The 131,090-nt window shown below is 51.4% G+C and overlaps 1 protein-coding gene across 2 annotated transcripts; it reads left to right on the top strand.

The window, feature by feature from the left end:
- Window positions 1–26,905: 26,905 nt before the first annotated feature.
- Window positions 26,906–114,622, top strand: BMP7 (bone morphogenetic protein 7). Of its 2 annotated transcripts, XM_072944460.1 has the most exons (8): window positions 26,906–27,058; window positions 27,205–28,161; window positions 59,629–59,821; window positions 84,897–85,045; window positions 101,363–101,560; window positions 107,679–107,755; window positions 109,229–109,449; window positions 112,520–114,622. In XM_072944460.1, the coding sequence occupies exons 2-8, from the start codon at window positions 27,744–27,746 to the stop codon at window positions 112,623–112,625; spliced, it is 1,362 nt and encodes a 453-aa protein (XP_072800561.1). In that variant the 5' UTR covers window positions 26,906–27,058; window positions 27,205–27,743; the 3' UTR covers window positions 112,626–114,622. The 2 variants fall into 2 exon arrangements, with proteins under 2 accessions (XP_072800561.1, XP_006214049.2); XM_006213987.3 differs by lacking the exon at window positions 26,906–27,058 and having other exon boundaries at window positions 109,229–109,339.
- Window positions 114,623–131,090: the final 16,468 nt, after the last annotated feature.

The raw sequence follows: 131,090 nt of genomic DNA, 5'->3' as shown, positions 1-131,090 counted from the left end.
TGAAGGAGTTTTTGTACCACAGGGGCCCTGATCCCAGGGCCACTAGTGAGTTGGGGCTCTGTGGATGATGCAGTGTCTTGACGGTCACTAGGGGACAGTCTGGCTGTCCTGGACTCTGGAGATGCAGTGGATGGGGTCTTCAACATTATAAGTTCCAGAGAGATTTTTTAAACTAGGTTTTTTGTTTGTTTAGTTTTTTTAAAAATTGAGGTGAAATTCATATAATATAATTAACTTTTAAAGTGAACAATTCAGTGGCCTTTAATACAGTCATAGCATTGTGCCTCCATCACCACTGTTAAGTTCCCAAATCTTTCATCACTATAAACAGAAACCACACAGCGAGGGGGAGGGTCTAGCTCAGTGGTAGAGTACCCGCTTAGCATGCACAGGCCCTGGGTTCAATCCCCAGTACTTCCATTGGGAAAGAAAGAAAGAAACCCAATTACCTCCCCCTCCAAAAAAAAGAAGCCCTGTACCGTTAGGCAGTCACTCCCCGTTTATCCTCCCCCTCTGCCTCTGGCAACTAGAAATCTACTTTCGGTCTATAGATTTGCCAGCTCTGAGTATTTCATGTAAGTGGATTCATATAATATGTGGCCTTTTGTGTCTGGCTTCTCTCATTCAGCATACCGTTTCCAAGGTTCATCCGTATTGTAACCTGTATCAGTGCTTCATTCCTACTTACAGCTGTGTAATATTCCACTGAGAGGCTCTTCCACGATTTGCTTGTCTGTTCGTCGGTTGATGGACATTTGGGTTATTTCCACCTTTCGGCTACTGGAAATAGTGCTGCTCTGAACCTTTGTGTTCAGTATTTGTTTGGATCCAGAATTGAACTTGCTTTCCACTCTTTCCTATACACACCTAGGAATGGAATTGCTCGGTCACATGGTAGCTCTATGTTTAACTTTTTGAGGAATCGCCAAACTGTTCTGAATGATTTTCGTTTTAGTTGAGTTACAACTTTTACATCGTACACACATTGTTAGTGTACAGCTCGATAACTCTTTCTGTATACATGGACCATTTCCTTCACCCTGGAGTGCTTCCCAGACCTCTTCCTGGTGGGTAGCTCTCCCGTCCCCCAGCGTTCCCACCATAGGTTAGCTTTGGGACTTTCTGTAAATGGAATCTCACAGCATGCTCTCTTCTGTGCCTGGCTTCTGTTTCCCAGCATAATGTCTGTGGGATTCATCCATGTTGTGTCTTAGTTTATTTTTTTTATTACTGCATAGCATTCTACTGTATGAACATGCTGTAAGTTACTTATCCTTTCCAATTTTGATGGACATTTGGGTTGTTTCCAGTTCTTGGCTCTTAGGAACAAAGCTGCTCTAAGCCAGCCTAGGCCTGTCTTTTGTGGGAATATACCCACATTCTCCTGCACGTGCCACGAGGAGAGTGGCTGGACCATGGGGGAGGCGTGTGCTCAGCTTTAGGACAGGCAAAAGGATGAACCTGGCTGAAGATTTCTAGTCTTGGGACATGAGAGGTACAAGGTCCTTCAAAGGACTTTTAAAAACAGAAAATGTTTTCATGTGTCCTCTTGCTCCCAGTCACTGGCCCCAAGGCAAGGAACAGTCTCTCTGCTGAGAGCCTCTCAAGGCCTTTCCCGGCCCTGGGGTCCCTAGAGAGCATCCCGTGGCTGATACAGCGCTGAGACAGGCAAGGTGACCTAAGCCAGCATCTCCACTATTCAGTCATCCCTCCTCCCGACCTTCAGTGAAGTGCAAAGAGTTGACCAAGTCTCTGCCAGCTGAACAGTTGATTTCTTCACGTGAAAGTCTGGATTTGGGTTTACCCTACCAGATGGATTTTCTTCAAGATTTTCATTTCACGTGCTCTTTTGAGTCACAAGATAAAAAAATAGACATTACAATCAGTTAGCTCATTAAGAGATAGACATCAGCATGAGTAATTACAGGGACACTCCCTTGAGATGCTGCTCCCCAGGGAAGTCCAAGTTTCCTTTTCATATGAAATTTTTCAAAGATACAGAAAAATGGAAAAAATTGTACAGTGAACACCCATATCCCCATGGCCCAAGTTCCATAATTAACATTTTGCTAAACTTGCTTTTTCTCATTATCTGGCCATCCCTCCATCCCTCTCTCCACCCATCCTCCCATCTGATTTTTTGAAATTATTTCAAAGTACGTTGCAGACATTAGTATAAGGAAGTCCAGTTTTAAAAGTTACGGTGAAAAGTTTTAGATAAATGCTGACATGCAATTTAATAGATTGAGGTTTTATAAGATTAGGGCGGGGAGTTATTTTTATTCACTCATTTAAAGTTTTGAACTGTGTGTTATTATAGTCTTCTAGGGCAAGTCTCTCTCTTTCTCAGCTCATCCAAAGCATGCATCTACCAGATTTCTGACCCAGGAATTTTAGGGTAGTTTTCAATGTTAAAAGTATGTGCAAAAATTGTCATTCACATTTATTCAGTCACTCATTCATTCATTCATTCATTCATTCAAAAACACTGGTTGAGGGCCTTTTAAGGGCCAGGCACTGGTCGAGGTACCAGCAGGCATCTCAGGACTGGGACAGTTGAACAGTGTGTTGTACGTAGAAGATGCCCAATTGATATTGGACAGTGAAGTGAATCTCTCAAGAACTTCCCAGCAATTCATTCTTGGGTGGTGGTTGGCTTATTTATTGGGGATGTGTGTGTGTGTGTGTGATGGTTTTGACATATAATGAGTTAAAATTCCAGCATTTACAATTTGTAAAAATTATAATATGTACAAAAAGATGTACACACTACAAATGTGTACATTCCACCATTTACGATTTGTGTGGTATGGGATAAATTATTCGTCTCTGAGCCTCAGGTTCTTGACTGTATAAAAGGAGATACTCACCTAACCCACAGACGTGTTCAGGAAATGAAGTAACACGAGCCTTTCAAAGCGCTTGGTGCACAGTGCTTGCCCGTAGACAGCCCGCATTGGCGCTCGCTCTGCTTATGCTGATGGCCTGGGCAGCTCTGGGGTCTCATGGATTCTGAATGATTGGGAAGGAAGGAGTGCCCAAGGGAGATGGAAAGGAAAGGAGGACTGTGATCACCTTGGCCCATTGTCCCTCTGTCTGCTCTTTCCTCTCCCCTTGAAGCTGCCACGTCCCAAGGTGGAGGAACCTCGTCTGCCAGCTCCGAGCCCGAGGTCTCCCTGGTCTGAGCTGCCAGTAGGTCACTCCAGGTGGCCAGAGTGAGCTGACCCAGGACACTGCAGGTCCCATTCCTGCACCCCCGAATAGCAAAGTGTTCCCCAGCCTGGCCTGCAGGTCACCTTGGTCCAAGTCACACTTGATGCACTGAGGTTCCTCTTGCAAAGTATGTGACAGCCCTTTCCAGGTCACTGCAGTGGAATTTGACCCCTGGAGCCGGGCTCTCCTCCTTTCCCGAGTCAGACTCAACCCGGTCTGTTCCCAGCGCCTCTGGGAAGCTCGGTGTGTCTGCCCTCCTCTGAGGAGTGTGACTGTGGCTGTTTTCATTTCAGTCTGCCTTGATTGTTGTATTACTGCTTTTAGATTACAAAAGCCATATCGTCTCATCGTAAGAATATTGAAACATGAATGTCAAAGTAAGTCCCTTTCCCCAGAAAGTAGCAGTTTGTGAAAATTCTCTTAGAATGGTTTCGCATATACCGACAATATTTTTAAAATAGAAATGGGATAACACTGTGCATGTTGTTTAGTGACCTCCGTTTTTAACTTCAGGGACATCTTAAACATCATCCCAGGTCAAGTCATTGTTTTTCACCAGCTGCAGGTGACCCACGGTGTGGGTGGTCTGTATTTGTTGTTTGCTCCCCTTTGGGGAGATATTTAGGTGGTTTCTAGTTCTTTGCTGTTAGCTCCTGCTGCAGCAAACAGCCTTATGCATACGTTGTGCGACACGAGGCATCCTAAAACTGAAAATTGGAATTAGAATCAGCAAAGTAGAATCATTGGGTTAAATAACCATCGTAACATTAATCAAACACTTATTAGATCCCAGACGTTGTCCAGGGTGCTTTTCGTTTATTAATTAACTGAATGCTTACAGCCATCTTTGAAACAGTCACCGTTAGTCCTATTTAAGGTGTGGAAACTGAGTCACAGAGAGGTTATCTGAGCTCACACAGCGGGTAAGAAGTGTGTTTTAGATTCTGACCCACATCCCAGTACTGACCAGCATTGACCCAAGTACGGCCTTGCCATCAGGCAGTGAGGACCACCACTGACGTTCGCCCCCGGCTTCGTCGGTGCTCCCCAGGCGTCTTGTCCTCTTCACAAGCGTCACGGAGCAGGAACTGTCATTCCGCCACTTGTGGGCGAGCAGGGCACAGACGTTAAATGGCTGCCTAAGGTCGCCCAGCTGGCCCAGAAGGACTGGGGATTATGGTATCTAATTTTCAAATTAAAGAAAATTTATATTAAATTGGTCTTAAAAGTCCACAGCCACCCAAGGGTTTCCTGGACCCCTCAGCTGTCCCCTCTGCCCCGTCATTCCCTGCGTCTGTTGTTGATGGATCCGTGTGGTTGGTGGAGGGCAGGGACGTGCCTTTGGAAGTCTCTCGGGGAGACTGGGAATGATTTGAGCCCAGAGCTGGGCAGGGTTTCATCCACCCCTGGGCGAGGCTCTGCTATCCCTGAGGCAGAAGGTGTAGAGGACAGAGAATTCCTGCAAAGATGAAGAAGCAAGATGGCCTTGACCCCTCCCTTCCAGAAAACAGCCGAATGAGGCCTTTCTGGGAGCTTTTAGCACTCCTGGGGCGGCCCCTGTGCTATCCTGCTATCCCCTCCCCCTCTGCTGTCCCCTGCCCTGCACACTGGTCTGGATTCCTCAGCCTCCCTTTGCGGCCTGCGGACATCCCCCTCCAGGTGAGGCTTTTCCCTCACTCACACCTGCGTGTCAATTGCTTTACTCAGCTAATTTGATCAGCACCTTGCCTCCTGGGTGCCCACACTTCTCCCAGTGCTTATCGGAGAGGAGACAGACTTCCTTCCATGGGAAGATAGCCCAGGGCTGACTGGGGGGAGACCAGGTGGTGAAGGTGGAGACACAGCTGCCCTCAGGAATTCCTGGAGGAAGAGAGGGGCCCGGGCTGTTTCCTGGCCACTGACAGGGAGGTTGGGGTAGAGTTAACCGGAAGGAGTGGACTGGAGGAAGGCACCGGCCCTGGGGATGGCCTGGAGGAGGTGGGGAGTGGCTTGGGCCCTGGGTGGCTTGCAGAGACCTCAGGGTGTCAAGGTCACTGCCTGCACTGTGTCAGGAAGGCCCTTGGCTGCTCCAGCTAGGCTGTGCCCTGTGGAGCCCACAAGGATGGACTGGAACCTGTGTTGGTTCTTGTCCCCTCTGACCATGGTGATGAGGGTGATCTGCATGGCCAGGCCCTTCACCAGAGAGCTGAACACACGCCACGTCCAGGGGCTGGAGGAGCTGAAGGAGGAGCCAGGGGAAGAAGCTGGAAGGCAGTCCCTGGTTACGGGTCGAATCATGTCCCCACCAAATGATTGGTCGAAGTCCTAACCCCCAGAATCTCAGTGTGTGACCTCATCTGGAGATGGGGTCATGCGGAACCTATTTAGGAATTTGCTGAGGTAGTGGGATGAAGTCATATTAGAGGCAGGCGGGCTCCTCACCCAGTGGGACTGGTGTCCTTGAAAGGGGAGGGATATTTCATCACAGACACACAGAAGGAAGACGGTGTGGAGGTGGAGGCAGAGACTAGAGTGATGCAGCCACATGCCAAGGAAACTGGGGCCACCAGAAGCTGGGAGAGGTGAGGACAGATCCTCCCCTGAGACCTTGACTTTGGACTTCTGGCCTCTAGAATTGTGAGAGTAAATTCCTGTCACTTTAAGACATCAGAGTTTTCGGTGCTTTGTTATAGCAGCCCCAGGAATTGAATGCAACCCCCAACCCAGGCACCAACAGAGAAGAGAATCCAGGAAACGTGTACTGGCCTGGCTACACAGCCTCTTAGATGAATCTCAGCACCTCCAGCAGGACCCCTGGGCCGGGTTCCTGCCCGGCTGTGTCCTGGTGCTGTCCGTGTGTGATTAAGTAGCGTTGGGTCACTGGGCATCCTTGTCCAGCTCCCCCAGGAACCCATTTGCTCTGGGCAGACGAGCCACCTGGTTCCTTCTCTTTGTTGTCTCAGGCCTAGGAAAGGACCAGGCACATTGTCAGGCCTCCTGTGACTAACAGGAGGAAGGGGGTTTGCAGGGGGTGAGTACTGACCATCGCTGGGTTGGCATCGCAGCCTCGATGGGCGGGAGTGGGGCCTCATCTTCCCAGACCTGCACTGGCCAGCAGATTCATGTCTCAGGGAACCCAGCCTTTCTTCCTTGCTCCTGTAGGACAGACAGCCCAAACCCTGGCTTACCAGTTTCCTCCAAGTGTTAATTTATCAGGACAATAATAATCTTCAGGATGATTTACGGTTTGGGGGGATTACCAGCCTGTAGTGGTGGGGCTGATAGGCGTTTATTACCTACTTAACTGTTTAAGTCGAACAAAAAAGGAAAGCCTTGTTGCACAAAAGGTGATGAATGTTTCTGTTAAAACACCCTGTTAACATGATTCATTAACATGACAGAGAATGGCCTGGTCTCCTGACACCAGCTCGGAGGTTGGAAGATCCCACCAGACCTGTGCTTTTGGGGGGCTGCAGGAATTCGGGGATTTGCTTCTACTTTGCTTGGGGTGGGGGGCGGGGAGTATCTGCACGGGTCTCCACCTGGCTGCTCTGTGGGACTGGGCTGTTTTTAAGAACCCGGACCTGGGTTCACCTGGAGCAGCGCTACAAGCGGTATTGGGAAGGGAGTAGCTGTAAAAAGAATCCCAGAGGTTTCCCCCAAATCTGCTCCTTATTGAATCATCTCCAAACAGCTAAGGGGTTGGGTAAGGGTGTCACGGCTGTGCTGCCTGATGCCGGTGTTCAGTCACTCAGCAGCTGACACGGGATAGTGGATACTAAACCTTTAATGAATAGAAATGTGGCAGAAAGTGACCAGAACCGAGTGACCGACAGCCGGCGTTGGGAAGCGGGTAGGGGTGGTTTGGACCAGCCTGGGTTTAAATTCTCACTCCGCCACACACTTACTGCGTGATCCTGGAGAGTGACTTCTCTCTGAACCTCAGTTTCTTTGCCTGTGAAACAGAGCTGACACCTGGACTTAGTTCCAGGCTTGTTGCAAGGGTTAAATGAGAGAATCGTAGCAAAGCTCTTGGGTCAGTTCATGGGCGGAGCGTAGCACAGTGCCTGACACGAGCAGATGCTGAGTAAAGGAACTTTGGGACTATCTTCAGGCTAGATCATGAAATTCCTGGTTCAGCAAAGACCATCTGGCCATCTGGCTCCAGGATCCAGAAGCAGCCCTTCTCTGGGTCCTTAGCTCCATTTTCCAGATGAGGAACGTTGAGGCTCAGAAGGGGTTAAGGGACTCACCCAATATCACATGGCCAGGAAAGGATGAGTGCCCAGTTTGAACCCTAATCTGTCTGAATCTTTGTCTTTGGTATTTACAAATGCGTCTTGCCAGCTGGGAGAGGCAGGAAATGGGCAAATGTTTCTTAAGGAATCACGTACCAGAATCTTTCTTGCCCTTTATCTCATTGAATCACCATGGCAGCGCTTCAAAGTAGGTATTTTATGAGTCTTGATTTATGGCTGCTTGCTCATAGAGTGTTAGTTTGGTACAAGGAGTGACTTTGGGGAGGCAGGCAGGCTTTGGGGCAAACCACTTTCGGGTTCAGCTTCATTATGGAGCTGTGTGACCCAGGATAAGTTGCTTAACCTCTCTGTGCCTCAGCTTCTCCATCGATAATCCTGGCACCTTCTCCTCAGGTGATTTGAGGCTCAGTGACTTTATATCTCCAGGAAGGGCTCACGATCAGGGCTCGGTACTTGTTTTTCTGTGATCATCCGGGCAGTGGTGGGCTGGACTCCGGCAGCGTGGGAGTCCATCACTGCTCAGTAGGTTACAACGATCTACAGGGTTTCTACCCCTGGAAACTGCCCACGCCGATCTGACCCCACTGACAACAACTCCCCCAAACACCCCTCCCTATTTCTCTTTTATTTGAAGATGAAATTCATATTTCTACTATCTACCGTAGGTGTGTCTGAAAGAAAAAAAAAGTAGTTTAAAAGCCTGGAATTCAAAACCCGCAAACCTTTGAAGCTACAGCCAGCTGAAAAAATTGCAGTCAACTGTAGTCACTCATGTTTATCACGGAGAGAAAAAAAGGTTCACGCCAAACAAAGGCGCTTACCGGGGAGAGGGAAAATATGAGAAGTATTTGGTCAGATGCTTCATTTGCTCCAGAGCCTGCCTCTGAGCAGCTTAACCAGCAAGGCATTTCACCCGCTGGGGGCTTGGCCTCTCCCCCCACCCCAGGAAGTTATTAAGTTGAAAATAATTAAGGTTGCTAAGTGATTTCACCTCTTGTGAAACCACTAGAAAGGAATCCTGTCACTGTTTAATTAAAAAATGAAGAAGAGAAAGAAGAGAAAGAAGGAAGGAAAGAAGGGGAGGGAGGAAAGAAGGAAAGAGGGAGGAGGAGTGATGGGGAAGTGGGGAAGGGAAGAAAGGAAACTGTGTGATGTGCTTAGAGGATGGGGCTGGGGGGACGGGGGCTGGGTAGCAATACCCCTTATCACAGAATGAGTTCACTTCCCACTCAGCTGGAAAGTGGTCCCTGCCACGGCCCTCCCCGTTGCCCCCTGCCCCTTGCTGGCACCTCTGTTTTGGCAGTTATCTCTTTCTTGCACCCAGGAGAAAACAAAGGGATTCTGAAGTTCTCTGGCATCACACGCCAACTTCTTCTAAAGGCACAAAGGATCCCAATTAGAACACCGAGCTGATGGACATTCTGCATTCAGACTGGCTCCATCGTTTCCCGGTTGTGTGGCCTGGGGAGAGGTCCCTGGTGTTTGCTTACTGTGATTTTACTTATGGGCAAAACGGATCAGTAATGTACATGTTGTGCCTACGTATGTAGACTGAACTCATCTTTTTTTTTTTTTGGAAGTGAAAAATAGCCAAATGTCAGTAATTCCATAAGATTCTACCTGAATCAGTTAAAAAGGGAAGAGCACGACAGTGTTTTGAAAGTGGGTGAGTGTTGTACTGATACAAGGCGTTAACTCGTTCCACAAGCAGTCACTGTCTCCGAGATGCCGGCACTGAGCTAAGTCAGAACATACTATGACACTGCTTAATCCTTGCAACAACCCCAAGGATGGATGCAACTGGTCCTCATTTTATGGTTGAGGAAACTGAGGCTCATATAGCCAAAATCACATACCCTAGGATATTCAGTGGGGTGTACAGCAAACAGACTTTGAACTCAAGCAGTCTGGTTTCAGAACTCAAGCGCTTCATCATTAACTAATCAATTATCAATTTTTTTAAATCTTTATATTCATTCATTAAATATTTATTGAGTTTTTTTTTAATGGAGGTACTGGGGATTGAACACAGGACCTCATGCATGCTGAGCACATGCTCTACAACTGAGCTATACCCTTCCCCCATTGAGTTCTTTTTTTTGTTTAATGGGCCAGGCACTGTTCTAGGCATTAGAAATACAGAGATGAGGAAGATAAAGCCCCTGCTTCCATGGGGAAAGAAAGATAACATACAGAAGATGAGTAAAAAGTATTATAGATAATAGTAATAACAGGAAGGAAGATAAGGGGAGGGGTGGAGAAGCTGTCATATAATGGGAAATAAATATTTAGTCTTCATCCCTGGTTCCTGGCACAGAGCTCTTAAAACCTCTGGAATTTTCTGAGTAATAGTGGTGATAGGGAGCATCTTTTGTTATAATGTTTGGTCTTTGGCTCTGGTTCCTGACACAGAGCTCCTAAATCCTTTGGAATTTTGTGATAGGAACATCTTTTGCTCTAATGAGGCTACTCTTGGCAGATCCCTAAATAGCTTCCTTCATGAAGGAGGCTGGTCACCAGAAAGGCCAGATCTTGATTAGAAGCTTGATACTTTCAGCCCTACCCCCAATCTTAGGGAAAGGAAGAGAGGCTGAGGATTGAGTTAACAATTGATCATGCTTATGTGATGAAACTTCCATAAAAAACCCTAAATGATGATGTTCAGGGAGCTTCCCGGTTATCAAACATACCCACAGGCTCGAAGCGTGGCCTCCTCCAACCTCAAAGAACAGAAGTTCCTGGTTTGATCCTTTAGGACCTGGGCCTATGTACCTCTTCATCTGGCTGTTCATTTTTATTATTTATAATATCCTTTTTAATAAACCAGTAAAAGGAAGTAGTGTGTCTCTGAGTTTTACAAGCAGTTATAGCAAATTATTGAACCTGAGATGGGGAGTAATGGGAACCCCCAGTGGTTGGTCGGAAGTGCAGGAGGTCCAGCACTTGTGGTTGACATCTAATGTCAGGGCAGCCTTTTGGGACTGAGCCCCTAACTTGTGGGATCTAGCTCCAGGTAGGTAGTGTCAGGATTGAACTGAATTGTAGGATACCCAATTGGTGTCTAGAGAGTCGGAGAAATGGTTGGTGTAGGAAAAAACCCACACACACATTTGGCATCAGAAGTGTTGGGAGTAGAAACAGAACATATAGTTGGTGTCAGAAGTGGGATTTGTTAGAACAGCCCTGGCTTGTGGGGCTTGAGAAGAGAGAGGATGAAAGGGTGGAGGATGAGGAACTGCTGATACCTGGGTGGCCATGTGGTCGCCCATGGTATGGAACAGCAGGAGTGCTGCAATCAGTTACTAAAGGTTAAAGTTGCCAGTGGAACGCAGAGTTGGATCCAACTCCTGGGGAGTTGATTCACTGGATGCATAAGGAAATGTAAACTAATAAGGAAATAAAGCAAAATATATAATACTTTGGTCACTGTTGTCTGTCATAGAGAAAATGAAATTAAAAGAGAATGCTGGGTTGGACCTTGATGCTAGACAAAGCCCAGATTTCAGTCAGTCTGAGCTTGGCTGCTGGCCTCAAAGCCACCCATAAAGGAAAAAATGATGTGGTGACCACAGAGGGTACCCCCCCAGACCTCTAGTCCCCAGGAAAGTAGTCCATGTGAGGGGATGGAAAAACCAAGAAACTTTTGAAACCAAGGGGACAGTGTGAAAGAGTTGTTTCATTGTGTGGATGTCATCAGCTTCCTGAAGAACCTTGACTAAAATGAACTTGGAGAGTGGCTGACTTCGGGGCAGTGCCCTTTGTCTTTGCAGTGCTGCAGAGCAGAGAGCCTACTCTGATAGGGTGGTCTGGGTGGTGACCCTGGAGGAGGAGGCTGGCATGGCTGCAACATCTGGGATGGAGCAAGAGTGGTAACGGCAGCCAGGAAGGTGGAGCAACTGTGAACTGCGGCGTGGGCTCCTGGACGAGGCCAGGGTCGCCATCCAGGCAGAGGTGATGGTGGCCTGGGTTTAGGTGCAGGTAGGAAAAGAGGGTGGAGTCAGAATCGACCTTGAAGGTAGAGATGGCAGGACCTGCTGATAGATAGGTGTGCGAGAGAGAAAGAGAGGGCTGTTATCTTTGTTATTCCAAGTCCACGGCTAGTAAGTTGTAGAGAAAGGACTGGAAGTCCAGGCTCTTGATACTGGTCAGATGTTCTCTTCACTGTTCATTCATTTTGCAAGCGTTTATTGAGTGCTTACTGTGTGCCTGTGCCCAGCGCCAAGACAGACCTACTCTGTTCTCATACAGCTTACGTTCTACAGGGGAAGGCAGATTCCAAATCACAAATGTCCTAAGAGGGTGTCCCAAGAATACATGGGGGGCCTCTTCACTTCGAGCTCCCCTGGACCCACAGAGGGACAAAGCTGGACCATAAGGACAGCCGGCATCTCCTGACCAGCTCCCAGGGGCCGGGGAGAGTGCTGAGCGCTTACATCTGTGATCTCATTTCAGTCTTGGTAAGAACCCTAGGAGAAGGGAACTGTTTTTATTCCCCTTTTATAGATGAGGAAGCTCAAGGTTTGGGGGGAGAGGGGGCAGGTAGCTCAAGGTCACACAGCCGGCTGGGCCGAGACTCAAACCTTGGGATGTGGACCCTGAGTTTCACCCTCTTCTTTGTTCAAAGTTCTCTGATATCAGCCTCTTCCTATCACTTCTTAGAGAAAAAGTGACGTGATTAATAAATCAGTACGTCAAGTAACAAGCATGGTGTACCTCCAGATAGTTCCCTGTGATAGAAGCAGGTGTGGTTTTGGCGGGGAGAGGAGTGAGCATGAGGGAAACTTGATGAAAGTCCAGAATTTCCCCCACAAAGTCCGCATGACCTTTAATTGCTTACAGATTTAATCAAATATCATTCCACATGATTTATTCCACTGAAAGATTGATTAGTAATATAAGTTGAATTGTATTCCATTTCCCCATGCAATTTAAGATGATTTAGTGCCAAATAAAGACTAACCCCAAAGCCCTTGCTTCAAAGAGCGGCAGACCCCTTGCTGTTCTGACGCATTTGGGAGGGAGGAACTGTGCCCCCGCCAGTCGGAAAGCAGCTCCATCTTTCCTGACTTGTAACTGAGTGAGTATCCGGATCCTCCCAATCTTGGCTGTGGGTCTGGGTCACTTTCTTCTAGCCCAGGGTTTCTCAGCCTCGGCACCACGGACATTTGGGTCGGATCCCTCCCTGCTGTGGGGCTTTCCCGTGTACGTAGGAGGGTGAGCGGCATCCCTGGCCTCCACCCACCACATGCCAGTAGCACCCCCGCCAGTTGTGACCCAGACATTGACACCTATCTCCCGGGGGGGGTGGAGGGAGAATCGCCCCTGGCTAAGAACAGCCAATCCAGACTTCACTGATGTGGGGAAACCAAACTGTGTTCTTTAGAGAGAACAAATAAGCACATTTAAAAGCTCACTTGCACGTGTCCAATTAAAAGTGGGGAAACTTTCTCCGAGGGATAAACCACAGCTTTTGTTTCCTTGTCTCTTGGGTCCCTGTTGTTGCATAGACGGCATCCTTTGGGCCCACCTGGGAGACCCTCAAGGACACACACACGGACCTCGGGTTTTCACAGGGGTGTTGAGAGCAGGCGACACGTTGTGCCCCGTGAGTGGTTGGTACATTTCGTCTGCTTTTTCCTGTCTGGATTCCGGGTCCCGCAGGAGCCAAAGGGGCTCCCAAGGCCTCTAGATGAAAAGCACAGTTGTGAGAAATGTGGCTCCCCGAATGCAATCTGAGTTCCCGGCCAGGAGGACACAAATTGTCCCATCTAGTGCATCAGCTCTACCAGCTTCTGGGTTTTCAGCTTTCGGGAATCCCTGTCGCTCCGGATTGATGATTGATGTTACGTGTGTGTGTGTGTGTGTGTGTGTGTGTGTGTGTGTGTATGTATGTGTGTGTCCCTAACACTTTGCAGGTACTAATTATGGAAATTTGTGGGACCGTCCTCCTCACACCAGCCCCCTTCCCTTTTCCATCTTGGACAACAAATAAAATAGCCCAGTTCTCCCTTGCAGCAGGACCACCAAGGCTGAGCAAAGGGCCGCCAGCCCCTCCCGAGGGTTCCCTCGTGCTCTGCTCCACTTGGCTCTTTCAAGGACATCTCAATGAGTGGCCTTGTTGAGACTCCCACTAAGGCACGGCCTAGAAGGGACCATTAAAAACAGTTTAATCAGAACAAAAGAAGTTCTGTTCTTATTGTCCCCCTGGTTGCAGTTTGATTGCAGCCGCTGAAAATCTATCCGCACTAAGCAGCAAATCTGGATCCAGCCATGCCACGGAGTTCGCCCTCAGCAGAGATTTCTAGTTGGATCCTTGGAGCAGATAATTTATAACTAAAGCAAAACACAAGGAGAAGCCTTTTTATTTGGCACAAATGCTTCCTATTAAAAGCCTCCGAAAGCCCCTGGTAACTGGAGCTCTCTTCTTCCTGCACAAGCTCAAGGTGATCATATTTACGCATACAGAGCGCCTTAGAAGAATTCCTGGCTTGCATGCTGATCCAGTCTGCGAGGAACAGTGTGGAGCTGGACTGCCAAAAAGGACACAGAGGCAGAAGCACGTGAAAGGGGAGTGTCTCTGGGTTGATTTTAAGTGCCCGCCCTGGAAGCTTTGTGGTCAGTGATTTTCTGCTGCTGAGAAGCTCCAAACAGGTAGGGGCATTTGTGATAAGCCCCCAGAACCTTCCAGCAACAGGCAGAATTGCCCCAAAGTGGAGCTGCTTGTGTGCCGTGGGGGATGGGAATGTTTGTGGCGAGCAGCTCTCTGGCGCATCAAACCAGTTCAATGCCAGCTGTTCTTTAGAATGGACCACCTAAAAGGAATTATTTTTAAATTTTTGGTTTTTTAAAAATTAGTCTTTAATCCTATTGTTATCGGTATTGGCAAAGGTGAAATTTCTGGGGAGACTGGGTTCAGAAGCTCACCTTGTTTGATCTTGAGATTCCTTGTCCAGATTTCTCCAGAATGCTCAGCTCACTGGGGCCGTGGGCTTTTCTTGCTGTGCAGGGCTTAACACAGCTCAGGACCATTTTCATTCAGGCTCATGTGTAGATCTGAACAAAAGGAGTCAGAGGAACAAGTCTTACTGTTTTGGACTTGACTTGGGGAAAAATGTCCTGGTTAAGGGCTGAGGAGGACCCTCCAGTGCAAACAGCGAAGAACTAGCCAGAAAGCTGCAGGGAAAACAGCTGGGTTGAAGCATTTCCGTGTGATGTCGGATTAAAGCCCCAAAGGGAATTCAGTACCAGAATGATGTCACTGGTGTTTCTCTCCCGGTGGCCAGCAGCCAGCAGAGTCCAGGGCCCTGTCTCTTCATCCCCCGAGGAATTCCTAAGTGCCCTTCTGGGGCAGTGGGGGTGATGAGGGTGACATGAAGGCCAATAGTAGTGATTAGTCACCATCTCTTAAGTAATTAGTATAGGACAGGCGCTTTCCATTCCATGGGTTAGCTTTCTGTTCCTGGTGACACGGGAGAGAGAAATGAGAGAATTCTCCCCATTTTACAGATGAGAGCTGGAAGGCTGGAAAGGGGTCAGTGAATCTCGCAGGCTCCCGCACCGCGCGGCAGCCCATTCTGATCAGCAGGCCTGGCTGCGCCTGAGAGCCTGCTCTCAGCGATGCCAGGGCTGCCAGCCCACCAGCCACACTTTGAGAAACAAGGATTTAATGCAGGAGTCAGTAAACGTTTTCTGCAAAGTGCCAGATTATAAGTGTTTTGGGTTCTGCAGACTCTATGGTCTCTCCCAGCTACTCAACGACGCTGTTGCAGCATGAAAGCAGTGTTGGCAATATGTGAACACATGGCAGAAGCTGTGTCCCAGTAAGACTTTAGTAACTAAAAGGGGTGACTGCATGTGGCCTGGGGGCCACAGTTCGCTGCCCCCGATCGTCCCTGGACTGGATGCACCGTCCGCACGTCACAAAGATGGAGGGCGGCTGGGACGAGTTGGGCCTGTGATGCGCTGAGGCAGATGCTGCCGCTTGCTGACCCTGCATTCCCTTCTCCCCTCCGTCCTTTCTAGCAGAACCAACATCACGCCAGTTAAAATACACTTTGCTTAGTCCCTGTTGCAGCTAAGGATGCCTGTGCAGCCCCAGGCTGGCTGCTGAGAGGTGAGGATGAGATGTGTTGCTGTCAGGACAGGCAATTGCTTCCCCTCATCTTCTGGCCTTCGTCAGGACAGAAGCCCCACATGTCAGGGATTGTATTTAGTCCGCATTGTTCCCTCCTGTCCCGCCACCCTCAGAGGGGTGCCTGTCTGACACACATAGTAAAGCTCAATGAATATTCGTTGCATGAAAACAGGATGAGCCCCTAGCAGGGGGACCCTTCCTCTTGAAAAACAGGAATAAACAAATTTAAGATGCAAGGGAGGAACAAAGACAGGGAAAAGCCCCCTAACCACTGGAGAGTGACATCACCCCGATTTAGCATCTCTGACCACGTACCAGCCACTGTCATCAGAGAGCAAGGCGGTGCGACTCTGCCGGCTTAGGGAGGTGGACCAGAAGTCAGGACCTGCACCAACGTGAGATGAACTAGGCTGTGACAGAGAAAGCGCAGGGGACTCTGCGAACTCCTCTGTCTGTCAGGTAGTTATTGAGCACTGACTGTGTGTAGAGTCCCGTGTTAATCGCAGAAAGTATAAAACCATGGTATACAGTGTGCCCTCTGGGACCTCGGAAATCACTGGGCACGAGGCATCCGGTGCTAATGATCTGCCAGCCATCAAGCGCAGGTGGAAACTGGAGGATGGGGAGGCCACATGGCAGGGATAAGTCTGGCTCCCCAGGGTGTCTGTCTGTCTGCAAAACCCCAGCTCAGCTGGATGCTTGACCAGAAAGGGGCTTCCTTGATCAAACCCGGTACTGGTACCTGCTGATTCATTTTCTCCCGCCTGGAATCCCATCCCTGCTTTTTCTGGTGACAACAGCTCTCTGCTTTGGAGGAACTGCTCCTGCCCCACGGCAGGCATGGGTCTCTGGTGGGGCTTTCAGTGCCCTGACTCCCACCCCGACGTAGGGGCCGTCAGGTGACCCACATCAGGAGATCCAGGTGCTCCATTTCCTGGTCCACGAGGTGAGTCAAGACCTGGGCGTCTTTTGGGAGTGGGGCCGTCCCACTCCAGAGTCACCAGCCAACACTGTAGGTCTGGAGCAGTCAGTGACTGGGACCCCCTGCCATGCAGAGGAATCTTGTCTGTGGTAGGAAATAATGAACATTCAGACAGATGCCGAATCAAAAGCGAGAAACAGAGAAACAAAGCTGCAGAGAAGGCATCGTGAGCCCCGGGGCCAGCACGGCCCCCACGGAGCTCCCCTTCAGAGACATCACTTCTATTTGGGCTTATATCACTGGCACTTGGTAGCCCTCTGACCGCGCGTAAGAGCTCGGGGCAACACTGTGCTCTAATTAAAGATGGAGGAGTCCTGCAGTGAGGAATCCTGTTTATCTCTCTTGAGCTTATCACTTCTTAAACTTACTTGACCAGAAATTCCTTTCCCCACAGGACACGTGTGGGCATTTTGATGACCAGGAAGAAAGAGAAAAGGCATTCCAGGTGTGAGACAGCAGAGGTGTGAAAGCAGTGTCTGCAACGTCAGACTCATCTGGGAAGTGGGGCTTCAGGGTAGCTTCTTGAAGCCAGCAGAGAGAGCTCTCTAAGTACCCCCCCAAACCTCCCTGTCTGTTGTAGAGTTCACCTCCTGGGAGAGGAGATCTGTGTCCACGTGGGACCATTTATACAAGATGACTCTTCTGAATTCACATTCTGTTGTTTTATCTATAAAAATTCTGCCTCGGAGACAGACCAGCTTTTTAAACACAGGATGGTTTTATCTGCTTGGCCTGTTTATTGCTTAATGCCAAGAAGGCTTTCTGAAGTCACAGATGCCTGGAACTATCCTCCAAGCCAGAGGGACTGAGTGTGGCCACACTCAACTGACTTTTTTTCTGTCTTTCAGAAATGGAAATGAAAGAACCAAAAGTCCATAAATTAAATTTTCTGGTTATAATGATGCTTTTGAACCACTGTAAAACATCCTTTTGTTTCTCTGGTTCCCACCTCCCGTCCCCAGCAAATTCCCACAGGGCATTTGGGAATCAAAGAATATTACCCCATAAAAACAAAATCAGGGCCATAGAGCCAGAGACATGGAGGGACATGGGAGCCACAAATTACTGCAGAGGTGGGGGTGGGAGGTGGCTCGAGACATCGGTAGCTTCTCCCCTTCATTGGAGCCCTGAGAACGAACGTCAGACTCAGTGTCTGAACAACAGCTGCAGGAGGAGGTCTGGCTCTGAGGTGACTGCCATCCTTGTAACCCCTTTGATGTCTGGGAACGTCACGCTTTCTGGGTTTGTGACTGCAGATAGCTTATTGGGAACTCAGTCCTCTGAGGCGGCTGGGGAAGGGTCTAGCTGAGGAGGGTGCTGAGCTTCAGACCAGGAGAAATGGATGAGCACCCAGCAGCGTCATGTCTGCACTCTGCTTGGGGGCAGGGGTCCAGGCTGGGGGTGTGGGCTTTCTTTAGGCTCTAAGAATTAGGCACCCACTTAAGCCAACCCAAGGAATATGCTGGTATCATAAAGACACTGGTGTCCAGGGAGCTGGGCACAGGGAACCATCAGACCCCTGGAAAAGCTGAAGTTAGAGGTTATTTCTGGAGTCAAGTAGCCCAGATGCTCTTGGGAGTCAACTCAGGGCCTTTGCACTTGCTGTTGCCTCTGCCAGGAGCACTCATTCCCCTTTTGAAACATGCCTGACTTCTCAGACATCACATTTCAGAGACATTTCCCCCTCCTGCTGCTCTCAGCCTCACCCTTGGCTTTCTTTTCCTCTTTGGAACTTGTCACTCGCTCTTATTTCTTGTCTGTCTCCCCCAACTAGAATATAAGAAATTTTGAATGTCTTTCCACTGCTGCTACCTCAGGGGCTATATAGGGACTGCCACGTAGTAGGAACTAACTACGCTTATGTGAGCGAGTCATGAATAAACAAAATCCCAGGGCCGCCAGGTACAGTCACTCAGGGTGTGCACTGCCCAAGCCTGGAAGTCACCACTGTCAGACAAGGATGGGAATGGTGATCCAAGGGTGCACACCTGTACCTCTGGACGCAGTGGTCTGAGCTCCTTTATGATGCCAGCTTGCTCCTAACCCATCAAGGCTGTGCTAATTTCATTTTCTACCTCCTGACGTGGACTCCTCTCATTTTCTCAAGAGAAGCCTCATTTTTCCAGTATTTTCTGCTTTCAATACCCAAAAAAGTGAATCTGATAAGTCTGACTAGTGTCTTGCTCCAAGTCATGTCGCTGATCACTCTGGCCAGCCTGGACTGGTGGCCCTCAGTGACCTCCTCTAGCCTAACCCTCTCCAGCTGGAGATGGGGCACGGGTGCCTGTGGTGGGCACTTGGGCCCATGCAAGCACTTCGTACAACATCCCAGCCAGGTAGTACTGTTATTTTTTCAACTTTTTTTTAAAAAAAATAGAGCATTTTTATTTTATTTTTTTTTCAGGGGAAAATTAGGTTTTATTTATGTATTTTAATGGAGGTACTAGGGGTTGAACCCAGGACCTTGTGCATGCTAAGCGCGCGCTCTATCACCGAGCTCTACCCTCCCCACACGTAGTACTATTACTGCATCTGTTTTACAGGTGAGGACATGGGCTGAGAGCCTGATGTCAGGCTGTCTGAGTTCATATGTAACTCTGCTGCTTTCTGGTAGTGAAACCCTGGGAAAACTGCTTACTCTCCCTGAACCTCAGTTTCCTCATCTGTGAAAAGGGCATACAAAATACTGACTTCAGAAGAATGGTCCTCACAATTCTTAAACGCGGTCTTGCAGATAATGTGCTGGGAAACCTGGACTATTTAGCTACTGTTGATAATAACGTCTGTAAGTGTGTTTTCCTTCCATCAGACACAAAAGCGCTTTACACCGTTGTCTGCAGTGATGCTGGGGTGAGGGGGTGCGGGGCAGCTTGCACACACTCTGAACACTGGGTGAAAATGGGAAAAGCTGACTTTTAGGGTTTGTGTCCCTGGGACTCAGTTGTCTGGGGACATGAGCCCTTGAAGGAGAAAATGAAACCACAGTCTAACACTTGAACACGCGCGTGGCTGTTCTGATCTGCGGCCACTGCCGAGGCCATCTTGTCACCTGGTCTTCCTGGTGATGCTGGGCTACACACTGAGCCCCTCGGGGGCATTGCCTTGGTGACAAGGTGCCAGTGACAATCCCAGCTCCTGGTTCTTGAGTCAGGTAGTGTTCCAGACAGAAACCAGAAATTGCTCTCAGGGAGTCAGTTCATTTACTCAACAAATACTTGTGAGCATCAACTACATAGGAGACACTATTCTGGGCTCTACTCGCCGTAGTGAACAGATCCACGCCCGCACTCCAGTGGGGGAGAGAAACAATACACACGTCACTGTGGAATATTGAATATTTCGGGTGGTAGTAAGTATTACTGAGAAACAGAAAACACGGAGAGGAAGATAAGGAAGGCAGGAGTGGGGAGATGTGATTTTGGGGACGGGAAAGCTGCAGCGGTGACGTGACATTTGAGCAAGGCTTGAAGGAGGTGAGGGAGGAAGCCATGTGGATATTGGCAGATGCGCCTTCCAGGCAGATGGTACAAGTGCAAAGGTCCTGTGGTGGGTATTTTTCTACAAGGCAGAACCCAGGACACAACTGAGGCTTCTTGCTTTACCCAGAAAAGCCCCTTCATGTAGAATTCCATATATAAAATACAGGATGCCCAATTAAATCTGAATATCAGACACACAGTGACTAAGTTTTAATGTAAGTAAGGCCCCACACAATTTGGGACATACTTATATTTTTAAATTAATCGTGTATCTGAAATTCAAATCAAACTGTGTGACCTATATTTTTATTTGTTAAATCCTGCAACCTTACTCAGTGGTCAGTCATCGTGTGAGCTACAGGAATAAAAGCTGTAGGCTGGCTTTATAGAGAGGTGTGGCTGGAGGAAATAAGAGAGTGAGAATCAGGTTGCCCAGGACTTGAATGCTGGCTATGGCCTTCATTAACCATGTGGTCTTGGCCAAGTTCTCTGACCTCTGTGCCTCCGGATCTTCATCTGTGAAATGGGAGACACAGCATCTAATTTCAGGGCTGTTAGAAGATTCAAGATAATCTGTAACAGGCTCAAACCCAGATAGCTGTGTCATTAATGTGACTCTTTAATAAGAGTCTTTGCCTCTGACGGAAAATGAGCTCTAATCTGTTAATCTTCTCAAATTATCTTTTTACCTGAATCAGGACTAACCTATTTAGAGTGAGGGTGTGCCAAGCAGGAGACAGTAAAGATAAAATTCAAAGTAGAAGAAAGAGTAGTTTTTTTTTTTTTTAAATGGGCAGAAACACAGGCAGGGAAGAGAAGGAAGAAGAAACAGGTGGAGAGAAGCATAGTGGGAAGCAGTGATGAGCTCCTGGGAGCCAGGAACCTGAATTCGAATCCCAGCTCTGCTCTGACTCACTCTTAAGACTTTGGGCCCCATAGTTTTCCTCTGGGTCTCAATTTCTCTATCTTCAAGATGCAGGAAATGAACCACACATTTGCAGGACTTTAGTTGTAACTGATCCGAAACTCAGTACACAATGGCTTAAACTATCAAACACCTTTTTCAATAAACAAAGAAATAAACTTTCATCATAAGTATATCCCATATATCATTTGGGATATACTTACACTAAAAATTATTCCTTATTTATCTGAAATTCAAATTTAACTGGGCATCTTATATTTTTATTCACTAAATGTGGTAGCCCTAGCCCCCTTTCCTGCCCTGTGGAACCAGAGAAGCTCTGTTTTCTGTTTTCTGTGTTGGGCATCTGTGAAAAGCTTCCCTAACCAGAAGTTTCAGCTGCTGGAAAAAAAAAAAAGAGAGAGAGAGAGAGAGAGAGAGAAAGAAAAGGTCTGTAAACTTTAGATCGATGTGATTTCCATGGCCCCTCCCCCCTTCCAGTTCCTTGTTGCCTTATCCTGCAGGGTTCATAGCTGTGGGCAACAGAAACCATCTGGGGCTAACTGATCCAAGAACAATGTTCACCAGAGGATCTTGGGAAGCTCACAGGACACACAGGAAGGCTGGATAACTACGCTAAGGGGCTCTGCAGCTGGGAACACGGCCCCAGATTGCTCTGCAGGATAATAGCTACTGGGGTGGCTGCCTCCAATAGATAGGCTGAGATTTGGTCACATACCAGTGCACTGGCTGCAGAGCAGGCTGGGACAGTGCATCTCTGGGGTGTTCAGCTCCTGTCTGGCGGGGAAGGACAGGGTGTGCCTCTCAAGACAGGGAATTCCCACACATAAGAAAGGATTCAGATGCAGCTAGAAGGAGAGAGAAGCAATAGCAACAACACTTTTGCTCCTAAAGAAAGTTGGAGCAAGTAGTAGTAGAAACCTCTGGGTTTCGATGTTTGGGGGTGAATTTTCTAACCTAGGGGAGGGTGAGTTTATCAGAAAATCAGTTATAACAGGAGTGTCAGCGGAAAGCAGACTCTGGAGAGAGTTAGGGTCTGACTTTGCCCAGAGGCAGGGGAGGGGCAGGTTCCCACCGCTCACTCTGTGTTCCTTGAAAGTGGATTAAATAGAGCTGCTTAGAAATGCTTCACTTTGGTGGTCTTTTGGCTTGGGGGCAAAGGGAGGGCTAGATAGGTCCTCCAAAACCAGAAGAGCCCTTTATAAGGCCAGAGGCAACTAGATTCCGGAATCTGACTGGTAGATGGGTTTTCTTTGGTCTAACAGTTCAAAAACAAATGGAATCAGTTGCCAACAAGTACACACTGACAGTCGTTATATATAAACCCAAATCTCCAGCTTCTCTTGAAAATTAGAACTATCTGGTAACACTGGAATCAAATTCCTGGGTGGCATCCTCCATGGTAATATGGTTTCCAGTTCACCCTGGTCCCCACCCATCCCCTGTTGCGTCTGGGCCTGGTGACCCTTGCCGCCTGCCATTCTGTCTGTGCTCATGGTCCCCTTTAGTGAAATTAGGAGGAAAGGGAGTTGTAACTTCAGAAATGTAGAACCTTGCTTCTCAACACATAATACTCAGACAGCAGCGTCTTTCCCGCCCCCACCCCCACCCCGGAACTGGGTGAAAGTGCAGAATCTCAGCCCCACTCCAACCGGCTGTGTGGGAATCTGCATTTTGATAGCTCCCAGGAGTTTCAGTGCACAGTCTGGATGGAGAAGTGTTGCTTTAGGATCAAGCAGAGGAGAAAAGATCTGCTCCCGGATCATTAAACCACCAGATGGTGAGGAGCCTGGGCTGAGTAGACAGATGTGGCTTAGGAGAATCATTCTGTCACGGATGAGCAGTGTGAGTTTGGGCGAGGCACTCTCAGAATCTCGGTCTCCTCCTCTGTGGTCTCAGAAGCAGAATGGGCCCTTCTGTGTCAGAGGGTGGATGGGCTAAGGCAGAGCAGTCTTAGCAGGTGCCCGGTGGAAGGGAAATCTTTGGGCTTGTCAGCCACTCTTATTCACATCTGGAAGGGAGGAAAGGGCCTTCTCTAAAGCTGAACCAAGGCTAGTAAGTTCTCCAAACCAAATCAGATTTCCTCCATTCGAGGAAGAAATAAAAGCCGTGCTAATAATTAACAAAACCGCAGCTCCCCACTAGCTGTTTGGGAGACCCTGGAAATCCTGCCTCGGGCATCAGCTTTCTCTGGGGGGAGAGAGAGAGAGAGTCTTTCTGTCTGTGTTTTCCATTTGGAGCTGTGGTTACTGCCACGTATACTTAAGACTGATAGAAACTGTTTAGCATCTTACTCCTCTGTTTAAAAAAATTGTGCAGAGAAAGCTACAGAGTGAGAAAGCCTGCATCTCTGTCTGTCTCCAGTGCAGTGGAAGACTTGCTTGGAAACCACATTTAATGACAGGTGTGCTAAAGTCATTTCCCCTCCGGGGTCGATCTCTTTGCATACAAGGATTTTAAAGCCTGTGCATGAAGAGGCTGTTGGCCCCCTATTCCCTCCTGGGGTCTGAGGCCTAGGTCATCAGGCCTTGGCCAGGTGGTTGGACAGAGGGAGCAGCCCCCAGGCTTCCTGCGCTGTGCGGGGCGCCTCCCAGAGAGCCCCCAGGCCTGCCAAGCTTCCTCCGGGGCAGATGGTGTAAGATCTGCCGATGAAGATGAGGTTCTCCCTCCTGCTGAATGTGCATGTCAGCAGAATTCTTTTCTTCTTTTTATTGCTTTCGAGACATATGCTGACTTGGTCAAAATTGCTCCGGCAAGATGTGACTGATGATGTATGAAATGAAAACTCTTTACTCAGTGCTGGGAGGCCGGCGAGTGAGGGGTGTGGACACTCGGCCAGGGGCAGGCCAGACACAATAATACCCCTCACATTTCCAGGCCATCTTTCATCCGGGCAAAGCTGGCTCCAGGTGTGGAGCAGACTGAGGAGATCGGGTTACAGCCGGGGAGTCCAGCACTGGGTGCCCCAGCTTGGGGAACCACAGCTGGGGGCAGGGCGGGGGGCTGTCTGCTGGGGAAATGAGATAGGCCCCAGGGAAGTTCCTAGGCCCTGGATGGCATGGGCGGGGGGTGGGGGACAACGGGAGGGTAGGAAGGAGGGGATATCACCCTTTCCTCCCTGATACCACCCTCCCGCTCTACCCTGCCCTCTGGAGCTCACCTCTTGCTCTTGCTCTGGGCCTCGTAGTCAGGAGGCATTTGCTTCCCTCTGCTCGGCCAGAAAGCAGACCGTCCTGAAAAGCTGTGTTGTTATTTTTAAGCTTAGGAGGCTTTCCGGTTAACATATTTTCCTCTTCATCCAGATGGCGACTAACATCTATCAAATGCTTTCTCTGGGCCCCAGGCACCTTGCGAAGTCCTTTGCGTGAACTGAATTCACTTCCCGAATCCTCCCTAGGAGACAGGCGCTATTAGTCCCCCCATTATACAGATAGGAGAGCCGAGGCACTGGGAGGTTAAGTCCCTGGGACACGACTGCAAGTGGCAGGGCTGAGGTGTGAGACCAGGCTGCTTGCTCCCACTCAAGACTTTCTCTAAACAGTCTTGAAGCCTTTGCTGGTGGCCTCAGTTCTCAGACCAGCATCTGATGTACTCCCAGCCGGATGCTTCTTGTTTGCAGGCTTGTATACATTCATTCATTCATTCATTCAGCAGTCAAGCCAGCGTTCACTGGGGGCGTGGTGCAGTCTTGGGGACTCCTCTGAGGGAGAAAGCAGGGAAAATAAGAGCCCACCTGCTCCTCCAGCATGGATCAGAGGAAATACAAGGTTACATACGGGGTGGTGGGGGTTCAAAGGGAACCTTGTCTCTTCCAGGTCTCGGATATAGAGAGCGCATGGTCTCCATCTCCTATGAGAAAAGATGGCATCCCCGACAAAGGGTGGCAGGTGAGGAGTCTGCCAGATGCCTTTGGCGGGTGCCTGTGCAGTCAGCCCTCAGTCCTCCCTTCTCTTTAGGAATTGGTGTTACTTATTACTACTTATTGAACAGGTGCTCAATAAATAGTACCTGGAGCACCTGCTGTGTGCCAGGCTCAGGTGAGGTGCACAGATGTGTAAACTATAATCCTTGCTGCAGGCCTTCCTGTGGCCGGGGGAGGACAGGGCAGATGCTGACCAATCAGTTGTTTCCAGGTGTAGACTGGTAGCACTTTCTGCACCCACCCGTCTGCCTCATTTGGCTTGTTAAAATCTGCCACCCCCCTGCCCCAGCAAATATTTGACAGTGGATTAAAAAGCAGAGAAGGCTGCTGCAGAGGAATAGTGTTTAGATTTTGGAAGAAAGCAACCTTCTTCCTCTGAGCTGGCATTGGAGGTGGCATAGCATTTGCCCCTGGAAGGCCAGCCCTGGGGGGCACAGGTCGCTGTGGGGAGACAGAGCCTGGTGTCTGTTCCTCACTCTGCAGGGCCTGCGCACTTGCCGGTGCCAGGATGCCTTTCCCTGGGAAAGCTGTCTCTCTCTCACCCTTGCAGGACTCAGGTCAATGGCATCCAGCAGATCCCCTTCCCACCTCCCTCCACTTCTCCCTGTTTATTTACTCCTGTCACTTACAACAGGCTGAAATGATCTGGGTTGCACACTCTCCAGTGGCCACGGGACCAGCCAGCACGCCTCCTACGGCCTTAGTAGGTCCCTGTGTTCATTCCCACCCTCCACAATGCCCATCCCAGCTCTCTCCCTCTTGATCCTCTGGCTCTGCCTGGCTCCAGCCGGTGAGCATCCTTCCCTGAGACGATCAGTGGACAAGCGCTGCTTCCCCTCTGGCCCCTAAACCATATTTAAGGTTCCTGTTTTGTCTCTAGAAGATCAGGTTCCTCTTTCTAACCCTGGAGCTTTCTGCTTCCCCCAGGTGAGGCTTAGACAGAACCCTCCCACAAAAGGAACCCCCTGTCCCCAAACTCAACCCCTCTCTTTTCATCCCAAACTCCCTGTGGTCACCATCCATACAGCCCATCATCTGGGAACCACTGGTTTGTGAGTTTGCCTCCTTGGGGGCAGCCCCCGGAACAGAAGAAGGCAAGATTGAACTTTGACCCTGTAGTCCTCATTGCTACCCTGGGTCAAGTGTTATTTTGCGCTGATCTTACAAATGAAGAAACTGAGGCTCTGAAGAGCAGTAGTTCACCTAAGGTCCCACAGTGGGTTCTGAGTTGTCTGGGGTACCTGTATGCCATGGCCAGTGTGAGCTGGGCCCCAGGTGGGCAGCTCAGTCATTTGCGGAATGAATGAATAAATAAAGGGAAGGAAGAAAGAAGGCCAGGAGCGTCTGGTGGGGTCTCAGGCACAGATGCTGAGAGGTGAACTGGACGCCAGGCCAGCTGCATGCTCCTCAGGCCAGGCAGGGGCTGGTGGGGAAGGTCAGACAGGGTGGGGCGGGGATATCTGGTCTCAGGCTGAGGAGTGGTTGGGGCCCCAAAGGGAAGGAGATGAGGTGGAATTCTCCAGCTCACACAATTTCAATCATTCAGCAAATAACGATTGTGTAGCCACTGTGGCTGCCAGGCCCTGGGTTCAAGTGCATCTGAGAGAGCCCCGCCTCTGCCCCCAGGGAGCTCCATTTCTACTGGAGCGACAAGACAAAGAAGTCACAATAATTCAAACAGTAATTCCAGACGGTGGGAGGAGTTAAAGAAAATAAAACAAGTGTTCCTGGGGTAAGGAGGGGAAGCGACCTTATCTCCCCTAATCTGGGAGGAAGTGGCACCTGAGTGGCACCGGGAGGTGGAGGGTTGGCCAGATGGTGGCGGTGGGGAGGGGTACAGGGAGGAAATTGAGTTGCAGGCAGAAGGACTGGCAAGTGCAAAGACAAGTTAGCAACAAGTTCGGGGAGGGATCAGCGTGGCTGGAGTAAAGGAGGGGCAAGGGACGGGAGGGGTCTGGTGCCACCTCCTGCGGGAAGCCTTCTTTTATTCCGATTCTTCCTCTACACTCCCCCAACTTGTTCTACCCCAGCCCAAATCCCACGGGTCCCGCTCCGGCCTCCTTCCTGTCCGGACTGCGGGTCCAGAGAAGGCTGGGCCGGCTCGGATTCGTCGCTCCGCATCCCCGCGGCGTCGGGCCCGACGCTGGGCACCCTGTGGGCACTCGGTAAATATTTGTAGAGCGCACTAGAAGGAATGAATGAACCCATTGGGCGCAGCTGGGGGGAGGGCGGGGCCGAGGGCAGGTGGGAGGCCGCCGGCGCGGGAGGGGCCCTTGGAAGCCCGTCCTCCTCCTCCCCCTCCTCCTCCCAGGCCCCAGCGCGTACCACTCTGGGGCTCCCGAGGCGGCCTCTCGTGCGATCAAGGGCGTGCAGGGCTTGGGGAGCGACCTGAGGCCCTTGCTCTGGGCGCCGGAGTTCGGAAGAGGAAGGGTCGCCGCCGCCCGAGAGCAAGAACGCGAGAGGAGCCGGAGGAAGGAGCGCTCGCTCGCCGGCCGCCTTGCTGCCTCCCCGGCGCTCGCTCTCCGGGCTCCTAGGTTTGCTGGCTGCTCCTCCCACCCGCGCCCGCCTCTTTGCTCTCTCACTCGCTCGCTCCAGCCGGTTTCCAAGCCCGGCGGTGCGCCCGAGCGAGTGCGGGGCGAGGGGCCCCAGGGCCAGCGCCGAGCCGGGGGCGGGGGTCCGGGCAGAGCGCAGCCGGCCGGGAGGGGCCATGTCCGGCGCGGGCGCAGCGGGGCCCGCCTTCAGCAAGTGACCGAGCGGCGTGGACGGCCGCCTGCCCCCCTCCGCCACCTGGGGCGGCGCGGGGCCCGGTGCCGGGTGCCCGGAGCCCGGGTCGCGCGTAGAGCCGGCGCGATGCACGTGCGCTCGCTGCGCGCCGCGGCGCCCCACAGCTTCGTGGCGCTCTGGGCGCCCCTGTTCCTGCTGCGCTCCGCCCTGGCCGACTTCAGCCTGGACAACGAGGTGCACTCGAGCTTCATCCACAGGCGCCTCCGCAGCCAGGAGCGGCGGGAGATGCAGCGCGAGATCCTCTCCATCTTGGGCTTGCCCCATCGCCCGCGCCCCCACCTCCAGGGCAAGCACAACTCGGCGCCCATGTTCATGCTGGACCTATACAATGCCATGGCGGTCGAGGAGGGCGGCGGGCCCGACGGCCAGGGCTTCTCCTACCCCTACAAGGCTGTCTTCAGTACCCAGGGCCCCCCTCTGGCCAGCCTGCAAGATAGCCACTTCCTCACCGACGCCGACATGGTCATGAGTTTCGTCAACCTCGGTGAGTGAAGGCAGGAGGGAGGGGGTGCGCGTCTTAGTCAGGAGTCTCTGGGGCAGGGAGGGGGCCGCTTCTTAAACCCAGCCTGCCCATCTTTCCACTCCCGGCCGTTTGCAAACCGGCAGCGCCTGGCCGAGGGTCTCCCAGCCCCTCGGCCCTAAGTGGACCCCAAGCTGTGTGCGCCCCAGGTGGGACAAGCCGGGCTCATCTGGCCTGCGGGCGTTTTGGGGGAATAAGGACTGGTCTGAAACCCTCTCCGGGTTATGTCGGAGGCCGCACCTCTGGGGCTGCAGGCGCCGGGCGGGTCGCGGCTCAGTTCAAAGCGCGGGGCTCGGTCATGTGAGATGTGCCCGGCCGGCTCGGCCCGCGCTACCTGGATTTAAAGGGCCCTGCTCCGCGAGGCTGCCTTCCCGCCCTTTCTGGGCGCCTCTCAGCCCTGCCCAGCCCTGGCATCACGGCCGTCGCACTCCCTTCCCCGCCCTAGCAAGCCCTACCTGTCCCCTCGTGGTGCGGCTGCCGTAGCGCGCTGCGCGCCCCGACCGCCTCCGGGCCCCTTTCCTGACCACTGGGCGCACCCCTCGCTCTCAGCTCTCCTGGCTGGAGCTGGGGAAAAAAACGTTGCCATTGCGACCTTTCTATTTTAAATATTTAATGATAGGTCCCGGGCGGGCAGAATCCATTTTCAGCGTTTATCACGTGTGGCGCGCAAACCACGGCTTTTGGCGATTGGGTAGCGAGAGATCTCCGAGCAGACGCCTCCGGGGGAGGCTGGGGGACCCGGCTTCCGACTGAAGTCGCGACGGCCTGGGGGACCGGAGGCTGGTGCTGCGGCGGGGACGCGATGCTCCCCCTCCATCTGTGCACGCACATTCACCAGACTTGCTCAAACTAACCCCCGGCAGCGCGCTGTAGGGCTGATGATCAAATATTTGGCTTCTGAGATAACACGCCCCGATAGCGTTGTTTCCCCGACCCGCTTTCATTCTACAAGTGTAACTTGCGAAAATCCGAACGGAGTCAAGACAGCAAACTCACGTCCACCGGCGCTGTGTCAACATGGAAATAATGATCCTGAAGCCCCCCGCGGGACTCCTGGGGCGCGGATGGAGGGCGCGGGGAAGCGCGGATCAACCTTAATGCTTCCCGCGCCAGATAAGGTCCTTGGAGTTCTGGGACGCCATTGTCTCTCCTTGATAATAGTCAAAAATCGAATAGTGAAACAAGTTTCAGCGAGCAAGGAGTGGGAGGTTTAGATGCCAAAATGACTTTAAGAAAGTTTAAATTATACTAGGCAGCCTGTTAGAATGAGGCAGCTCCATATGTCCTGATTTAGAACACTCTCCAAGATATATGAGGTGAAAAAAAGCAAGGTGCAGATCAGTGAGGTTACACATGTGCTTGTGTATCATCCTTTCCCACTGGAAGAAGACACCATGAACTGGAAATAGAATTTACTGGGAGGTGGGGTAGAACTGGGGCTGGGGCTTTAGGATTTGGGAGCTGGGGCCTGATTTTTCATTGTGTGTCCTTATGTCTGTGTGATTTTTTTTTCAGTATGTATTTATGACCTATACCAGGAAATAAAGAAAACCCCCAAATATGTACATGTACATAAATTAATTAAAGCTGAGCTTGGTAGCCATCCTGCAGTCGAGGGTTAACCAGGGCCCTTTCTCTGGCTGGAGATTTATGCTATCTTCTGTTCTGTTGGGTACCTGTGACTCCCAGTGAATGCAGCAGGTCCTAGTGGCGGCCTTCAGAGCCTGGCTGAGGTCATTAAAAAGGTATTTGTGAGCCCTGGCTTCTGTGGAGAGCTTGCAAACCCAGTGCAAAAAGCACCCTGCTGCTTGTGGCCCAGCAGCATGGCCAGACCCAGGCTTGTCTCCTGCCAGAAAAGAACTTAAGTTGCCACCTGGACGCCTCTGGGAAACTTCGGGCAGGGCTGTTTGCTCCCCCTTGGCGGTGGTGGGAGCAAGCTGGGACTTGTTTGGGAAGGCCACAGCTGGGTGGTTTTTCTCCTCTGGCTGTACACACACCTTTCAACCCGTTAGTCCCATTTCTTTCATCTTGAAAGGACAAAGACCGGCTTGTCTGAGCCTCTTAATCAGTCGGGCTGGCTTGGGGCTTTGTGGGACAGTACTGACTTTCTCAGGTCTTGCTTTGTGGAACAGCGCTCCAAATTAGATGGCAGAGTGGCTTTTAACAGAGTGCACTGACCTCGTTTTCTTTCTTTCTCTGTCCCTAAAACTTGAAGTAATTAGTTGGGTGAAGACCCAGACTGCAGTTTTGCAAGACTCTTCCATAGATGTGTCCAAGGTTGGCCTTCAATTTCTGCTCAGCAGCCACACGCACAGGAATAAATCGCCTATCCCTTCCATTCTTTTGGGGTTCCGGGATTTCTCCACAGGAGGGGCTGGGAGTAGTCGTGGGTTTGGAGCAGGGCATGTAGGAGACCTGCCTGGAAGCCGAGAGAAAGCACATGATTTTTTTCCTGGATTGCAAATCATATTGACCTGTAACATACAAAGTTTTGTAAAGGTGCGTTTAGTCTCACACGTTACCTAAGGGTGAGAAAATGGCATTTGTTCATATCCAGCCATTACTTGTTATGATGCAGCCGACCTGGGGGACCATTAGGGGGCCGTTGATGGAAATCTTGAAGGAAAGCTGACTTTCTTTCTCCACTGCTCTCCTCCCTCCCTTGCAGACCACTGCTGTCCTGCAGTGCTCGGGGGACTTCAGCTTGAATTCTGAAGGCTTTTGCAGACCTGGTGCGTTTATTCTTTCTTCTGTCTGCAGCCAAACTGGTTTTTGTTCTTCTAAGTCTTTCTCCTCAGAATTCAAGCCTTTTGCCAGGCTGAGCAGGATCTAAACTAGAGGGGGAACTAGAGGAGAACTTATGACAAAACCAGGCGCTGAGAATGAGGACCTCAGACTGCACCTTATGACAAAGACCAGCCTGCGCACTAATGCTTGCTGAGCTGTTGGAGGGAGACTCACATCTTCCCAGCCTGGGCCCCTTAAGTTCAATGGCGAGATTTGTAAACCTGTTCTGATTAACAAGCCCCCAACTCCTCTGCTGTACACTGTACACTGAATTTTGGAATTTAAAACTTAAATTACCCCCCAGCAATGTGAGTTCTGCAGACTGTATCCGGTGGCGATAGCTCCCCCCCTCTCCCGCCCGCCATTCTTTCATTCTTTGGAGAAGTCCAGCATCCAGCAGCATCTTTTGGGATTTCCTAAAGAAGCTGGCTGGCAATTGGGGTGTGTGATGCATGTTTATCTCTGGTCCAGGTTATGAGGGAACCAAATTTGTTTCATCTTCGAAGCCAAATTTAAAAACAGAGAAAAAGTTGGAAATCTATCATTATTGGGCTCAGTGTATAAAAGTGGCTTTTGTTAATGTAGCTGCCGGGCAGGAAGAAGGCTGTTCAGTTTTCCTTTTATTTTATACCATCTGGCGATCCTTTTTGTTGACAAGTGTTTGGCATTAAGATCTCTCCTTTTGCCCCTTAAGAACAGGCCCTACCACTGTAGAGTATTAGAGAAAGATTCTGTTACAGTTTAAAAATTTCCTTCAGGGAGTGCTTGCAGAGGGAGCCTGGGCTGCAGGCGTTTGCAGCTGTAACCTGGCTTGTGTTAAAATTTGGAAGGGGCTGTTCCACATTCCAGCACTCGGAGCTCCGGCCCTCACTGGTAAGCAGCCAGAGGTTAATATAGATGTCACCCAGCCTTTCCCCCTTCTTTCTTTCTTTCTGTCTTTCTGCAGAGTGCCTTCGCTACGGGAGTGCGCCAACAGCTGTGTTTTTAGTAACCCTTTCAAAATCACTTCTTTTAAACCTCATTTTCCTGCTTATATAAATCAAAGATCTTCTCCCCACCCCCCTGTCCTCCCAAGGATATATGTGACCCGGATTTGAACTTTTTTTGATCTTCTCTGTATTTCCCCTCCGGAGTCAGAGCAGGTTAAGGCCGAGCAAGCCCTGGGTGCCAGCTTGCGTGGTTGTATGGGGGTTTGATTCCAGGGTTGTCATTTCGGTTGTGGGGTGGCCCACTGAAGGGGTAAGGGAGGAGGCCTAGAGAAAAAGTCATCCTGGAGCAGCAAAGGGGGGACTCCCTGAACGCACAGCTTCCGCGATGCAGCACGTATGAACTTCGGGTCGGGGCCTTCCCTAGCGTCGAGGCCTATCAAGTCTCTGCCGAGATAAACACAGCTGGCCCGCGATCCCCTGACCACCGGCGTGCCTGCGATGTGAGCGAATATCACATGTCTGCTGAGCGCCGAGAAGTGATGACTTCATTCCAGGGAGAGCCTCATCCAAGTTGATTGATCACCCCTATCGCTTTCATATCTTCTTTCTCCCTGTTAGGTAAGGTCATATTTGGCCCATGGCAAGAATCAGAGTGTCCTAATGCTTCCCATCTCCACCCTTCCCCAGCCTGCCCATCCATTTAACCAGCAGAATATTTTGAATGGAGAGCCCTTCGCACCAAGTGGCTGATCACGTTCCTTTTTTTTTGCAATCGCTCTTCAGACCTAGCTGGGGGCTGTCGACCTGGCCGTTTTGGGGCGGGCCGCTGCGATGCTTCGCCTAAATGCACTCTGGCAGGGCCACTGGGGTTAGGGCACGGGCGGGGATGTGTGGGACCTGTCGTGTTATTGTCAGAGGAATGTGCAGATTAGCCTGTAAAACGTGGTGGCAGTGGGAGAGCGCTGCAGCTGTGTACACTTATTATAAAAGATTCAAGTCCCACTGGTAAAATCAATATATTGAATTGCATGACCCTCTGCTTTTAATTAGTTTAAATCAAATGCGCCGGTGCCATTTTGCCTCCTCTCGCCTTCATGGGGTGAGGAAATACCAATATTTACATAGAAACTGTTAATTTGTGGTGAAAATGATAACACATTTAGCTTTGCACACCCAAATCGCTCCAACCTGATGGCTCCCAGATCAGGGTGGAGTTGAGTGGTGACGTCACCTGGGCGAGGGGGCAGGGCGGCGACGTCGATGACGTTTGTTGCCTGGACCCAGGACGTGGTCGCAGGTGCCGGTACCTGGGGGTGCAGTGCGTGAGGATGCTAGTCTTTGAAGAAATTTTTGCCTTTGCAAGCCAGGTATGTCGTCATCCACCCCCATCATCTAAAATCTTTCCTTTTAAGCATTCTTATAAAATTGTGAAGCGAAGCGGCAGCTGCCTTTTTGGTTGTTTTGAGTCTGTTCTACCAGCATGCTGGGTCCGTTGTACCGGGCAGCTCAAGGCACAGTGCTTTATTTATTCCAGAGCTTCAGATGCTTTTCTTTCCAATTCCTGAAACAGTTTATAGAGGAAGGGGGGTGCTTTCACTGCAAATGATCCCATGTACAACCACAGCTATTATGTGAACCGTCCGGTATTAGCTGTGTGTTCAGCTGCAATTGAATTCTGGGTTTTGCAGCAAATGGCATTGACAAATAATCTTTGACAAAAATGTGACTTGGTATTTCTTAATATGGAACAGATATTTCCCGGTTAACCTTCTGTGGCGAAAAATCGCTTGAACCCTATGTGAAATGGCAGTGCGGATGAATACCAGGGCTGCCACTGTGTGTTCCCCACCCCCCACCCCAAAGGGGAGTGTTTATGATTTGGGGGAATATTAGCAGTGCATGAAGCTTGACACTTACTTATGTGGAACCCAGAGTAGCATGTGCGATGCCGTCCTTTCAACATTTGTGTCGAGAGGCATTGCTGGGAGCCGAGAAAAGCCTTTGCTGATCCGCGTGGAGTGGATTGAATTAATGACAACGCGGAGAGCACCAGTTTTAGGGTAATTGCTTTATTGTTTTGGAGCCAGGGTGCTTATAATCCGGTTCCTGTACAAACATGTTTAACGTGTGTTAATGCATTTGCAAACCAGAGCCTCTCAGCACAACCCTGCTTTTCATTAATTGATGTCGGTAGCATGGTACAGTATTTCAAAGAGCTGGCCAAGTATAAACTGTGTTTCCAATTTCCTTCCTTTCCTGTGTTTGGAATGCCAATGTTAATTTGTTCCCATGCAGGAGCGGGGGCTGCCAACTGCGGCTTTCTATAAAGGGCTTCACAGTGAAGGCTTCCAGCCCTCGCTGATGCTTGGGGCTGCCTGGCCAACTTTCCTGACACTTTGCAGCTAATTCTGGGTGATATATGGAGTGGGGGGTTGGGGGGCTTCACTGCCGTGTAACGGAAGTTCTCGGTGACAGCAGAGGGTGTGACTTGGCAAGGGAGAATGGAACGGGATCCATGCTAATTCTGTTTAGACACAGCTTAAATCCATGTGTCTGCTTCCACTGTGGTTGCGTATTAGCTGTGTGACCTTGAGCGAGTTACTTAACATCTCTGAGTTTGTTTCTTCGTTTTATAGAGCTGGATAGTCATCCTCTTCTCCATAGATCTTCCTGAAAACAAAAATCATATTTCACATGTGTAGAGTCTGGCACACAGTATGTGCACAAGAAATGGTAACTCTTTTTTCTGTGGTGACCCGATCACTATTCACTTTGGCATAAAAGTCCAAATTTTAATTTTTAAGTGTTTAACCTTAAAATACTGAGATTAAACCACCCTCGTTATTTTAGAGATGCAAAGAAAATGACCCCGAAGATACGTGTATGTTTGCGGAGGGGCACACATATATGTGTTTTCCTCCTCTTTCAGAGAGCAGTGAAATCTGAGTGAGCACACCAAACCCATCTGAGGGTGAGTAGGGTCCAATGCTGACTTTCTCTAGATTTTAGCATCTCTATTTAAAAATTTTACTCCTAGGAAAACTCAGACTTGAGTAGGGGGTATGTAGGAACTCTGTGTAGCATCTTTGCAACTTTTGTCTAAATCGAAAATTATCCCCAAATAAAAAGTTTTAATTGCAAAAACTCGCATTACTGACGTATTTCTTCCCACCCCTTCCTGGAAGGTGGTCAAAGTACAAATCGTCTTTTCCTTCAAGGGAGTGACAAGCCCAAAGCACTCATTAACAGAGCAGCACAACTTCCCCACTTTTTACTGGAGCAGGTGCAGGACTACCCCCCCCCCCGCCCTGCTCCCCCAGCCAGGGTTAGGCTACAACAAAGCCCCATGCAGATCCAGTGTCTTTAGAAGCCTCTGGAGACCAGAGGACAACAGAGAAGATCTCCAGGGCCTGAGAGGAGGGCCAGGCTTTCTCACCCAAGGCTTCCCATAAATTCTCTCCAGCCCTTCCTGTGCTATTTGAAATCTCTGACTTAGCAATCCCCGCATCTTTGAGGTCACGTGTTATTCTTTCACGTCTTTATCTCCCCTGAATAGCTTTCAAATTTTAGTCCTTTGTTGTCTGGCTTAATTAAATTTGGCTGTGAATAAAAACTTGCACTGTTTCCAAAATCGAGACCTCGCATGTTTTTAAGCATTGGAGAGAGGCCTGTACTGTCTTGTAATGCTGGCCTCTCTCGCTTTCATGTAGTTTGGGGGAAAAAAAAATCTAAGCACTTAGCATGACACTTTGTCGGCCTAGATGGTCCCAGTGCTCATCTACCCAGCGATTTAACAATGCGCTCAAAGGCAGGCGAGTTATTCTGCTGTTTCGATGACTTGTGCTTTGGCTGTTGATAAAGGACTCTCTTCTTGACTGTTTTCTCTTTCTTACTCTCCTGCCTTCACGCTGCTTCACAGAATCCTCCTGGCACAGGAGGTGCTCAGATGCTGGTGGCTTGCTTGCAGGAAAGAGGTGAAGATGTTCTGAGGCCCCGTCCTCTGAGTGTTTCTTTCATCTTGCATCCCCCTAGTGAATTTTTGAGTCCGCACCCTAAGTAGAAATACATCGTATCACTACTCCTGTTTTGGGATGGTTTGCACTTTATAAAACAAAGACTGAAATAGAAATTTAAGTAGGAGGCACTGAAGATTAAAAAAAGAAAAGCAAAATTCTAATATTCGTGAATACACATTTTAATGAATTCATCATTATTAGTTAATGCAAAGATTACCATTTTATTTCATTAGCAAGACAAATTTGATTTTGCTACCACTAAACTTTTGAAGGTAATGGGATTTGATGCCTTTCAGCAATCGTGGTTCAACAGTTTGGTATCAGTGAGCTAAAGGTCTGGTCCTAAATTTCGATTATTTTGATCCTTCGTCTAGTCAGCATCAATAAAGTTCACAAGGAACCCCAGAGCCTCGGTAGCTTAAAGCCACAGGGCTTTGCTGTTCCCTTGGTACGGCTGCATCGTGGGTTGGCACCGGCTGGGCGGGAGGGCGTTCTGATCGCCAGGCTGCCGCCCTCCCAGATGTCACCAGTCCCCGTCCTGAAGGGAGAGACGGGGACTTGTGCATGCGCTCGTTACATTTCCAGCTAGAAGTGACCCAGACACTTCTGCCCACATTTCATTGGTCAGAGCTAGTCTCGTGGTCAGATCTGACCCGGGTGGGGGAGGAGTTGGGAGATTACAGTTCCACCCCAAGCTTGGAAAGGGGAACACCTGAAGGAGCCTGGGAAATCCCAGCAGGGACAGCCACACTGTCCTAGGCCAAGCCTGTCTCACAAGGTAACACAATGGAAAACGGGGCAAGTGAATTGTTGACTGAAACATGATCTGTATTTTTCGATCTCATCCACCAACTGTGCAGAGTTTTGCTGAAGCTCAGCTAGTAAATTCCCGTCGTCCCTGACGTCCATCAGTTCTTGAAATTTACTTGATCGTAATTATAACATTTCCCGCCCTGTATCCCGATGGATCCCTTTTGCCTCCCCTAAGGGCTTGCACCCCATTGGGAAGACCAGTGTTTCTAGAAGCTTCCTGATCACTTCGGTATTCACGTGGTTCAACAAGAATAACCACTTCTCTCCATTCCCACTTGTAAAAGGACTCGCCTCTTTAGGACTTGTCTTTCAGCAGAAACAAGCTCTCAACTGCACTCCAGTTCACTCCCCGGAGATTTAAGGAGCCTGAGTCTGGGCCCAGCTCAAGAGGCGCTCGCCCTGGCTGGCGTGTGTCCGGGCCGTGCGGGAGGCTGCCTTGTTGGGAAGCCTTGCTTTTTCTTCCTGGGCTTCAGGGGCCCTTCCTTGTCCAGGCAGAGTCTTGCAAGGCTGAATTGAGAAACTGAATTTAGAGACTCTTTCATTATCTAAATGCATCACTAAAATAAATCATAGTGATAATGTGGGAGGGTTGAGATCTGTCTGTAGCAGTAATGGATTTATAACGGCCTCCCGTATCAGGCTCCTTATTTAATTCTCTCAGGTTCTGCGAAGCAAGTCGTATCATTCCCATTTTAAGGAGTAAGAAACGGAAGGGCCCCGAACTTGCAGGGCTGGGAAGTGGTGGGATTGACACTGGGATCCCACTCTTGCTGAATGTAAACCCCTTCACTCTTTGCCCCTGGCACCGTGAAGGTGTGTGAACCCGGGAGAGGGGGACATGAGGTGGGATTGAGATCACCATAACAGCCTCCAACCCTTGACCTTGACTTTGTGGTTCTGTGCTCTGAAGAGGAAGATGAAGGTAAACAGCACACACCTTCCTCTTCCATTACCCATCCTCCTTGTGGTGGCCACCCCTCCCATCTCTATGGCTTAAAAATTATTGACAGGGCAAAGGGCCCCGAGTGCCCATGTCCTGGGGCTCCTACAGGCACCCACACCTGCTTGCTGGGGAAATTCCAGAGGCAGTTAGAGACTGACATTTTAATAGCAATACCTTAAGACACTGTATAGAAAAGACCATGGAGATGGTTTTCACCATGGGTACCAGAAGAAATATTGCGTATGTTTGTAGTGGTATAAAATCCCCAGCAGTCTAAGTGTCCCTGAGCCAAGGAATTGGAGAAGTACGTTTGTAATAAGTTTATTTGTAAATGTGTAATAAACCAGAAGGGAATGCAGAGACTCCTTCATGTATCAACATCAACTCAAAACAGAGCGTCAAGAGGCAGAAAACAAGTTGTAGAAGGATGTTTATGGCGTAAGCATTTGTCACTGTGTCAGAACAGACAGGAACACCAGATAATTCTGTATGTCATTTGTGATGTGGTTACACTGGAAACACGGGGAGCAGGCCTCACACCTGCAGCCTTCAGGAGGCAGGGAGGGGTTGGGACTGGGGAGAAACTTTAAATAAACTCCAATGGTTTCAATCAGGTTTTCTTAATTTTAATAGCAAGAAACCATTAGGAAGTGTACTGTGGTATCCTGGATTGGATCTTGGAACAGAACAAGGACAATGGTGGAAAAACTGGTACAAGCTGGAAAAAAGTCTGGAGTTGGGTTAATAGTAACACATCGATGTTAATTTCTCAGTTTTGACAAGTGTCCCCCGGTTACGGAAGACGTGAACCTTGGGGGAAGTTGGGGGAAGGTGCACGGGAACTTCATACTAACTTTCTGTAAATCTGAAGTTATTCTGAAATAAAAAGTTTATTGAAAAAAAGAGGAAGCAGCTATGAGATTAACTCTTGCTAATTCAGGTGGGTACCTGGATATCGATTACATTTTCCTCTGCATTCTTCTTCCCAAGCCCCAGCGAACCAGAAACCCGTCCTACTGGAGACAGGAGAGTCTTGGCCGAAAGCTCAGCCCTGAAGTGGCTCTTGCTGGTGTGGCCCCCTGAGGGACCATCTTAGAATGCAGTTGGGGTATCACACCCCGAAGGCCAGTAACTCATCCATCTACAGACCCATGAACATGATGGGGCCTCAGCCAGCAAATGCAAACCCCGCGCGGCAGTGTCCTGAGACCTTTAAAACTCTTTCTGCCTCCATTCACGAGATGCCTGTGTAAAGTAGTCCTCCGTTTATAAGCAAGAAAGAGAGGGCGGGGGGTGTCGCTTTAGGTCTTTCAATTTCCCTCTTGGTCCTGAACTTTGTAAAATGCGCCCCCACCGTCTCCTCCCTTCTCAAGTTCCATTTTCTAACTGACTTGACCTAACATTTGTTGAGAGAGAAGCCCTTAAAAATGGCAGTGGGGCCTCGGAACCTTTCAGGGCTAGTAAATGTTTATAGGGTGGAGGCACTGGTTGGTCATTTCCTTTAGGAGGAAACAATAAATGAAGCTACTTGCCTTATACCTACTCAAACCCTGAGCTCCTAATTGTCTTAATACACTGGTGGGGACGGGGGATGGGGATGGGGAAAGGAGATCCAGAAATCTCTACGTCTCCTGTGCTTCAAACACCCTAGGGACTTGGAAGTGCCCTTTTTGGGTAGGGCTGGAGCAGGGTTTCCCAGTCCTCCTCACTCCTGACACTTTTAGCCAGACTGTTCTCTGTCTTCTGCGGCATCCTGTGCGCTGCAGAATGTTGAACAGCATCCCTGACCTCTGTACACTGGCCACCAGGAGCAACCCCCAGTGGTGACAGCCAAATGTCTCCAGACATCGCCAGATGTGCCCCGGGTGGGGCAGAAGTGCCCCCAGTTGAGAACCACTGGTTTAGGGTAAACTTTCCTCAAACTTGGACATTGATTTGAGAGCCTTTGCTTCAAACCCATCGGCCCGTGGCACTGAGTGGAGAAAGCTGCGTTTCTAGGCTGATGGATTGTTTTCCGGTTGAAAGGAAGACAGATTGTAATCAAAACGTGAGCCCTCTCCTGGGAACGCAGCCCTGCCTGAGCCTGAAACACCCTGGAGACGAAAATGGAGGTCAGATCTCTGAAGAAAGGCTTCACCTCCTGGGAACCAAAATATTTTTACTGCGCCTTTTGCCCGAGGATACTAAAAAATTATTAAACGCACACTTGGAACCAGTCTCTCTTTTTTTCCTCCCCCAACTTCCCTCAGGAGGAAATAGGGCAAACCTCTCTCTTACCTGGTTCCCCTCCAGCAGGTGACTTGCTGGGGGAGGGGCGGTGAGCAGAGAAGCTGCATTTTCCATCTCTCACTGCAGCTCAGAGTTGCGTAGCAGGGAGACCTGCTGATTTTTGTACAGCCCGTGAGCAAGAATGATTTTTACATTTTTTTAAAAGGGTGATAAATAATCAAAAGAAGAATACTCCATGATGTGAGAATGAGATGAAATTCAGACTCCAGTGTCTATAAAGCTTTATTGGAACTCGTTTTGTTTGTGCTTTGTCTGTAGCATTGACAGAATTGAGTGGTTGCAACAGAGACAGCACTTTCTCCAAAGCCTGGAATACTTTTTACCTGGCCTGTTATAGAAGTTTGCTGACTCCTGCTTGAGATGGTCTATACCCTCTACCTGGGGAAGGGTAAATAGTAAAAAAGCCTGAATGTTACCTGCCCCTCTTGCCCTCTGCAGACACCCAGTGACACACTGATACCCTCTCTCTTCCTGATGTCAGAAGGGGTTCCTCTGAGTTTGAACAAACTGATTCAAACAGATTTCTCCTCTGAAGACTTCCTGGCATCTTTAGCGTGGGGTGTGCAGCACCAGTTTCCACGAAGGTGATCAAAATACTGCACAGCTTTTCCTCAATTCACTTCATCCCAGCAGCCCCGTCTCCCATCTTGTTTTTTTTTTTTAGATTCTCCTACAACATCTCAGGTGGTAGTTAAGATGGGCTGTGGGTTGGACATGAGTCTAAATCCCACCTCTGCTCCTTGTTAGCTTTGTGACCTTTGTCAGGTTATTAAATTCTGGGTCCCCATTTCCCCCTCTGGGTTATGCTGGCGCTTGTCTCCTGGGCTGCTGTGAGGATCTGTCCCTTGTGCAGAGCTGAGAGGAGGGCTGAGCACGGTGCCCCATCATGTTAGCGACTGGCAGTGATGCTGGCGCTTGCCCCGCTGAAACTTGGACTGCTCTGGAGCTGGCCTGCCTGTGCAGGTCCTGAGTGCAGCTCGTCTTGGCATCTAGGGATGCACTGCCTGGCTCCTCCTGGGAATGGGAACAGGGTGTGCACCTGTCCCGCCGGCTGAGCTCTGCTTATTTGGGTCGGGGTGGTCTTCCTTTAGCTGGGTTACCCCCTGGTGAAGCAGGAAGCTGGTCTCTGTTGACGGGGCACGAGGCAAACCAGGAAGCTGGCTTTCTTATTCTGAATCCTGTTATACTAGAAAGTTGCCTCTTGCTGATTATAATCTGTGTTTACTGATGCAGAGTTTTAAGGAAACACCAAACCGTCAGGACTGGCTCTACGTATGCCCGCCAGCTTAGGGTACAAACAGCCCCTCAGATTTGATTGTGAGCTGGCCTGCTCTTTAAAAAAAAAAAGGAAAAAAAAGGATGAATAAAAATTTCCAAGTAGAATGGTTTCCTTTTCTGTTTCTTTTTTTTTTCTGAACTCTGTTTATGTCAGACTTATCAGGGTGGCATGTCCTGTCCCCTTGCTTTTTGATATGGGCAGCTGACATTTCTCTGAGTGAGGACCCGCCCAGGCCAAGCATTCATCAGACAGCACGATTCCCACATTCATCTGTGTGTGTGCGAGGAAACTGGGGCCCAGGGGTGACCAGTCACTTGCCCAGCTTTGGGGACAGCAGGTTTGTCTGGCTTTGAGTCCCAGGTCACACACTAGTGTGTGACCTCGTACAAGTGACTGAAGGCATTCGAGTGCTCTGCGCCCCAGTTTCTGTCTTTGTCAGCTTGGGCGCGCGTAACGAAACACCATTGCTTGGGTGGTGAAACACCAGACTTTTACTTCTCCGAGTTTTGGAGGCTGGAAGTCTGAGACCGGGGTGCCTGCTTGGTTGGTCCTGTTGTCTCTCTGGCTTGCAGTTGGCTGCCCTCTTGCTGTGTCCTCATGTGGCCGAGAGAGCTCTAGCCTCTTCCTCTTCTTACAAGGTCACTCATCATGGGCTCCCCCTTCACGACCTCATCCTAACCAAATGCTGTCTCTGTATGTTAAGTCTCTACTGCTGGGTTTTTCCTCCAGATTGCAGCTTCTCCCGTGGCACACAAGATGAAACAGCTGGCTCAACTTTAGGGCCATATTGTACCAAAATACTTACTTTTAACCACTAATACCACCCTCATGAACAGGAAATGCTACAAGGTACATACCTCCCAAAGGCTGCTCTTTGCCTCTGTGGAGAGGAATGATGCCTCATTTAGGACTTCTAAGTCACAGTACACCTGCCTAACATTAGGCAGTGGCTTCAGCATTAAAAGCATGTCATTATCTCCCATCACAGCGAGTCTTAAGGGAAGTGATTCCCAGTTTGGGGTAGCAGCTCAGTGATATCATCCAGGTATCCATGAGCTTTCCACCTTATCTTCACCATCCTCAAATTCTTTTTGCCTGTTACCTCACAGTTACAAGAGAGCTGCTGCAGCCCCAGACATCACATTTTCATAGAATCTTTTGTTCAAGGCAAGAGAAAAAGAAAATGTCCAAGAAGCGCTCCTCGCTTGCCTGCCTCTTGGCTTCCTAGAAGTTACGTAGAAGACTTCTCTTTAAGTCCCCTGGCCCAAACTGGTTCAGAAGGATGGGAAACTATGAAATTGGCCTCTGGCCACGCAAAGGGGGAAAATGTGGGGAAGGGAAGTGTGTTGGAAGTGTTCATCAGGTGGCCATATTCAAATAATCTGAAGTTATTTCTCTCTCCCTCTTTGTCATTGTCTGTGGGGCATATGGTTGGATTTGCACAAGTTATTTGCACATGTGATTTGGCTCCACTATGCATTATGCACAAATAAATAGGGAACCTAAGCTACTAGTTTCCAAAGTCTTCAAATAATCGTGTGCCACAGTGAATATATGCAGAAGGTGAGTTACATGTTGACATTAATTCAGCCAGACCCTCTGCAGCCCCTGGAGAGGCTTCTGTTTCTCTTTACACTCAAACCTGTGAGTACGTACACCTCTAGCCCCGACTTTGAGGACTGCATGGGATTCTAGCCAACAGCCAGTTGTTTGCTGAAAACAATCTTTTATCACCATCTCCTTCGACAAGTGACAAAAGTTCTTGAAAATGACCTGAGAAGGTCAGAATCTTTGTCCCCAGAAGGAAGCAGAGGCCAGGCTGGGGCTTGGTCTGAGTCCTGCTTGTGGGACAGGTGGCTCCTGTTTCCTTCTGGGTAGAGGATGGACAGATGGAGGTACTCAAGGCATGTGAAGAATCCGTGTCGTTGTTTGCTCACCAAGGGTGGAGAGCTGCTTGGAGGGAAGGCCTGCCGTCCTGGGAGAGCCCTGCTTGTTCCCTGAGAGTCTGTAAAGCCTTTTTCCAGTGGGTGGGTGCTGGGCAGGTGGGTTGCTTCTGCTGGTTTCCAAGAGAGACTGATGCGAGGGGTCCGGGTGTATCCTTAGGCCCACTGGTTGCAAGAGGTGATCGAGGGAAAGGAGGTAGACGGTATTTTCAGGCATTGTTTCCGGGCAGTGTGTGAACAAAATGACATGTAACAGAATTATTGGTTGCAGGCAAAAATATATACATATTCAAACTAGTTTAAGGGGTGAAAAAAAGAAAATCAGTGCATTCCCAAGCCTTGGGAAAGGACACACCAGCAACTAGAAGGTGTTCAGCGAATCCAGGGGTGATTCTGTCTTATCTCTGTCATTGCACAGCTTCCCTCTTACCTCTCTGCCTCCCTGGTTTCCTCTGCTACCCTGCTACCCTGCCTGTTGGGAGAAAGATGGCCTCCCACAGCAATTTGAAGTTACAGTTCTCTGGCTAGCCACTTACCTGCTTTACCAGCTTCCCTAGCAGGTTGGGATAGCTACAGGATATTGTTCTAGCCAGTGAGACACAAGAGGAAATCTGCTTGGAGTAAAAAGGTGTGGGAGATGGTTCTGGAAAATATTTTGCTTCCTGATAAGTGACAGATGAGCAAATAGAACTATCCTTTTCTTGCCTTGAATATGGTTCTGTTGAGATGTGATGTTTGGAGCCATGGCAGTCATCTTGTGACCATGAGGCCACACGCCTAAGGATTAAAAGTCAACATGCAGACAGTGGCAGAGTAAAAAAGACAGAAGAAACTTGAGTTCTTGATGGCATGGCTGAGCTACTGCACCCAACTGAAATTCCTGGGGAGGAACTCTTAGGCAGCTTGAATTACATGTTCACTCATGAACCAGTTGGGTTTAGAAGGTAGATCATGCTACATAAATAAGGTTTCTATGAGTCAGCCTCTGGCCCCTTGTGGCTGGGTTAGGGGATTGGGGTTGTGTATACTATCCAATTATAGCTATGTTAGCCATTATAATAATAATCTTTTTTTTCATTATAATAATAATCTTAATAGCTAACATTTGTCAAGGGCTTACTATGTGCCAAACACCCTTTATCCTCTTTGCCTATATTTCTTTTTTAATTTTCATAACAGCCGTTTCAGGTGGGGGCTATTATTATCCTCCCTGTTTTACAGGCTGGAAAACTGAGCACAGAGAAATAAGTAGCTGGCCCAGGTAATGTAGCCAGAAATTGTATCTGAATTTGGAGGTCCACCTCCTAAACTAATCCTGAACTGCTTCTCAGGCTTGAAGGATGGTTTTGGAGCAGGTTAGTAAACAGCCTTGCTAATGGGAAGGTCATAGGTCATGACAGCATGATGCCACAGAAGTGTTTTCCATTTATGTGATTTTGGCATAATATCCCATTTCTTTGATTATCAGTGCTCCTGAAATCAGGATGTCTTAACATTGATAAAGATGTTAGTATCCTTTCCCCAAAGAGCTGGAATTAAATTGATCACCACCTCTTACAATAGAGGAACTATGGTGACAAATGCTTCTTGGGGAGAACTGGAGATGGATACAGCCAGCCGACACCTACTGTTAATAAAACTTGTCTATTGACACAACATTGTAAAATGACTATAACTCAATTTTAAAAAGTTAAAAAAAACTTGTCTATTGAAGTGTAACGTGTGTACAGAACAGTGCATGAATGTAGAACAGTTAGGAATGTTCACACAGTGAACACACCCAGGTAACAGTGCCCAGTTCTAGAAACCCACTGTGACCAGCTGCCAGAAGCTCCCTCCCACCCTCACCCAAGGGTGACCCCTGTCCTTTCTTCTGACACCATAGAATTTTTATCAGTTTACTTTCTATCAATTTGATTGTACAGGAATTCTCTTAAATCACTGCTAATTATTTCTAATGATTTAGAAAGATGACCCCATTTAGAACGGTTTCATGTCAACCAGAGACTCACTTCGGAAATTTGCCTGCAATCCTACTGGTTACATTCAACGGAGAATCCAAAACGTAATCCTTTGGTTTGGTCTCGAATTCTCCTTCACTTACGAGAAACAGGTTCAAGGGGCAACAATGCAGTTTTAAGGGCGTTTTGATAGTTCAGCCTGGGAAGTCAAGTTCAGTTTGTTAAAATGCGAGCATTATGTGAATGAGGGTCTTGAAGATTGCTGTTTCCACCAGACTCCCCCTGCTGCTGCTGACGCAGCTTCTGCACGTCTCTTCGCTGTCCTGTTTGCAGAAATACTGATGCCTCTGTGATGAGTGTTTGCTCCAAGTGTGGGGCTTTAGAGAAGACTCTTATTTTGAAAGGGAGATGGGAGCCCAGCATGAAGGAAACGCAGAACAGTCTCCTCCTTAGCTGCACCTGCACTGCTCTGGCCTAATGAGTTTAGGTTGATGGAACCCAGACCTCAGGAAGGATTATAAATTCTCATTTGATTTGATTTGCTTCTAAAATACCTTAAACCAGCTGTGCCTGCCCAGCTGACCCAGGAGTCTCCGACTGCTTTGGGGGAAGGTCTGGGCAGGCACCCTCCTGTCCTCAGGAAGGGGAACACGGGCTGCCACAGCCCCTCTTCCCCCCGCTTCCGGCCGCTCCTGGGCCTCTCTGGTCTGGTGCCTGTCCCCGCCATGTCCCGTGATTGCTAGCCTGTCTCCTTGAGTTTTCATAATGGCCCCATAACGGGGGGCCTCTTAATGTCCCCACTGCATAGATGGGGAAGCTAAGCCCCTCAGAGATGAGTTAACTTGTCCTGAGTCACTGCTGGCGACCAGCAGAGCCTGAGTCACAACCCAGGCCAGGAGGGCCCCATATCAACCCCAGTTCTCTACCGCTTCTTGTTCTGAGTGAGGCCCAGAGGGGCTTTTCTGCCTGTGAGGAAAGTTTCCAAAGATTGTTCACCAAGATACTCGAGGACCTGCCAAGTGCCAGGCAAGTGAGTGTGGTGGACAGAACAGGGGAGAAATAATAACTGCGAACATCGTTCAAGACTTTCCTACGTGCCAGGGACTCCACAAATGGTCTCTACTCTAGCGCTTCTCAAAGTGTTGTCCCCTGACCGGCAGCACCAGCATCTCCTGAGAACCTGTTAGAAATGCAAGTTCTTGGGCCCCACCCCAGATCTCCCAAGTTAGAAATACTGTGAGTTGGCCCACTGGTCTGTTTTGTTTTTTGTTTTTTTTTTTTTAAACAAGCTCCCCAGTGGTTTGGGAACACAGTGAAGCCTGAGGATCCCTGGTCTATTTTAATCCGGCACCAACGCAGTGAGGTCTGTGTTAGTCTCATCATCCTCCCATTTGACGGATGAGGAGTAAGTTGCCCAAGGGCCCAGTGGGTGGCAGAGCCGGGACTTACACCCCAGCCTGGCGGCTCGCTGGAACCTCTTACATCCTGTGCCCTCTCTCAGGTCTTACACTCGGGGAGTTAAAGCCTGGAAGGGAAGACAGTTAATAAACAGGTCAGTGGGCCCATCAATCAAATACTTGGAGCAGTCAAGTCCTAGGAAGGAAATGAATGGGGTGAGAGGGGCAGGGGCTGTTCAGGGAGGGGCCTGGCTCAGTGGAGGAGAAGGGGGCTCAGCAGAGCCCCTGCCCCTGCACCCCGGAACTTGGTGTGCCTGAGATTATCCAGCCTGATGTCACTCACCAAGTGACAGGCTCCCAGGCAGCCCTGTGCCCAGAGCAGGGGGCATCATGCCTGTTTGACAGACAGAACCGAGAGCTGAGGGGCCACCAGTGTCTGTCCTTGGCCTCTCCCTGCTTCCATGGAATCCCTCCCACTGGGAACCTCTTTTTTCTTTTTTCCTTCCATTTTGGTACAGCTTTATTTATGTAACAAAAAAACCCTCTGGATACATACTATGCGCCAGGCCCTAAGAGCTCAGGATACCCAGCGATCCCTGGCTCTGTGTTCTTGTAGCTTCAGAGCTGGATCTCAGCTCTCTCCAGTAGAGAGCCTCCTCTCACCTGACACCCTGAGGACCGTGGCTCCTCCTGCTTGCGTTCTTTCTTAGTGAAGTATAGTCGGTTTACAATGTTGTGTCAATTTCTGGTGTACGGCACAGTCGTTCAGTTATACATATGTGTATATATATCTGTGCCTCTCCACATTCTTTTTCATTATACGCTACTATAAAGTATTGAATATAGCTTCCCGTGCTGTACAGTAGGACCTTGCTGTTTGCCTATTTTATGTATAGTAGTTAGTATCTGCAAATCCTAAATTCTCACTTTATCCCTCCCCACTTCCCCCCTCCTCCTCCCCATAATCATAAGTTTTGTTTTCTATGTCCGTGAGTCTGTTTCTGTTTTGTAAATAAGTCCATTTGTGTCTCTTTTTTTAGTTTTAGTTTTTTTTTTTTTCCAATGGAGATTGAACCCAAGACCTCATGCATATTAAGCTTGTGCTCTACCACAGAGCTATGCCCTCCCACTGTGTCATTTTTTTAGATTCCACATATAAGTGAGAGCGTATGGTATTTTTCTATCTGGGACACTTCACTTTGTATGACAATCTCCAGGTCTATCCATATTGCTGCAAATCGCATTATTTTGTTCTTTTTCATGGCTGAGTAGTATTCCATTGTGTATATACACCATATCTGCTTTATCCAGTCATCTGTTGATGGACATTTAGATTGCTTCCATGTCTTGGCTATTGTAAATACTGCTGCTGTGAACACTGGGGTACATGTGTCTTTTCAAATTAGAGTTTCCTCTGGATATATGCCCAGGAGTGGGATTGCTGGATCATAGGGTAAGTCTATTTTTAGTTTTAAAAGGAATTTCCATACTGTTTTCCATAATGGCTGCACCAAACTACACTCTCACCAACACTGTAGGAGGCAGGAATTTCTTTTTGAGGAAAAACCTTCTCCTGTGTCTCTGAGAATGTATGTTTGGACCCTTGTTTGCGATAAGCTCTTTATATGGTCCTGTTGCTATTGGAAGCCAGCTCATTGATGCCACAGGGCGGCATTGTCCAATAGAACTTTTGGCAATGAAGGAAATGTTCTGTATCTGCTGTCCAATACGAGAGCCACTGGGCACATGTGGCTATTTAAATTTAAATTAATTGCATGGAAATAAATGTAAACACTGGGTTCCCAACCACACCAGCCACATTTCAAACACTTAGTAGACACAAGTGGTTAGTGGCACAGTGCAGATGTAGAGTTCAAGTTTAGAGGTATTAGGTTGAACCATATATCGGTCACACTTGGTAGAGTGTTGGCAACTTTATATGGTAGAACCTAGTAGAAGTGAAAGACCAGTTAGATCCATTCTTTTGTTACAGAGGGAAGAACAGAGCTTGGGGCCCCACCCTGCCAGATGAGAGCCCAGGTGGGACCAAAACCCAGGTTTCCTGACCCTCACAAGGCCTGTGTGTCTGTGAGCTCCGGGATTCTCAACTCGGCACGATTGACAGTTGGGGCTGGGCAGTCCCCTGTAGTCAGGGTGCTGTCCTGTGCCCTGTAGGATGTCTAGCAATGTCCCTGGCCTCTCCCCACTAGACGCCAGTAGCACACACTCCCTAAGTTGTGGCAAACGAAACCCCAGCATTGGGCCAGGATCCCTTGGTGGGGGCGGGGGAAAACAAAATCGCCCCTGGTTGAGAATCACAAATTTAGCTGAAAATAGTAACTAGTTTCCATTCTTCCCCCTCATTTGCAATTAGCCAAGGATGCGGTGGGGACCCAGAGATCCCTAGGGGCTGTTTCCCCACTCCGAAGAGATGGGGTGTCCCTGGGTGAAGGATGGCTGCCTCAGTTTGTAGGGAAAGTCTGATGTAAGCTTACAGCCCATTTTTCTCTTTTCAGCTTTACCAACGTCTGGGGCTTTTTAGGCAAACAACTGGCTTCAGCCCTACAGATAATTAAACCCATCTTTTTTCCCTCTCCCCGCCCCATCCCCTAAACCCTTTGGTCTATTCAATTCACAATGATAACATTGTTCGAGCAACACTGCACACATGTTGACACCGAAGTGTTTAATCTTGTGGTACAGTAATTCTCTCTACCCCACCCCCACGCCACATCTGTGTGGCTGCAGTGCTTATGACAAAAAGCCTGGCCCACCAGCCCCCTCGCCGCCGCACCCTGCATCTCGGGTCGCAGCCCCCTGGATCTAACAAGGAGGCAGTGTCTCCGAAGACCCTCTTGGAGCACCCGGCGCTGGGACTCCAGGTGGTCTCGTTGGCAGCCAAAGCATTTGGTGGAAAGTTCGAGAGTTGAAGCAGCCGTTCAGGGGAGACAATGCTGCTTGTGTGCCCTCTGCCAGGCAGGGCCCCACCCCCTGATGTAGGGGGCTGGCGAGGGATGATGGGGAGACGGGTTAATGCTACACAATCTTTAAGCTGTCAGGCTTCTTCCAGGGTGACTCTGGCGCTGAGCAGGAGCAAAATTTATAAACCCAAGAGGGGACCTGAGTGGAATGCAGCGTCTTCACTATCTGAGTTTAGCTTTTAAAGAGATTAATGTAGTGACCACATCGTGTGTGCTGAGAGCTTGGTGTGTACTTCAGGGATGTCTTTATTTAATTGTCTCCATGGCTAAGAAGGTTGGCTAAGAGGGACAGAGTCTGGCAGAGGGGGGAAGACCATATGGGTGTTCAGACCACCTGCATGGACGTAGGCAAGTGACTTGACTCTCTCAGCCTCAGTGTTCTCATCTGTAAAATGGACACAATTCACGTGCTTACCTCTGAGTAGGGTTTTTTTCTTTGCATTCTTTTTTATTGACGTAAAGTGAGTTTATAATGTTGTGTCAATTTCTGGTGTATAGCATAATGTTTCAGTCATACATGAACATACATATATTTATTTTCATATTCTTATTTATTATAGGTTACTACAAGATATTGAATATACTTCCCAGTAGAAACTTGTCGCTTATCTATTTTATATAAAGTAGTTAGTATCTATAAATTTTGAACTCCTGATTTATCTTCCCACCCCTCTGGTAACCATAAGTTTGTTCTCTATGTCTGTGAGTCTGTTTCTCTTTTGTAAATAAGTTTATTTGTGTCTCTTTTTTTTTTTTAGATTCCACATATAAGCAATATCATATGGCATTTTTCTTTCTGGCTTACTTCATTTAGGATGACAATCTCCAGATCCATCCTTGTTGCTGCACATGGCGTTATTCTATTGTTTTTTATGGCTGAGTGGTATTCCATTGTATAAATATACCACATCTTCTTTATCCAGTCATCTGTTGATGGACATTTAGGTTGCTTCCACATCTTGGCTATTATAAATAGTGCTGCTGTGAACATTGGGGTGCATGTGTCTTTTTGAATCATATTTTTCTACAGATATATGCCCAGGAGTGGGATTGCTGGATCATAGGGTAAGTCTGTTTTTAGTTTTTTAAGGAATCTCCATACTGTCCTGCGTAATGGCTACACCAATTTACATTCCCACCAACAGTGTAGTAAGTTTCCCTTTTCTCCACACCCTCTCCAGCATGTATTATTTGTAGACTTCTTAATGCTGGCCATTCTGACTGGTGTGAGGTGACACCTCACTGTGGTTCTGATTTGCATTTCTCTGATAATTAGCGATGCTGAGCATCTTTTTGTGTGCCTATTGGCCTGGCCGGAGGCCAACAGGATGTGGTGTGTGTGTGACACAGGTGATGTGGCCTCCAGACCAGTGGGAGGGCGTTTTTAATGGTGGCCCGTCTACCTCACATCATCCCTACCTACCATCAAAACAAAATATCAGAAAATAACAAGTGCTGGTGAGAGAATGTGGAGGAATCGGAACCCTTAGTGCTAGTGGTGAGATTGTAAAATGGAGCAGCCTCTGTGGAAAACAGTATGATATGTCCTCAAAAAATTGAAAATAGAAATACCGACTGATCCAGGAATTCCATGTCTGAGCATACATCCAAACAGATTGGAAGCAGGGTTTCAAAGAGATATTTGCAGACCCATATGCACAGCTTTATCCACGGTAGCCAAAAGGTGGAAGCAGCCAAGTGTTCACTGACAGATGACCAGATAAGCAAAATGTAGTGTATCCGTACAATGGAATAGTATTCAGCCCTGAAAACAAAAGACATTCTGACACCTGCTGCAACATAGATGATCCTTGAAGACATAATACACATTGAAATAAGCCAGCCACTGAAGGATAAATACTGTAATACTCCACTTACATGAGGTACACAGGACAGTCAAATTCACAGAGACAGAAAGTAGAATGGTGGGTGCCAGGGGCTGGGGTGGGTGCAGAACAGAGAGTTGTGTGTGATGGGGCCAGAGTTTCAGTTTTGCAAGATTAGAAGCATCTTAGAGACTGGTCACACAGCAACGTGAGTGGATTAATACTGTTGAGCTGTGCACTTTAAAATGGTTAAGATGGTCAATTTTACATTATTTGTAAATAATTGAAGATTGAAAAGAAAAATTAAAAAATGGTAGCCATTACCCAGCTCAGGGGGTAGGTGGTGACAGAGCTGCAATCCAGCTGCTTTTCTCAGCATCTCTCCTGTCCCCAGACAGCAGCGGGCTCCCTCACCCAGAGCCGGGCGTCAGGAAGTCCTCGTAGAACGAGTACCGTGGGGGCGAGAAGACGCTGGAATGTTTTCTTGGCAGCATTTTTTTTTTAATCATTTTAGACGTTTATGCGATGTTCCTTTCCTCTGCGTTCAGGACCGTCTCCTCCCTTCCCCTGTGAGAGCAGGCTAGTGTATCAACGCTCGTGTTACTAAGAGAACGTGTTCCTAGTAGAGCAGTTGGTGTGCCTGTCAGTTTTCTAAAACTCCCGATTTACGGCATGCCTTTTCATGTTCCTTAATCTTGCCATGTAAATCTTCCAGTGAATGAAGAGCCATTTCACATCCTGCAGGGCTGTAAATCGCCTAGTGACAGCAGGCTTGGTCACGTCAGCTCCGGTGAATTCTCCCTTGTGCCAGAATCTTCTGCATGAATGGTATCCCCGTAGGACAGAAAGGGGCCTGGGTTGAAAGTTTCAGAGTGCCATCGGGATGGAGGACGGACCCTGGGCCACGGGACCCTGAGAGGTCAGGGGTCTTGGGAAGCTCCGTTCCAGTTTCTGGCTGTATTGTGGAGTTTGGTTGGTTCTGCTGGTTCTCAGAGCCTTATTCTCATTAAGTGGGTTTGGGGGTCCATCCTCAGCCCAGAACGGGGGCTCCATGGTCCAGTCTGAGCTCGGGGAAACTAGACTCTGAGTGAGGAGCAGACTTCTAATGCTGGACTTGCAGTTTTTACTCGGAAAGTGCCCCGTTGCTTATAAAATGTTTGGCCCCTCTGCAAACTTTGTGGCATCCTCGGGGACAGTGAGAGGACTTCATGGCCTGGAAAGTTAACTAAGCTTTTTCGAAAAACCATAATGTTTTGGAAGGAGCTGCTGGGCGATTAACTTGTTTACTCCCTGTTTACCAACTCCTCCTAGCTGGCCAGGGGAGCACCTCGAGGAGGGAGTGAAGACAGCTTTGGAGGGGCCAACAGTCCTCCCTCGACGAGGCAAATGTCTCTCATCTGCAGCCGGCCACGGTCTTGCTCTCAAGTGTCTTTTCTGCGTGGCTGTCTCCACTGTGGCAGCTTCCTGGGGTCTCTGAGCAGCCGGTGACCCAATCCAGTGAATGGTCTCCCTGTCCCTTTATCTGAATCTGGCTGCCCCCTGGTCATGTTCTCTCGCCCGTCTCTGACGCTGCTCCCTCTGGTCCGGGTTCTTCCGGCGGCCGTGCTCTCCGTCTCCCGCGCGGCCCCCGGTGGTGCTCCGAGGCTGTGCTCATCTTTCTCATTGTAGGTGCGTTCTACCCACAAAACTACCCATAATCCGATTCAGCAGCTCCCAGCTGGACATTCCTGCCTGTGTTCCAGAGATTCTCTTTTCAGTTGTCCAGTCAGATGTCCCACCTGAACTCCCCCCAGGTCACCTTGAGTTTAGTCTGTGTGCACCTACACGTGTTCCCTCAGACTTCACCTGTGGTGTCTTCCTCCTGTGTCTGTATCCACCACCGGCGTGCCTGCCCACTAGCATCCCAAGCTGGCACTGGGCAGCCTTTCACAGTTTCCCTCTCTTCAAATGCTTGCCTTTGACCAATCTTTGACTTCTGTCCATTCCAGTCCTGCTTCAAGGGGGTCGGGGGCATGAATGAAGGAAGCAGGTGCAGAAGGGGGAACACCCGGCAGGCATGGTGAGTCTAGTGGCAGGTGTTTGGATGGCGGTCACCTCTGGGGATGAGCAGGGGGCTGGTGTTTGGGAGGGAGCCCTGTGAGGATGTCTGTGGTGCTAGTAATGAATGGGCTGTGTCCTGCTCTGGGTGCATCGAGAAAGTTCATCGAACTTCGTAAGCACTTAGGATCTATGTGCTTTATTAGCATGTGTTATCCATAAAACAGTTGACTTAAAGGCTTGAAAGGAATTACATGAGAAGTGATATATCGAATCCAGTAGACTTTTGCAGCCCTACTAAGCGTCAGGCTGTGCTGGGCACTGGAGGTTCATAATCTAGACAGTCGTTGCCCCTGATCACACAGAACTCAGTCAGGGGGTCATCTTGTACTTGGAAATTATCCACGTCTGAAGAAAGTAACTTTCAGGGCAGAAGGTCACCTGGAGACACCCGCTGTCACCCGGGCGTGTTTCCTGCCCGTCTGTGTCTGGCTGTGTGTGTAATGGGGCTCACGATCGGTTTGCTGCACGGCCGTGGTTGCGCAGGGTAGAAACTTGACTTTAATTAGCTTAAAGCAGACTCACTTGGAGGGTCTCCATGTGACTCGCAAATTAGAACTGAAACTCCAAACTTCAGGGTGCGTGGGGACTGCCAGACTAGGGTGTCCAACCTAGAAGTCTTCCCTGATCACTTCTGAGTTCTGTCCTCTCTGCCTGGAGTCTTCTTTCTCACCCACCGGCTTGTGCAGTGGTGGTGAGTGGCTGCCCAGAGTGCCACTTTACATCCTCAGAGTTCAAGGTGGAGAAAACAGGGCTCTTTCCCATCAGGTGCAGTAACAATAAAAGAAATCCTGTGTTTGGCTCAGCTGGGGGCTTGTTCCCTCCCATCCCCCAACTCTGGACAAGGGGGTCATGGGACAGGATGTCACCTCCCTTGGGACCATTTGGCTTGACTGGAAGAGCCACCATGGGTAAACATGGCACCTACTGGTGACATCACCAGGGCTGTGTCCCAGCACAAAAAGGTCTCCTAGGGAGGAGAAGTACTGTTTCTTCCGTATCTTTTCTCATGTGTATAAGAACGTACTGCACGCCTTTATCTTTGTGTAGTATTATATATGCTCATAAGTATGTGCGTATTGGAGGGTACAGCCCCCTAATTTTTAGGGTCTTAAATACAGTTCCACAAAGCATGGTTCTGAATACCTTCACTTAGGTACTCTTTAGATTCCTGCTGCCCTTTGCAAGCTGCCTTTGGTTATCGTAATCAGCTTGTGCAGAGGACACTTAACTCAGTGAGGGGCACACCTGTACATTTCATGTGACTGTAAGTGGGAGGAGGAAGCCCAGATGCCGAGAGAGGCAGGACGCTGCTGGGTGACGCCTGGGGATCAGGCTTGAGCTGTCTGTGGGGCAGAGGTCTTGCCTGACATGTCGGAGGGTCAGGAGAGCAGATATCCAGGTGGGTGCTTCCTGTTCCACCTGCCTCTGCCTTTATTGACACCCTCCAGCCCGGAATTTCCCCTCCCAGGGCCAGCTTTGGGGTTCTTAATTCAGGCTGCTGTGAAAGGACGACACTAGAGTTGGCTTTGGGGGCAGTCACAGGGCTGGCTGGCTGTCAGGACGGTTTTTCCAGAATCTGTTTTCTTTGGACTTATCTTTTGGTCTCAGGGATTTGGGCCCTTTTAATCTTTTGAAGATGAAAGTCTTTTGTTAATGCCTGTGCGTTCTCTCAGTCAGTGGTGTTCTGGAATATAAAGGGGCAGCGGGAGAAAAGGCTGGGTTCCTAGGCTCTGGGTTTCCCTAGGTAGCTCTTCTTGATGGGCACAGGGAGATATCCACTCTAGACGTTTAAAACTCGGGTCTTGGGTAATCTACTGTAATTTCACAACAAAGTGTAACAACATGATTTTCTGCTTTAGTGGTGGCTATTAAACCATCTTGACCCCTGAGACTGAAATGGTGTGAATTCCACGCTCTGGAGGGGTTTCCATTTTATATGGAAACCTTGGGAAGGTGAGATTTGGGACTTGGTTTGAACTTTGAATTAGTCACTGCTCTTTTTGTTTGTTTGTTTTATGACTTCTTTGATAAATTACAAGATTATGTGGGTTTCAGGAAGAATAGAATAATGGTGTACGTAGTTCATGCCTCTCATTGCTCTGAAATAATTAATGAAAGAACTTCACTCAGAAAGCCATCCCAAAGAGCCTGCAAACGTTTGCAAGAAATTTACTGACGCACTTTATCCATTTATCTTTTTTTTTTAAGGAAACCTTATAGCCCTGGCATCTTAACTGGCTTAGCAGTTAAGATACGTTTTATCTTACACGTTAAAAAAAAGTTACATATACACCTGCTGCGACAAACTATACATGTGATTATGTATCGGTGTACCTGTGTTAACATCATGCTTGTTCAAACATTTCTTTTCCGTTTGATCTACTGTAGTTTTTCCAAATAAAGTTATCATAGCGGAACTATGTAAATATCCACGTGCACTCTTACTTCTTCTGCACTGTCACTCTAGTAGCTCATTGTTTGGGAGGCCCTGTAATGATGACAGACAGAAATTACTTTCCATTTGTCGGGCACTGTTGTAGGTGTGGCCTCCGTGACCTTCCCAGCAACTCCATGAGGAACGGCCAATGTGATCGTTCCTGGAGGAAGGGGATACACACAGGCTAAGTAACATGGCCAAGACCACAAGGGGCACAGCTGAGATCTGAACTCAGGCCACCTGGCTCCAGGGAGTGGAGGGGTCAAGACTGTGGGTGTCGAAGCTCAGCCACTCATCTAACTTCTGACCTGGGCAAGTGACCTGGCCTCCCTGAGGCTCAGTTTCTTCGTGGGTAAAATGGGCTCAGTCCTGCCTCCCCTGGTGCATCACGTGGTGGCGAGAGGTGCTCTCTGCGGGACCCGTCGGGAGCATGCACTCTGTAAAACACGCACTTGCACTTCTGGGTTCTTCAGCCATCTTCCCTTGCACATGGGGGCCCACATTCCCATTCTCTGCTCGGGTTGATGGCCGTGCTTGCCCGTAGGAGCCGTTGTGAGGTGTGGTCTGGCCCAGCACTGGGAGCAGGGGGACGGAGGTTTGTTGGCATATTGCTCAGTCTCAGGCATCCTGCTTGACGGCACAAAGCAACCTTCTTTCCCGAATGTCGAAGCATCGCACCCCAGGGGTTCTTTCTGGCCTTCTGGGCTTTGGCTCTGTGGGGGACAATGGAAGATTTTGGAAAGGGAGGCTTCATCTGTGCCCCCTGTCAGCATGGGGAAGGGCGCCTTGGCCTATGCCCCGCGCTCTGATGTCCCACAGAGCTCCACGTAGAGGAGTGTTTCAGGGAGTGGCCGGAATGATGGGGGCCATGGGTGAGGAGAGACAAGTAAGAGTTCATGGGGAAGGAGCCACAGGAAGGCGAGGTCCATGAAGGCTGGAAGAGCCAGGTGTTGACTGCTGCTACCTGGAGGTCCAGCAAGATGGTGACTGTAGGATGCCCTTTCCATTTGGTTATGGGTGGTCTTTGGTGACCCTGGATCGGGTGGGATGGTGGGGCCAGGGGGCAGCTCAGTGAGTTCATTGCAAGCTCACCCATGGGGTGCTGAGGTGCCCACGCCGCCTGCTCGCTGAGGGTGCAGGGACTCTCTCTCGAGGAGTTGTTGCCTCACCCCAGCCCTGACCCCTGGGTCCCGGGCATAAAAGCACTAGAGGAGGCCACGGGTGGTCCCCAGACTGTGCCTGAGTGCTTCACAGGACAGACTTGTCTTCTTCCACTGCTCCTCCTGGCACACTCCTAGTGCAACACTGAACACACACAACTCACTTCTGGGTGCCGGGGTGTTCAGAGCCCCCAATGGGAAACTACCCAAATGCCCGTGCCCTGTGGAATGGATCCGGGAGCTGTGTGATCAAACACGGAATATTGTACAGCAGTGAGGATGGATGGACGTCCCCCGCCACACAGGTGAAGCACACAGATGCTGCTGCGTGGAAGAAGCCTGGCACGGAAGAGCAGACACTGGATTCCCTGCTCATCATGTTCAAAACCAAGCAAAACTAAGCTCTGGTTGGAGACGCTGGGGGAGACGCAGAGGGCGCAAGTGATGTTCCTTCTTGATCTGGGAGAAGGTTCAGTGGGTGGGTTCACTGTGACTATTCACTGAGCTGCAGGCATATGGTTGGGGGCATACTGCACGTACGTTGCCATCAGTGACAGGTTCTGCAGACAAGCAGAGGAGCTCTCCTTGCTGAGCCTTGTGTTGGCGGGGATCTGGGTCTGGGTCCCAGCTCTCTGAGCCTGGGCAGGCTGCCCCACACCCCTTGGGTCTCAGGTGCACCCCTTCCCAGCGTAGCATTGTCCTTACCTCCAAGGGTGATGCGAGGGTTTAATGAGCCAGAAGGGTGACCAAGGACTGGCCCGGGGCATTTCCAGAGTGACAGAGACCCCTCACCCTGGGGTCCCTCCCGAAGCTCACTTGACCCACAGTGGGCATCACTTGGTAGAGGCCACCATGATAGACCCCTCCATCTTCATCTTTTCCATAAATCAAAGTGGAGGACCAGTGACGTCCCCAACACCGATCTTTGCCATCCAGTTCAGCCTTTCTCATAAATCGAGTCAGAAGAGAAGTGTCCCACGTGGGCACAAAGGGTGTGTGTGTGAGGAGGACAGTGCAATCCAGGGAGACCGTGGAACGGTTTCTGGAGGGTCCCTGGCCTTGCGGACTTCACCTGCCTCTTCTGCCCAGTGGATAATCCTTTAAGGCCCCTGCCCTCACTGCCAATATCTTTTGGAACTATTATTAAAGCTTGAAACAGATTTTGGGTTTAAAAGGGCCTTTGGGCTGCCAGTGCTGTGAACCCCTTTCCCCAAAGGCATGCCCGTCCTGAGTGTACCCATGGCAGCCCTAACCCAGCCTGAGAGCTTCCAGGGCTCAGAAAGCTGGAGTGCGCTGGCCATGTTTCTCCTCTCTTCTGGCCAAGCTGGTTCCACTCTCTCTCCCTGTCTCCCTGGCCCCCCCAGCCGTGAGGCAGGAGGTGGAGATGGGGCTGTGTCTCCCTGGGGATGAAAGTTATCTGCAGATGCTGCCAGCCCACCTGAGCGTGGCCGTTCTGCATCTGTGCAGCCTTTGATGACGCTCGCCCTCATCGCTGCTCTGTTTTGGTCCAAAGGGTGCATGATCCTTGGGAACCATGGCTCACTCCCAGAGACACTGTCTTTGGACTTACATCCACCTTGATGTCTATCATTTGTGAAATGGGTGTAATATCTTAGCCTAGTATCACTGCCATTGTAAGAGAGAAGGACTGCGTCCCTTTGCCTTACTTTGTCCTGAAGTCATTTTCCAACTCCCTTCCCCCACAAGACACTGCTGTTCACCTCTTTCTCTGCTTATAGTCTAAAGCTGTGCTTGTAAACCCTGGCTGCTATTAGAAACATCTGGGGTGCTTTAAAAAGTACAAGTTTCTGGGCCCCCTCCCCAAAGATACTGATCCATTGGTTCTGTGAGGGGTGGGAGCAGTGGGGTGCTGGACCCCACTGTGTGCCAGCCTGCCCACCTCCGTCCTCAGTGACCTCACTTTGGTAGCTTGAAATCTGCCAAGATGGAAATTGGCAGACACTGCACATCGGGTCCCAGAGAGCCCGTTATCAAACATTTACCAGCCCACCATGGAGCCAGGACATCAGTATTTCCTTCAGAGCTCCCATGGTGATTTTCACATGCAGCCGGGGCTGAGCACCGCTGGCCCGAGGTGCCCCAGGATGTGCACAGTGAGGGTTCCGTTTACCAGTTCAGCTCACAGCTGTCCAGCCCTACCAGCGGTTGAACTATTTGTGGGAATTAGATCTCTTAACTCTCACAGCAACCCATGCAGGAGGACTTATTCCCATTTTTCAGATGAGGAGATTGAGGTCCAGATAGCTTACCTGGTTCCTTGTCCAGGCCCACTCAGCTAGGTGGTGGCTGAGCCTGGATTTGAGCCCAGGCCTGAGCCCCTGGAACCCAGGCTTGTCCAGGGCCTCTGGGATGACTTGGTCAGCGCCCCACCCTCCCCACAGGCTGATGCAGACTCATTGCTCTGGGGCTGTGACCCTTCGGTCTGCAGCAGGTCGCTGGCAACGGGCACGTCTCTATCTTAGCCAAGACGCCTGGACTCTGAGCTGGGAGAGGGACACCCAGTTACTGACGAGCCCTCGGCGCTGATCCATGCTTTCTTCCCTCCCCAGTGGAGCACGACAAAGAGTTCTTCCATCCGCGCTACCACCACCGGGAGTTCCGGTTTGACCTTTCCAAGATCCCAGAAGGGGAAGCCGTGACGGCCGCCGAATTTCGGATCTACAAGGACTACATCCGGGAACACTTCCACAATGAGACGTTCCGGATCAGCGTTTACCAGGTTCTGCAGGAGCACCTGGGCAGGTGGGTGCTGTGCTGGTGCTGGGGAGGGGTCCTGAGCCTCCTGAGCCACCAGGAGATGGAGGCTGGAGGGCGGGGCCAGATTGGGGCAGGGGGAGTCACGGCTGCTTCCTCCAGGGAGCACCAACCGTGTGCCAGGCCCTGGACTCAGTACCTTTTCTCAGGATGGGGTGTGATGTTGTAAAGCTGTCATCATCAGCAGGTGGAGTTGGGAACAGGAGACGGCCAGGGGGGCCTGGGGGTGTGGCCCCCGTGCACTTGGGGTAGTCTGGGTCGGCATGTGTTTAGGAGGGTGAGGAAGAGGAAGGAGTCTTTTTGACCGTCTACCCCTCTCATTCATCCCTGAAACCCAGCACATGATGTCTGGCAACGAATGAGAGTGGCTGCTAGTAATAAGACGTTAGGATAAGAATCCCCAAACCAAAAATAAACAGCACAGAATTCTTAGCCTTCCAAGAATCTTGAGGTCAGGAACCAAAAGCTTGTGTAATAAGACTTTTAAAGTTTAGTTTAAAGTCCTCTGAGAGGTAAGAAGGCTAAGAATGAGCGGGAACATCTGCATGTCATCTAACAAGGACATTCTGCAGCCCCGAGGTGGATGCGACCAAGGTGGTACTACCCAGAGGCTGGGTTTTTGAACATCTTGGGCTGTCATATGTTTACCCTCCCCCCATGCCATTCCTCGAAATTAACGGAAGAAAGGTAGTGTGGGTGCCCCCTTCTGATGGGCAGTCCAAGCACCTTCAGCTGGAAAGGGGACCTATTAGCAGATCCAGGGACATGGGGACTGTCACCACCTCGTTTGGCAAGCACTGTCTCTTTGGGGTCATCTTAAATACTAAGAAAACCAAACTTTTCTTGAGTGTTTCCCGTGTTTTGCCTTCGTTAGCTGCCTCTGCCCCCAGTTTCTTGCCTTTTTTTCAAATCAGCAAAAATACCTGTGTGTTTAACTATTTTCACAAATGGTATCTCATCACATAGTCTCTCCCGCATCCACTTGTGTCACAAAACCTTGACCATCTTTCCATGTCACTTCACAGGGGGCATCCTTGTCCTCTTTATCACCACACGTCTCCCGTCATGTGGGTTGTGCTATTAAGTGTTTAACCAGTTTCCTGCGTGCACACAGTGGGCCCTCAATTTTTCCAAATTATAGACCATGCAGGTGGGGGCAGGTAACACTTGTGCACACCTATCCGTTGGATATAGTTCTAGAAATAGAACTTTGGGGTCAAAGGGCGCACACATCAGTAACTCTGGTAGATTTTGCTCAGCTGCTTTTGGAGGTGATGTCAGTTTGTACTCCCACCAGCCGCACAGAGGAGGCCTGGCTCCCCAAGTGTTCCCCAGCACGGGCTCTTGTCAGACTGTCTTGATCCTTGTCTGTCTGTCTGGTGGGTGACAGATGGCATCTCTGTGTGGGTTAAATTTGCATGTTAGAGCCCCCACTTGAACGCACTGCCCTGTACTGCTCCCCTGCTAGAGGGGATGGCAGATCCCCCCGGAGGGCTGGCACCAGGGAAGGAGAGTGGGTGTGGCTCGGCGGAGGCAGCAGTCTGCCGGCAGGCATCCTTGGCGGTCTCCTCCAAATCTTGCTAGTCTCTAGGTGCCCCACTTAACCCTGGCGGGCTGGGCCCTGGTCCAGGCTCAGTTACAGCAAGAAGCATTGAGTTCATTCTCAGGGCTGACATATGTTTGCTCTGTCCTCTGACAGATCCCCCGGGACTCTTGAACAAGAGCATGTGTTTGGCTTTTCTCGTGCAGGCTGACTCACTGGAGGCGAGGCAGGTGCCCAGAGGCACTTCCTCAGTAGCACTCGGTCGGCCTGCTTGTGCACACGCCGAGCCCAGCTCACACCCCGGGCCTCCTAGCAAGCTCCCCACACCTGCCTCAGACCGCCATCGGGAGGTTTAACCTCAGGAATGTCACTGCCCCAAGTGGGTTTGGCTGAGCAGGACGGGAAGGGCTTGTTGATGTCATGGTGTCGCTCTTCGTCGAAGCTCTCCATCCAGGAATGAGTCCCCCTCCCTGGCCGGTGGTCTTTGGGGTCAGCTCGGGTGCTGCCGATGCGGGCCCTCCTTCCTGTAAATGGAAGCTTGCTTTTAGGCTTGGAGCATCCTTGGGTGCTGCTTTTGATGCGAGGGGCACCCCACCCATGGTCCCACACCTGCTGTGTGCACCACCCTGCTCCAGGGGCAGGGGAGAGCAGCAGAGACTCAGCGATGAGTGTGCTGGGCACCTCTTCGGGTGGTGGGAGAGTAAGGAGGCCACTGAACTTGGAGAGAGCCGTGTGAGCCCAGCGATTCTGAGCACCTCTGTGCCAGGCGCTGGCCTCAGAACTATGGGATAAACCAGCCCGGTCACGGGGCAGCGACCTGGTCTAAACTTCGCTGAGGGGTGTCCTAGGGGCTGCCCTCTCAGGGCACCGGTGACACGCTGGATGGCTTGAAACAACAGAAACATAGCTTCTCATGGTCCTGGAGGCCAGAAGTCTGAAGTTAAGGGGTCAGTGGGCTGCCCTGCCTCTGAAGTCCACAGGGGAGGGTCCTTCCAGCTTCTGCTGGTGGCCGTGGACTGCCTGCATTCCTGGCTCACAGCCGCGTGGCTCCCATGCCTGCCTCCGTTGTCACACGGCTCTGCCTTCTCATGGCGTCTCCGTCTCCGCAGTGCGCCTCTCCCCTCTCCTGATCAGGAGACCGGTCATCTTGGATCAGGGGCCGCCTCGCTCAGGCGTGACTTCACTGCTTAACTCATTACATCCTGAAAGACCTTAATTCCTAATTCAGAGGTAGGGCTCAAGCACATCTTTTTAGGAGATGCAATCAACCCATAACAAGGTAAAGAAGTCAGGCAATCAGCAAGTTAGCAACTCAGTAAAGCCACTGGCCTGATAAGGTGGTTGGTGGTCATTGACGGCCTGTTGAGCTGGGGACATTTGAACGTCTAGAAGGATCCAAAATGGAATGGGGGAGAGCGTCTCAGGGGAACTACAAGGGCCATCATCCTGAGGTGCGGATGAGCACAGGTCATAGGAAGGACAGAAGGGAGCCACTGGTGCAGGGTAGGGTGAGCCCCTTGGCCCTCTCTTGGATGAAACACGAGTCTTTGGCCCCCCAGCGGCTGCCGGCAGCTCCTCATCTCTGCCTGTGTCAACCTGCTGACTTCGTGGGCACCTGGTTCCGTCACAGCTTGAAGGGGCCACCTCCTTGACCCTGCTTTAGATCCATGCGGTGGATCTAGTGGCCTGGGAGGGGGGAAGGCCTGAGTCACTGTGGTTGGAAGAGGGACTGGTGGGGCAGCTGTCAGCAGCTCTGTGGCTAGCGTGGCAGGCTGCCCCGATGAGCAGCGTGGCCACAGACCATCGCTGAGGATGCTCAGCCCGGCGTTGGGTTCCTGCCTCGGGGGGCTTTGGGCTTTGCTGGGAGACTGAGTCCCTCAAATGTTTGAGCACCTGCTGTGGGCTGTGCAGTGGTGGAAGTGATACGACCCCAGTCCCTGCCCTTGGGGAAGTGACAGTCAAGCAGAGGAGGCGACCTAGGATGATGTGGCAGGTGCAAAGCAGAAGGTAGAGCCGGGAGTGGAACGAGAGGCAGTGGGAGGGGACGGAGGGGCTGCTTGCTTCAGATCTCTAAACTTCCTTTCTGTACTTGAAACCGGGAAGCAGGGCCCTCATTCTGCAAAAGTTAACATTCTTTTTCCAAAAAATTATTGATTTTTTTTTCTGGGTGGGTTGTTTTGTTTTTGGATCCAGAAGCGAATGATCCTATTGTATAATTCCCCAGGACAACTTAGCTATTAGTGGAGTGTGGATTCGAATCCCAATGCTACGTACCAGTGTGGCCTTGGGAAGTAGTAACCCCTCAGAGCCTCAGTTTCCTCCCCTGTGCAGTGGGGATAATAGCTGATCAACCTCCCAGGGTTGTGGTGAGGATAAAGGGAGTTAACACGGTTACTTAAAGCATAGCAAGCGCTCAGTAAAGGTTTACCAGACATTAGTGTCATCGCCATCACTGTCACCATCACCACCACCTCACCATCGTCATCCTCGTCGCCAGGAATGCAGAGGCCTCCTTAGGAGAATGGAGAGCTCCAGGTTCAGGCTGTGGTACTGTCTTTGCCCCCTTTGCTAAAGTCCTTAATTATGCCGTCTCTGACGGGGATGGAGGAGCTTGCTCCGAGCTGGAGTGCTCGTTTGTATTTCCCCAGCCTGGGCCACACGTGTTCTTCGAGCTGAAGGCCCTTGTCTGATCTGATCACTGAGGAGTCCTGAGCCTGCCCCCACCGCCCTGCTGGGTGGCCGCCTGCTCCCCCTGCGAAGGGAGCCGTGGCCTCCCTGAGGCCGACCGCCCAGCCACGCTTAGCGCAGAGCTGGGACACCCGGCTCTCCGGCGAGCCCCGGCCTGAGCTCCAGGAAAGCCCTGGGGGTGCTGCGGATTAGCCGGCTTCAGGGCGGCCTCAGCGCCTCTCCCCCTGTGGCGGCCACTTTCCGCGGAGTCCTCTTGATCTCTCGGAATCCAGATTAAATTCCGATAATGAGCAGAGCTGGAGGCCGTCCACGGCCCTCGGGCTGCGCTTGCAGCGGGCCCCAAACAGCTGCAGAGGCGTGCCGGGGCCGCCCTGGGCGGCCGTGGGGTGGGTGGGTGCCAAGAGGCAGGTCTGGGGATGGTGACCTTGGCTCCAGTGGCCTTGCTGGGAATTGGGGGTGAGGGGCTCGGGGATTGGAGTCTTACCCTCCTTCTCTGAATCCAGGGCCTGGGGCCGACCCGCTGAGGCTTGGCTTCCAGAAACTGTACCCACTTCTGCCCCAGTGGCTCAAACTCCAGTTCCAGCTCAAGATGAGGGTGTTGGGTGGGGGTCCTGCAAGCTAAAAGGTTTTATTTGAGAAACCGAGATTGGGCATCTTCCAGCCCCACCCTTCCCCTTCCTTCTCGAAGATCTGAGCTTCCCTCCCCACAAGTGCTGCCGCACCTGGAGGGGACACAGCTGGTCAGTGAGACACCCTGGGGGCCGCCCGCCAGCCAGGCCAGCGGGACCCGCTTGTGGGCAGTCGCTGCCGAGGTCGGGATGAAGGTGGCTGCTGGGTGAAAAATGTCCCTTGGTCTGTCTCAGGGACTTTGGCTGCCAGGAGGTTGACCTCAGAGTGGTCTCTGGGGCCAAGATTGGATCAGCTGCAACCTGAGTCACTCTGAGAAAGAGGGAATGTCCCCGGGATGGGCCAGAGGAGGGGGCAGCGGGGCTGCTCGCCAGTTCCCTCCAGCCCGAGGCAGCTCGCGGCATTGAGGGTGAAGGCAAGCGCTGAGCCTGTGCTGCCCAGGTCGGGGCTCTGAAACCCACAGCCCCACCAGCACCGCACCCCCAGCCCTGCGCAGGGCCCCCAGCTCCCCGCGTGGAGGAGGTGCATCGGTCTCCTGAGCCAGTGCCCCCGACCCTCCAGGAATACACACCTGCCGCACCTCTTCCCTCCTCTCCAGAAGGAAGCTTCATCCAGAGCTTCCCTGGCCTGAGCCCAGGGGCATCCTTGCCCTTGAACAGCTCAGCCTAGTGACACAACTCCCCCGCCATCAGGTGAAAACGCAGGCTCTGGGTCAGGCGGCTTGCTGGGATGCAGCCGGAGCTTCTGTGTTGCTGACAAACTCCCAGAGGATGCCATGCACAGAAGCGAGTGGGAAGGTGCCCGGTGTCGAGGATGTCTTACTGGGAGAGCGTCTGTGGTCCCTGTGCCCGAGGGGTGGCCCCAGGGTGGCAGGTCATTGGACCCTTCCTAAGTCTTTGCCATCCCCACCCCCTGCTCGAGGCTTCTCATCATTTGGTGCATGCTTCACTTTCATTTTGTGCCTTGGAATTGATCCTGTAAAGATTTGATATCCCCATTTTATAGGTGTGGAAACTGGCTCAGAGAGGGGAAGTAACCTACCTGAGATCACACAGCTCAAATGTGGCCGAGTTGGGACTCGAACTCTGGTCTCTTAGATTCCAGGGCTCATGTTCTTGGCCATAGCAACACTCTGTTACTTCTTGCTTGTACAGATTTCCTCCACTGCAGGAACCAGGCTCAAACAGGGCGAGTGTGAGTCCCCAGCTGAGGTCCTCGCCCTTGGCTGTGATTAGAATCACCTGGGCTCTTTTCCGACTGTGGGGACATCAGAGTCGGGGCTGGGGCTGGCCATTGGTACTTTTTAAAACTCCCAGGTGGTTCCCTGCGGAGCCAGGGCTGAGAACTGGTGGCCGGGACCTCTCCTCTCTTACCTGCGGGCTGTCTTATGTGCCCGAGAGGCAAGGGGAGAGGTGTCTTCTGGTCCAGGCCCCCAGGGTCCTTTTGGCTTGGCCTCTCAAAGAAGACTGGTTTCTCCCACAGGACTGAACCCAAAGTGTGGTCCAGGCCCTGACTGGCCGTCTCAGCGGCACAGAGAAGGGGCTGGCTGAGAGTGGAGGTCCTGTTGGGCTCTGGTTCTGGAGGCTTCTGGAAGCTTCCAGAGCCTTCTTGCTGCCTACGTGCCTGGTTCCACATCTCCTGGCTTTAACCTCTCACCACTACACCTCAGCCCCAGGGTGTGAGCTCTGGTTTTGAGTGGCTTTCTCAGGAGTTGCTGGTTCAGCTCCCTAGAGGGCAAGGAGGGAGCACTGACTTTCCGGCACAGCCCGAACATTTTGGAAGGTCAGAGGAGAGCGGCTTGGTCGAGGTCACTTCTCCTGGCTGCCTCCCTCCAGGACCCCCTTCAAATCCCAGCACGGAGTGGCTTCAGCAGGACACAGGAGCTCTTGAGGTCCACTTGCATGTCCAAAGGGATCACTCTGAAAAAGCCTGCCTCCAGCGGCCCCTGCTGAGCTGGTGGCCGGCTGCTGTGTCCAGCTGGGCTCGAGCGGCCGAAGCAGTCAGCCCGCCCTGCTCAGCAGCCCGGCACCGAATGTCCGCTGGCTTCCTGTCCCGTGGGTGAAGGCCACTGTGGGCCTTGGTGGTTTTTAAAATCTCTATGCCTTCTATTTCTTTCTGTAATTCATCCCCAAACTGACTTTACAGGGAAGACATGGGTGGTGGTCAGGGAACCAGTGGTGGCAAATCCTATTCGTCGAGTGCTTGTGAGTTGCACGTACTCTCTTAGTTCTCAAGATAAGCTTGAGAAGTCTGTGTTCTCCCGTCTGGTGCATGAGGTCACTGGGACACAGAGAGGCCAAGTGATCCTCCCCAGGTCACACAGTGGAGGTGGAGTTCAAAACCAGCTACTAAGTAAAATTAAGGGTGCCAAGGCCCCAACCCCAGAATTCTGATGTAACTGGTCCTGGTATCGCCTTGGCACTAGTGTTTTTTTTAAAGTCCCCAGAGTGGACTTGCTCTCTATTCTGTCCCGCTCCTTTGAGGATCTGAGGGCCCTTGCAGAGTCACTTCATCCGTTCAAGGAGGGTGGAGACTCCTGTTCTGCTGGCAGCACGTGGGGTGTGGACAGTGCTAGTGAGGACCGGTGTGAGTGGATGGCAGCCTAGATGCCTTTCTGGGAGAGGAGGTGACAGATGATGCTAAGCTGCCCTCTTCCCGCCACTCCACGTGGACGTAATGCGTAATGGCCATGAAGATCAAGGTCCCGTGAGGCGACCCCCTTGCAGACCTGCCCTGTAGGAGAGGGCTGCTCCTTTTCCTCTCACCCGTTTGGCCAGTGCCTTTTGAATTCACGATGTGATCATGCTCCTGTTTGGATAACATCTCTCTGAACTGAGAGAATACCTGGCTGCCTTCGCTGACAGTGACCATGACAATGCTGATTGTTCTGAGCACAGACCATGCAGCGCTCTGTCCTTCCCCTCACAGCCCCCCGAGGGAGGTACCATCGTCCACCTCACTTTACAGACAAGGAAACTGAGGCACGATAGCAGGGCAGGGACTAAGGAAAGGAAGTTTGCCTCCCTCCCCAGTCACATCTGGTTTTCCTCCCTCTCTGGAGGGTACACGTTTCCCCTTCCCTTCGCGGCAACCCTAGGAATCCAGTAATGGGAGGCGAGGATATCTTCTGCACCAGGAAACTGAGGCAGAGAAGGTGGAAGTCCTGCCCCACTTGCCCCAGTGATGCTGTGTAGACAGTTGGTAAAGACCAGGGGCTTCGGAGGCGACTGGATTCACCTTCTACTCCACCGCTTGGGAGCTGCATGAACTTGCTCGGGTCTTGGACCCTTGTGAGCCTCATCGGGCCTCGGCAAAGCTCAGTGGGAGCTGCGGTGACCATGGTGGTGGCCCAGCGGCAGGGGCAGGGGTGGGCGCTCCAGGAGGGCAGGCGTTTGGTCTGTCCTGCTCACTGTCGTATCCTTTGTACCTGGAACCTGGCATATAGCAGGTGTTCAGCAAAACACATGTGCACGAATGGCTGAAGAACAATCTGACTTTCCAGCCATGGGCCTTTTGAACTGGCAGACATGGCTGTGTCTCGCACGGGGGAGTTTCAGCACCACGCGCGGCGGCCAGCTCGAGGACGTGGGAAACAGGTACCTGCTGGCCTTCCTCTCACACCCAAGCACCTCCAGTCTTGGGCCCATTCATCCTAGCGAATCTTCCAGTGTGTTCTCTCTTCCAGAGCTGAAACCCAAGAGCGCCTCGTTTACAACCTTTCTTCAGCATCTGAGCCCAATTTCCAAAAAGTGAAAATTGCCCGTAATTATAATACTTTTCGATCTTGGGAAGTTTCCCTGTCATGATTATAATTATATTATTTCGAGCTTGTGTGCCAGCGGATACCCAAGAGTGGATTGGTTCTCATCTGCAAATAGGGGACATGTCAGCATGTGTGCCGAGGCCCCGGGTCCCTATGCTGGAATGAATTTGGGGAAGAATGGGCTTTAGTGTCGGGGGCTGGCTGGATGACTCGATCCCGGCACTTTAATTCCAAAAGCACTTCATACTTGGACCTCAGCTCGTCTATAGGAGTCTGTTTTTCCAAATGCATTAACATCTGTGTTTCATATCAGGGCCTGTAATTGCTTTAGCCTTTTTGGCAGGAGACAGAGAGAATTAATATTTTTCAGTTTGGGCACGAGCGGTCATCTGTAGCTGGGGAGAGAAGTGCCCGCTCAGATGTGAACTCAGAAAGGATGGGAAATACAGGCTCACCAGAAAGATCATGTTTTAAAGGAGTCAACTACAGTTAAGGAGGCCCTTGGCTATTTCAAGTTCAGGTTCAAGTCAGCATCTGGGCAAATGCTCAAGGTTCTTCCAAACACTGGTCCTTCCTTTGTCTTCCCGTTGCTAGCCTCCGTCAGCACCATTTTCTTCTTTTTCCTCCACAATGTCCATGGCTTTGCATTTTGTCACTCTAAGAACGGAGGAAGGAAAGCTGACATCTGGCCTGCAGTCCAGCACGCATGCCACCGTGTCCCCTCAGGGACCCAAGGCAGGCATGGCTAATGGATCACAGCGCTCCTCCCTGCCTAATCTGCACTTGGCCTGAATCCTCAGTACAGCTCCACTAAGTGAGGCAGCCACAGCTCACTGAGTGACTATGCCATCGAGTGAAGGCTGCTGGTCACTGATCTCAGGTCTGGTTTCCCTGAAGCCAAACCCTGAGAGGGGAACTGTGTGTGAAAGTGAATGCTGAGAAAATGTTTCCAGAAAAGGCAGGAGTGTGGGGAAGTGTGCCTGCAGCCAGGCAGCCAGGCTGGTACCGCACAGAGTCCCACGGAAGGTGACTTTGGCTCCCTCCTCCGGCAGGGACTTCTGGCAGTGGTGGTGCACCCCTCACGCCAGCCAGTGGTCAAGGAGCTGAGGCTCTGGTACCTCCGCAGCCATCAGGACTGCTTCCGGCGGGTTTCCCACCCTCAGCACTGCTGACAGTAGGGGCTGCCCTGCAGGTGGGTTTAGGGTGTTTAGGTGTTTGGCTGCCTCCTTGGCCTCCACTCGTGAGATGACACTGCCAAGGCGCGACAACCCAGAGTGTCTACAGACACTGTCACACATCTCCTATGGGAACCCAACAGCCCTTGGTGGCGAAGCACTGGCGGGAAGGGGCACTTCCTCTCTGGATGCTCAGAGGGGAAGGGGGTACTGGTGCCTGGGAGGAAAAGCCCCCCGGAGCCGAGGAGCCCAGGTGGGAGGGCCTGAGATGCTGCACTTCTGGACAAGCCTGAAGAGGTGCTGTCTGCCCTGACCCAGGCTTGGAGCGAGGGTCCCTCCCCATCCCTGTCTCCTTCTGCCTTCCCTTGGTCTCGCTCACTGCTGTCCACCCGCTAAGCACCGCTCAGCTCCCGCCATGCACCTGCTCGCAGGTGTCCATTGGTCCCGTGGTCGGGATGGGAAGGCCCAGCCCGAGCTGTTGTCAGAACCACCTGGGACTCCTTTTAAAGGGAAAAGCACAGATTCCCATGTCCAACCCCAGCCGACCTGATGTCGGGGCTAGAAGTCTCAGTATTCTGCTGCTTTTTTTTTTAAGGTTTTTTTAGACCAGTTTCAGGTTCACAGTAAAATTGAAAGGAGAGATTTCCCCTTCACCCCCTACGCTGCTCCCACACATGCACAGCACCCCCCATTATCCACATCCCCACCAGATGGGGCGTTTGTTATCGTTCATGAACCTTCATTGACACGTCATTATCACCCAAAGTCCCTAGTTTACATCAGGGGTCACTCTTGCTGTTGCACATTCTGTGGCTCTGGGCAAATGTGTGTGACGTGTGTCCACCATCACAGTATCCGTTCGTAGAGTGTTTTCCCTGCCCTAAAAATCCTCTGTGCTCTGCCTGTTCATCCTTCCCCGCCCCTCAACCCCTGGCAACTACTGATCTTACTTGTCACTATAATTTTGCCTTTTCCAAAATACCATATAGCTGGAATCATACAGTATGTAGCTATTATTATTAATTGTCAAAAACAAGCTCCTAGGACTGGTCGCCTCATTTGTGAGACCCAGTGCAAAATGAAAATGCAGGACTACGTGTTAAAAATGCACGGCCAGGGGGAGTGGGTGTGGCTTGGGGGTGGGGCACATGCTTAGCATGCACGAGATCCTGGGTCCAATCCCTAGTACCTCCATTTAAAAAAACAAAAAATGTAACTTTATTTAAGAAAATACATTAAGGATCTTAAGGCAGCGACTGCAGAGCATTAAACCAAGCACGGAGTCCTATGGGTGGGCCTGGGTGACTGCACAGGTTATATGCCCACGAGGCTGGCCCTGAGAGCGCCCTGGGGACAGGGACTGTTGATGTCTCTGTGTGTCTGGATGCTTCTCGTCTGTATGTTGAAAGTCCAGCGCTTTTGTCCAGGGCTGCACACCTTCTACATTCCAGCTCCAGCCTCACTTCCAGCTGCCTCCTTGTACACACACACACACACACACACACACACACACACACACACACACACACACACGACCTGTGCTGTAGCTGGCTTGGCTCTCGCACACCCCCTGTCCTCTGGAGATACCTTGTTTTCTGGCCTTTGCTGCCCCAGCCCTTCTCCCTTCCTCGTCTCTCCAGTCTTCTCGCTCTAGTTTAATCCCTCCACCACCAGAAACCAGATTTTAGAAAAATACGATTGACTTTTTATTACCAGATCTTAGTTTTTAAAACAGGTCTAGACTCCCGGAAACATGGAGTAGATGGCGCAGAGAGCTCCCCTGCACTCTGTGCCCGGGGCCCCTGTTAACCTCTCACATGAGCGGGGTGCAGCTGCTGTCGTTAGTGAGCCCACGTGGCTGTGTTACTGTTATGAACTGAAGTCAGTCATGTGCCCAGCCTTCCGTTTCGCACCCGGTGTCCTGCTGCTCCAGGACCCCATCCAGGGCACGTGTGACATGCAGTCGTCCTGTCTCCTCCTGCCCCTGAGTTTTCTTACATGCGTTTCTGACAGCTGTGACACCATCCAGCTGTTGGCAGAACGTTTATGCTTCATCCTCTCCCACTGCTGCTCAGTCTGTCTCAACCCTGCCCTTTTTAAAAGCCAGCTCGAATCCCACATCCCGTGCTGTGGTCTCGCTGTCCTCTGAGCCTGGACACAGGTGGTCAAGATCACTAGGTCCTCAGCCTGGGACGTTCTGTGACCTTGGGGGCTTCTGACCATCGTGCCCCTGGGACCTAGCACCGAGCCTACGGTTTGTCTTCTTGAGTGAAAACTACATTGTGAGAACCTTTTAAGGGGTAGGGTTTTTTTAAATTTTTGGTTCTTCCTCAGGGCCTAGGTAGGGGCTCCTGAAAGATGATACTTGGGTCCAGAAGCAGACTTCTCATTTCCCATTGATGGTGTGGGGTGAGGGATTTGGGCTCAACCTTTGGCTCCAGGGTCGGGCCCATAGGCCGGGGGAGTGGAGGAGGGAGGCGGGGTGGCTTGTGAGTCGGGCTTGCAGGGAGGACCAAGAGTTAGAACGAGGAGAGAAACCTGCCATTGTCAAGGGAAAGGAAATGGGAATTCTGCCTGGAAAGCATTTTCCGTCAGAGTCCAGCTTGGTCCGGCATCACACGTGCAGGGCTCGGGGTGCATCTCTGGGGCCCTGAATTCCTAGGAGAAGAATCTGTGAGGCCCTTGGTCTCGATTCCTGAGCCGTAAGAGGGACCGCTGGCCTCCACTTCATCGCTGGGTCTTCTCTCGCAGGCCCTATCCCCAGAGGTCGTCGTGGGCGGGGTCCCTGCAATTGCTCCTCCAGCCCACATCTGGCTGCCGGGGTGGGCAGCCCCTGCCTGTTGGTCTCACCAGCTGTGACTTTCGACAAGGCCTCTGTCCCTTCTTCCTGCGATGATGGCTGGCTGGAGCCGCAGACCAGATGCTTCTGCTCAGCACCAGCCTGTCCTGCCCAGGGCTTTCTCTGACCCTAGGAGTGTGTGTCCCCCACTGCAGAGTCGAGGTCCTGGGAGCAGCCCTCCATTGCAGGTGGGCAGGGCCAGGTGGATATGTACCCCAGCATCCTCACGCCCCAGGAAGCACCACGCTGAGCTGTGTTCATGCAGCATCCAGGGGTCACAGTGGATATGAGCCCCAGATGCCCACAGCTCCCTGTTTTGTTCTCTTTCCATCCCTGCCTCGCTTCCCACACTCCCAACCCAAGTGGTTCCTGGGGTCACTTCTCAGATGAACCACTTGCATTCAAATCCTTGACTCAGGATCTATTCCTGGGGAGCCTCAAAATATGACAGAGGCCAAGAGTGTCCACCTGGTAGGGCTGTGAGGTTCAGTGGCGTCAGGTGCGTATGCCACCTGGCACAGCAGGTGTGTCCTCAGCCTCCCTTCTTCCTGGCCACCACTCGTTGGTTTAATCCGAGGTCTCAGACACCCCCTCCCGCCTCTGCATCCAGTTGTTCTCATCTGGCCTTTGTTTTTGAAAACCTTGAACGTGGAACGTGGTCCTCACGACACTTGCTTCTGTCCGGAGACTCCGCTGCTAAGTTCATTTCCTTTCTCCCTTGTCTGCCTGCTTGGCTTAACTTTTCTGCGTCTGGGTTTGGAATCTTTAAAAAGTCTGTGGTTCTTTTAAAAAAAAAAAAAAGGCAGGAGACCCAGCAGGAAAGCTTTGTTTGTGTTGGTGTGTTTATTCCGTTGAGTATGCGTGAAAGAGGCTGAATTTACCTCGTGCTATTTTGGTCCAGAGCTGGAGGCCGGAGGAAATGGGGCAACCGGGGAAAGTCTCGAAAGATGAGTGTCCCATCCTGGATGTCTCACCCGCCCACCTCCGTGGTGCCAGCCACAGGCAGCTGCCCAGCCGCGTGGGATTTCCCAGGCCGTCTTAGAAGCCCCGCAGGGCCCCCCACAGGCCTGGTGGTTCTGGGAGTTGGGGTCAGGGGTCTTTATGGTTCACCTCCGAGCACTGAAATCCCCAGCGTGGTCACTTCTCATCATTTGGTTTCCATATGGATCCTGCCCAGGTTAAACAGAAGGACAGGGCCTCTGATTTTTGGAAATTCTGTGGCCCAAACTCTGGAGTCTTAAGTAAGGAGGAATAAGAGTCGGGTCTAAAAGTAAATTTGAGATTGACTTTCTTCCCAGCCCCGGCTCCCTGCCTGTCTGCATCCTCTTGGCTTCTTCCGACACGTGTGGATAAAGGAGCTGACGAAGTGATGAGGACACAGAAATGGGCGAAGTGAAGCCCCAAATGGCTGGGCGGCCTCCAAATGGGGGGTCGGCTGGGGTGGTTTGGCCACCCTCTGATCACCCAGGCAGGCCCACAGAAGGTGGGGGACGTGGAGGTGCCTGGGGGCGGGCCAGTGTGTGTGATAAGGCAGCCTGGTGCCTATGACTTGGGAGAGGGCTCCCTTGGGGGGTTCGAGGTGGGAGGGTGGGCTGAGGCCCAGGGAACTGGAGACAAATGCATTACTGGAAGCACCCAGGCCATTTGAAAAAACACTTCCTTTTTTTATAACACGAACTACAGAAATTGACAACAGAAAACCTTGGCTGGTAAGAAACTCCAAAGATGCCAGCACATTCATGCAATGTATATTTGAGACCTACTGTGTACTGTGTTGCTTGCTAGGTGCTGGGGCTCCAACAGCGGTGAGCAAAGTAGGACTGGCTCTTGCCAATAAGCAGCTTAAAATGCTTTGGGGAAAGGGGAAACCCCAAATAACTGTATTAACAAATTTAAAGTCCAGCCTGGTTGCTGGAAAGGAGAGGCTCTGAGGATGTCTAACGAGGATGTGAAAGGCGTCAGGGGAAGCTTCCCTGGGGAGCTGCAGGATGCACAGGCATGACGGGGGTGAAGGGATGGGGAACAGCATTCCAGGCAGCAGGAACAGCCTGTACAGAGGCCTAGAATGGGCTGGAGTCTGGTGTAGATAAAAGTCTGAAAGGAGCCTGGGGCGGCTGGTACCCTGGGGGCCTGGCAGAAAGAGAATGGGTGAGAAGAGGCATTGGGGAGGGAGGGGGGCCCGACCACCCAGAGCCTATAGGTAGGGTGACCAAATGCCCCCGTGTGCTCGTCTGGAGTTAATGTGCCTCCTTTCTCTCCCCCAGAGTTTCCCTGTTTGGACCATCAGTTACCTTGTCTCCCTTAAGAAACATGAGGGAATTTTGGCTTTTTATCCCCAGAGCTGATAAAGGGTTTAGGGCAGGGCAGTCACCTGTTCGGATGTGAGGTTCTGGAAGCCCGGGCAGGCTGCTGCGGACAGAGGGGGTGTGGGACGAGGTAGGTGGCTTCCTCCAGGTGGCAGCTCACCACTCTGGGAGCATTTGTAAGCTTCCCCAAGCCTCAGCCACCCGCTTGTGAAAGGGGACAGCAGCACCCCGCTCTCAGGTGTCATAGGGTTCAGTGAGCTGTCTCTGAGCCAGGCTTGTTCCAAAATCACTGCATCTGGAATGAGGGTCAGAATGATGAGGTTGTGAGTGAGGTCTGCTGCAACCCAGAGCCTTGAGCTGGCATCTCGACTACATCAGCCCAGTTAACACATCCTCAGAATAACCCTCATTGTTATCTCCACTTTACAGACGAAAGAACCTGAAAGACAGGGGTTGGCTTGCCAGGGTCACTCATGGGGATTTGATCTCAACTTTCCTAGGACCCTAAACATCGTGTTGTAATGCCAACTTCCCTGACCACCCAAAGTGCGACCCAAGGACTACCCTGGGGACTTCATCACCAAAAGGATCCTGGGCTCCACTTAGACCTCCTGATTGTTTTCTCCTGCTGGCAACGGCATCCCATTTTTAGTTCCAGTCCTCATCCTTCTCCACCTCCTGCCCCCACACAAGAGTGAGAGCCTCTTTAACCACCCTCCATGGCAGGAGTAGACATTTCTTTCTAGCGGGACTTCTCAGAGCCTTTAAAGAGCTCATGTGCATTTTGAAATCTCTTAAGAAGCAGCGATCATATGGTTCTTCCCAGTCTTCTCTAACTACAGAGCCTTTTGGATTTTCAACCCTTTCATTTTCCTCTCTTGGATATCTTATTCATGGGAGGCAGTTTTCGAGACCTCAGTAAAATCCAAACCCTTCCTCTTGGCAGATGGGGGAGCTGAGGCCCAGGCCTTAATGGCTGCCGACTTGCTCCTGACTTTGATAACAGAGGCTTCTTGAACTCTGGACACGAGTGTTCTTATGAATGCCCAGGCAGGAGGAGGGCGGCGGGAGGGTAGAGGGAAGAGAGGAGGGACAGACAGACACACAGATGGTCGCAGGGCAGGGAAGCTGTGGGCTGGTGACTCGTGCTCTGGCTGTGGGAGGAGGATATTGTGCATCTCTGTGTACTTTTCCACCTTTTCCCCAAATGACTTAATTTTCGTCTTCCTGGATATGCATGGCCCTAAAAAAATGTGTTTAAAAAAAGCCTCAGACCTCCCTGGCTTCATCTTCCCATCCTGGACGCCAGGGACTGGCTGAGTGACTTGTACGGAAGGCTGGGCATTCCCTGAAGCTCCTGGTGGGGTGTCGGGACTGGGGCTGGGTCCCCCCTGCCCAAGGCCCAAGAGGGGCACTCCCTGGGCCCAGGAGCCTCATGGCGGCCACGCCCGACTTCCTCTGTGGGCTCCTTTGATCTCCTTCCCGGCCTCCCCGCAGGGCTGGTGTTTGCTGGTCTGACTCCAGGTGCACTGCGGGCTGCTGCTTCCCCAGCCTGACTCATCCAGCTCCCCGTCTGTGACATCACGTCAGCCTGGGAAAGCTCTGGCTTCTCCATCGTGCGCTGTCTTCTGAGCAACCTGCAGGGTTTTAAAAGTAAGACATCCAGCCCTGCAGTTTTCCAAAGAGCCAGAGCTAGTGAGGGTGAGGGTGATGGTGAGGGTCAGAGTCAAGGCCAGGGTCAGGGCAGGGGTGAGGGAAGGTCTGCCTAAAGCCAGTGATTTCCACTCCCTGCTTAAAACTCCCAGCCTCCCAGTCTCTCAGCAGCTGCACTTTCCCATGGCCAGAGGCTACCCTGCAGATTTGTGCCACTGCCTGCCTGCCTCTGTGCTCCCCAAACACCTGCACCCTCTCCTCGATAGCCTCTCTCACAAGGCTTTGCACATTCTGTTCCCTCTGCCAGAACACCCTTCCTGCCCTCTAGGCTGCATCATCCCTGCTCACCCCTCAAATCCAGTGCTTTTCTTTGTTTTGCTCGCCCAGAGAACACTCAGTCAGGGTTTAATTGTCCTCACTGTGCGAGGCTCTCACAGACCCTGGACCCAGAGGTCCGTCTCTGGCTTTTTTCTGTCTTTAGTTCCCAGTGGAGCTCCTAAAACCTAGGAGGTGTTCAGAATAGGTTTTAGGAGTGAAACTCTTAGTTCCTCTGGCTGCTATAACAAATTACCACACCCTTGTGACTTAACACACATTTGTTATTTTATAGCGCTGGAGGTCAGAAATCTGAAATGGGTCTCACCGGGCTAATTTCAAGGTGTCCCCGCAGCTGCATTCCTTCTGCAGGCTCTAGGGGAGAATCTGTTTCCTTGTCTTTTCCAGCTTCTAAATGTACCTGCGTTCCTTGGCTCGTGGCCCCTGCCAGCTGTCACATCACTCTACCCTCTGCTTCTGTTCTGACATTTCCCTCCTGTCTTCTTCCGTTCCTTATAGGGACCCTTGTAGTTACATGGGGCCCACCTGGATAATCTAGGATGATCTCCCATCTCAAAAGTCCTTCATTTAATCACTTCTGCAGAGTCCCTTTTGCCATGGAATGCACAGGTTCTGGAGATTAATTGTGGACGTCTTGGGCGGGGAGAGGAGCATTCTGCATACCACCGAATCTGAAGCTTGTTTCCCTTTCTTTGGTAGTGCTGGGGGGACACTTGGCACTGGACCAGTACATTCTCTCTTGGATTCACTCTGCCTCCTCTAAGCCCAGGGAGGGGTTTCCTGGCCGGGGGTACCGATATGAAGGCTGGCCCCACGTGCTTCACGGCACTTCCATCGGGGGCCTGCCACTCACTAGCTGGATGCTGTCTTAACGCCCCTGCTCCTCAGTTGTCTTATCTATAACATAGAGGCTGTAATTGTATCTACCTCGGAAGAGGAAGGATTGGGCGAGAGAATGTCACTCAAGAGCTTGGCACACAGTAGGTGCCCAGGATGCGGTCTTGGGGTGCTAATGCCCCCCAACCACCAGCCAGGCTTCCTGGAGAGAACTTGGATGACTCAGAATGTGGTCCTTCCAAACTCCAGCTCCCTGTAGGTGATGGGCTGTGTCTGAGGGATCCCAGAGGAAGTCAGACTGGGTCTCGGGCGTGATGATAAGAACATTTTCCATCATGCCCAAGCTTGAGGCCCAGGACTGGGTTCTGCTGCCCATGTAGCCACCAGCGACCTGTGCACAAGACTCTGGTCTTGGAGCAAGTTTCCAAGCTCCTGTTTGGCTGTAGGACCCTGGATGGTTGGGCCTCACTGTCAGGTGGAAGGAGATGTCACGCCCCCCTGTCCTGTAGGGTAGGAAGGAAGAAGAGTGAAATTGGGTCCTGAGACTGGACAGGGATGGTTCCAGGAGATGGGGCAGTGGGCCCTGGGGGACCCAGGTGGGACCCACATGCTCCTGCCTCGGGAGCCAGGGGCCAGAGGGATCCGCAGGCTTCCAGTCTTGGCCACGTTTTGCTAGTCTCATGGCTGTATTCCTAAGAGCTGAGTGTGTGCAAAGTGTGAACAGTTTCTCCAGGGCTGGTCTGAGGGGGTGGTGTCCTTTGTCCTGCATGGGGCTCTTAACTACTCTGGGAGTGGGTTGTGGGTGAAGGCCCTTGAGATCACAGTCTCTAAATAGTCTCCAAGAAGCCAGAGGGGGGAAGGGAAAAAAAAAAGGACTTTCCACCTTCCCACGTTGGAGATTTTAAAATACCCACTTTTCCACCGCGGTGGAATTTTCCAGAGGGAGGTTGGCTGAGATGCTGGAACCCAGGTGCAGTGACAGTGTGCACTTCCTCCTGCTTCCCCCTGTGGGTAGGTCTCGGCCTGCTCTCATGGGTGCCCCTGGGAGGAGAAGCCCGCACGCCCCAGCAGCACTCTGCCCCAGGCTGGTGGTTGAACATTAACACCGCTCCCTGCCACGGCGTTGGGGTCACTGGTGGTTCACACCTCCCAGAGAGCAGCGCTTTGGGGGAGCCTGGGTTTCGGGAGGGGAGAATTCCACCTTCCGGGTCTTCTGCTATTTCTTTCATCGGAAGCAGCATGAGAAGCTGGAGGGAATGCCAGGTTTGTACCCCAGCTCCGATGCCTCTTTGTGAGCTTGGAGGAGCCGGCAAAACCGTCTCCACCCCTAAGAGGGGGTAAAGCCAAGCCAGCCACCTTGCGCGTGTTTGTTCCGCAGACCAGGTAAAATGTGGAACTTTGTGGACCTCATACAATCTCACTTCTTTCAGAAATAGAATGTGTTTGCCAACTTGAGACAGTATTGATGTATGTGTGTAGAGGGGAGAAACAGCCTTCAGGCTGAATTGTTGCTGAAACTCCAGGGTATATGCATATAGGCTTTGCATGCATAGGTGTCTTAACCTTAGCAAAATTATTAGCATAGTGACACCGTGCTCTCTCTTTTGGGCTTAGGTTGGCCTTATTCATTCTTTGAAATACAGCTTTATTGAGCTAGAATTCACATACCACCCAATTCAACCTTGTAAAGTGGATTATTCATTGGTTGTTAGTATATTCAGAGCTGTGCTATTTGATGTTTGATCCTGTTCATCACCCCAAAGGAAACTTCATTCCCATCAGCAGCCACCGTCCCCCCATTTCCCCCTCTTGACAACTACTGATCTTTTAATGCCTGTGGATTTGCCTCTTCTGGACACGTCATAGGATTGAAATCATACGATCTGCGCTCCTCTGTGTCTGACTTCTTTTACTAATGTAATGATTTCAAAGTTCACCCACATTGTAGCTGGTGTCAGTGCTTCATGCCTTTTTATTGCCTAGTAGTATTCCACTGTATGGGCGTACCACATTTTCTTTACCCATTCATCAGCTGGTGGAGTTTTTAGCTGTTTCCTTTTTTTTTTTTTTTTGGCTATTATGGGTAATTCTGCTATGAACATTCATGTACAGGATTTTTATTTCTCTTGGGCCATAAAATTACTGGGTCTTATGGTAATTCTATGTTTTACCCTTTGAAAAACTGCCGTACTATCTTCCAAAGTCCCTGTATCATTTTACAATCCCCCCAGCGGTGTATGAGGGTTCCAACTCCTCCACATCCTTGCCAACACTTGCTACTGTCTGTGTTTTGGGTTTTAGCCATCCTGGTGGCTGTGAAGTACAATCTTACTGTGGTTTTGATTTGCATTTCCCTAATGGCTAATGATGTTGACCATCTTTTCATATGTTCATTGGCCATTTGTATATCTTTAGGGAAATGCCCATTTGTGGAATTAGTAGCATGCTAGCTTCACAACACAGGTTCTCAGTTTGACCTCTTCCATTTTCTCGACCAAGTTGTATAAGAAGGAATTATCTCTTGATAATTTGGTAAATTTGGTAAAAATACAGTAAAAAACCGTCTGAGTGTGGGATGGGAAAGGCCTTTTTGTTTCTAATTCAATTCATTAATGCATATTGGGTGACTCAAATTTTCTATTTTTTTTCTTTTTACCAATTTTTGCATTTTGTATTTTCCCAGAAATTTGCATACTACACATCCTGTTTTATAGCACCTTTTAGCTTCATACTATTTTTCTGTCTTGTCAAGATGTTTGGGTTTATACAGTCCTTTGAAACAGCCATGTAGTGCTTGGATGCACCATGTTTTTGCCAGTCCCCCTCAGTAGATGGTTCGTTTTCAGTTTTTCTGTTACGAGCAGCGTGACTGTTGTTTGGGTTCTATGTCTGTGCTGAACAAACCACCCACAACTCAGTGGCTAAAACAACAATCATTTTATTGCTCAGGAATTTGGGCCGGGCTCAGCCGGGCAGTGTTTCTACTCTTTGGAGTGTCTGCTGTGGTCATTGAGTGAAGCTGGGAGCTTGGCTGGGGCTGGAACGCCCAAGCTGGGGGCTAGCTTGATCTTTATCTCTCTCTCTCTGTCTCTATCTCTCTCCCCCTTCTCAGACCCTCCTCCTTCACAGCCGCAGCCCTCCTCCCCTTCCATGTGATCTCCCTTCAGCAGAGTGGTCAGGTTTCCCCATCCAGGGGCCAGCAAAAACAGAACTGCTAAGCCTCTTGTGTCCTAGCTCTGGACATGGCCGGGCGCCCCTTCCACTGGGTCCTACTGGTCACAGCAAGTCAGATGGGTCAGCCAGCCCAGACTTCAGCAGTGGGGAGCGGACCTGACTGATCTATGGAGCGCTGCATGTGGGCAGAGATAGGAGGACTTGTTGGTGGCCGTGTTTGCAGGAAAGCCTACAACACTTGTCTGATGAATTTTGGAGTCAAAGGTGAACATTGTTTGAATGGACGTATGGTCTATTGTTCCGTGGATCTTGGGAGGTCGCACATGACTGGGGACAAGGTAGATAAAGTCCGCATCCTGGAATTTCCCACAGTCCAGCGGAGAATGTACACCAACACGTCCATAACTCGTACCTACAGCGATGCTCCAGGAGCCTTGAGAGTTTGTCACTAGGCTCGGCTCCGTGTGGCTGTCCCCAGTTGCTGAAGAAGATGGCATCATCTCCGTTTTAGAGGAGGAAACTGAGGCTCCAGAATCAGCCGGCTGGCCTTGCCTACCTTCTCCATTTTCTGCCACCTGGACTTCATCCTCCTTGAGTATTTTCCCTGCTCCGCACTATGTCAGGCAAATAACACGCATCGTGCAGAATTCAACAGCTTCCTGTGTCTCTTGTCCCTTGGCAAGAGGGTGAGTTAAGGAGATGACGGGGCTTTAAATGCTCGAGTCCTCAGGTCACACTTCCTGCCCAGCCGTATCCTGGTTCTGTCTCTTGGAAGGTTTATCGATGTGGACAGTCGGACTTACCTCTCTGAACCTCACTCTCCTCATCTATAACATAGGAACAATGACCTGACCAGGGAACTGGTACATGGAAAGCACCTAGATTTTCAGCGGTGGGAAAGGGCAAAGAATGCATTTAGGGTCCCTGGGGCCCTCCCCCTGAGCCCTTCCTGTCTCTGCTCTCACCTGGGCTGGGTCAGGGAGGCCGGCATGTTCAAGGTCGATGCAGATATCACAGAGGGCTGGTTAGTTCCTCCTGGCTGTAAGAACTGTTGGGTTCCAGTAAGATGCTCAAGGTGGCAGTGAGAAATTCCCACTTTCCCGGCCGTCAGTCTGGACTTGGCTGCTGAGTAAGTTCTCTGTTGTCCCGTTCACGCGGCCAACTTCAGGCTGGGCTTTTGGTCTAAAAGCGAAGCCCGTGTGAGCATGTGACTCTCACCACCTCAACGGGCTCTCCTGTCCTGATGCCTTCAACGAAGGCTCAGCTCTTCCCAGCACGCCTGGAACAAACTGCACACCAGGGCTCGGGGGAGCGGGGCCCGTGTGTGCCTGCTGACTCACGGTGAGTCAACGCCAGCCTGCAACATCTGGGCCCCGGTGTGCCGGGCTGTAACGAGAGAACGCTGAGTATCGTTTGGCAAGGCGTTCACTGTTCAAAGGCCTGATTCTGTTCCCTAAGTTACTCTTCATTGTTTTGCTGTCCGTCAGGGCGTATCCGGGTATCTGGTCACATTTTCCTGCAGATCACCCTTTTCCAGCAAAGCCACCCCCCAGGTTTGTGACTTCTGTGCTCTGGGGTGTGGGTGTCTCCTCCCACGGCCCTGGAGCCTGGGTGAGTGAGGGAATTGTTGTGATTCCGAGTGGTGTGTCTTCTCTCATCTGTTAATTGTTGAGAACAGCCCACTGGTTCACGGACCGTCTTGGTAACTCTCCATAGCCAGGAAAGTCATCAAGGCAAATTGGAGGTGAAGACAGTGGGAATTCTTGTCTGTAAGTTTAAAATCTGTGTGGGCAGCCCCCAGGTCAGTTCTGAACTACCTCTGAAGGGGCACTAGGAAGAAGCAGCGGCAAACGGGTCATGAAGGATTGTCTGGTTGTTTTAATTCAGTTTGAACCGGAAAGTCAAGCTTAGCATCTCTAAAAAGGCTTCCCTGCTTCTCAGCCCCTCTATGTGAGAGACGTGGTGAGTTTCCTACAGTCACAAGGGACCTCAGCTTGGCTGGCTGGGAGACAACGTACTGCCTTGTATCGTGGCTACATTTTGTTGTCCATCAGATCAGAAGTCGTATCTCGTTCACCTGCATGGCGTCGTGTAATTCAGCATTGTCTGAACTGGGTTCCGGCAATTACTGAATATTGCTTAGAAAGTGGGGTTTGGAGGGGCGTGGTGGGGTATAACCCCTGTTTCCATCTCATGGCCCTGGTGGTGGTGTCCACGGTCATGGAATACCCTGTCCTCCCATGGCCAAGGGCAGGGCATGGACTTGACCAGGCCACCTAGATCCTCTGCCCTAAGATGTTCGGATGGAGAGACTCAAAGAGGGAAATACAGCTCAAGTTCATCCCTTTGACAGCAGCCCTGCACCCTCACGCCTGCTGTGGCTCCTGTCTGTTTCTGAGCCTGGTTCTCCACCCCTGTGTGGACTTCTTGGAGTGACTGTTAATCTCCCAGTGCTTTTCCACTAGATTCTGAGTTAAAGGAGGTTTGAGATGCTGGCCCAGTGTTACCAATTTGTTGTCTTCATGCCTCCTCTGAGTCTTGTACATATTAATGTGCTTGGTAGATGTCGAATGTGGGATGGCATACAACGGAATTACAATTGGACAAACCTCACAAACTTGGAGGTCTCCAGGCCACACACGCGAGGGTAATGGGGGTAGTTGGCGCCAGCTTTAGGAGGGAGAGTTGGGGATGGGGTCACTGGGGAGGCGTGTGCCTCATCTAAAGTAGCGTCTGCTGTTCAGCTTCAGCCGAGGGCTTAGTGGGTTATATTCCAATGAGTTTGCTCTGCCAGAGGCTCTGAAATGATGACAACTACACCTGAGTAAAGGTAGTGTCTGGAAGTCCTGTCTTCATGTATGGTTGCAAGCCTGGCAGGTGGCCTGGTTGGGTTCCAGCCCTGCCTCAGCTGAGTTCTAACAGTGAGACTCCGGGTGAACAACTCTGCCTCGCTGAGCCTCACTTCTGTGGTCTGCACAATGGTGCAGTTGACATGTCCCACCTCACAGAGTTATTGTAAGGACTCAGTGACATGACCTGGTCAGGCATTTCAACCCAGGGCCTGGCACACGGCAAGTGCTCAATGAATAGTCGCTATGTCTGATGATGTTTGAGCAGAGAAGATCCACTTAATTCCCAGGAAAATTAGATCCAGGTCTGAGAGATGCTGTCAGTGCCCTGGGGCAGGGGCTTGTTGGGTGCTGTTCACCATTGTGCCTACTGCCTGGTGCAACGTAGGGGCTCAAATATCCTAACTGACTGCCAAAGGACTCAAAATATGTAAACTTTGAATCCTTATAAATAAAAGTGCAGAAGAGGTATTATCTTATATACTGTCTAGGAAAGTAAAAATCCATCCACCCATCCATCCACTCATCCACCCATCCATCCATCTATCCATCCTCCATCCACTACAAGATCAATTGTAGTTTTACTCATTTTGCTACTGCAAAATCTGAGGAAGAGGGAATTAAACGACTACCTCTATTAATAACGTAAGCGTAGGGGTCCACCTCCTCACACTTGGTGGGCTCGTGAAGAAGTCGCGTCATAGCGTGGACACGAAAAGCACCTGCACTGGTGCTCGGCAGATGGGCTCGAACTCCCAATCTGGCATGGCTCAGTGACCTTGGGAAAGTCATGGTTTTCCTGTGTATTTGTTGGAGATGATAATGTCCCCACGACTTAAAGTTGTGAGAATCGAATGAGACAATATGTGTAGAATGCTTGGGATAGTGCCTGGTGAGTGGTGAATAAGCCAACAAACGTGCACTTCTGTTCCCTGAGACTTCCAGCATCGCAGAGGTTGTGTAATTCCTGGGCTCTGTCCCACTGGCACCCCCTGACAGCTTTGAAGGGCACATTTGTGCCAGCAGCTCCCTGCGTCCTGTGTGCCTCTCTTCACACCTCTCTGCCCGCCCTCTCCCCACCACAGCCACTACTCAGGCTCCCCACAGCGGGATCTTGGTCTGGTGAGCCCACTTTTCGGGACCTCCCTTCCCCTTCCCCCACCTCGCAAGGTCCTCCTGGCCGGCAGTGGCTGGCTGGCTGGCTGGCTGGCTGATGGGGTCACTGAGCCAAGAGCTGCTGGCCCAGAACCTGCGTCTCTCTCCTCTCTTGCAGGGAGTCGGACCTGTTCCTGCTGGACAGCCGCACCCTCTGGGCCTCAGAGGAGGGCTGGCTGGTGTTCGACATCACGGCCACCAGCAACCACTGGGTGGTCAACCCACGGCACAACCTGGGCCTGCAGCTGTCTGTGGAGACTCTGGATGGTAAGTCCCCGGCCGCTGCCCCAGCTGGTGCCGGCGCCTCCCGCCGCCGTGGGCATAAGGAGGGTCTCAGAGGTGCACGTGCTCGTTTCCGTCAAGAGCAGGCTTCTCCTGCCCCCTCCCCAGTCAGTACTCAAGGTCTAGCCTTTGGATCCAAACGAATGTACCCCTTTAACGTAAGACGATTACACAGTTGGCCAGAGCTGGATCGGGTAAGGCCTCGTTGCTCCAAGTGTGACTCCCACACCAGCGTTGGTGGCCTCCCCCAGTCAGAAGCGCAGACGCTGGCCTGTTCCCAGGCCTGCCGCGCCAGAACCTGTGCTTTCACTGAGCCCCAGGTGACGCCTGGACATACTACATCTGACGCAGGCTCCTCAAACTTGACGTGGGACATTCTGGGGTGTCACGGGCATTGTCAGATATTCAACAGTATCCCCCAGTTGTGACACCCAGAATATCTCCAGATGTTGCCAAATGTCCCCTGCAGGGCAAAACTGCCCCAGTTGAGAACCACTGCACTGGTGCAAGGCGCTAAGCCCCTTCCAAGAGACTGAATGTGGTTCTGGGTCCCAGATACTTGGAAAATCCACTGCTCGCCTGCCCTCCCCCAGCACCTGTCACTCCCCGCCGCTCATCCATCTTTCCTGGGATGGGCAGAGGGAAGGTGAGTGGGGGACTAGGGTGGGCCTGGCGGTGCCAATTTCTCCTTCCCCGAAGTGTATTACTTACGGCGTGGTGATGGTTTTAGGGTGAGTAACTTCTTCCTTACACCAGTTAAAAAAAAATGTACAACAGGTAATACATGCCCAGGCGCAAAATTCACAAGTCACAGATGTTTCGGTGGTGAACAGTTTCCCCCGACTTCCTCCCCCAGCTGCTGACTTCCACCCCCAGGGGCAGCTGTTTCCACACACTGGATCTCTTTCTTCTCAGAGATGCCTTCTGTGATCTAAGCGATTACTCGCAGATTCTGCTTTTCTGTTTTTTTCCCCCTCCCACAAATACCGGCCTGGTACATACAGTGTTCTTCACCTTGCATTTTTTCATCTTGGAGGTTGGTCCTTTTTGGTCTTCAAAGATCTTCCTGATTCTGTAAAGGCTGGCATGTTTTTGTGTATGTGTGGAGTGAACGTGGCTGTGTCACTCACCCACTGTGCGACTTTAGACAACTTCCCTAATGTCCCAGAGCCTCGCTCTTCATCTGTGACACTCAGGTAATGAGAGAGCCTGGGCCACTGGGTTGTTCTGAGACTGAGTTAGTACGGGAAGAGTTTAACAGGTAGTGAGTGCCCTAAGGCTCAAAGGAATCCCCTGGGCCTCTTGTTAAAATGCAGCTTCTGGTTCAGCAGGTCTGGGGCAGAGGGGAGCTGCGGTCCCAGCGGCCCCCAGATGATGCAGAGGCTGTGGGTCCCCGCACGGTGCTTTGAGTAGCGAGAGCTGAGAATGGCTCATGATACACGTGCCGTAACGAGAGTTGTTGCTGTTACCACCAAAGTGACTTATCCAGTCCCCGTGGGATGGACGTCTAGGTGTTTTCCGGTCTCCCCGCCGTATAACCGGGGCTGCAGCAGGAAACCCCAGTGCCCATGTCCTGGGAGACTTGGCTGAGTGTAGCTCTAGGAACAGTTCCTGAAAGCAACGTTGTTAGTCTGTGAGTTTAATCGATGTTGTCAGTTTACCCTCCTGCAAGGTCCGTCCATTCACACCCCCACCGGCGGTGCATGGGGACACCTGTGTCCCCTTCTGCATCAGGACAAGCCCTCAGACTTACCTGTCTGCTAACCCAGTAGATGCCACATGGGACCTTGTAGCTTTGCTTTCTTTGCTCTTCTCTCTTCTGGGCGAGGCTGAGCCCTCGCTCACCTGAGCCCTCGCCCACCTGAGCCGTTTACCGTTCCCTCCATGTGCCCCCCTCCATCGGTCTCCCCTGCCCATTGTCCAGAAAAGGTGTTGGTCTTTTTCCTTTATATTTTAGGGACATTTGGCCTTTTGTGATTTGAGCTGCAAATACTGTCCCAGTTTTAAGTTTTTCTTCTTACTGTCATTCATGCTGGGTTTTGCCGAGTGGATTTAACAATGTAGATACATTTTATGATTTTTTTCCCCAGCATTATCCGCCTACGGGCACGCGCTATGCGCTATGTGGGAGGGGGCCACAGAGTTGAAGACCACACTTGTCTTGTTTCCAGTCTGGACTTCTTTCCACTCTCCTCCTCCACAACCTCCCCTGACCAACCTTCTTTTTTCCACAACCTTGACACTTTATAGTGGGTTCTAGAAGGTGCTGGCGTTTTCCATTGCTCTATACCAGGTTGTCTGGTAGACCAAATTCAGCCTCTAGCCTGTTTCTGTGTGCCTGTGAGCTAAGAATAGTTTTCACATTTTTAAATGGCTGAGATAATTTTTTTAAAAAGAAGAATATTTTGTGACACATAAATTTATATGAAATTCACATTTTGGTGTCCATAAATAAAGTTTTATTGGTACACAGTCCCCCTTATTGGTTTATGGATCACCTAGGCCTGCTTCTGTGCTGTAACAGCAGAGCTGAATACTTGTCACAGAGACACTGACCCACAAAACTGAAAATATTATTTTCAGAAATACTATTTACAGAGAAGGTTTGCAACCCCTGCTCTATATCAGAATTTCCCAAATCATATTCCGTGAAATGTCAATGGGTGTCCCAGGGAAAAGGGAGGGGTTCCTGATCAGCTAAGTGTGAGAAATGCTAAGTAGATAAACTAAGCAGGTTTTGCTGCAGGACTTATCAGGGCCTTTATTTTGCTGATGTCCATTGTGACTCCCCTGATAAGGTATACGGCGTAGAAGAATTCCAAACTTATTTGGCAATAAAATCATTCAACTCTTCTTTATCCTTAAAAGCACCTATGGGACTTTTTTTTTAATTGAAGTATACTCATTTACAGTGTATCAGTTTCTCGTGATCCCCTGTGGGACATATTGAAGATGAGGTGCAAATGAGGCTAAGGGAGACTTGATTGCTCTCTTCAGAGTAACTTGTTTCCCTGAACTTGTAGATACTGGCTTGACCTTCCAACTTGACCGCAATGGGTCCTGTGTTCTTCTGTACTACCTGCCTTCTGCCTCGGGGTGGCCCAGGTTTGTTTTTTCTCTTAAGTGACACTCAGCCCAGTGTTGGACCTGCCGTCTACCTTTCTCTCCTACAGTCAGGGTCGTTGGGCCTCTCTTGCCTCCAGCTTCTGATCCCCCTCGAGGCTGTGGCCAAGGCTCAGCATTTATGGAGGTAGCATAGCCTGATGGTGACACTGGGGCTCAGGAGCTGGCCAGACTCCCCAGGTTCAAATCCCAGCCCTGCTGTTTCTAGCCACATGACCCAGAATGAGTCACTTAATGTCCCTCATCTGGAAAATGGGGTTAATAATAGTTTCTTCCTCCCAGGGTGGTTGCGAAGGATTAGATGAGCTCATGAGAGTGAAGAGCTTAATTGCTTTGTGTGTGGCAGCTGCTAAGCGCAGAGTGCGTGCTCTCTGCCATTGTCTCCTGTATCCTCGCCACTACCAGTCACCAGGACAGGGGAGGAAACTTTGAGGCCTCTGGGCGGCGTTGAGGCTCCATATTCTTACAGGTGCTTGGGACCCCTCTCCATCCATGGGGAGCGTAGCTTAGTGGTCGCAAGATGCTACCTAGAGTCAGGGTAAAGATTAGATGTTGACTTGATGCCCCATCTCCTCCCCCCCGAAATGAGGCACCGGGGGCCAGGCACGGATGCTGCCACCCTGGGACCCGTTTGTCCAGACGCTGTGCACGCTGAGACAGCAAGTTTGGTCTGGTTGCCCTGGTCAGGGAAGGACCACCCACACAGACCATCAGGGAAGGGCAAAGTATACAATGATCAATGGGGGGTGTGAAGTTTTGGATCTTTTAGGGGATGAGATAAGAAGCAAGTAAGCCCAACGTTTCTGAGACCACAGGCTCCTGGCTGGGAAATTGCTTCCCTTCATGATGTTTCTTCAGCATGGTGTCCGTCAGAATGCCCTGGCAGGCACATTGAGCGGATTCCCTGGCTCCACCCCCAGACCCACTGATGGCGAGTCCCTGAGGATGGGTTCAAGAATCTGCCTTTTCTCACAACCTCCTTGGTAACTCAGGGGTCTGGCCCAGTGATAGCACGCTGGCAAGAGTCATGCCCTGAGTTTTGGGGGACTCTGTTTATAAGATGGTGCCCCGGCTGCCCAGCTCCATTCAGGTCTAAAATCTGGGGTCTAAACCTTTTCACGTTGGATGCCTACACAGGTGAAAAGCCAGCAGGGCCTGCTGGCAAGCCCGTGGATTCTGGGGTCTATTAGCCCATGGAATCTGGGGGAGCCCATGATTCTGGTGCGCATATACTGTGTGGCAGCCCTGTGTTGCCTGTAGAGACAGCCTGGTCCCTGCCCTGGGACCACCCACTAGCATTCACATAAACTCAGTGAGTGTCCCTGCCTCTTGACAGCACCTGGAGAGGCCGAGTACCGGGTGTGGCACCCATGCCCAGCTCCCGGTGCCCCATCTGGGAGGGGAGGAGATGGGGCACTGAGCCAGGGGTGCAGCATCTTGCAGCCACTGGACTGCTGCTGGACTTGCAGCCAGGTCACCTCTCAGGCCTCAGTTTCCCCACCCGTGCGACGGGCGTGTTAATGATGGTGGTATGGGTGAGCTTGCTTCCATCCTAGTGAGCACAGCCGTCACAGACCTTCTTTCCTGATGTTTGGCGTGGGGTGCAGTGAGCTCCAGCTCACCGGGTCTCCAAATGCCGCCTGAGACCACCCAGGAAGCCTGCATCTGCTCTGACTTCCTCCAGCTGCGGCCCTCTTGTGAGTCAACCCTCGGAGCGGTCCGGCTGGGGCCTCTGCCAGCCTGCGAGCCTGTGCGGGGAGCAGCCCATGAACTCCCCAGGCACCCATGGCTCGTCTCATCTCTGAGGACCGGATGCTGCAAGAGGGAGGGCCGGGGTCCCCCTGTCGTTCCTTGTACGGGAGACAAGGAGAGGCAGCCCCCGCCCTTCCCAAGCCACGCAGGCTGCACTCACCGCCCCCGACCCCAGGGGCGTGGGGAGAGGGGAGAAGAGGCACCCTGAGTGGAGGGGACCCTGACACCAGAGTGGAGCACGCACCTGCTGGCAAGGGGGCTGGCTCAGTGGTGCCCGTGAGGGCTGAGCCCTCGCTGCAGACAGGCCTTGAGCTCGGACCCTGCGGCAGGACCAGAAGGGGACAGGCTAGCGGTTCCCGCACAGACTCCAGGACCCGACAGCCCGGTGCTCCTCGGGGCGGCCTTGTGTGATCTTGGGCGGTTGGCCCAACCTCTTGGTGTCCTGTCGCTTCCTCTGTTCCTAGGGCATCGTTACACCCGTGTCTGTGCCAGTGGAGGTGAGGTCTTGTTGCTGTTACTAATGGGCTTCATTCTCGCAGTGACCCTACCCAGGGGGCACGTTTGCCATCACTGGCATCTTACAGAGAGGGGACCGAGGCCAGGTGGGCCAAGCAACTTGACTGAAGGTACTCTGCTCCCAGGGTAGACCTGGGCTTCACCGAGGATTCTGACTCCGGACTTGCTGGTTGCTAGAAAGCCTCTCGAGGAATGTGGTCACCTGGACCACACTTGGGGGGCAGTATGTAGTTCGTGAGCCCCTGCTGAGTGCACAGCTGGGCGCACAGCTGGGCCATCCAGACTGAGAGCCCAGGACCCTACAGCATCCTGGGTCCTGCCTGGCTGTTCTCTCTGCGTCCCCTTTCCTGGGAAGGAAAGAGTTTACAAAAGGACCCAGAAGACAGTGGGCTTCCCACAGGACTAATGGAAGGAACCAGAGTCACACAACTTGGCCAGGGGTCCACCCTCCATTCAAAAATATTAACAGTTAGGTATCTGACCACGTTGGTATAATGAATATAATCCTGGCTGGATTAAAAATTAAAATGTTTCTCCAACCCTAAAAAGTTCATGTTTTGCCTTCTGATTTTAAGAGACATTAGAACGTTTTCATGGGCCCCCAGAAGTACCATGGGCCTGGCATTGTACCTGATGGACAGGTTAGCTCCAGGCCTGCATCCCAGCCTGGGGAGTGATGACAGACCCTCCCTGCCCCAGCCCCACAGCGGTCAGAACCCACTTCCTAGGGTCAGGAGCCTTTTGCCCACACTGAAAGCACATTTATTCACTCAACAAACATTTGAGTGTAGCTGTGAAGGCCAGGAACTGTCATAGGCACTGGGGCTGCGGCATGAACAGGACAAGGCTTCTGCTGTCACGTTCTCACATTCTCAGGAAAAGGCAGACAGTGAGGGGCCCCTGTGCGGCAGGTCAGGGATGAGGCCATGAAGACAAGTTCTGAGGTTCCAAGGACTGCTGAGGAGGGCTTCCTGCTCTCTCCAGGTTAACGCACCCGGTTCCTGGTGCCACCTTCCATCCCAGAGTTGCGGGAGGTGAAGACTGCCTTGGGCTGGAGGCTCGTCTTTGCAAACACAGAAGCACCTAGTCATTGGTTCCCAAGACGAGGACTCCAGCATCGTGTCCTAATTTGCAGTTCACAGGGTCCCCCTCCTCTCCCTCGTCCACAGAAGAAATCACCTGAAGGCTCAGGAGAGCAACACCAGTCAGCCCTGCCTCCGATCCAGGAAGACGATCTGGTGGCCTCATTTCTCCCCCTCACACTTCCTCGCTGGCAGCCTCCAGCTGCTGTTCGACACCCCCAAGCTCCAAGCCCAGGGGGCCCTCCCCCTCCACCCCCGTCTCTGCCTCCGGGTGTCTGTGTGCGAAGAGGGCCTCGGGCTTCTCTGCTGGGGCACGAGAGCACGTATTCTTGTTCTCCGTCATTCCAGATGGGATCAAATGGGATTGCAAGGCACTTAAAGGATTGAGGGCGGATGCTGTGCAAGTGTGACGCTCGGCCGTAGCAGCTGGGGACGGAACCCAGGAGTGAGCCGTTCACCCACGGAGGCTGCAGACACTAAGCCCCATAAAGCTGGGGCTGGCGAGCGATCCTGCCTGCGGTGCAGCTGGCTCCCAGGTGCCTGCGCCCTTCGGATTGCTTCACATCCTGTTTGTCCAGAAGCCAGAGCAAGAGCGCAAAGAAGCAGCCTGTGTGACCCAGAGGCTGGGATGCATCCTTCAGGGCCAGTGGGCAGTGGCAGCTGGGATGGTACTGGGTAACTGGGCCAAGCAGACGTCACAAGTATTAACTACATTCTCACTTGTCACTTAGGCCTCGGTCCATTGAGAGAAGTGGCTGGAGTTAATGTATTTTGCACAATTAAGGAGGAACATTCTAATGCTGTGGGCCTCTCAGGGGCACCCGATGGCGCTAGGCCTGGAAAACGAAGAACCCACAAGAAAATCAAAATGCCACCCACTCTGTGGGCGAGTTGCATCCCCTCCCTTCCCGGGAGGCTCCCGTTTGTGCTCCCTGCCTGCTCCTGGGGCTCTTCTGGGCTGGGCGTGCTGTTTCTGCTCAGGCCACCCGGGGCCTGCCAGCAGCGGCTCGTCCCTGTCCGCAGCTCACTTCCTGGAGTCCTGCCTCCACGCCTCTGCCCCCCCACCCCCGAGGCTCACCTCTTGGAAGGACTTACCCTCTGAGCCTCAGTGGACCCTTCCTACCTCTGGAGGCCCCGTAGGTGGCCCATGTCCATGCCTGGGCAATCTCTGACCTCTGCCCTCCATCCAACTTGGCCCCTTCGAGGTTCTGTGGTCAGGTTCGTAGCCGCAAGCCAGCTTTCCCCTCTGTAAATGTGGGATCAGTAGTCCCGCCTGAGGAGCGGTGCTCGGGGTGGGCCCAGCACAGTGCCTGGTCCAGAGCAAACACTCAACAACAGTGGTTTCTCATCTTTGTTGGGAACTAGCAACAGACAGAACCAGCTCTGCCAGGAATACTTTCATTGGCAAATAACAGTAAAGACGTTTTATCGCATGGGGACATTTATGGTTTTCTTCACCCATCTGGAAGTGAGCGGATCTGGGATTGGTTAGAGCAGAGGCCAGCAAGCTCCTTCTGTAAAGTGGCAGGTGGCAAATGTTTCAGGCTTTGTGGGTCAGATCCTCTGTGTCAGGGTTCTTTGATTTTACCCTTAGAGAGGCTGTAAGTATGTGCGTCAAAGCAGCCGGGTAACGTGCGCACGGACACGCAAGGCTCTGTGCCAATAAACCTTTATTTGCAAAACCAGGCAGTGGCCTGGGGTTGGCCCTTGGGCTGGAGTTTGCCAGCCCCTGGGTTAGAGTGTCAACAGCAGTCCCGACTTTCCCTACTCGGTCCCCCGTGTTGAGTGTGTTGGCTTTGTGTCCTGAGACTCATGGCAGTTGGCACAAAGGTCACCTCCCTGGGCCCAAGCCTGGAGGAAGGGACAGTGGGCTGGAGAGAGGAAGTTCTCTTCTCGTGTCTGCCTTTCTAGGGAGGAAGGCATTTCTGAGGTGCCTGAGCACCCGTCCTGGAAGGAGCGGCAGGGGAGGCTGGGCAGGGTCGGATTTCCAGCCTCCTTGGGTGGAGGAGGACTCGGGGCGGGGGCTGGGCGCTCTGCCGGGTCTGCCTCCATGAGCGCCTCTCGGATTGGGCCTTCTCTCCATGCTGGAGTGAGCTGAGCCGGCTCCCCAGCACCCCTGGCCTCTTCGGAGAGCAGGTGTGATGATTCAGGTGCAGGTGGACACCCAGAGTGTGCAAGACTAGGGGCAGCAGGCCACGCGCAGGACCTCACTGTCGCTTTACACTACAGACACGAAAATGTTGGTCCGCTCAAAACCCTGCCGTGGCCGTGGCCGTGTCTGTGATAGTCATGCTTCCCCCATCTGGGAGCAACGCAGACGTCCTTCAGCAGGGGAGCAGGTCCCCAGCTCCGTGCATCCCCACCAAATACACAGCCACCGGAAGGAGTGGCCCGTGTAACAGGCAGCCCCACGTGTGCATCTCAAAGACACGCTGACACAAGTGCTGGGAGTCCATTTGTATGAAATGTCTAGAAAGTGCAGAATTGCAGGGATGAGAATAGATCAGTAGCTGCTGGAGGCTGGGAGTCCGGGAGGCGTGGTGAGAAAGCAGGTTTCTCCCCACCCCGGGCACTCTGCGCATTTTCGAGGGGGGGGGGTGGCCCGTGCCCTGCAGGACGCTGGGCAGCGTCTCTGGCCTCTGTCCACTCGACGCCAGGAGCACCTCTGCCCCAAGTTGCAAAAACCAGAAATGTCTCCAGATGTTGTCACATGTCCCCCGGGGGGCAGGCTCACCCCTGGTTGGACGCACTGAGATAAAGCAGTACAAGGGAGTTCTTTGTAGGGTGGGAGACGCTCTGTATCCGGATAGAATTGGTTACCTGAACCTCTACGTGCGTTAAAACTGACAGATCTGTATACCAAAAGGGTGAATTTTACTGTATGTTAATTTGAAAATTAAAGTTTAAGAAAAACCAAAAAAACAAAAACAGAAGCAAAACACCCCGCAGAGAGGCCAGCCATGAGCTCTCCTAAGGACAAAGCAATCAGCGAAGTCATTACTTGCCTGCTGGGGGACCGCGGCCTCCCCACCACAGCGGCTGCAGTCTGCAGCCTGCAGCGGGGTCAGTCCCCACCAGACGTCAGGAAAAGCTTTCTGTCCTAACTTAAGGAGCCCCTCCTGGCAGATAACTAACAGGATGGCCGATTAAATTTGAATTTCAGGTAAACGACAAATGGTTGCTAACCTGAGTATGTCTCACTTGTAAACATTAGTCATTTGTCTGAAATTCAGATTTAACTGGGCATCCTGTATTTTTATTTACAAAATCTGACAACCCCATCCTTGGGTAAATCTTCAGGTTTTTCTTTTTTTTTTTTTAACCTATTAACCCTTGTCTAGAACATAAAACTTTTTCAACTTTCCCAAAGATGCAGACCAATGTTAAAATATTATATATATCTTTTCTTCCTGCCTAGAATGAGATTCACCCTCCTCAGCCCCTCTGCCCGATACATTTGGCCTGGCTCCCTACTCAGCGTGCTTTGCCCTGGACGTTCGGATACAAATAATCACAACAAATACTTGCAAAGGCTAAGTAAAGCCTTTATATCGTAACATCATAAAATGAAAAGGAATTCCTCTCCCAGCCAATCCACACGTCCTCTCTCCCAATATAACATTCTTCTGCCCTTTGTGGGGGCATTAAAACAAAAACAAACTTTACGTAAGTCCATATCCACACATGTTGGTATATGCTTTAAATTTCTTTTCTCCCATGTGTACTCACACTGTCTCATGCTCTGTGCCTCACTTAGCAGTCCTTCCTTTTGTCGACCGCACAGGAGCCTGGACCGGTCTTGTTCCCTTCATAACCCCCAGGACTGAGCGCTGTGCTGGGCTCAGGGCATGTGCGCCGGGAACATTTGTACATAGATGAATGGATTTCTTAGGTGGCTAGTCGGTACTTCATGGCATGCCCCCTAATTTAATTATCTCATCTTGATACAGCAGCACGTTGCCTCTGGGTTTTGCAGTGAAAACCTCTGACCTCAGCAACCTAGGTTTGCATGTCTGTCTTGCCTGGCTTACTTTAGGGAGGGTGTACATAATGCCTGGCTCTAGACCTGGGATGTTTTGCCTCCCAGGGGACACTCGGCAGGGCCTGGAAACATTTTGGGGATGCAGTTTTGGGAGCAGCCAGGGATGCTGCTGCAAATCCTACAGTGCCCACGGCAGCCTCCCAGAGAATCGTCATCAAGCGCCCAGTGCCCAGCGGAGAGGCCGGCTGCATCTGCAGTCGCTTGCTTGGTGAACGTGCTTTGGACTCAGTCTTAGAGCCCTCTACTGTGCGGGGACCTCAGCTGAAGGGGACCGTCCCAGCCCTGAGCTGCTGAGCTTTTGGAAAAGGATAACATGTGTGCAGGGCCCAGAGAGGCTGCCCTGAGCACTGCGGGGTCCAGAGAGGGCCCAGTGGGAGGGGCTCTTTTCTGCACCCCAGCTCGGCCTCCTCTTTCCCTGCCCTGTCTGTTCCCCACACACCAGCTCACACGGGCCTCTCATCACAGAACTCTGGCCGCGTCCCCCTGCCAAACCCTCCAGGGCTGCTGTCACACTAGAACATGATCCAAAGCTCCGCCCCCCCAACCCTGACAAGGCCCCATATGACCCAACCTGCGACTGGTCCCCCCCGGCCCCGGAGTCTGTCTCCCTCCCTGGTCAGCTCGTGGGGGGCTGTAGCCCTGTTCCAGTGCACCCAGCACGGGGCCTGCACACAGTGGGTGCTCCTTAAACAGTTGCTGAATGAACTAATAAGTGAATAAACAAGTTGGTTGTTCACGCTGGGACAGAAGAGGATGAGGCCAAGGAATTTCCAGATGCAAGGCTCCTCTGCGGCCGCAAGAGATGAGATCAATATGTTTTGCTGACGAGGAAAGATGTCCACAGTCTATTGTGTCAAAACCAGGTTTCTGTGAAACATGGGGACAGCACGATCCCAGGGACGAGGAATTGCTCGCACGTGTTTCTGTGTGTCTGTGCGTGCACGACGGGGCTGGCTCCGAGGGTGTGTGACCAGCACAGGACCAGGATCTTAGGACCCCGAGCTTGGTGTGATGCTCTGCTGTTGCCGTCTTGCAGTTCTTAATAACTTTTGGTCAAGGGGTCCTGGGTTTCTGTGGTGCACAGGGCCCCGAAGATTCTGCAGCCAGTCCTGGTGCCCGGGGATGGCTGGGACATTGGTCCGTCTTCCAGAACCCCGCATGGGCTCTGTGCGGGAGGACCCACTCTCTTCACACTTTGCTCTGTTTGCAGGTCCCAGGTAGTGTTTTTACAACCCTGCTACCCCAAGAAGAAGCCGGGGGGGATCCCAGTTCAGAGCCTTTCATTCCAAGTTCTTCCCAATGACTGTAGTCACATCTCGGACGTCTTAAGGAATACCGGGGAGGTCAAGTTCAGCCTGAGAGAAAGTTATCTCCTCCCCACCCCTGACTGGCTCTTTGAAATGTGGCCCTGGGCCAAGGGGGCCTCCAAGCTCAAATGCAACCCCCACTTGGTGTTGGAGAACCTTGACCCCCGTTTTAGCACGTGGGGCAGCCCCAGAAGGAGTCTGGGCATGTTCGCAGCACCAGGACACACTGCTGTCATAGCTGAGAGCTCAGGCTTTGGCTTCTGGCAGAGCAGAATCCTGGCTCCAACGCCGACCTGCTGCAAGGCCTTCATCATAGGAAGAAAAAAAATCCAAATTTTCTCTTTGTAAAGTCTGTCTCCTTGGTGGGGCCGTGTAGGGGTTCAGGTGGGCTGTGAGTGCTCTGTCCGCTGTTGGCCCAGAGGTGTTCGTTTATTTAGGAAATGGTGCCCATGAGGCCATGAGGGCCAGGCACTGTGATCGGCATCCTCACTGTTATAAAGAAAACTGTCCCCTAGGCTTTGGCTGGTGGCTCATCCCTACCCCCTGTTTCTTTATTTACTTTAAGAAGTTAAGATATAATTCCCATGATATAAAATTCACCATCCCAAAGTGTACCATCTAGGGGGTTTTGTGAATGAATGAACAGCATTCACATTGTTGTGCAACCATCCACTGTCTAATTCCAGAACATTTCCATCAGCCCAGAAAGAAACTTCCCACCCATGAGCACTCACCCCATTCCCTTCCCTCCCCTGGTTCCTGGCAGCCACTCTTCTACTTTCTGTTGCTATGGGTTTACTTTTGCTGGACGTTTTGTGTGACCGAAGTCATATGATAGGTGGCGTTCTGTGGCTGGGTTCTTTCCCGTGGCGCGATGCTTTCAGAGTTCATCCATGTGGTAACGTGTGTCCGTACTTCATTCCTTTCTGTGGAGAAGAATATTCCATTGGGTGGATGCACCTCATTTTGCTCATCCATTCATCAGCTAATGGACTTTTGGGTTGGCTACACTTTCTGGCTGTTGTGAACAATGCTGCTGTGAACACTTGTGAACCTATGCTCTTCGTTTTCTTGGATACATATGTGGGGCAGAGAGGGGTTGCTGGGTCACATGAGAACTCTTTGAGGACTTGCCAAACTGTTTTCCAGAATATCTGCACCATTCTTTTCGTAACCCCACCAGCAGTGTATGAGGGTCCGACTTTCCGCATCCTCACCGATCCTTGTTTATTGTCTGCCTTGATTTTAGCCATCGCAGGGGGAGTGAAGTGATATTTTGTTGTAGTTTCCCATATCCCTGTTTTCCGTTGAAAGTGAGTCCCTGTTGTGGTGATGGTCAGCTTTTGTTTGCCCTGAAAGCCTTGGTCTTTTCTCATCCTCGCTGACAGAAGAGGACTACTCCATACCTTGCCTCTGAGCGCCTGCTCAGTGCCAGGCCCAGGATGCCTTGCGACCACATCCCCTAGTTCTCAAGCCTCTAAGGAAGTGGTGAGAACAACCCTCAAATGGCAGTTCAGACTATACAATCAAAGGGGTTTATTCGTTCTGTTGGCTGGGGCAAGAGCAAGCTTCAGGAGTGGTTTGATCCAGTGGCTCAGTGATGCCATCAGAGAACAGAGAACACGTGTCTTTTTTTCTCCCAGCTCTTCCTTCCACCCGGTCAGCCCCATTTGGAAAGGTGGTCCACTTGTGGTTGCCACGTGGTGGCTGTCCCTGGACCTCTGTCCATCCCTCCTCCCTCAGTCCCATCCAGGGAGAGAGAGGGTTGCGCTGGATCCTAGACTTGGAAACTTCCAGGATACCTTTCCTCCAGTCATTGGCTACATCAGACCATGTGCCCATCCCTAAACCAGTTGCTGTAGCTGGAGGATTAGTTGCCACATATTAGACCACAGGCCCCACCCCTACGTCCAGGCTGGCGTCCATGTGAGGCATAGCTGCCTAAATAAAAATTGGGTTGGGTAGCAAGAAAAGGAGGGCGCGGATGAGACAAATATCACCCCCATTTTACAGATGAGGACATGGAGGCCCCACGTTGCAATTTGCTCTCTCAGCCTGCACAAGCTGGTCGCCCTGAAGACCCTCTTCTTCCCCCTCTGTCTGCCCATTTCTCAGCTGAGGCTGTGGGTCCCTGGACCTGGCTGTCCTGACAGCAGCCGGGGGAGCCTGACGCCCCCCCCCCCGAGGTGCAGCGACTGCTTGCAGCGCTCACGTTTGCTGTGTCTGGAACAGCATCAGGGTTTCCGGGAGGCATTTTTATTTTGCCCTAAATGCCTTCCAGGGGGAACACAATTCCTAGGGGCTTGGCTTTAACGGTTTCTTTTATAGAATCGTTCAAATTATAGATGGGTGAACTTGAGGAAACCCTGCTCAAGAATGTGGGAAAGCGACTCAGGTAAAGTGGGGGGTGGGGGGAGTGCGCTTTCTAAACATTTGTTGTTAAACAACCAAAGCGAACCCCCAGATGCTGACCTGGTCCTTGGGAGGCTGGGTTTCTGGACTCTCAGCCCATCCGAGGGGCTCCAGGTAAGTCCGTTCCAGATGTGGATGGGCCCAGAGCCTCCGGAAACACGGCTTTCACTGACGTGCGACCCCTCACCCAGCTTGGACGTACCATATCTGTCACGTTATGCAGCCTGACCTGGGTTCAAATTCAGCTCCCTCCCTTCCAAGCTGGGTGTCCTCAGGCAGGTTATCTAGCCTCTCTGGGCTGTTCTAACACGAGCGAGGTGGGCTTTCTGTGTCCTCTTGCTTTATCTTTCTTTGAAATACTTTTGTCACCACCAGACATGATATTAAGTCTGTGTGGACCAATGGCGTCGCCGTTGCCAGAGCAGGTAACCTGTTCCTAGCCCCCATCGTACTTGGGTCATCCACAGAGCACAGGACATGGTGACAGCTTCATCTGCCTTCTCCCTCGGTCTCCAGGACCCCTTATCCTCTTGGCACCCCCTTCCTTCTGTTCAAGCTTCTTCCAAGCTTCCCCGCTGGCACTTGTGTGCAGCCTCGCTTGCATTCCCCCCGACCTCCCAGTGGTGGAGGTGGGGCGTCTGGGCTCAGCCCTCATGTTGCTTGTCCAGCTCCACACTCTCCCCAGGTGAGTGCGTCCAGTCTCCACACCAGCCTGGACCGCTGCCCGGAGCTGGCATTTATTAGGCACTTCTTGTGTGCAGAGCTTTGCTGTAAAGAGCATCTGTGCGTTGAGTGGCAGAGGTGGGGCTTGAACCCAGGAAGGCTGGCCCTGAGCTGGAGCATGTTTGACTCCAAGTCTGTCTCTCCCTCTGGACCTGGGGCTCAGCCCAGGCAGGATGTTCCACCGCCCCCCTGCCCCCTTCCCTCGAGGTCAGGTGGGGATTTCAGACAAAAGCTGCTCTGTCACACTGTTTCGTCCCCTGCCCTCCCCTCCCCTGGACTTTTCCCCATCCCTACCCCTGCCTCGGTTTCCCCATTTCCTGAAGGGTCCCGGGGACCTCCCTGTATGTTTTTTTCACAAATTCCTGTTAATCTGTAATTATTTCAAAACAAGGCATTAAAAATAAAATAAATTCTAAAGATGGACTTAAAAAAGTGAACCATCACGGTGACCATTTATGGCCAACTGTGGTCCCACCACCCCGGGTCTGGGTCCAGGTCCAGGCCCCATTACCCCTCCCTGAACTGTTCAGTCGCCTCCATCTGGTCTCCAAGTCCAGCCTTGACCCCTACAGTCTAGTGTCCGGGGCAGCCGGGGCCGGGGCGGGAGTCTTTGACAAACAATTCAGGTTGCCCCCTCCACAGCCCAACGCCCCGTGGTTTCTGCGTCGTGCACACTGGATGTCCTGGGGCTTAAAACAGCAGAGCTCTCGCTCACCGTCTGGGAGCAGGAAGTCCAAAACCAAGGTGTCCCAGGCTGCAGTCCTTCCGAAGGCGCTAGGGAAGGGTCCTTCCTCACCTCTTCTGGCTTTTGGAGTCCCTGATGTTCCTTGGCCTCGTCTTCACGTGGCCGTCTTGCATGTGTGTGTATGTGTGTGTGCGTGCATGTGCACACACACACATCTCTATGTCTTCACGTGACCTTCCAATGACACCACTCATTAGATTAGGACCCACCTTCATCCAGTATGACCTTAACTATATCTACAAAGATGCTATTTCCAAATAAGGCCGCATCCTGAGGTTCTGGGTGGACGTGAATTTGGGGGGACACCAGCAAGCGGAGCAGAAGCAAAGAGCCTGCTGGTGCCCACAGGACCCTGCGTTATTTGTGCCCCTACCGTCCCTACCCCTGAGCCACCCCACTTCTCTGGCCCCCAGTCTCTGCTCCAGCCCCGTGGCCAGTCTGCCTGGCATAGGGCAGGAAGCGAGGAGGTGCTTGCTGGATGGACGAATGGAGAATCACGGTGCCTCGTGAGGCTCGGGTGAAACGAGGTCTGTGCAGCCTTCCCCGAGATCCACCCCTCCTGTAACCGCCCTTCTGTGCCTTTGACTGCTTCCCGTCTAGGACAGAGCATCAACCCCAAGTTGGCGGGCCTGATCGGGCGGCACGGGCCCCAGAACAAGCAGCCCTTCATGGTGGCCTTCTTCAAGGCCACTGAGGTCCACCTCCGCAGCACCCGCTCCACGGGGGGCAAGCAGCGCAGCCAGAACCGCTCCAAGACGTCCAAGAACCAGGAAGCCCTGCGCGTGGCCAACGTCGCAGGTACGCCCAGGGCGGGAGGGTTAATCCGCAGACCCCCTAGAAGCCCACGGGGGGCCCCCGCGGGACCCCACCCGGGACATGACTCAAAATCCAAGCATGTGCTTAGCGGATGGTTCTGGAACCACTGCAGCAGGAAGTGAAACCCACAACATCTCTTCCTGCCCAGCGCTCACCATCTTCATTGTACAAATTGTGTCATAAATTCATTTCGAAACGCAAGTAGCAAAACACTAGTATAACAAGATGCCGATCACGTAAATTCCCAAACAGACAAAACAATAGCTACAAATAAATGAAGGAAAACTGTGACATAGGCGGGAGAGGGCAGACTCCACTCCACCCCAGCTTCCCGGGGAGGGAGCCTGCAGCCCGGCCAGCGGGGAGGACGAGCCTGGGGGAGTCTGCTGTACCTTTCATTTCTTTTCTTCAAGTGAAAACATTTGAAACTCGTGGCAAATTTTAATACTTGTTGAATATGGGTGGTAGAATTTTCTCGTGGCCATTTTGCAGCTCTGGGTTCATTGTGAGCCAGGGAAGGCCTGGGGCTGGTCAGAGGCGGCATGGAAGGGGGCGTGAGGGTGCTTCGAGGTGTGCTGGTGAGGTGGTGCAGCATCCTTCTCCCTCAGATTCACCCTCAAATTCAATAGCTTCTTTCGCCTCACCTGGCCAATTTTGAAATTTCTGTTCATTTTCCTTTTCGAGGGAAAAGAAAAGTATGGTTGCTGTGGTTGGTGATGTTTTTACGAGCAGGGCTTCCTGCTGGATGGGCCCCAGAGTTTGTGCACAGAGAGGCTCTGTAAGAATTCTTTCCTGGCAGGTGCATTCATTCTTTTTCAGGCTACTCTGAGGGGATCTGTGACCCCCACCCCAATTAAAAACCAGCTGAGTTCTTCCATTTGTTTTGGGAGCCTCCTCTAGGCCCAGCTCTTGGAGGCGGGGTTTCAACAGTGGAAGCCCAGCCATGGTCCGGAGCTAATTCAGAACGGGCAGGAGGTGGCCCTCATTCACAGCCGCACCAGTGACTGGCCGTGGGGTCGGGAGACGGTAGACGTGCAGAGGGTGGTTCAGGGAAGACTTCCTGGCTGAGAGCTCTGGTACCCGCGAGGCCAGGCTGGGTGGGCTTGAGATCAGCGCTCCAGGCAGCAGGACCCACAGGCGCAGAAGCCTGTGGAGGGAGGTTTCATGGCAGCTTTGAGGGTGGGGGAAAGCCATGTGGCTGGGACAGGGGAGGGTGGGGCTGCGGAGAGAGCAGAGTAAGTGTCCTCTTGGGAGCTACATCTTTAGTTTGAATTTCATCCAAAGCAAATTTGGAAGCCTTTGCAGAGTTTCAGGCGATGGTGTAGGGTGGAGCTGATAAGCAGTTCAGTCTGGCTGCTCAGGGAATGGGGTGGGGGAGCAGGGCGGGGCGCTCAGGGAGGGTAGAAGTAGGGAGACTTGCGAGAGGCCCTTCTGTATCAATCAGGCAGAAAGTGCTGGCAAATTCTATCCCGTGTCTCAGAGGTCTGTCAGGTGAAATGGCCTAACCAAGGTAATGGATGGGGAGGGACTAGGCCCCAAAGTCTTAGCATTGAACACCCCATTTTCCCTAGCATCCTCATCAAATGCCCATCAAGCCTCCATTTACATAACTCCCAGGACGAGGCTCTCACTACCTCACAGGGCAGCTACTCTACGTTGCCTGGAAGCTGCTTCCTTGCTCTGGATTTCTACTTCCCAGCCCTGTTTGACGTTCACCTAAACCCTGCCTGGAAGTTTACTTTAAAAAAAAAAAACAAAGCCTGGGCCTCATTGCAGGCTTAGGAACCAGAATCTCTATGAGTGAGTGTGTGTGTGTGTGTGTGTGTGTGTGTGTGTGTGTGTGTGTGCATGCGTGTGTGCGTGCGCGCACGTGTGCCCACATGCCCGTGGGAAGCTTTACCCAACGTGACAGGCTAGGAATCCTACTGTAGGGCCACACAAGCAGAGTGACTCCCCTCTCACCGGGCCGCCCTCCGTGTGCTGAGGTGCTGCCTGCAGGCTCTCCCCACCCCCAAAGACGCCCCAGTGGTGCAGTTTGGGTGGAGAAATGGGGACCCTTGCCTCCCTTCCACTTTTCCTCTCCCCAACTCCCTGCTCATTAGCCATCTTCTCCAGGTGACCGATAGGGGTGGGAGCTGCGTCCTGGCACAGGTTGTGACTTGTTAGCTGCTCGGCCAGGATCGCGGAGGCGGATGAGGCAGCAGCCCGTTGGCTCCTGTTGGCCTGCCCGCTGCCGCGTGGGGCGGGTGGGGCCGACGGAGGGACAGGGGAGCTGGGAGCCTGCTTCCTGAGCATCTCTTTTCTTCCCTGTCCTCGCCTTTCTGCCTACAGGAGGTCTGAGTGACCACTTTCTCCCAGAGCAGCCACAATCCAAGGAGGCCTGGAGGAGCCACAGGTTTGGCTCCAATGACAGGGCCAGTGCCCACCCCACACACGCACATCCACAACCAGCTTCATGAGCTGCTCTTGGTCTTGGTCTGTTGGGCCTTGGGTTTCAACCTGAAGCCAAATATCAAGACAGGGCTGGGAAAAGTGACACTCAAGCCCCTACTGGCTCTTCCCCTGCTCATGGCAGACATTCCTAATCAATCATGGCACTCTCCTCTCACGGAGCCCACACATAGCTTCTTCACTCAGGGCACCAAACAGCCAGCAGTGTTGGCACTCGACACACAGCTTCTTTGCCACATCCTTGGCCCAAACTAACGTGCTCAGACCTTTGTCTTGGTCAGACTGCTTCCCACAACATCACTGGGCTGAGGGACCCTTCCACCTGCCTGCAGGGAAGGAGGGGAGGACGGCTTGTGGGGTGGACAGTGCTACCTGGGGCCACAGGCCTGGCCACAGCGATGGAGGCCTTCTTAGATTTCCCTCAGCGTCTGCGCCCTCCAGGCGGTGCAGTGAACGGTCCAGGAGGTTCCTCAGGCTCTTCTCTGATGGTTCCGTTGACCTTGACCTTTTTCACATCCACGCCCACCTGGCCCTCCAGCAGCCCTGCTACCCCCGCAGTGGGTTTTCTCCCTCACTGCCCTCAGGGCAGTTTCCAGAGGTGGAAGGGGGATCTAGGGCTCCCCGTTACTGCTCCGTGCTCTCCCCCCCACCCCCAGCCTTGGCGCCCCGTGCAGCAGAGCAGACCTCTCCTGTCCTCACCGCGGACCCTGCCTCCTCATTCCGAGAGGGCGCTAGTGCCCAGCTGCCCATCCCTCTGCCGGCTGCCGCTCCCATCCCGGCTCTTGCTGACTTCCTCAGTCATGAAGGGTCTCCTTCTCTGCAACCAGCTCTGTCCTCATCCTGGGATCTCCTCACTTCCTCAGAAGGCCTGCTTTAGCGCCCACGGCACAGAGCCCCAGGAAGCCAGCACATCCTTCCTGTACCCCTCTCCTCCCTCAGCTCCTCTGGAGTTCTTCTAGATGCAGTGTCATTTGTGTTGACTTGTTGGGTTATTTTCTGTCCCCCTCCCTGGAAGATAAGCCCCTCATTGGCAAAGCTTTGCTTTGTTCACACTTGTGCCTAAGACGGCATCTGCAAACTGGCTGTAGACAGTGACAGTTTGTATGAATGAATGAATGAATGAATGAATGAATGAACGAACGAATGCTGTACCTGCCACCAAGGTAACAAGGGCCCAAGACATCCCTGCCCCCACAGCCTGGGAAGGGTCACTGTGTCGCCCTCACGGGGATCATCTCACTGGTTTTGAGTGTCTCCCAGGGGCCAGGATCCCTCCTCTAAACACACACAATTCTGTAATAATCGGTTTCGTGTCATTTCCTCCTTGGTTTGTATATCTTTAAAAATTGCTTTTCTGAACTCTAGATATAAAGATATGTACAAAATTGGGAATAGTCAAAAGAGCTGATGCACGGGGATGGAGCACCTGAGTGAGCCCCTCCCGCCACACACACCTGTTCATCTGGGGTCTAAGCATTTCTGGAAAACAGTGGAGACCATTTTCTGATGACTGCTGTGCCCCTCAGCTGTCCTCTTGTCCTCAACCCCATTTCTCTTCTTCTTTCCGTCTCCTTCCCACCCTCTCTCCTCACCCCACCCCCATTTCCTTTCAACCTTGTTCTCAGCCCAAGGCGGGGGGGTCCAGGTGGCTGTCCCTGGAGGTTTCCCGGACAATGTGAAGTCCAGCATGTGTCCGAGGAGGCTGCCTGATTTGCAGCGTGTGGTCACCAGGTTTATGGATATGAAGTCCTCTTGCCACCCAGCTTCCACACCCATTTTACAGTTGAGGAAACTGAGACCCAGGGAGGGACACTCAGCGATGCCCTTCTTCTCTTACCATTTCTCGTCAACCCAGCAACTGTACAGGTAGAGTCCTTGTGAATCAGGGGAAAGCAGAAAAGTGAGGGGTGTTTCACCTTTTGCCAGACTCCCTGATGGCAGGCCATTAGATTTGAAGGAAATGGTTATCAACTCCAAATAGGTGAAGAGTGTGCGTGTGAATGAAGCACGTGCATAGTTCTAAACGTCCGTAACCGGCAGACTGGGAGGATGATGACAAGTAGCTGGATGCTGTGAGCTCCGTGCATGCTGACCCCATTCCAGCGGTCAAGGCTGCCCTGGGAGGTGCGGGCCCTCTGTCCCCACTTTGCAAAGTGGAGTCCAAGGTCTAGGAGGAATGGATTGGGTCACTCGCCCTCATCTGAACCAGTGCTCATTCCAAGGTCAGGATGTGAGCCGGTGAGCTCAGGACTGGGTTCTCAACCAGTCACTGGCAACAGCTGGGGTTGCCATGAGGACCCCCGTCCACTGGGAGGGGCCACCCACCAGGCCATCTGAGAGAGCAGACCAGGCGATGGGAACTGGAGGTATCTGAATGTCTACCCATGCAGGTCAACTGAACAGGCAACCCTGGCTCATCTCCTTGGCAACCCCAGTGCCTCTCCCTCCTGCAATAAGTTCTCCTTCTGCTCCTCACCCACCGGTGTTTGTGACCTTCTGGGACACTTAGGCCTTGAGTGGGTCAGAGCAGTGGAAGAAGCTAAGGCAGGGACCCCTCCTGTATGTGTGTGTTTGTTCCACAAATTTTGGTGGACTTTGGGCTCTGGGAATCCAACGGTGATCTCACAAGGCCTTTTTGAAGAGATGACATCAAGCCAAGGCTTGAATACTAAGTAGGAGCCAGACATACAAAGAGTCTGAGAAGGAGCATTCCAAGTAGAGGAAACAGCAAGTGCAAAGGCCCAGAGGTAGGGACGGGCTTGGCAGCACATTCATGGCACAGAAAGAAGGCTGTCATGAATGGAACTGTGTGGTTGATGGTTCAGGAGTCAGGGCCATATATCACCTTACAGGCCAAAGCAGGAGCTGAGGTCATGGTTAAAGAAAAAAATGAATCCCTCTAGCTTCTGTGTGTGGAGGAGATTGTGCAGTGGCAGCAGTGTGTGTGTGTGTGTGTGTGTGTGTGTGTGTGTGTGAGACAGAGAGAGACAACAGAGAGACAGAAACAGAGATTTCTACATGTTTACAAGTCCTCAATTCCTAATCCCAAATGCCTACAAACCTTACATACTTCTGGAAAACCCCAGTGCATAATTTTCATTCCTCAAAGAAACCTCAGTGTTGTGTTTTTCTCAAGGTCAGTGGGGTTTGACTTTTTGCCCTCTCATTTCTTCTTGGTGGTGGGGGCTTTGTTCCTGGCTCCATCTGTGCCTCCTCTCACCCCCTCCAGAGGGCTGAGCATTGGGAGGTGGGCTGGTCTTACATGGTGAGATTGATCGGTCCCTCCGATCAGGCTCTTGGAGTCAGCACTGTGGGGTGTGGATGGAGATTGATTCCCGTACGGAACCTGGGCAGATGTCAGCATCTGAACTAGAGAAACCAGTGTCCACAGAAGGATGGAGAGAAAGCTGTGAGCTAAGACTGCGTGAGAGGAGCAGAGGCGTTGGTACCTCCCTTATGGTGGCTGTTTGCTGGGGCTGGAAGTGAGTTGTGAGGCTACAGGTGCTTGAACTTCTGTGTCAGGAAAGTCACCCTGCAGCTTTCAGACTTTGTGCTCATACAACTGCCTTAGACTGAGGAAGGTGTAATATGTGTGTGTGTTTCCTTTCCCGCTCCCCCATCCTGCTCCCCTGCTTCCTTGTCAACGCAGAAAACAGCAGCAGTGACCAGAGGCAGGCCTGTAAGAAGCATGAGCTGTACGTCAGCTTCCGAGACCTGGGCTGGCAGGTAAGCGGAGGTGGGGCGGGAGGTTGGCGGCTCTGCCCTGGGTGTCGGGGGCCTCTGGTGCGGGCTCCCCCGTGCTCCCCCCACAACGATGGGGCTGTGTCCCGCATGTGCAGTGGGTCTTGTTTCTCATCTATATCAGTTAAGGCTCTGGGATCAAGTGTCCCAACCACAGTAGAAGATTTAGGTCCAGGTTCCAGGGATGCCTCACGAAACCCAAGAGCAAAAATGTGGTTGAGGCTCAAGCCAGAACCAGGAACCCCTACACTTTGGACTCTGAACCTCATTCCCCACATAAACCCCATTTCTGTCATGCACTGGCTGCTTCTTTCAGACGTGGCTGGGTGCATGGGCCAGAATCCAGCTGCCTGGAGAGCAGGCTCCCACCCTCTGCCTCATCTGCCCACCCCCACTTCTGTGAGTCAGATTCCCAGGGAAGGCTCTGATTGGCCCAGCTTGGGTCACGGGCTTGTCCCTGAGCCAATCAGCTGTTTCATGGGTGGGATCATGTTGAAGGAACATGGCTGCCCCTCTGGAACCATCTGGAGCCGGGCAAAGGGCAGGGGATGAATCCGAGAAAAGGAGTGAGGGTCATATGATCTCACAACGATTTATGAGACTGACATTCTGGGCTCTTTTCTAGGCACCAGAAATGCAGCCTGGGATGTAGCAGTGGGCCTGCCCTTGTGGAGCCCGAGCATCCCCAGACAGGGCGTTGTCCTAAAGTCACCAGGGCCACTGGTTTTGTTGTTGTCCCCTCAGCGAGCTTGCCATCCAGCCAGAGTCCAGAGGCTTCCCGGGGGGTTCCCAGATACACCCCCGGGGCACGTGTGCTCACAGCCACTCGTGCCCCCTGCAGTCCTGTCCTCACTCTGATGACAACACTCATGGCCTAGGGGTGCTTCTGTTCTTGTGCTGGAACAGAGCCCCAAAACAGACTTGCGTCACTTGGTGGGTGGGGGGTGGGGGTCTGTTTATTGCTAGAACGACATTTCTGTGCTGACCCGACCCCGCTCACCCTTTACTGAGTGGCACATGTGTCCCAGGCATCAGGCTGGGCTGGCTGCACTTATCCACTCTCTCCCAGGTGAGGCCTGGAGGTTTTGTGTAAAGCAGACTGCCCACGTGTCACCACCTAGTTGGGGTAAGGTGGATGCCACCCTGGTGACCCCTCTCTGTGCCACCTTCAGATGAAGAGCAAGGGTCCATGCTGGGCTCAGCCCAGCCCCCTGTGGCCTTTCCCTCTTTCTGCAGTCTGTTCTGGTCACGAAGGGCTGCCACCTGTTTCTCCTGCCCCTGCAGGAGCCCCGGCTGCCCGGGCAGGTGTGGGCCGTGCCTTTGACCTCTGGGATCTATGGAGTCTGGCCCACGGGAGGAGGTTTCGGCCTGGAGGGTGGGGCCCTGCGGCCCCCACTTCCCTTGGGTTTCTGGATGGGGCCCTCACCACGCCCCCACGCCCTCCCCTCCCTCCCGCAGGACTGGATCATCGCGCCCGAAGGCTACGCCGCCTACTACTGCGAGGGGGAGTGCGCCTTCCCTCTGAACTCCTACATGAATGCCACCAACCACGCCATTGTGCAGACACTGGTGAGTGTGGCCTCTGCACCGTCTGGGGTGTGGTCAACTGACGGGAGCAGAGCCACCAGATCCTGCCTCGTGGTCCTCCAAGCTGGGGCCACTGCAGATCTCCGGCCAAGGTGACGTTATGACTTTCAGGAACCCTGGGCATGCTGACTGTCTTGGGCCCTTTCTCCATAAAATAAGATTAAAAATTACACTTAATAATATGCATGTGTAATCTTTCTGTGTAATCTTCAACCCTAAAGTTCATTTATTTCTCCTACTTTTAAAAGAAATTGAAACAGTTTCATGGGCTCCTAAAGGTATCACGGGTAAAGGTCGCCCTGGCCCAGCCTCTGTCTAGGGGATGGTTGTTCCTGGCTGTCAGCGTCCACTTCCATGGGCTTCCCTGACTTTTGCTCCCCCCCCCCAGTGTCTGGGCTGCCCCCAGATTGGGCAGGCTTGAGAACTTGTTCCCTCCCAGAGCTTACATCTTTGCCTCCTAGCCTCGAACTTCATGGTTCAGCCATTCAAGGGTGTTTACTGAGCATCTACTGCATGTGGACCCTGTGTGCTGGGAGCTGAGGACACCGCAGGGAACAGCATACAGGGACCAATACAGATGCGGTCCCAGCCCTAAGAGCCTCATTTTCCAGGGGAGGAAAGAGTCAAGTGAACAAATGAGGAAACTTCAGGGAGAGGGGACATGATAGGAAGATGGCAAATAAGATAATATCTTACAGAGATAGGGCGGGGTGTTAGCCATGGGGCACTTTGAACTTTCTTGGGGTCATTGGAGGATTCAGTGTGATGACGAGATTAAAAGCTCTTAGAAGGGTGCCCAGCGCTGGTGACATTCAATAAATGTTATTTTTACCACTTTACTAACAACGCCAGCAGTGATACGAGTTAGGGGCTTTGTTCTTTAGCTTAGAATCTGAGGTTCAGGGAAACTTGGTGGTCTACCTCCCTGTTATGAACAGTATCTCGCCTTTCCTGACAACTGGTCATCCTCCTTGACTTGAATGCCTTTAGGGACGGAGTGCTCACTGCTCAGAGTCAGCCCCTCTGTCCCACAGGTCTGCTTGTTACAGAGCTTGGTGCTTTTATTTAGTAACCTGCCTCGCTCTTTCCTTGTCCCGCCCCATGTCTTACTTCTTCTCTGTTCTTTTTATTTGGACCCGGCTCTGCCCTTTTTTTGTTTATTTAGCATTGCTTTGCCAGGGCCTTCCCTCCCACAACAGTAAACTCTGAGTCCAATTCAGGTTTGAAAGTCTCCAGACTGGAAATGGATAGTGTCCCCAGCCTGTTCCTCGGTCTGAACCTGTCCCCTGTGTCAGTGTTCCCCTGCTCTGTCCTGCTCCAAGGACCCCGGGAGGTGATGGGGGTGTCTCCCTGGCTGCCAGGAGCACACCTCCACCCTCCTTCAAGCCCTGCCTTCCTGGCCCTCGGAGCAGGGGCCAGCCCGGCTGCCCTGTGACCAACCACTCAATCCACGTTTCCCCAGAGAGCTCGAGGGTCAGAATGAAGCCTCTTGATTATTCTGAAATGAGGGTCATGTTTGAAAAGAGGGTGAATCCTTGCCGTCTAAAGAGTCCTCGTGAAGTCCAGAGGAAACGAGCTGACATCTGAGATTGGCTTTAAAATTATTCGAGGGTGGAGGAGATGGGGGATGGTTTAGATTTGTCAGGTGTGAAATTTTCCATAAAAACAGTTTAAAAGAGTGTGCTGCCTTACGTGAGAGGTCACAGACTGGGGCTCAGAGGGTCATCTGTAGCATTTTCAGTTGGCCCCCGTGGTGTCGGAAACCTGAAGTTGCACAGAAAAAGAAAACAGGACTGAACCGCTGGCCTGTCCCGAGCACTGGCACATCTGACTGCGCTGGCTTCGGTTGGCTGTGGTCAGCTTGTGGCTGTCTGCTTTCGGTTTGCACCAGTCCTCACTATCCCCTGTTGATCACTCCTAGCCGAGGTTGGTCATCAGTGGCACGTGTGTGGCCCGACTGGCATTTGAGTTTGTCCCCCGCCCCCACTCCAACCCTCATCCTCTGTAAGGTGCATAGAAGCCCATGAGTGGACAAGGACAATAAACCTGGGCAGCTGGCTGCCTTCTTCCTTCATTGTTACCTTCTGGACCTTCTCTTTCCTCATTGATGTTTGTCCACATTCTTTTCCTCTTATTTTTATTGCTCAAGAGACAGAATAGTCTAATGGAGTCTAGACTTACACTGTCCAATATGGTAACTGCTTTTCTATGTGGCTCTCGAGCCTTGATGTGTGGCCAGTCTGAATTGAGATGTTTTGCGACTATAAAATACACACCGGGTTTGAAGACTTAGAACATAAGCAGGTAAAGTACCTCACTAGTGACTTCTTACGTTAAGTCTACGCTGAAGTGATGATACTTGTGAAATGCGGGGTTGAAGTAAGTATGTTCTTTAAGTTAATTTCGCCTGTTTCTTTTTTCAGCTTTTTAAATGTGGCTGCTAGAACATTTTAAGTTACATGCGCGATTTGCATGATACTTGTTTCTTGGGCAGGATACGTCTGGCCCAGGAGTCAGCAACCTGTTTCTGAAAAGGGCCAGACAGTAAATAGTTTTTACTTTGAGAGTCATAAATGTCTGTTGCAACCGCTCACCTCTGCTGATGTAATACAGAAGCAGCCACAGACACTGTGTAGGTGAATGGGTGTGGCTGTGTGCCAGTAAAACTTTATTCATAAAAACAGGTGGTAGGGCAGGGTTTGGCCAACAGGCTGACCCTGGTCTAGCCCAGTGGCTCTCAACTGGGGTCAGTTTTGCCTCCCAGGGGATATTTGACAGTGCCTGGAGATATTTTTGGTTGTCGCGGTTGGGGGGTGGGGGGAGTGCCTCTGGCCTCTAGGGGGTGTGGCCTAGAGATGCTGTGGAACACCCTACAATGCACAGGACAGCCCCACCAGTGAGAATGACCTGGCCCCGAATGTCTCATCTGGCCAGTAACTTGCTAGCTGTGTAAACCGCTGTACTTCAGTTCTCTCATCTGTGAAACAAGAATCACCCACAGAACTGAGTTAGTTATCCAGCAAGTGCTTAGAACTGGGAGTGCTCACTAAGTGTCACCTACGGTGATTTTAAGGAAGCAGTACCTGTTCCTTATAGAAATAAGGAGGCGGGGGAAGTGACTCACCGGGTCTCACCCCGCCAACGTTTTGGTGTGTGTTCCAGGTTCACTTCATCAACCCGGAAACGGTGCCTAAGCCCTGCTGTGCTCCGACTCAGCTCAATGCCATCTCCGTCCTCTACTTCGATGACAGCTCCAACGTCATCCTGAAGAAATACAGAAACATGGTGGTCCGGGCCTGTGGCTGCCACTAGCCCCTCCTGGAATCAGACCCTTCGGGGCCACGTTTTTCTGGATCCTGGGTCTCTCGCCACCCAGCGCCTCCCACCGCCTGGGCGAGGAGCCAGCAGACCAACTGCCTTTTGCGAGACCTTCCCGTTCCCCGCCCCAACTTGACCGGTGTAGGAGTGTTAAGGAATCCGAGAGGCAAATGGCTTTTGATCAGTTTTTCGTCAGCCTCCTACGGACAAGATCCTACAAGCTGCTGCAGGCGAAACCTAACAGGAAAAAATACAAAGAAAAACGGCCCAGCCGCGATCATTGGCTGAGAAGTGTCAGCCGTGCACCGACTCGTTCCCAGGGGTAACTATGAGCGCCCTTCAGCCAGGCCACCAGCAGCGGGAGGAAAGGGGGCGCGGCCAGGGGTGGGCACGTCGGTGTCTCCACGAAAGGAAGGCTAACGCGGAAGTTCCTGTAATAAATGTCACAATAAAACGAATGAATGAAAATGGTTAGGATGTTACAGATATATTTTCCTAAACAGTTTATCCCCATTTCTTGGTTTACTCCGATTTCATAAACAGAAGCTGCGGCCAGTGGCGGGAGGGGAGGTTTCCTCTCCGTTCCATTCGGTTTCATTCTGAGGCATGTGAGGCCCACTGTTTACGCAGACTCGCCCCAAACCCGAGATTTGGCTGGGAGGGGAGAGGGAAATGTTCGGCTTGGAGCTGGGAGGGTGTTGACCTTGAAGGAAAAATCATCTTTCAGCGGGGTGTGCAGTGGCAGGAATTCTGACAGCCACGTGAAGCACCGGCAGATGCTTGGAATTGGCTTTCCAACCCCTCCCGCGCCCCCGCCCCCGCCCCTTGGTCGGGAGCCAGTGAGAGGTGGCAGAGTGGAGGAGGACGGCACTCAGGACAGAACCTGCAACTTGACCCTGAGTTCTGGCCGGCACAGCCCTACTGAGAGAAGCACCAAGGAAACCCAGCTCTCAACAGGGGTAGGTGGGCAGAGGGGGCTGTCATCCCCCAAATGTGCTCCTCTGTTGGTCACTGACATCAGCGTCCCAGAGTCTGGATTCTGACGAGGGCCTCCGTGGTCAGCTCCCTTCATCTGCAGGCCCTCATCAAAGGGCCGTGCGAAAGGATCAGCCCCTTAACCAGGGGAGGATGACGCAGAGGGAGGTCTGCTGTGAACAGGGTGTGTGGGGTGTGACCCTCACATGGAAGGGTCCACAAGCTGTTTTGAGAGTGACATTCTAATCAGATGTCCTGACTTGAAGGTGCCATTTCTGACGTGGCTTTATCATAAGCCTCCCTTGCCTTGGCTGGTGGGTCCCCGAAATGGTGTGCCCCACCCCCACCTCCATCTGTACTGCAGGCCCTGGAGATGACCAGGATGTCTGTGAACAAAGAACAGGGTTATCCAGCTGAGGCCTGAGGCCCCTGGAATCTGGTCCTAGTTTCTCCATGTTGATTAAGTTGGTTCCTGAAAACACAGGGGCCCTGTTTTAATTTTCTTTTATTTTTTCTTCTTCAGTAGCTTGGGCTGCAGCCTTCACTCTGCCTGGTCAGTGGGGAGGAGTCTCCGTTTTTGTTATATTTTGTTTTCTCTGTTGGTGGATCTGGGGATTTTGGTGTGATTCCCTCTTGGTGCAAGTTTCCTCACCACGTATGCCCCAACTGGCCTCTGGCTAGCATCATTTGTACATTGAAACATGTAAATAGTTGTTACAAAACAAAGAAATTATTTATGTCCATCTGAAGCTCACTTTAGACCCTCTCCAGCCCCTTGTTCGGGATGATGCGCTCACGTCCCTCCAACCTGTTTATTTTCTTATTTAAGACTATTTATTGATGGTCAGACTCATGGACCTTCAGCTGTTGCATAGAGCAGTCCTCAGAGAAAATGCTGTACAAATAGACAAAATGAAAAGGGTTTTGACTTTGCAATAAAAGGAGACATTTGGTTCTGGTTTTGGGCCTGTGTACGTCTGTGTTGTTTTTTCTCCAGCGCCTGGACACCGGAGTTCTCTTGGTCTGCTCAGAACTCTTTGCCTTGGCCTCCACCATTAACACGCTGTTCATCATCCAGGCCCTGGGGAGAAAGGGCCGCTCGTCAATATTCGGTGCAGCTGTGTGGGGCTCCGGGCAGGAGGGATGGAACCAAACAGCGAATGTGAGTTTGGTAGGCTCGACTACAAAGATGCTTGATTGAATTACAGTGCAGCTGTCAGCAGCTGTTTCAAAGAGGCAGGGGGTAAATTAGCTGTGTTTACTGCTAACATAGTTGAAAGATTTAGTCATCCCAATAAAATAGAGGCACAAGAAAGAAAAAAAGTAGTGGGGGTGGGGGTGTGCACCCAAAACTTTAAAGCAGGCCCAGAGCCGCCATTGTCCGGTGCAAATTATTTCAGTGGTTTGGGGGCTGCTGTTGGCTCCCTCCTTGAGCTTCGCTGGCCCACGGCTGGCCCGGTGAAGGCAGCCAGGGCCCGCAGTGCACAGAGCGGCGGGCAGCCGTGCAGCATGGAGCGGCGTCTCCGGTCCCTTTTTACTTTGAAGTGCACGCTGAGGTCACCTGATGGATGTTAGACTCCGGGCTCACTCCTTGGCCAGGCTACTTGGTCTTCTCCTGCTGCCTCAGTAGAAGCAGTCGCTCCTAACAAGTTCCAGCCCCTGTGATTTCCAAACCCTCCTGTCATGGTCCTGATGCGTGATCTAGCTTTTGTTCAGTTTCCAGGCTGCAGACCAGAGCCGCAGACCAGAAGGCCAGATGCGGCCTGCAGACGTGTCTTATTCCCCCTGAGTGTTTATATGTTTGTCTGGTTTTTTTTTTAAGTGAATTTGTTGCCATCACGTTTTTGAAAATCAAAAGATGGGGTGAAAAAAATCTCAAGATTCTGGCTTGAGCGATTAGCAGATCTGGCCACCCCGGGGCTCATGCCCACGTGGGTCTGGCTGCAGTCTCCACCGCTCCCCGCTGTCTGTCTCATGAAGGTACGAATGTCCGTTGCTATTTTTAAAATTGTAGATGCCTATTGATTTGTACCTGTGTCTTTATTAAAAGGAGGAAAGGAAAAGTTAGACTGAGAAGGCCACATACTTCAGGGGCAAAGGACAAGGCTTTGGTTTCTCTCCAACCCACTCTCCACTGTGGCTCCCAGTCAGACCCCTGTAGGCAGGTGTGTTTGCAGCCGCAGCACCGATGGCCTCATCTTCAGCCCTCACCATTCCCCTTCCTGGTTCCCACCTCTCTTGCTCGTTGTCACCTTGGAGGATCTGGTGTCAGTGCCTCTTCTCCCAGTTCTGCTCACAGAGGGAGCCCCTGTGTCCGGGATTGTTGCTCTCCCCCCTCTTGGCCTGACAGCATCCCCGGCTGTGCTGAGAGGGAGCCGAGAGGTGAAGGAATTGAGTCAATGTCACCAGCTGTTAATTCTTGGAACTGGAATTGGAACCCAAAGCCTGGGCCCGACCCCGGGCTCACCTGAGTTGGAGTCTCCTGGGGCTGCTCGTGAAATGTGGGGCCTCCTGGCCCCCAGCCCTGACTCCACATGACCTCCCTCAATTCCCCATGTCAGTCCTTGGATCCGTGCCGAGTTCCTGGAACACGAGCGCAGGCCCGGGGTCTCCCCACTGCTTCCAAGCGGCTCAAGGGCCTTCATCTGTGAACACGATGCTGAACTGTCAGCTTCCCCTTGGCCAGGGCCCGTGGCCCCGCCTGCCGTGCGGCCAAGCTGGCCTTACCTCTGACTTCTGCTCCGTTGCCTGGTGACAGCAGTGTGTGGCCCCTGCTGGGAGCCTGGGAGGATTAGCAGTGGCCAGGGGGGACATCTGCTTAGGAAATTCTCACAGGTACCTTTTGAGTCCTTCCCTCCATTCGGATCTTTTGGAGAAGTTGAGTATATTAGTTTCCATAACAAAGTCGTACAAATTAGTGACTTAAAACAATAAGCTGAGCTGTGAGACTAAGATGAATATAAACCAGGCCACATCGTATTTGTTTCTAATCTTCTCCTTTTTAAAGACATTAAGAGATTTTTGTGGGCTCCTAAAAGTACCATGGACCTCAGGCACAGTGTCTGCTGTGCCCGATGGACAAGCTGGCCCTGAAGGTGGTCATTTAGTGGCAAGTAATGATGAGTATTAGGAAGAAACAGTGAACAGGGAAGGGAGGGTGATATCAATGGCCAAGCTCTTGAAAAGAATGGTCAGGGAAGGGAGTGGAAAGAGATGTAGTCACCATAGGGAACAGCATTTTGCCTGAAGGGTTAGCATGTGCAAAGGCCCTGAGGTTGGACTTGCTTGGCAGGTTGGAAGATCAGCAAGGAGGCCCACCCTGTGAGCAGAGTGAGTTGGGCAAGAATGAAGTCAATGAGGCAAAGGAGAAGCCAGGTGTGAATGGCTTTGAGGGCCACAGAAGGATTTTGCGATGAGGTCGTAGGAAGTGCTAAGAGCAGGAGAAGACATGATGGGGAGAGCTGGGGGGTGGGTAAGAGAATAAGAGAGGGCTTCAAGAAGGAAGTGGCATTTTAATCTTTCCTTCCCCAGCTGAGCCTCTCATCTCCTCATCTGCAGAGCCTGGAGGTGGGGTGAGCACTGAAACCCCTCTATCTGGTGTTTGGGATGGGGTGTGGTGTCTGATCAAGGTCCCATGTGGAGGCAACGAAGCACTCGCTTTCCCCGGGAGAAGACCTTTGCTGCCTTCTTACAAATATTTATTTGAGACGGAGGTGAATTGTCATGCCGCAGAGGGAGTGCGTGCTGGGCAGAGGGGCCCGGGATCAGCTCCACCACAAAGCCCAACTTAGTTAGCCAGGACCTCCACGTTGGGCAACTTCCTACCCTCTCTGGGCCTCAGTTTCCTACCTGTGAGATAGTATGGTGCCCACCTAGGTTATTTAGGATTAGTATATAACAGAAAAAAAGTTTATTTCTAGTTCATTTAAAAGGAGTCTGAAGGTCAATCATCCAGGATCAAGATGGCAGCTCCATGGTGCCATTTGGGATCTAGTCTCTTTCTTTCTGCCCTGTCATCCTAATCCATGGCTTCCATCCTCACAGTCCACTCTATGCTCCAAGATGGCTGCTGTAGCACCAGCCATCACATCTATATTCTAGTCTGTATGCTGCCTTTAAGCAGCCATCCCAAAGAGGAGACACTCATCTCTCATTAGCTAAAGTATAGTCAGATGGCCACCTCTAGCTACAGGAAAGATAAAATCTTTTATTCTGAGTGGCAATGTACACAGTCAAAAATCAGCAATCAGGGTCCTATTACTATGAGAATTTTACGGAGATTAGCAACTAGCCATCTATTTTATTTTGCTGCCTATTGGTTTTCTATTGCTGCATAACTGTAACCAACTTGGTGGCTTAAATTATCACCCACTTATTATCTTACGCCTTCCATGGATCAGAAGTTTGAGCAAGAGTGTAGCTGGATCTCACAAGACTACAATCAAAGTGTCAGTGGCTGCAACCTCACTTGGAGCTCAGGTTCTCTCTCAACCTCTTTTGGGGTTTTGGCCAAATTCAATTCCTTGCAGTTGGAGAACTGAGGTCTCCACTTTCTTGCTGACTGTCACAGTCACTCTCAGTTCCTAGAGACCTCTATCAAGTCCTCCTGATGTGGTCCTCTCACACCATGGCAGCCTAATCCTTCAAAGCCAGCAGGAGGATCTCATTTACTCCGTTTAAGGATTCACCTGATTAGGGCAGACCCACCCAGGATGACCTCCCTTTGATTAACTAAGAGTTGATTGATTAGGGGCCTTGATTACGACTGCAAAAATCCCTGCACCTTTGAGAACTCAGGCAGAAATTGGGAGTGCTATCTTAGAATTCTGCCTTGCACAGACCCTAAGCTACACTACACACCTCTGTTTGTAGACGGTATTAGAGAAAATACATACATAAAAAGGACCAGGCGTGTAGCATGCACACAATCAAACACCAGTGACTCCAGCGGGATATCAAGGTCCTCCCAGTGAGAACCCACCCACCCCACCAAATGAGTTGAACAATTTGAATTGTGACCCTCATGTGCCCAAATCATTACCCATAGTTTCCAAATTCTTCACAAAATCACTTGTCACTCCAGTTACTCTCACATGCGTTTGGGAAGGATGATGGGATGATCTGCTTGCATCATTGTAAAACACACTGCAAGCTCCTGAACCCTCCTCGGGTCCAGGGATGCTGCCCAAGGCACATAAAATGCTTTCCTTTTGAGCTTACTGCATCCCTGGGACAAGCCTGAGAGCCATGTTCTCTCACTGCCATGTTAGACAAAGTGCAGGGAGGTGGAAATGGCACCGTCAACATTTGCTGGATGTTAGTGGGAAGGTCCCCACACACCTCCAGGGGGCACTGTTTACCGGGCCCCTCCAGGGTGGGGCAATGCAGAGGCGGCCCTGCTCCAGTCCTAAGTTGGGGAGCATCTGATGGCAGGACAGACCCCCTCTCACAAAATCCCGTCCTGCTCGGGGCCCCAGCCCTGCACTCAGGTTGGAGCCCATCCATCCTTTCCGAGTGACCTCTTCTAGACATGCTCTCCCTTTGCATGTGGATCAATTCCTGCTGGCACAGACCCCTTCAGGACTCTGGCACCAGCCTCTCTTGGTCTTAGATTTGAGGAAATAAAAATAGAAGATGAAAAACACAGAACTCTCCAAATTCTCTGGAGTTGCGACAGCTGTTTGGACAGAGGCAAAGTGCACCTGGGCCGGGACGGCAGTGCTTCCCCCGGCACTCGGGCTTTCTGACCGCCTCTCAGACACTGCTTTCTGGTGGCAGAGGAGGTGGCCGAGTAGGGCAGGGTCTCAAGACCCTGCTTCACAGAACGTGGGCCCAGAGCTGGCCCTACTTTAGCACTGTGAGCAGTGAGGTGTGGCCACAAATCACATCCCAGCACCAGCAGCCAGTGATGCCAGATGGTACCAGCTCTCCCCCAGCCAGGGCCAGCTTCGTGGACGTGTGGCTTAGGTGACCACAGCAGGCTCTGTGCTCTGATAGGGCCTGTGTTTTCACATTGCTCTGGGTCCTGAAGCTTCTGTAGCTGGTCCTGTGGACAGAACGAGCACTTTGGTGTCAGGCCCAAGGTCTGACTTGGTCTCTGCCACATTCCCAGTCAACAAGGACATTTTGGACATCAACAGGCAGAGGACAGTGTTCTGAGCACTGAGGATATGCTGTGAACAAGCCAGGGAGGTGGCCCCACTCTCGACGGCACATCCAATGGCAGAGAGAGCAGGTGAGCACCTCTTCACCTCACCTGGGCTGGTCTCTGCATCCCAGGTATGTGCTCCTGCCTCAGGGCCTTTGCACTGGCTCCACCCCTAGCCAGGAATGCTGTTCCTCCAGACCATTGCAGGCTGTTCCCTAAGCTCCTTCAGATCTTTGCCCAAACTACCTTGTCCCCAAGCCGTCCTCTGATCCCTGTTGGTGACTGCAGCATCGCTCCGGCCCTGCTGTCCTCTTCCCTGCTGGCTCCTCGCCACCGGACAATGTTTTTCTTATTTAAGCAGCTGTTGTCCGTCTTGCCCTCCAGAAGTCAAGGGATTTTGTCTGCTTGGGTTGCTGTGGTGTCCCCAGTGCCCAGCTCAGGGCTCGGCACGCAGCAGAGCTTCCTTGACGCGTTTGATAAATTCATGTCTCTATCATTATTAACAGGCCTAGAGTCAGGAGACGGGGCTCTGCCCCCAGTAGCTGTAGGACCTTGGGGAGGGCCTTAAGCGTGTCCTCTGAGCCCTGCCCTTTCAGGTCAAGGTTATAGATGGGTTCTCCGGAAGCTCCATCTAATCGGCGCCTTTGGCCTCTGGGCAGCATTTGGGGACCCTCTGTGAGCTGTTTTGTCAGTGGTACTCAGGACTGCTTTTTAATGGAGCAGGGAAGTGACCCTCTGACTTTCTTTCCAAACCCTGTAACCTTCTCCACATTTCCTGCCGTAGGAAGGGAAGTGGCTGGGGAGCTTAGGAAGGATGAATCCGACCTTAGTTCCTGGTTCTCCCAAACCCACAGCATTATTTAATGCCACAAGCAAGCCGCCGAGTAACAGACTAAATAAATCCCCAGGGCGGTTTGTGTGGTGTGGCGGGGCGATGGGGGCGAGGGGCAGGGTGAGGGGACAGCTGAGGGGTTGCCACGATTTGCTCAGAGGCCCTCACCCCTGTCTTAACCCTCACTGGTGCACATCCAACTCAAGTTATAGAAATGCTGAATGAAAATGGTTTCAATTGCTAAGACCAACAGAGAAATGACATATTTGAGCTCCGACCCTTTCTAACTGAATCCAGACCCGGGGTCTCTCTGTTTTAGGACATTTCAGCAGAAGCCATTGTCTCCCTCCCGGAGCTGGGGAGCAATGGCTTCGCGCCTCTACCTGGCATGGCACCTTGGCCTGCGGGTGAGTGGGTCGCCCAGAGGGGCTACGCGGGGGATGGGAGCGTCGCTCTGAGCAAATTCCTTTCCCGGGTGTCTTTGGAGGGTTGACTTTCTGGCAGGTGGGGCCTCTCCAGCTCTCCAAACAAGCACTGGTCTTTGTTCCATTCTTGTTTCGCGTGTCGATGAAGGAAAGGATGACAGATGCCCCGGCCTCCATCCCATCCTGTCCTTCTGAGTGATCCTAAAATAATACCATTAGTGGGCCAGGCGGAGGCTCCTTATCTTCCGAGGGGCCTCCTGATAAGGCTGATCGGGGCTGTGCGGAAGCCCTGGGCCGAGACAGGGCGGCGGCCGTGGCCTTGATGCAATGGCAAGGGTCTTTGCTTCGTGGCAGCTTGGTGACATTCCAGGGGTATAAATAGTCCAGCGGGCTGGCGGCTTGTGTGTGCAGCGAGCATGGTGGCGGCGGTGGAGTCTGGCAGGCCTGGTCTAGGACACCCACCGCGAGTCACGGGTGTACAGAGACCTGCCGCCACAGATATACGTACCAATGAATTCCTTTTATTTCTTTTTTTACTCAGAGGAAACTGTCCTTTTGTTACTAATTACATTTAATTTCTATATGTGCGGAGGTAAATAAAAAGTTAAACTCTAATGCAAGGTTTATAATAAAGAGAAGCTGTGCCCTACCCACCTCTCCCACTGGCTCCCACTCCCAGTGGGGATACAGATCAATGGTCATCATTTTGAAATTTATTGTTCTGGTGCTTGAAGGGCATATTAAGTCCGGACATTAGTGCCTTCTAGAAGAAACTCCCTTTTTACTCTTAGCTCTTTCTTCTCATATATACCTCTATATTTCTAAATAATATGCTCATACTGTTCTGTCTTGATTTCCCATTTTAGCCATTGACCATTGACCTCTCATATGGAAAATGAGGATTCAAAACCTTACATCCCTTCCATAGATAGACTTCTCCTCTTGAACTACTGATCCAAATTTTTGGTGAAATGAATATTTAGTATTTACATAACTATAGTCTTATAAATATTATTTACCTCTACCCCATATGGTATATTTTGGCATCATTTCCCTTCTTGCACAACCTTTTGTTTTTCCTGGAGTTTATAATTGCCTTTAGAAAATAATCTACTTCGTTTTCTTTGTATCCATCATGCGTCCTTCTCCACCTCTCCAAAAGAATTCTTAAACTTTTCTCAGCACAAACACATCAGGTAATCAATGGGGTGATTTTGTTTTTGTTTTTATTTTTCAGTTATTCCTCCTTGGTTCCCTCTCAGGGGCTTCCATCCCTGCTGTACCGCTGGAACTTCCTTCATACCATTCTAGGAGTCACCCTCCCCTCCCTTCTTCAATGGGCCCCCAGTTCCTGGATCCTGTGTCTTCCTCTTTCATGGTTTACACCATTGTGTGATTGGAGTAAGTCCTCTAAGAACTGCCTGGGATGAGATCTGTGGGAGGCAAATTTTTATAACAACTAATATCTGAAAACATCATCATTCTAGCTCACATTTTGGTTGTTTAACCTGACGTACAATTCTAGGTTGAGGATAATTTTCCTCTAGGTGTTTGAAGGCTAATAAGGCTTGGCTCCACACTCTTCATAGTTGCCGTATTTCCAGGATTGCTGTCACAAAGTTCAAGGCTATTCTGATTCCTATTCATTTGTATGTGAAAATTTCCCCTTCCATTCTCTTTGAAAACTTGGCATGTCTTTTTTATGTCCAGTTTTCTGAAAAATTTTAATGCTATGGTCATTTCTCCCTCCATTCTATTTCCTTTTTCTAAAACTCCTACTAGTTGGAAGTTGGATCTCAGGATGGAACCTCTAATTTTCCTATCTCTGACTTCTAGCTTTCATATCCATGTTTTTAGGCCAAGATGTCATGTGTTTCTTCACCTCTCTCTCTCAATTACCCTCTTGACTCTCTTATTACAGTTTTACAGGAGTGCATTTTTGCTTCTCTGAAAGTTCTTTTTTCTTTTATAAAGTAGCATTTTCTTCTTGTTTCACCAATTCAACCTTATCTCGGAGGTAGTGTTAACCATGCTTTTTGGTTTTTTTCTTAAGTGTGTTTCTTCTCTCTGCATTATCTTTGTTTTCCTTGCATCCTGTTGTTTTCTGCTTGTGGGTTTTGGTTTCTGGTTCTGATGTGGAGGTGGTCCCCGTGATGGGAGAAGGGTGAGTCTCACCATTTCCCACACTGACTTACACTTACTTAAGTATCCCTGTTCACAACAGGGTCACTGTGTCTTTCTCTGTGCTGGCATCCCTGGTTTGCGAGTCTCAGGTGAACTCTCTGCAGGTTGACCTCCCGTCTCCTTCCAGAGGAGGGCTAAAATCAGGGAGTCTGATTTTCCCAGCCTTCTGACGTTGCCCACCTGTGCTGCTTAGCTCAGCTTTTCTTCTGGCCTAAGTGGGATGTTCTTATGCATTTGATGTTCACTTTCAAATATTTTGTGGGTGTCTTTCATCTGCTATTGTCCCCTCTGCTATTCATATTGTTCTTTAGGTTTATATCTTTATTTAAACCTTTGTTTGTTACCTTTTTAGCAAGGTCTCTGGATGGAGCAAAGAAAAGCACGGCTAGGGTGACCATCTCCTTCTAGTTTGCCCAGAACTTTCTTAGTTTTAAAAGTGAAGGTCCTGGCTCCCTGGAAATCCCTGAGTTCTGGGAAAACCATCTTTCTCCAGCTGTACCTTCGCTCCCTGGATTGTCTGAACCCGTCTGAGTTTGGTGTTCCCTGAACAGCCACTGAAAGTGCCCCGGCTCGTCCAGGGGGTGCGTCCTCCCGGCCTCAGAGGATGACGCGGACCGAATCACTCAGCTCACAGACACTCACAAGTGTCTGGAAAAGTCCCTGTATTTCTGGAAACCCCAAAGATAAACGACATGCACAGCTATCATTACTGAAATTGCCAGCTGCAGCACAGCCGTGCGAGCCCAGGGGCCTCCCGCCGGCACAGCCCCCGCCTGCACCCCCTCTGTAATTATAAGAGAGCACTTTAAATTGTTCCAGCCCAGACAAGACCTGGAAGTACAGAGAGCAGGCTGGTCGTTAGGGCTGGAGAGGAACAGTCTCCGTGGTAAAGCCTGGAAGGACTTACTCACCACCCAGGGCAGGGCTTCAGGTGATGTTTCACTGTCTACTGCAACAGTATTTGTCAATGGGAGGGGAGTCAGTGGGTCTCAGCACCCCCAGTCTGCCCCACCTCCCAGGGAATGGGCACAGGGAGGTGCCCTTTTTTTTGGTTGATGCTATGCTATACTTCACCATTTAAGCATGAATTTGGATGAACTGGCATTTAAAATAAAAAGGCTTAGCAGTCATTCACATGCTAGAGTAAATTAGTTTACATGAAGAGGGAGGGAAGCTCATTGCAAGGCCGTCGCTGGAGGGCAGGCAGGAGGGTGGCGGCAGAGGAGGGGCTGGTGGGGAGTGGGGACCAAGGTGTGCGCCCTGATGGTGGATGCCTCTGTGGTTAAGTCCCAGCTCCGCCCACTTATTGACTGTGTTATTTGGCCTCCCTGAGCTTCGGTTTCCTTACCTGAAAAATGGATATAATTATAGCATCTACTTCACAGCACTGTTGTGAAGATTAGAAAGAAAAATAAATATCATGTGCTTACCATATTATGATAATTTGGAACATAATAAATGCACAATGCCTGGTGTTATTATTGCTCTTATTATAATTATCAGGCTATTTTGCCATTCTTCAAGGGAGCCACCTGAGTCTGCAGGTGGAAATTATCCCCGCTCTGCTGCAGGTCGCCTCCACCTGGGATGGAAGGCACAGGGAAGAGCAGACCTTTCGCCAGTCTTCAGCAGAGGGAGCCCACACTTAGTTGGAATTCAACTAACCAGCCAGCTTGCCCACTAACCAGACCCAGCTTCCCCCGCCCTGAAACATCTACACCCCCACAACAAATGGGGAACAAGCGAGGACTTGCCCAGCAGAGCCTGTGGGAGCCACATCCACCTGCCTCCGTCACTCAAGATGGTGCTCCAGGCTTTGTCACAGCACAGGCGCTGGAGGGTGCTCCCGTCAAGCTTCGTGGGTTCTGATCCCACTGGAGGAGAACCAGACGAGGGTATCGTGGCAAGATTCCATCATCAAGGGGTCACGGAGAAAGCGGACCAGCAGGCTCCAACATCTTCATCGCCTCTGGCCCAGAGATTTCTCATTAACTGAGCTTTTCTTACCCGGGGTCCTTCTCTGAGAAGCTTCATGGCACATCCCTGCACCCTTTTATTTGTCTAATAAACAGGCAGCTCGCTGGACCCCCGGTCTTAAAGGGACTCAAAGAGCTCACTAGTCCAAGGCAATCACATTACTGTCTGAGGAGCCCCTTAGTTCTCATTGAAATGAGGGGGGAAATCAGTAGGGGAGTAAGAGAATGAATGAATGAACCCAAATACTTGATGTGGCTGGGTTAAGCACAGCTTTGGTAGAAGCTCTCAAGGCTGAAGGCCCAGAGCTCTCACAACCGCCAAGACTTCCCAAGCTAAGTGAGCCCCTCCCTCTTCCCTTCCTGTGCCCCCTGCCTCGCCAGTTGGTCTGCCTTTATTAATTCTCCCACTTCCATTTCACAGAAGCTCAGGAACAGGCTGGGATCCTTTTAGAGCAGACAAAAAAAAGAAGGAGAAAATTGAGCAAGCAAAATAGAAAATCCTCTTTAGTGGTGGTGATTCTGGGGTGCTTAGATAAAAGAAAGGAGCATTCAAACATTTATTGATGTGTGTCTCTGTTACAAAAACCTGGAAAATGTTTCGAGGCATTGCTTAATGTTCCTTCAACCTTTCCTTTCTGCTTGGAATGTGGGAGTGATGTCTGGAGGCATAGATGCCATCTTGCAGCCATGAGGTGATAAATATGCTGATGAAGGGAGAAACAGGGAGAGATTGGGAGGGAATCAAAGAGTGAGAAGTGGACATATATACAAAAACTGGGGGAAAAAAGAGGGGGAAGGAGAAGGAAAGAGAGAGAAGGAGAGGAGATGGCCCCACATGAGTCACAACTTTGTTTGAATGCTGACTGCTCTGGGGAGCCCCCAGTCTGGGCACCACTGTCCTCAGCCCTCTCTCATCTGTGGCCTGAACCAAGGCGAGAAGGCCATTCACCTCCTGGTAAGGCCAGAAGGCTGTCCCTGCCCTGGGGAGGACCTGGAGGGTCCACATCACATGTTCCACCGGGATTCCTTCTGTCCTGTGTCTGCTTTGGCACGCAGGATGGAGTAAGCAGCAGGAAGAAGGGCTTCCTCCCGCTTGGTATATTTATTCGGGGCCTCTCCCTGGAGGACTTGGCAGCAGCTGTGTTTCCCTAAAGATGAAGATAAACACAGAGAAGCCAGCAGGGGTGTGGTGCAGGTCTGGCACACAGGCAGCCGGGACCACGCATGTGTACGTGGGTGTGAGTGTGTGTTCCTCCCTCATCATCAGAACAGCCATTGCCAAGCACGTCCGAATTTGCAAAGCACCTTTTCAAAAATACAACATCCATACAACTCACCCGCTTAGGGTACACAATTCCGTATTTTTTGTGTATTCCTGGAGTTGTGCAATCCTCACCACAACCACTTTTGTAACATTTTGATCACCCCTGAAAGACAAGAAACCCTGCACTGCTAACAGTCACCCCCCGCCCCACCCCCAGCTCCTGGCAACCGATTTCTACTTCCTGTGTCTATGAATTTCCCTCTTCTGGACATTTCGTATAAGAAAAATCATGCATTATGTGGTCTGCGTCCAGCGTCTTTCACACGGCCCAGTGTTCCCCAGGTCCATTCACGCTGTAGCAGGTGGCAGTACTTCCTCTGTTCCACGACTGAATTATGTTCCATTGTATGGACGAACGGCATTGTGTTTGTCCATTCATCAGCTGATGGGCATTTGGGTTGTTTCCACTTTGGGCTATTATGAATAATGCTGGTGTAAATATTCGTGCACCAGTTTTTGTGTGGACATACTTTTTAAAAAATTTCTCTTGGGTATATACTGAATGGGATTGCTGGGTCATATAGTCACCCTATGGGCTTTAAAAAAAATTTTATTGAAATATAGTCAGTTGACAATGTGTTAATTTCTGGTGTACAGCATAGTGATTCAGTTAGACATATATATATTCCTTTTTATATTCTTGCTCATTATAGGCTGTTACAAGGCATTGAATATAGTTCCTTGTGCTATATAGTAGGTCCTTGTTGTTTATCTATTTTATACATATTAGTTAGTACCTGCAATCTAACTCCCAATTTATCCCTCCCCACCTCCTCTGTCCCTGTAACCGGAAGTTTGTTTTCGATGTCTGTAAAAATCCTATGTTCTAACTCTTGAGAAACTATCGGACTGTTTTCCAAAGTGGCTGTACCATTTTCCATTCCTACCAGCAGCGCGTAAGGGGTTCAGATTTCTTCACCTCCTCACCAGTGCTTGTTAGAGCCTGTCCTTTTGGGTCTAGACATTGTAATCGTTGTGAAGTGCGATCTTACGGTGGATTTGATTTGCGTCCGCCTGATGACTAATGATGTTGAGCATCCTTTCTTGTGCCTGTTGGCCATTTGTACATCTTCTCTGGAGAAACATCTATTCAGAGCCTTTGTGAGTGTTTCACTGAAGTTATTTGTCCTTATCACACTCTTCTGTCCCCCGTCGCCACGTTGTCACCCATCTTACAGACGAGGAAACCGAGGCCCAGAGAGGTCTTAGCAGGATGGCTGCATAATTTGCAGGATGTGCTGTGCACAACGAGAGAGCAGAATTTCATGACATTGACAGCAGAGCATTAAACCAGGCGAGGGGCCTGTGCGCCTGGCTAGCTCACTGTCATAGTAATAGCTGACATTTGTTGAGTGGGTCCCCTGTGCCAGGGTCTATGCTAGACACCCGACCTGCAGAACATGTGAAGTCCTGACAACTAACCTGCCTGCATCTTATAGTTGAGAAGCAGAGGCTCAGAGACACTGCATGGCTCGTCCAAGGTCTCGGTGTGCAGGTAACAGTGTGGGAATTGAACAGAGGTCGGACTCCCAGCACGGAGAACCAGTGCTGTTCACCAGTGTCATCCACTGGGTCCTTCCCTCCTGCCCACCCTGAGACAGTGATGACGTGAGGACGACTAGTGCATGTGGGAGGCAGGGAGGCGGGGTTGTCAGACAGGAGGGAGGCAGCCAACAAAGGACAGCTCATGGCTGTGGGCAGCCGAGCCTCCAGCTTGCTGGGGACCCTGAGGGGACTGTGGTGCACGCTCTTCAGAGCGACAAGGATGCCAGGATATTAATCCACTGACTCTGTCCATCACAGTGGGGTCTCTCCTAGGGGCGCGATCTCCCAGAATACTCCCTAAATGTTGTGCAACATTAATCCTGCAACTGTCCTGTAAGATAGGCACTATTATTTCCATTTTGTGGATGGGAAAGCTGAGGCCTGGAGAGGCTAAACACTTGCATAAGGTTATAAGCCTAGTGATTGGGCAAGCTGTGATTTGCACCCAGGCACTCTGGGTCCAGAGCCCGTGCTCCTAACCTCTGCAGGGCGTGGCCCCTCACCCTCTTTGCTGGCCATGGTGGAGAGGCAACCCTGCCGTGACCCCGCTGACCAAGAAGCCCAAGTTCTCGGCGCCATTCTGGACCAGCCAGCGTCACGGCTGCCCGCCTCGCTGGCCCGGGCTCTGTGCCTGCAGATGGCGGCGGCTCTGTGGGCCGTGGGCTTTTATCGCTGCACTGCACACCTCCTCGGCCCCTCCCACCCCGGCCTGGGCTCCCGCCACTTTGACGTGGTTCCTGTTCCCCACCCTACGTCTGGCCTGCACATGGAGGGGCGGACATCTGAGCCTGCCCCTGCCCCCCTCCACGCCCTGCCACAGCCCCTCTGCTGCTTCTCCAAAGCTGTGCATGATCCCAGCATCTTCCAGATTGTCTTCCCGCTTGGGGCTCTGCATGTGGAGGGGCTTGGGAGTCAGGGCTTGGCGGCAGCTCCTGGAGAGATACAGGAAACCCTGGCACCAGCTGCTGCAAAAGGCTGTAAGGTGGCAAGGAGCGTTGCTTTGAGCCTTTGAGGCTTCCCCCCATTGCCCTGGACCCTCCCTCACTGCACCCGAGTCCAGCATCTAAAGGGGCAGCTTCTGCCCGGTGGGGCGGCCAACACCATCCTCCAATTGTGTGCTGTTAAATATTTTGAAAAGCGCCTTGCAAAAGTGGGGCTGGGGTCAGGGAGCGTGGGTCTCTAGGGACAATACAGGGCCACATCGCACACCCACAGAACACAGCCACCAGCCACGGGCCGCGGTGAAGGAGCTCAGGGCTCTGCAAGTGGGCTACATGACCATGGGTCTGCAGTGCCTCCATGTGGGTGCATTCTGGAGGCCTGAGTGTCTGGGCTCGAATCCCAGCTCCTCCTCTCAGGGCGGGGTGACCATAGCCAGGTGATAGAACCCCTCTGAGTCTTCAGTTTTGCATCTGAATCTGCCCATAGTAGCTCCCTCCTTGGGACGGTTGCTTGAAGATTAAGTTAAGCAATACACTCCATTAGCACCCAGCATCTAGCCGGCACTCAAAAACTGTAGTGGTACATATAAATTTAAAAGAAATAGGGACATCTCTGTTTTGTGACCTGCGTTTTAAGCCGAACTCATGGAGTTTTCCATGCTAGTGGATGTAATTCCACAGTGTGATTTTAACCTGTGGTGAGTGAGAGCACAGGCCACGGAACCAAGCTGCATGGCTTGCAAATTCTAGCCTTAGCAGATGCGAGCTGGGTGACCTCAGACAAGTCACTTAGCCTCTCTGTGCCTCAGTGTCCATATCTATTCCACATCTATCTATTCTATTGAAATGGGAGTGAAAACAGTACCTAGGTCAAAGGATTGTTGCAAGGATTAAATTAATTAATACATAGGAAAATGCTTTGCCCTGTTTCTCCCAATGAAATAAGCTCTTTGGATGAGTTTGCTATTTCTTTATTATTTCTCCATGGAATAGATACACCTTCATGTGTGTAGTCTGACTTCTCATTAAGCAACTTGCCCAGAACTGGGATCTGAAATCAAGGCCTCTGTGTTGATATGAAGCCCATCCAACTAGTCAAAGAGGACGCCCAGACGCTTTTAACCTCAGGAAGGAAAGCCAGAGACGCGTTGCACGGACACCTGAATTGCGAGAGAATGGCTTCTCGTTCTAGAAGGAACCTCACCCTTGGCATCTGAGTCCAAGTCTGGCTCTCTCTTTAGCCAAAAGGTCTCAGTTAAATCACTCCCCGTCTCTGAGCCTGTTTCCCTGTCTACCAAACGGAGCTAATGAAAGCGTCTCCTCATAGGCTTGCTGGGAATCAAATGCGATAATGGATATAAAGGCAGAGAGTAAGTGGTGAACACGGCTCTCTGGCTTCAAGGTCAGAAAGAGCTGGAAGGGACTCCCAGGCCAGCCAGCCAGTCCACCTGTCTGAGCCTCGGTTTCCTTACGTAAAACAATGGGAGAGAAAAACAGCAGTTTTCCTGAGAATCGCACACTTCAAGAAGGTTAAAGTGCTGAATTTTGTTCGCCGAATTGTATCTCAATAAAAAAACAAAAACAATATCTACACCCAAAGGGCTGGGCCTGAGAGGAAACAGCACCTGGAAGCATCTGCACGGCACCTGGCATATAACCCAGACCAGCCGAACTTAGCTCCCTGGAAGTACATAGTAAGACTTGCACGGTTCTAGAAACTTCCATTCTCACCAGGTCCGAAAATCCTGCTCAATCAAGCCTGAAATCTGCCCAGGCCTGGGAAGCTGAACAGAACCCGGCCCGTCCAGTTTACGTGGCACTCGAGGCCTGAAAGGAAGTGAAGGCCAATAGGGAAATCGAAGTAAAGGGGGCGAACCTGGAACAGCGGTGCGTCCTCTCTCTTCATGAAGACTAACTCGGGAAAAATTAGTCTTACGTGTGGCATTTTCCCTCCATTTAATAACGAAAATCGTTAAAGTGCGTCCCATAGAAAACATATATCCTTCAACTTTGGCTCTATACTGTTTCGAATAACAGCGTAGTGAAGAGCGCAGGCCCGGGAACC

The sequence above is a fragment of the Vicugna pacos genome, chromosome 19 (genome assembly GCF_048564905.1).
Source record: "Vicugna pacos chromosome 19, VicPac4, whole genome shotgun sequence".
Classification (NCBI taxonomy): domain Eukaryota; kingdom Metazoa; phylum Chordata; class Mammalia; order Artiodactyla; family Camelidae; genus Vicugna; species Vicugna pacos.
The sequence above is the reverse complement of the archived record's forward strand: the minus strand, read 5'-3'. Positions and strand labels throughout refer to the sequence as shown.

Excerpts from the sequence above, each read along its gene's own strand:
- BMP7 (XM_072944460.1), top strand. The coding sequence starts at position 27,744 with ATGCACGTGCGCTCGCTGCGCGCCGCGGCGCCCCACAGCTTCGTGGCG. Across the intron at positions 85,046-101,362 it reads GTCTGTGGAGACTCTGGATG|GACAGAGCATCAACCCCAAG; the intron begins GTAAGTCCCCGG and ends CTTCCCGTCTAG. Across the intron at positions 109,450-112,519 it reads ACTGCAGATCTCCGGCCAAG|GTTCACTTCATCAACCCGGA; the intron begins GTGACGTTATGA and ends TGTGTGTTCCAG.